Source organism: Ambystoma mexicanum, chromosome 4q (assembly GCF_040938575.1).
Source record: "Ambystoma mexicanum isolate Mex_15411 chromosome 4q, UKY_AmexF1_1, whole genome shotgun sequence".
NCBI classification, from domain to species: domain Eukaryota; kingdom Metazoa; phylum Chordata; class Amphibia; order Caudata; family Ambystomatidae; genus Ambystoma; species Ambystoma mexicanum.
In genome coordinates, this window is record NC_090928.1 from 382566741 (window position 1) to 382710919 (window position 144179).

The 144179-nt window shown below is 45.8% G+C and overlaps 1 protein-coding gene across 2 annotated transcripts in view; it reads right to left on the bottom strand.

The window, feature by feature from the left end:
* Positions 1 to 142591: 142591 nt before the first annotated feature.
* AKT3 (AKT serine/threonine kinase 3) overlaps positions 142592 to 144179 on the bottom strand; it is a 2870184-nt gene continuing 2868596 nt past the window's right edge. For both annotated transcript variants that reach the window (XM_069607962.1, XM_069607961.1), the window contains one exon: positions 142592 to 144179. This exon is cut by the window's right edge and continues 1863 nt beyond it. The gene's annotated coding sequence lies outside the window, so the exon portion shown is untranslated.

Below are 144179 nucleotides of genomic sequence, written 5' to 3' on the forward strand. Positions count from 1 at the left end.
ATAATGTGGTTAACGTCAGAGACCAGTAACAGGAGGTAGTGTTTTATTAGTACCTGAGCCACAACTCCCCTCCCTCCAGAAGATGTAGAATAGAAATAGAGGTGGATGAATTGCTATTTGCTACAACTGTATCAATAAAAATATCAAGGAATAGAGGAGTTCCTTACCGTGGTTGAGTTAGAAGAAGGACGTACTGAAGAATCGTCATAACACACAACGGCAGGAGAAAACAACAAAAAGGAATTTTAGTATAGGAAATCTTCGCCCGGGCGGCACAAGGGGGCGCACCAGGTACGAGTAGGTGCATGACCTGCAGAGCGTCCACTAGTGCACTGATGCAGAATCCACAGGAAAGCAAACAATCCAGGTAGGTGAAGGAAGAGTACAGAGCAGAGTAGTACATGCTGTCCGTGAAATGCAGCAGAGATGGGAGAAAACCGGCGCACACGGGAGCCAGAACACTGGTTTGTTCAGTGTGGTGGTGACAAGGCAATAAGCTGTCTGTGTAGACAATGCTGGTTTTAGTAAACTGGCGGGCAAGGCAGACAAACGTTACGTGAAGGCAGTCCGTGTATGCAAGATTGGTTTCAATACACGGGCGGGTACGGTAAACAAAACATTAAGCAAAGACAGTCCGTGTAGTTAAGGCTGTTTTCGATACACGGGCGAGCAAGACAAGACAAAACAAAACATTGCGTGAAGTCAGTCCGTGTTGGGCAAAGCAGGTTTTCGTTACCTGGGAGAGCAAGACAAAACAAGACGTTGTGCGAAGGCAGCCAGTGTAGGGCAAAGCAGGATTCGTTACACGGGAAGAAAAAGAAGGCAGTCCGTCCAGCAATAGGAGTTCGGGTAACAGGAAGCAAGAGTCGGTACACATAAAAACAGTCAGCGAAGCAATGTAAGGCAAGGAAGACGGGACTTCAAAAGTGCTGGGAGCAACTTCAAACAGAAGCAGCGTTTTGCGGGCTGGCGTTGTTCAAATCCTTATAATGGCTGTAATCACCCATTGGTGGATCCCATCACATGACACTCCGGGAACGATGGGACATGTAGGAATTTCTGTGGCCGCAAGCAGCTGCTGTACACCGTCTCGGGCAACCTCCAACGCCAGAGGAATGGCACGGAGAAGTGCTTTATGCCATGTCGAACGGCTGGAAGACTGCATTTATTGATTCCAGCAGGCGTGCACCTGCTGCTAGAGTGCAATGTGCAGGCTGGAAATGCCGGGATCGGCTTCTGAGGTGAAACAGGGACATCAACTTTGTAAGCACACAATACAAAAGATGTTAGATGTTGAAGACTATGAATAAAAAGAGAATATGAATTTGCTTGTTTATGTTTAGGAAATGTTTAGGAAATGCAAAACTGTGGCAGTATTTCACCACGGTGCATGTCAGAGACTATTTGAAGGAGGTACAGAGAAGCTTGGGAAAGCCTGTGGGAGTAAAAAGCAAGGTCACAAGTGAGGATACATTGACTATCGCACATTTTTTGCAGGCTGCTGCCATAGAAAAAATAACAAGAAAAGCATGCGAAAGTTAAGCTGGTTCAAAGAGAGAGTGTCAAAATATATGCCGTAGGAGGGGCGGTACTGATGAGTGAAGGAAAATTGGGAATGCGGCATTCAGTGTGTGCATCATAGGCAAATAAGTAGTGCCAGATAGGCCAAAAAATGTATGCCACAAAATAAAGGAATTACCTACAGAGGAAGGGGTGGTTTTTCAAAAAATTAACCAAGGTATGTTTCAAAATATGCAGAATGATAACCAAAATATACAAAGAGGATTTAACAAACGGGCTAGTCAGAAGAGCTCCTCCAGTACATTAAATGTATGGGTTGACAGAGCACATTGTGCGCACATATAAAAGCCAAGGATCTGCAGGATGAACAAATCTCAAGAGGGGGGCCTGTTTAGCCTCGAACATAGAGCCTTATCTTTGGACAGGCTGACTCTAAATAGAGTTGAGAAAGATGACGGCCATACTAATTGGGGACAAGATATGTCAGATGAAGAAAGGGAAACCTGTGGGGAGGAGGGCACTGCTGCGTGTGGTCCCGAGGGGTGTTCTGGGGAGGAGGGCACTGCTGCGTGTGGTCCCGAGGGGTGTTCTCAGACAGACAAAGAAGTGAGTTGGTCGGATCTGGACCTACCTAAACATAGGACATCAGAGTTTCTGGCATAGCCAGATCGACGTAAAATGAGATCTCTTAGTGAAAGAGGGAACAGCACCTCCTCCAGTATATAGCTCACAAGCTAGGGAAGGGTTTGCCCAGAATAAGACATTATATCAGACATGAGTGCTGAGAGTGCAACAGGTACAGCAGCTAGAAAAAGTACAAAACTGATTCACTGCAGGGGCAAGTATAGTGAGCCTCATGCAGATTTAGTGATGGGCAAATTCAGAATAGGTAGTGACACCCAGGATGGGAGGTGCCATTATGGTAGGACGAAATCATTTCACAGGAACAGAGGTATGAATGCACTCACAATAAGGCAGCTCACAGAGCGGCTTGATGTGCTCAGAATTATTAGTGGCACTAGGCCCCAAGAAGTGCCAAGAGTTAATGTGGCTGTAGGAGGAAAGAATCTTTGCTCTATTGGAAGACACTGGGACTGCATGTTCATGCATTGAAGGCAGAAAGGTGTTGGATGATGGGATTTATCAGAAGATTTAGGGTCATTTGGAAACCACAGGTTGAGTTTCTTTTTGTTGATGAATCATCAGTCTCTGTAGGAGAGTGGGCTATGACTGATCTTTGTCATATTGGCGACAGGCACCTGCCAATGTTTTGCAACAGGAGTGGATGACAAAGCCTAACATGGTGATTTTATTTAATTGATCAAGGGATAGTGTGTTCCGCTTTTGGGGTACACTATTTGAATGCAAATTAATTTATATTGGCATGTGCAAGGCAAGTGGTGCTCTGCAAGATGCTTTTAATAGAAGCTAGATGTCTTATTATGAGATAAGCATTGTGTTAAACATGGCTATTTGCATAGCAAAGGAAGTAGTGAGAATGATTGATGAATTTCTGTTTAAACCACGGATATCTATGGATAAAGAGGGGGGACAGATAACCCCCATGAAATTAAAAGTAGACATAGTGTGAAATGAAATGGCAATGTTCAAGGGAATGGACAATAAGAACGGACTGTGGAGGCCAGTGATGGTTCTCATGGAAAGGACAAGGTTGATTGATGTCACTAATGACAACCTATTTAGACAGGACTCAACAGATGATGAAGTAGTATTTCTTTAAGAGCATCACACACTGGAAAAAGAAAAGGGAAAATCTTAGTGCATGTGGCAATAATGTAACCGCATTCAGCATAATTTCTGAAAGGCTTGGAGAAAAAGCCGAGTGTCTTGTGGACCACAGGCCCTCATGGCATGAGTCCAGTAAAATGAATAGGGGAGCAAAATAAAAATATATGTATGCAGGGGATTATAAATATGACAAATGGGGTGGCAAGCTTATTGCAACCACTGGGACAAATCATAGACTACTATTTCCTCCAGCCCTTGATACAGAAGACCAACATGTATACTAAGGATACTACACACTTTTTAGAACGATTACATTATACAGGATATATCAAAGATTTTATTATGGTTACCATTGACGTCAGAAGTCTTTTTACTTCTATATCACACGACATGGGACAGGAGGCCATAGAGTGGTTCCTACTCAACGAAGGAGACATGAAAGCAATAAAGGAATTTATTTTGGTGCTTCTCCAGTTTATTTCATAGAACTCCTATTTTCAATATAAGGATCAGTTCTTTTTGCGAACTTCAGGGACATCCATAGGTGGCACAATGGCACCAAACTATGCAAACTGTTTTATGCATAAATTTGAAAGAGAACATGTTTTGGATCATGCGGTTTGGAGGAATTATATATCACTATGGATCCGGTGCATAGATGATATTTTTGGCATTTGGACTGGCACACCTGAGGCTCTGCAAGACTTCTTTACATACCTGAATACAATCGACCCACTTATTCAATTCACGCACGAAAGTTCAACTTCTGACATACTTTTTCTTAACGTTTCCATTAATGTGCATCAGAACAAATATACAAACACGCATTTTCCGGAAAGAGACGGACCGGAATAACCTTCTTCATCGTCTTAGCTTTCATCAACCGAGCTAAATAAAGAACTTACCATACAGCCAGATGATGAGGGTGAAGTGGATAGAGAATAATCCGGCAACTTATGAGAAGGAAATAGAGAATATGGGGAAGAAATTTGAAGCACAAGGGTACAAACCGGAAGAAATAACAGCAGGCAAAGACTGTCTGACATCCACAACGGACAGAAACAAACCCAAAGACAGAACAGGGACACCCATGGTTTTTGTCTCCTGTTTTTCAATACAAAGCAGTCGCATTAAATCTGCGATCAACAAGAACTGGCACACATTAACTAGTGACTCCAGAGTTGAACATCTGTTTAGAGACAGCCCTATATTCGTATAGAAAAGGAGTCTGAACTTAAGAGACAGACTTGTCAAGACTAGACCACCTGCCCGCACTCTATCTACATCCAGGAAAGGCACCTTCCCGTGTCTGCATTGCAGCAACTGCAGCTTCATCACTAAAGGAGACACTATAAACCATCCCTGTACAGGTGAGAAGATAAGATTGCACAGTTATGCCACTTGTGACACACCTAACATAATATATGCCATCAAGTGTCCCTGCAAGATTTACTATATTGGGCAGTCCATGACACCAGGAAAAACATGATGGAATGAACATAGATCTTGTATCCGTACTAACAATGGGAACTCGGCGGTAGCCAGACATTGGAATACCATGAAGCATAATATCAACCAGATTCGTATTCAGGTTTTGGAAGTGATAAGGCAACGTAATGCCCACGAAGAACTCGGCAGACGTCTCAATCAGCAAGAGACGTACTGGATCGACCGATTAGAGTCTTTGAGACCAGGAGGAATCAACAAAGAAATCAATTCTGTGTTTTTTGTAATAAGATGACTGCCATAGTTGAATATACATTTAATGAGTGCTTATAAAGGAGCGGTTTTCATTAAAAATAGCCTCACTATACTGGATATATGACACATAGGCCATGTAACACTCTGACATATAATTGGATTTGTGCGTCTACATACACCAACATAGGGTCAAACCAACACACAATTCTGAACTATAGACATAGGGCTGGTTTCCTGCAGTTGTGCCAATCTGGTCCTGCGGGACGCAAGGCAAGGGTAACATGGTTGTCACCTCTTGCTTGTCACTGCCTCCCACTATGTCAAGAAATATCACAACACGATTGGCTCCTGACAATCTTTCGTAAAGGATCGCACCCACAGTGGGCATGAGCCCCGTTCTGTTATATATTGTTCATGTCCACGACTGCGTGCGGTTGCCTAGCAATTCCAAAGGCCTTGACTCCGAACCTTGACAGAGCTCGTAATTCATCCTCCACTTAATTACCAGTCCATTCTTTCATGGCATACCACTGATATTTACTTATGAGCAAAATAAATATACAATTGACATTCACGTTTTGACCAGATCTGAATGCTTCACCAATCGAAAGTAACATCGGCACATCACGCCCTAAGACGGGGCAGCGCTTGCGTCGGTTGCATAGCAACTGGTTGACACAAAGATATTAGCGTCACAAATAGAGTCACAGGCTCTTCCGAGCTACATACACCAGACGCACACGGCAGCAATTAAGGTAAGCATGGATGAATCTCTGTGCAGGAGACGATTAGAATGCATTTATTAGGCCATGTAGTAAATCGTGCTTTCTCTTTTTTACACACAGAGCCTATCCGAGCTGACTGTGTTTAACATCCCACGTAGGATACAACAATTCCTTTGAAGCTGCACACAGGAAGCATTTTAATGTGTGAGCACTAGTACATTTTGTGAACCCGGAGCATAGGCAGTGTTATTTGAAGACATGGTTATTTTTCACAAATATAGGTGTTTGACGGTCCTAAGGATATATGCCACGGTCACACACAGTGACAAACAAGACTCAGGTACTGATCATTTGGCCTGATATACTAATGCGTTATATCAGAAACATAAGAATGAGAATAATGAATATGTTGCTTCTGAGTTTTGTTCATTGGGATTTCTTTTTCGTTTTCTTTTATTTACATATTACTCTACCGACTTTCATCCTGCTAATGGTATGTGACACCTTTGATTTTATAATTGTGTTACACGATGCGCATTTTGATTCTGGATTTTGATTTCTTGCGATTTATCTGCTTGCATGGATTAATCAATTATTTGATATATATTCCAATATGGATAATATGTAATGTTGGATATAATGATGATGCACTATATTAACCATGTACAGGTCCCTGATGACGGACCTATTCCGAAATGCATTGGCATAGACTAATTATAGCACTGAATAGTCAGGCAAATTTCATGCCTTGATATTAAAGTTTGGAGAAGTGGCTTCTTCAGTATGTATATACAAGTTTTGTTCCCGACTCTAAATGTGTGAACATTGACATTAAGTGATTCCTTCTAAGCAACTCCATAAGGAGGGCAGTGAGTGAGTGCACCTCAAATAAGATTGGTTTCTGGTTCTCACTTTTGTTCATTGTCTAGAGATAGACCCAGAATCCATTCATGCAATCATCACAAAACTAAGCAACTTGCAAGCTCCACGACCTGATGTGCTGATGAACACGATGCTGCAGCGAGATCCCATTCAATGGTCTAAATTTCTATCTACCTTATTTACACACATTGTGAATACACAGAAGATACCAACATCATGGAAGTCATCAGTGATTGTACCCATCTTGTACCCATCTACAAGAAAGGGCTGAGGTCTGACCCAGCAAATTACTGCCTGATAGCATTGTTGATGTGGCTGGAAAAATATTTGCTACATTAATATTGAAGATCTTAGTAAAGTGGATAATAACATCTGGCCACAGGGACGAGTGGCAAGCCGGATTCGTGCAGGGGATAGGCACTTCCTTGAACATCTTTCTCATAAACATCTTGAAGTCAAGAGCAGAGAGAAATAAAGCTAAGAATACATATCTGGCATTTATCGATCTAATGCAAGCTTTTGACACCGTTAAGGGACCGGCACTATGGAGAAAGATGGATCAGTGGGGCTGCCCTAAAAACCTTATGGAACCTATTAAAGATCTTTACTCCGATACAACGCTATGAATAAGGATCAACACCATGGGTGCTTTATCAAATCTGGTATATACGAACAAGGGACTAAAACAAGGGTTTCTGTTGGCACCCGAGTTATTCAATTTGTTTTTTTCAGATATCGAACAAGCTTTTGAAGATACTAGATGTTTTCCACCAAATCTACGCGCTATAGAGGTAGGGCGATTGCTCTTCGCTGATGACATAGTTTTGGTGGATCAGACACCAGTGGGTCTCCAGAGGCAACTAGATGCCCTCCAAGTTTATGTTTCATCAAATGGCTTATTGATAAATCCTGCAAAATCTAGGATCCAGTCCTTTGGAGAACCCACAGAAAGATCCAAAGTATGGTATTTACTGGGTGAGAAAATACCTGAAGTAAAATTGTTCACCTACCTTGGGGTTTGTTTAAATACAATCAGATGTGACGCTCCTAGAATCGAGCCCCTTAGAAGGAAAGCAAGGAGTTTAGCCTGCCAAGGCCAAATAATGCTTAAAGGATTCTGCAGATGCTGGATGACTCCCCTGATCTCCTTTTATTGGATGAAGGTGATAGCCATCTTAACCTACGGAGCCGAGACATCCCTGAATTTTGGGGTCGAGAACTGGACAAAAATTGAAGGTGCCTTCTGGAAGAAGGTACTTGGCCTACCAAGGAACACACCGATACAGGCAATACGAATGGTATTGGGCCTAACATCACTAAAAGCCATAGCAACTTGGAAATCTCTTCTGCTCTTTAGGTAATGCATTGAAGATCAGCCTAAGGGTGGATTTATTGCACTACATAAAGCCTTAAAAGAAAGGTCAGAGTGTTCACTTGTAGAATGGGAAAGTGCCTGCAAGGCTGTAATATCTGAGCTTGGAGAAACGGAGCAAACACTCCTACAAAACCCTGACAAGATGAAAATAAAATTATACATGCAAGACTGGATACGACGCAAGACGAAAGGCAAGCATACAAACTATATGGGAAACCACTGCAAGAATCGAGAAGTCTCAATTGTTTGCCGAAATATCTACAACTCTTTCCGAATTGGTTTTTCAGGGTCCAATTCCTGAGATTCCGCCTTAACTTATTTCCTACTAGTGACATTCTGAGACCTAGGAAATTAGAAGGGGGAACATTAGTTTGTAGACTGTGCCAAGCGGATTCAACAATCGAGTCACTCAACCACCTTGTAATGACCTGTCCAGCAACAAAGGAATTAAGATTGAAACTCATGACGGAAGTGATCACTAGGTATGGGCATAGACCAGTGGAATCCTGGTGGAAAATACTGCTGGCTGGTGTTCGAGTCTCGAGGACACTGGCTCTCGCCAAATTGCTGATTGCGATTTTCAAGAAGATTGAAGTCTCAAATCTTCAAATATAGGACCAAACTGATGGCAAACCAAATGTATCATAGCCAATATTGGACTTTTATCAATTTCTTTTTTAATATGATGCATTAAACGGTTAAAAGGTTTTTCTTTGTATAACCATATATAACCAATAAGAAAAATAATAAATAGATGCATTTCATCTTTACCACAAAAAGGCTGAAAGGGCTAGGGCAGAGTTAATTATAGGCCAGGACAATGCCTTTCATAAAGCACTACAGTTGGGGAGGAGTCATTCCTAAGCTACGATGCATCAAGGAGCTGCACGGCTAGAGCAGAGCGAATGGCAACCTGTCTCTCAATCTGTAATGAGAGTCATAGTAAAAATAGGGACCAGCTCGATATTACTTTGAAGTGCACTGGGCTGGGTGCATACTAGGTTCACAGTAAGAAACTGATCACTTTTGGACTAAAATGAAGGGTTGAACCCTCCAATGATTGGTCATTTGAGCACTATGGCTTGATCTACCAGCCTGCCAGAGTGACTAACCTGCCTGGAATCCATTGTAGAGCTTGTTGTATGGGAAAATGCAGGGAGTTTACTTTAAAAAAAAAAAGGAACTAGTCATGATACAGCTCACTTGTGCCCATTTCTTGAGACTGCAGAGTGGTGTCAAACAGGGTGGGGGCCTGACAGTAAGCAGTGCGTGTTCCTTTGATATGAGGCCGCTATACCGTTTGTCGCTGTAGGAGGGAAGACAAAGGAGGCCACAGTGGTGAAGTGTGACCGCGGGAAGGAGCCCGGTGCAGGGCCCACATCAGCAGTGCTCGTGCCTGAACCAGGCGGCCGCCACACACTGAAAATTCATTCATCTCACACCAGTCACCAGGAGAACCCTGGCCTTGGGTCTCCCTGCTACCGTTAATCTCAGGGAAGAAGCCACAGAGGGTGGGAGACCAGGAAAACAAAGAGAAAAAGTCCTCAAAGAGCACCACAGAAAACAGAATGTCAGACCAGGACATACCAACCACGGTGGCAGTAATACCACAGCCGCAAGGCCAGCACAGAGTGTCAGAATTCCTAGCAGTGAAGCTACCAGATGTATTTGATGTGGCAGACACCAGCAACATTGGACCGAGATGGGCCAGGTGGGTCTGAGACTTTGACCTATATGTGGGGGCATTTGGCCCAGTTGAAGACCCCTGTCAGCAATGTCTACTAAAGCTGGCAGCAGTTCCGGCCACAAGAGACATAATAGATTAATTCCCCACTGACTCCATCGACATGATTCAAAGCCTAAAGACAGCTCTATCCCTCTATTTCACACCGCATACCAAAGTGGATTACAAAAGACATCTATTTCACACCACAAAATAAGCAAAAGCAGAAACCATGGATACATTCATGATGAGACAACCCAGTAAAATGGAGCACTGTGATGTTAACAACTATTCCAACACAGAAGCGCTAAGATCACAGATTATTGCAGGGTGGGAACCCCAAAATTTCACATAGAAACTACTACAAAATGCAAGATTAATGGAAGAGATACTCATGCTGGCAAGAGTAGAAATGGCGGTGGACTCCTATGTGGAGTCTTTCGACAACCCAAATTCGACGCACCAGAAGCCATACACTAGTTACTAGGAGCATCCAGATCGCAGGGTGAGCCTTTCTGCTATCGATGTGGCTACGAATTTCCACACGAGGGCACGTGCCCAGCGATTCGACAAGGATGCTCGGAGTGTGGTGAGGAAAACCACTTTAAGTCAGTATGTCGTCTTGCCAGAGGACTGGGGTGAGACAATGAAAGTGGCGCAACCAATAGGCCATGACATAGGACTGCCACCACAGTAACAGAAACCTTCCACATTTCAGCACAAGTCCACAACAGAGAGGGGGAGGGACGAGATCATGGCTCAGGAGATGAGAGACAGGGAAGAGAAAGGAAGGATGACAGGTCGGGGAGGGATGGAAGACGATATCGCACATCAATGGTGCGGCCAGAACACCGATCCAGATGCCATTTATGATACTTAGTTGAACAATCCCTGACAGACACGGAACCAAGTTCCTCGGAAGGGGAACAAAGACGAAAGGGCTATCTATATGCATTAGGGAAAAAGCAAGCCACCAAACACAGCCCAATTCTTCTCATGCATTTAAATGAAATGCAAACTGAATTTCTTATTGACACAGGCGCCACCATAAACTTAATCGGTCAACAGGTTTACCAGGCCCTACATCAGGAACCGAAACTGCACCCAGCAGAGGTGGAAACTTAACCCTATGACTCAAAAATACAGCTTAAATGTCTGGAACAATTTGAAGCAACATGCTGCTACAAAACACAAGCAAAAGAACATTCTGGTACACGTGATTTTTCACTCCCACTGAATGTGGGTGCATCATGAGCTTCAAGACGGCTGTTGAAATGGGACTCATTCATGTCCTCTACAAACTAATGGTCCACAAATACCTTTACACCGTGCAGAGAATAGACCTGATATACCCGTCCCTATTTAAAGGCATTGGTAAACTCCTAAATGGACAAATCAAACTCCACATCAACGAAGACATCCCGCCGGTAGCACAACACTATTGTGGGATCCCTGATAATATCCAATAACAGGTGGAGGAGGAACTGCATAAGCTACTGAGTCAGGACATCATAGAACCAGCAACGGGGCCCACTCCTTGGGTGTCCCCATTTTACACGTCCCTAAGAAAGGATCTGATGCCAGTCAGCTATGTGTGGACATGAGAAGAATGAATGAGACCATCAAAAGGGAGAGACATATGACCCTTCACATCACAGACATGGTTTGTCTGCTCAACGGGGCTAAAGTGTTTTCGAAGTTGTACCTAAATAAAGAGTATCATCAATTGGTTTTGAGTCCAGAGGGCAGGTACATTACCACATTTGTGACCCATTTGGAATTATACAAGTACAAGCAGTTGAGTTTTGGTGTCTCCTCTGCGGCTGAGATATTTCAGGAGGAAATACACAATGTTAAATCATATTCCGAACTGTATAAATTACAGCGACGACATTCTGGTGTTTGGCACAACGACTGAGAAACACAGTGACACTTTGGCCCGAGTGTGCATGGCTTTAGAAGCAGAAAACCTCACATTAAACAGCACCAAATGTGAATTCAGGAAAAGGAATGCTTCACTTTGGCCATATATTTTCAGAAAATGGAATGACACCTGACTCAGAGAATGTTCACGCCTTGAATGAAACTTTACCACCAACCAATGTCTCAGAGTTCTGGTCATTCCTAGGCCTGGCCAGTTTTTGCTCCCGGTATATCAGGAATTTTGCCACATCCAGTGAACCATTGAGGGCTTTGACCAAACAACACGCGGCCTTTCAGTGGTCTTCCGAGTGCCAGGCAGCATTCACATCTATCCATGACAGGATAGCACAGGCTGAGAACACGGCCTATTTCAATGCAGACATGGAGACGGAATTGACAGTAGATGCCAGCTCAGTGCGCCTTGGGCCATTCTGGCCCAGAAAGGTCCGGACAGCTCGAGCCAACAACACATTGTCTCATTTGCGAGCAGAAGCTTATCGAAGATGGAGCAAACCTACTCCCAGGCAGAAAAGGAAAGCCTGGCAGTAGCGTGTGCCTGCGAACACTTTCATTTATTCCTGTATGGCAAGCCATTCACAATTGTAACAGAGCATCAGGTTTTTCCTCTTCTTATTTGGTAACCCGCAAGCGAAGATGCCACACTGCATCGCAAGATGGGGTATGCGGTTGCAAGACAATGCATTTCGTATCATTCATAGACCGGGGAAGGAGGATAACCCAGCTAACATTTTGTCACGCCACCCCAGAGTGGGAAGTGCCTCTAAGCCATCAGTGGCGGATCAGTACATCAGATATCTAATTCAACTGACCGTCCTGCAAGGCATCGACCCCCTGGAGCTGGCCAAGGAGGCAGAAGATGTCGTAGTTCAGATAGTCATGGAAGGCCTGCAGTCGGGGAAATGGCGGCGAGCAAATGAGAGGGGCTGTAGTGAAGCAGAAGAAGTAAGGAAAGTTGTGGACAGTTGGTAAAGGAGGAGTTAGCCATGTCGGAAGACAACCTACTGTTCAAAGGGAACAAGATGGTGATACCAAGTCAGCTGCAATGTCAAGAGTTGAGACTTGGAGCATGAGGGGCGCAGGGGAATATTCTTGACAAAGAGAATGCTGAGACAAAAAGTGTGGTTCCGGAAGCTCAACTTGATGGTGGAAGAACTACTTTCCGAATGTCCCACATGCTGCATAATCACACCCACAATACACCGTGAACCATTACACATGTCGCCACTACCATACAGGGTACGGGAAGAAGTGGCAATGGACTTCTTTGGCCCTATGTAAGGGGGGAAATATGTGATAGCTGTAATGGATGAGTACTCTCGCTATCCGGAAGCACATATGGTCTCCTCCACGGGAGCTCACCATTTATGGCTAATCTTAAGCGTACATTACACATCTCTCACTTAATGGGACTATGAACAAGTGTTGCACCAACTACTATGGGATTATAGGAGCACACCACATAGTTCCATGGGGAAGTGCCCAGCAGACGTCATGTTTGGTCGAAATGTTCGTACTCGATTACCACATCACAAATCAGTCACAGAAACACCTGTGGAGGATCAAGATATGAGAGAAAGTGACGCGGAAGACAAACAAAGGATGAAAGTCTATGCAGACTGCCGGAGGAAAACAAGACCTTCCACCTTAACGACAGGTGATGTAGGGGTCGTGAAATAAACCAGAACCAGCAAAAATGATGCCACTTTCCATCAAGATACTCTCATCATCACTACACAGAAAGGTTCCATGATCACAGCCGAAGGAGACCGACATCAAATGACCAGGAACTTGTCGCATTTCAAAAGACTGGCAGGAGAGAATCAGTATCGGCAACAAGGCTCACCAGATGAGGAATGGGCATACTCGTCCGAGGGATTTTACCACGGAGATGGCGAGGACTCTGATGCAACTGGTCCAGACAAGCTGGCGTGGAGTGACCAATGCAGAATGCCGGAGGTGAGGGACACCCGACCACAAAGGGCGAGAACCAGACCTTGCAGACTCATTGAGGAAATGGGGTGAAAAGTATTGTCATTGTTTAAATTGGGGGTTGTAGTGTTGGGAAATGTAGTCTGGGGCTAGGGAGGGCGGGTTGTGGGAGTGGGGAGGGACGTGACGTAGGGACAGACCATGTAAGAAAGACAGAAAGTAAAGACATGTGTAGCACATCTTTGTCTCGTGTGTCTCGCGCAGCATTGCGCGCAACCAGGCAGCCCATCATCGGTGGTCTTGGTGACGCTGAGCAAGAACCTATAATGTGAATACCCGGGCCAATATGTCAGTACCTGCTGACTGGCAAATAGCTTGTTAATGTCTGTTCACCAGCTAAAACTTCTGCCGTTGTCAATGCATGTTATATCAAAGTAGAGCACACTTGATCACACAATGGCCCTCATTCCGAGTTTGGGGGCAGCCATGGCGCTGTTAGCACCATGGCTGCCTCCAAAATCGGTCCGACTCCGGTCTGGTGAAGGGAGTAATTACCGGTCCAGTCCGAGGTCGGCAGGACCCGTAATTCCCCATTCACCAGAGCTATTCCCCATTCCCATTCGAGCCCCCATAGGGCTCAATGGGAAGGGGGAAGGCGGCAATAACGTTACCGCAAATTGCGGTAACGTTATTGACCCCGGTATCCCTTTGCGGGTCCCGTCCTTAACGCCTGCTAAAACCAGGCGTTAAGGGAAGGACCTGCAAACGGACCTCGGAGTAGGGCGCAAATGGATTACCGGCACCAGTGTCATTACCGGTGCCCGCTATCCCTTTGCGCCCACCTTGTAATGAGGGCCAATGTGTTACAAGGAATGGGAAGAACGAGTTTTCTGCATAAAAATCCATCAAATGGCGGGTTGTGCGGTGCATAGATTGTAATGGATTTTAGTTTCCTAAAAGTAATTCCAATGGGTGAGTTCCCTGTTTTTATCTTTGAGAATAGACTTGTAAAACATGAGCCACCTTGAACTTCATTGAACTTAAAGCATATTAACAGCATAAAAATGTGTTGCACATACGAGGTGAAAGCACAATGTAACTTGTCTGTGATCACTGAACATATTTTTGACTGCTAATGCATTGAGAGCACATTTAAAGTGACACAGACTGTTAGTGGAGACTGATGCTTCTTTGGGAAAGATTTACATGCAGCCAGACCACCCTTTGGCTTAAGGACAATCGTAGTTAGAGGGGGAGAGTGGCTGCAGAATGGGACAGGTTTGTTGGACAATGAACGGCAGGAGAAAGACGTAGCTGAAGCCCTATAACCACATAAAAGCTAGGCTTTAATTGCCAGTCACAGGGCAGTGCCCCCCACAGCAAAATTAAACTTGAGATCCTAATGCTGCGCCTTGCTATAACGTGAGGAGTTCCAGCACCAGAGAGGTGTGCGGTTGCGCTTATGTAGATGTTTTTGCTGGGTTTTACAGGGCAGCATGGTGGTTTTTGCAATAGCACGCACCACGTTTGTCTTTAGTCTTTCTTGCTGGGCCAGCACAAGGGAAGGTTTGCCAGCTGCGCACATGCTCATAATGGTGTTCAGCACGAGCCTTTAAAAGTCAGCCGAGGAGGACTCTGCGCAGGGGCTGAGAGGCAATCCGAAAAGCAACTGCGATTTCTACACTGTCGTGGGTCTGGCCTGGCACCACTGTGTCTACGTCCACTCTTGCGACAGCATAATTTATTGATTTGCTAGTGTCTCTTCTCTCCCATGGCCCTTGACGCAGGATGCCCAATTCATTATAATATGCAAACTAAAAAGCAGCCCAGGACGGCCCTGCATGTTGTAACAAAATATAGGGCTTTTTTTTCTTAAAAAGTAAACTGCTAACACCAATTAGACAGTTTGTGTAAAGTAATGCTTGCACCGCCCCTCGCAGGGTTGACAAGCAACCCAAGCACTGAGATGAAAGGCTGGTCACTTTTGCAAAGTCAGGTCGAGAGTTCATACATGAAGTGAAGGAAGCCCTGGCTCTGTCTCCAGCTGCCAGTTCACCACTGCTGGCAGAGGCCCATATGTGCAGATTGCAGGAGGCGCGTCTCACTCTCTTGGCTCAGACAGTATGTGCACATAATTATTCATAATCAGCACTACACACATCCCGCCGGACCCCCCTCCAAAGTGAAGGACAGATGGGGGGGGGGCCCCCTCCAAGCATCCCCAGAATGGGGGCCTGGGGCACTAGCTCCGTTGGCCCTCACATAAAGATGTCACCAGGAGTCGGTGTGGCCCTTGTCTTTCCATGATGGATCCCTGCTAATATCATACACATTCACTCCCACTACTCCTTTGAATGTCTTATCTGCAAGCTCTGCATCTCCCCTACCCTATCAATCACTCTTGCTACCATCTACAGGACCCCTGGACCAGTTTCCCTCTTCCTATTGGAGTCAGCTGACCTCACTTCTCCTCAGAGACTTTAATATTCATCTTGATTCTCTCGATGAAGCCCTCCCCTTCTGCAACCTCTGCCACTCTTTCTCTGTCACCATTCTTCCCTCCGGTCCGACCCACTCAACCAGGCACACTCTTGATGCGCTCATCTCAGCTGACCTCTCTTTCTCTAATCCTCTCAGCACGCCTGTCTCTTGGTCTTATCATTCTCTCCTCTCCTGTCACCTGGAGCTCCTGGGCTCCCCAGCTAAGCTTCTGTCTGCACTGCCATCCTGCTTCTCTGACCAATGAAGCAAGTGTCCATAGCTTCCTATGCCACCTCTTTTATCCCTCCCCCTACTCCTGCTCTCGACTGTGATTCTGACTCAGCCCTTGCTAAACTTCACATTTCCCTCTCCAACACCTTCAACATCCTTGTCCCTGCCATGAGGATCTGCATGAAGCCTGCCTCCAAATGCAATAGTTTGTACAATTCTAACCTAACCTTGCTGAAAAGCAAGTGTAGAGTTGCAGAACGGAAATGGCTGGCTTCTCGCACATCCTCTGACAAACTGGCCTGCTGCCTGCTCCAAAGGCATTACAATTCGGTCAAGGAAGCAGGCCCATATCCATGTACGCATCTTGGGGACCACCACCAACACAGTTGAACTTTTCAAAATCTGTAAGGAACTTGCCAATCCTATTGCAGTCTCTACTTCTCATCTCCCTTCCCAGGCCCTCTGCACTACCTTGGCCTCACACTTCTCAACAAAAACTCAGGACATCCTGTCCTCACTCTCCTCTTCACTCCTTCCTCCACCTGTTCTCAGGCCTCCCTTGGCCTCTCTCTCTCCCTCGTATTCTCCTCCTTCTCACCCATAGCACCTGATGAGTTTACCAATACTGTTTGCTCTATGAAAGTCTCCTCCAAACAGGTGCTTCAATGCTACTCTAGAACTATCAAGGACAATATTGCTGCCCTCGTTCCCTCTTTGGCTTAGTTCTGCAACCACTCTTTTGCCAGTGGCTCCTTCCCACAACCTCTCAAGCACTCTCTTGTGCACCCCCTCTTAAAAATGCTGTCTGCGGACCCTTCCTGTCTGGCTAACTACCGCTCTATTTCCACTACCCCCTTCTTGGGCAAACTATTGGAGAAGTTGACCATCTCCCAACTAACCCACCACACTGAAGCTGTTGGCTGTCTCCATGACCACCAGTCTGGCTTCAGAGCTGTCAGAGGCATGGAAACTGCTCTCCTAATCACCCGTGATGACTTGGTCTCTAATCTTGACTCATGTTCTCCTTCTGTTCTCATCCTCCTGGATCTGTCCTCTACCTTTGACACTGTTAATCATGCCACCCTCTTAAATTGTCTCTGCAATACTCTGGGTATCATGGACCGGTGATTGGCTTGGTTGACCTCTTTCCTTTCAAATTGATCCTCCCAGGTTTAAATGGGCCCTTTTCTCTCTTCTACCTCACTCTCTAACTATGGCGTCCCTGGGGGCTCTATCCTCTAGCTATGGCTCTTCAACATTTACCTTACCCCTCTTGCACACTAGATCTCCACATTCTCTCCTCATTTCCAGTGTTATGCCGATGACACGCAGCATTCCTTTCAGCTTCCCTCCTCTTCCTCTCTTGTTCCTGATTGTCTGATTGCTATTCAGGCATGGTGTGCTGCTAATGATCTCTGTATTAATGCCAGTAAGACTGAGATCATTCTCATTGGAACTCCTGCCCCTTTCTTCACCACTTATCTCTGGCTGCCCTCCTTGGGCCCCCTCTCCTCACCCTCTTGTGAGCGAAAAAAACCTGGGAGTCATCTTGGACTCCCCTCTCTCTCCTTCTTACCTCATATCGCCGACCTTGCCAAGAAGGCCCACTTTCAGCTCTACCTCCTCAGAGGCATTCTCTCTTTCCTCACCTTCACACAGACACTCAATGTCTCCAGAGCTCTGGTTCTCTCCAGGATGGACTATTGTAACAGCCTCTTCCTCAATCTGCTTCTTTCTGCCCTCTCCAACTAATCCTGAAAAGGACTGCAAGACTTATCCTTGGCCTCAAGCTCAGGGACCGCATCTCTCCAGCCCTAAAATCTCTCTGCTGGCTCCCGGTGGCTGCAAGGATCAAATTCAAGACCCTCTGCATCATCCACAATGCTTTCTGGGGCCTGGGACCACGCTATATCCAACTTTCCCTCCCTAAATTTCCCTTCAGTCCTCTAACTCGATTTCTCTGTGAGTCAAACGTTTCTCCAAGCAGAGAGTAGGGGGTCAATCTCTTTCCTCAGCAGGAGCTTCCATCTGGAATGGCCTCCCTGCCCATCTCAGACTTGAGCCGGATCTCCTTAAGTTCCATAACCTCCTCAAGACCTTCCTCTTCTCCTCCCCCTTCCCTCTCACCTGCTAATGCCCCCGGCTGCTAAGACTGTCTGCCTGTTCCCTTCTGAGTCCTACAGGGGCCAGACCCCCCTCCCACCAGTCCTCCGCAGCCTCCCCCAGATTACCAGCACTTGCGTTCGGGCACCGTTCCCTGACCAGCCTACTGATTCCACCCCTGTTCCTTCCTTGCACTTTTACCCCTCGCACTTGCCCTCAGTGCCCCTAGCACTTACCCTGCCCCAGCCCTGTGCCTCACCACCCCTGGACTTTGGTTTACTGCTCTTGCACAATCAGAATGTAGGCCTAGTAGACCCGTTCCTTGTTGTTTATCCTCCCGTCTTCTCACTCCCCTTTTGTCTTGTGGCGTCTGAAAACACTTTCTGCTGTATAGGCGCCATACAAATGCCCAATAAATAAATGTTCATCTGAGACTTGTCACTGATAAGTAAATAAAGCTTAGTATTTGATATCAAAAACAATTGCGAGCTTGAACGGTATAGGATTACAGTGAACAATGTAAGACCAAAGTTCTCGATTTGAAAATGCATTTTAGTAGAAACTACTGTTGAGATCGTGCAGTATTAGAACACTGCACAATGCATTTTAGCTCTGTTAGCCCACTGAACATGACATGGTAATTCAGTGTAAATCAGTATCTAAGCATGTCATGACTAACAAAGATCAAATATTTTAGCATCTGCCAAAAAGTTGTGGCGTGTTCCCCCCCTGGTCGCATGTTAGTTTATAGGAAAATCTGTTAATTTCATGTTATCGATTATTTTATCACACTCATGAACTGATATATGCAACCTGATTTTAGATTAGATTGAAATGGATAACCTTACATCTATTATCTAGTTTTGAATGTATTGTTTTGATGATTGCTTTCAGCATGCTACTTGTATGACATTTGATGGATTTTATCCAAATAAACATTAAATGATGACAAATAGTACATTTGAAAGGTGTACTGGGGACATAATTAAGCATTTCCAACACATTTGTGTTCGAAAGAAATATTGAATAATTCAGATTTATATATAACGCAGCATATACGCCCTATAGAAAATTGCATAAATCATAGGATGATATGTGTATAACATATGGAACTAATGAAATTGCAATGTCAACTAGTGAGACCATAGGCTGGAAATGCCTATATGTTACATAATGAAAACAAATATACTAGTAAGCGAGAACATCATTTCAGATTCTGAGATGTTTATGCTCACTACCAAAAACATGATTTTATTTTTCCACTTAAATTTTATTGGACATTTTCCAAATAAGTGCATTTCAACAACTCACATTTGAAAAACCACAAAAAGAACAGCAGATAATCCCCCTCCCTCCTCCCACGCCCACCCCCGCACAATAACAACCGAACCTCTAAGGAAGCAGGAGAATCAGTAACAGCTCTATGAGGGACCAAGCAAGTTCCAAGGGCTGACACCTTGGGTTTAACCCAACTAAGTAAGAAAGGGGATCCATTTGTTGGAAGGAATACACAAAGCATAGTTCACCCCCTTCCAGCATTCTTCAGAGTCTCATTGATTCGCAGTCTTCGTGGAGCAAGGCTACTGTCCAATCTAGAAGAAAAGCCTTCATGGTATCGTGGGTCAGGGCTGTGAGTTTTTCGTAAGTAAATATCGTCCATAGTTTGGCTAGCCAATCTGCCTTGGAGGGCACTGAAGCGCATTTCCACTTCTGAGCCAGGGCTATCCTCCCTGCCCGCCTCGGCAGGGACTCCGAGTCTTCCTCCGAAGCTGGGACGCCAAAGAGAAGATCAAGAGGGAGCATAGGTAGGGAAGCGCCCGTGATCTCCTTAATCCAGCCCAGCATCTCTGAACAATACGCCTGTATCGCCGGGCATCCCCACCAAACATGGAACCACGTTCCGCGCTGGCCACATTGCCTCGGACAAAGTGGAGACACCCCAGGGTACATTTTAACCAGCATCTCTGGCGTGAAGTGCCAAGCGTGAAGTATCTTAAAGTTGTGCTCCATAGCTGCCGTGTATAGGGAACCCGAAAAAAGGGATTTAAAGATAGTAAGCCAAGTAGATTCATCCACCTCCTTCCCAACCCTAGTCTCCCACTGCTTCTTAAAACTCTGCTTACCCTCCACGATTGCTGTGATTAACGAGTTGCAGAATTTAGACAGGGACCCTCTCCTCGAATGTGGACTCCACAATGACCTTTTCTAGTGGGGTAAGAGGACAAACCAGGTCTTCTACCCATTGGGTATCGGTCAGAATCCCCTTCACCCAGAGATAATCAAAGATCGACATCGGCGCGTCCCCCAAGGCTTCCGCCAAGTTGTTATAATCAATGAATGCACCGCGATGAAAGAGCTGCGCCGTGCGCTCTAGGCCAGCATCCGACCACCCTTGCGTTCCACGAAAACTCTCCATAGCGCCCATAAAACCGACAAGATGGGATGATGCCCAACATTACTTGGGATTGCTCTTGTTAGGGGCCCATAGGAGGTCCCACACTTTTCTGGGATGGGCGTGGACGTCTTCGATATAGGACCAATAGATTCTCATGTCATCTCTCGAGTGTTCCAACATTACCGTTAATTGCGCAGCCTTATAATAGAGGCAGAAGTCAGGCAAGCCAAACCCCCCCGCAGGATCTCGGGAGCGTCCGGGTCGCCAGCTTAACCCTAGGTTTCTTGCCCTTCCAAACAAAGCACTGAACCATCGAATTGAGGGAATTGAAGAAAGAGTCAGGCACTGCGACCGGGAGGGAGGAAAAGAGGTAGAGGAGCCGAGGAAGAATATTCATCTTGACAGAAACCATCCGCCCAAACCAGGAGAGCGTCAAGGGGGCCCACTGCCGTAAATCAGACTTAATCTTATCGAGGATGGGAGGATAGTTTACTTCGAAAAGGAGGGACAGGTCTCTAGGGAGGAGAACCCACAAATAAGACGTAACCTTCCGCTCAATTCTGATCCCTCCCACCGAGTCTCTCCCCTAAATCCCAGCATCGGGTCTACCCATTGGCATCAAACAAGATTTCCCTAAGTTAATTTTCAAGCCAGAGAAGGCTCCATACGAATCAATCAGATCTAGTAGGTTTGGGAGAGAGCTTTGAAGGTTAGTTATATATGCCAGGACGTCGTCCGCAAATAGTGAAAGCTTAAAGTCAAAACCTCCACACTGGACCCCCGTAGTCCCTTGATGATGCCTTATAGCTATCGGCAGGGGCTCCATCGCCAGGGTGTAGAGAAGGGGCAAAATCGGGCAGCCATGCCGAGTTCCTCTGGAGAGCGAGAGCGTAGCTGAAACCGTCCCGTTAACTGCCACTCTGGCCGTTGGGCAATTATATAGGGCTGCTATCCACCTGCAGAATTTAACCCCTAGCCCCATCTTCTGCAAGACCTTGCTCATGTAGGCCCACTCAACACGTTCAAAGGCCTTTTCTTAGTCTAATGATAGGAGGTAGGCCTCCTCGTTTGTGAAAGCTACTTCATGCATCAAATCTAACGATTTCCGGATATTATCCCCCCCTTGCCTCCCATGGATGAAACCCACTTGCTCGCTATGTACCAGCGAGGGGAGATGCTGGGCCAGTCTATTAGCCAGTAGCTTGGCCAAGACCTTCACGTCTGTGTTAAGAAGGGAGATCGGGTGGTAAGAATGACAGTATTTTGGATCTTTTCCTTCCATAGGGATAACCACAATATGGGCAGATAGCATAGATTGCGGGAGGAAGCCATTGTCCAAGATTCAGTTAAAGAGTTTGGACAGGAAAGGGGCAAGGGCGGAACTAAAGGATTTATAAAAGAGGACCGAGAACCCATCATCCCCCGGGGTCATGCCTGACTTAATTGAGCTAATAGTATCGCTCACCTCCTGGGGGGTAATGGGCCTATCTAGAGAACATGATTTCTCAGGTGGGAGACAAGAGGTTGGCACTGAGTCCAAGAAGCTATCTATATCCACTCCATCCCCACTGTATTCTGTCCTGTACAAGCGCTCGTAATATAAGCGAAATTGCGCCACAATCCCAAGGTCATCCCTACAACTCGCCCCGCCCGAAAGGACCAGCAAATCCACCCTCCTACTATTTCTGAGCTCTCGCAGCCTCCAGGCTAAAATTTTATCAGCTTTCTCCCCCCTCTCCATGTATCTTTGCTTGAGAAAGGACAGTTTCCTCTCAGTTTGCTCTACTAAAAGAGCGGCAAGCTTCGCCTTTAGTTGCTGGAGCTCAGCCCAGAGCCATCTGGGACTTTATTTTGCCCCCTGGTTGAATCGCCTCGATTTTGTCGCTGAGAAGCTTTTCCTCCCTGCCCCTCTCCCGCTTTCTCGCTGCACCCATCCCTATTAGGACACCCCTGATTGTAGCGTTAAATGCTTCCCAGACCCCTGCCACCCCCACTTGCCCATCGTCATTGATTACAAAGTACTCCTTAATGGTAGCAAGGAGAGACTGGGACAGCTCTTTATCCTTCAGGAGGAGATCATTACAAGTCCACCTCCCAGGCCCAGGAGCTCTCAAGGGGAACCCCAATTGGATCTTAACTAGGTTGTGGTCTGACCAGGGACTTGCTTCCACCCTCACTGCTGAGATCAGTTCAAAAAGAGACTTGTCCACCAGGATGTAGTCAATTCTAGAGAAGGCATATGGGCTCACGACAAAAAGGTAAATAAGGGGTTCTTGGCCCTCTCGAGCAGAGTGAGAATCTCTAAGCCCTAACTCGTTGTTAGTACTCTGGAAGGCGGTTGCCATTCGCCTCTGCGCATGAGAGTCCATAAAGGGCCGATCAGATTTTCTATCACCGTCCGGGTCCAGGACCATATTGAAATCACCTCCCACTACAATCGCACCCTCAGTGCAGGTATTCATTTTGGACTTCATCTCAACCTAGAAGCGGTCCCGGGCTTCGTTCAGGGCGTAGATGGCGATCATGGTCACCTTGGTGCCCCTAATCTGTCCCTTGACCATTATATAACGACTCTCAGGATCCCTGCATTGGGCTTTCGGGACAAAGTGCACATTCAAGGAAACCACTATTGCCACCCCTCTTTTCTTGGCTTGGCATGAAGCATGGTAGACTCTTTGTACCGACCTGACTTTAAGGGTCGGTTCACCTCCCTGCACCCAGTGGGTTTCTTGAAGAAATGAAGAAACAGTAAATCAAGCTTCAACCTATTGAACTCCTTCACAACTAGAGACCTCTTAAAGGGAGAGTTGAGACCCCGCACATTCAAAGAGCCCAAGGTCAGCGAGTGACTAAATTCAGCCATCGGGAGATCGTTGTGTACGCTCTAATCCAATAGTAGGGCGGGCTCCACCAAAGCACCCCCCCTGGCTGATTCCCCTCCAGTCCCCCGTTAAACAGAACAAACCCCTGCAAACTGTAACTCCTAACGGTTGTTGCAAACATTTGTAACGCAATTCCAAGAAAAAAAAACTTTGTGGCCCCCTCCCTCCCTCCCTCCCTCCCTCCCTGAGCGCTTGGATTCCCTGTGACATTGAACCTGCCGCACGACCAGGCCACCAAAGACCGCCTCCACCAAGGCGATTAACCACAAAAATAGCACTATTTTCCGAGCCCCCCCCCCCAGTTTACAAAGCAACACCAACTGCTTCCTCCAACCCCCTCGCGGTCCCCTACAGGAATCATAACAGGATGCTTAAACCAAACCCCCATCATACAGGCCTTTCAACAGGGGTGCCCCCAAGACATGTTGTGGAGCCCCCGCCCTGAGCCCCCTTTCAAGTTACTCCATAGCAAAAGAAACACAGGACCAGGTCAATTAGCCGGTTGTTTGGGAGATGACGGTGCCACTCTTCTATATTTTCTGTGGCCTTGGACGCGGCGTCTCTCTGCAAATCCATTTGACTTACGGGGTTCCGCCCCTTCCTTTCCTCTGCTCTCTTTGCCATCACCTGGGGGGGGGATCGCCCAGGAGCTCTTGAGATACCCTCTGTATGTCATCCTCCGTAACAAGGGAATATTAATAGCCCTCCACTTCAAACGAGAGCGAAAATGGATGACCCCACCTGTACTCACAGCTCTGGACTGGAGCCATTTAGTTAAAGGACTGCAGAGCCGCCTGCACGGCAGTGTAAGGGCGGAGAGATCCTGGTAGATCATAACTTTCGAGCCCTCCCAGTCAATAGAGCCCTTCTTCTGCGCAACTCCAGAATCTTGGCCTTTTTGGAATAGTAATGAAATTTCGCAAGAATCGATCGGGGCACTCTAGCGGGCGCACCTGCTCTGTGAGCTCTATCAATTGTCGGTTCGCTGGTATTCCCTTCATCAAACAGTTTACTCAGAACCGCATTCACTATTCTAGTGATATCTGCTTGAGTCTCCCCCTCGCGTTCAGGAACACCCAGGGAATCTCAGGTTGCAGCGCTGCTTTCTATTTTCTAAGTCATCCAGCCTGAGGGCGACTTTCTCTTCTCTCCTCTCTAGTTCTGATAGGCGCATATCGAATTGAGTTTCGAAGAGGTCCACCAAGTTTTGATTAGCTTCTAGGGCTTGGATTCGGTCATCCACAGATTCCACTTTTTTATCTGAGTCCAGCCTTTTACTGATATCTGCCCTGAATCCACGGATCTCCTCTAACAGGGCAGTCATACCCCTACTCATGGATTGGGCATCCATAGCTTCTGGCTGGTCTATCGCAGGCGGGAGTAGCGGAACCTCTGCAGGGATTTCACCCAGTCCATCAGGGGTGGGGGGGAGACACCTAAGGCTGTCCCTACCAGATGGCGCAGCCAATCTCCAAGGAAAAGTGCTGTTAAGAGTTCCCCCAGGGACCTCAGATGAGCCTCCAGGGAGACCCTGGGATGGATTTGCTAAACATCAGGTCACTGAGGAGAAGCCGGAGTTCAAAGAGTCTGATTGGACCGGGGATATTTGGAGTGTTCAGATGGACATCTGCATTGGTGGACACAATATGATTCACACTTTCACCTTTCCTCTAGAATCCAGCACACATTAGAGGATCTTGGGCGCGGGTCCAGCCGGGGCCACCAACAGACAGCTCAGAAGGGCAGAAAGAAAGGTAAGTTCAGTAAAAAGTGGTTGTGACAGACTGGGAGGAACTCTCTGGCGCACTCTGGGAGAGCGATTTGCAGACCAATCAGGCTCACCCCCAGGTCGAGCCCGCAGGGAGCCCACCTCTTGAAGCCTCCAGCCACATCGGGAACTGTTAAAGAAGACTGAAAGCAGGTGGGGGGATAGAAAAAGGCTGGCAGTTCTGACCAGTGTTGTAGACGAGTGGCCGGAGTTGAGGAGCAAGGCCAGTCCTGGGGCGAGCACAGACCCAGAGAGGCACCGAGAGAGTTACCCCTAAGGGCCCCCCAATGCCAGCATAAAGAATCCCAAGAAGATTCCTGCCCTCCGAGCTCACTGATTGAAAGAAAGAAAGAAAAGAAAAATAAAACACAGCAGGCCCGACTACACAAAGGACGGACCCGCCGCAGGGGAGGGCCAGCTAGTGGCGGGCGATCAAGGAGGACGAGAGCTGGTGCCGGAGGAGGGTGTACACAGGCTTGCAGACTACGAACAGAGGGTCAAGTGCTTCTGACATGCCCGAGAAGAGAGGGGCTGTGCTCTCTGGAATGCGTTCGTCTCCACAGAATACCAGATGAGGCTCGGGCAAGTGGGAGAAACACCCCCACCATGATGAAAATCAACTTCCCGGGGCCCCAGCCCCCCCACACCCTGCAGCCAGCAACCTTCAGAGCGATGGGGGGCCAACAGCTCCTCGGCGCCCCCGCTCCTCAAGCAGGGCTCTCAACGGTCCAGGGGGGTGGGGCCACAGCCGCTATCAGCTCAGCCAAGCCAAGCAGAGAGCAAAACCGCCGGGTTTCTTCCAGGGCCAGCAGCCCCCACCGGGATCCCACGTTGGTGGTAGCATTTCGGCACTTCGCTCCCGGGTCCACCGGGGCCTGCACCTCACGATCACACCAGGCTGTGCGGGTAGGGTGGGCCTCCGCGGGCAAGCGGGGGCAGGAGCAGATGCCCCCACAGCAAGCCCCGCGAGAAGGTAAGCTCAGGCACCGCTCGCCCCCCGCAGCGCCACCAAACCTCTTAAATGTAGGTCTCCGCCGGCCTGATTTCTCGGTGCGCCTGGTCCAGAAAGCAATGAGCCGCCTCAGGAGGGAGAGGAGACGAGCATAAACAGAGAGCTTCCCAGCCCTCCGGGCGGGGGGACACCGCACCCAACTGGCCACCACTCTCCAGCAGCAGGAAGGCTAAAGTCCCCTCCCCCACCTGGGGGAACACTCAAGAGACAGCCGGCGGGAAGGGGCCCACACACAGCTTCCACGCCAAGTGAAGAAAGCTCAGGTCTCGGCATCTCGACCTTGCCGAAGATCAGGGTTTCACACATCCAATGCCTGGGGGGGGTCAACAAAGCTTCTGGGGGGGTCAGGGATCCTTTCTTGGGGATCCAAGGGGGGGTCGGAATCCTTTTCAGGCGCCCTGGGGAGGAGATCGACGGAGATGCTTCAGAACATCTCTGCGCCCCCTGGTGGCTCTACCGAAAACATGATTTTTGCTGATCTACTATAGGGTGAAAACAATTTTCTAAATCAACACATTATTTGCATTTGTTCATGTTCTTTCTGATGGATGCATAAATTCATCCCACAGATTCCTTATTTTTAAAAAAAATATCAGCACCGGAAACCTTTTTCTTCGGTCACCAGATGGCACTGCCTGGCTCCAAAATTGGCACTGTCGCACCATCTCATACCGGAATGACAGCACATGCCTATATAACCAGGGAAACAAGTGCCATTATCCTTCAATCATGCCTCGGCAACAGAAAACAACAGCTGAATTATGAAAGATATATGGAACAATTCCAGTCACTGAGAAAAATGTCCAAATGAAGGAGTTCGATTTAGAGGGGAAGGTGGTAGGGGATAAGGAATCAGTCGAAGGAATTAAAATTAATTGGTTCTTGAAAGATAAAACTTTAAAGCTCTCCTAAAATGTAGCATGAGGAGTCTTCTCCATCTTAAAACAATGAGAAGGATGAAATAAGGCCAGTAAACTGATCTTTTGTTTTAAGAGGAACTCAAACCATCTTGGGCAAGAATTGGGATATAACTCAGAGGGTAACACTTTCATTAACAAATTGTAGAAAAGAAGGGAAAGCTGGAGAGGGCTTGTAGCGCTGTAGCGCTGTAGCCATTATCTCACAAAGATAATGGCTACAATAAAAGCACCTTAAAGGGAAAGAGTGCAAAGGCACGATTGGATCTGCCTTGACAAACGTTAATACCAATTTAACATCTCAAGCAAGAAAAAAAAAACAGCCTGGGAGGAAAAGATTTAACTAGGCCTTTAAGGAACTTGAAGACCATGGGAACTACACATTAGAACCCTTGCTCAGAGGTCCTCAAAGATAGAAAGCCCTTCACAGGATCTCTATTCCCAAGAAGCGCTTTACAGTATCTATATTCAGACAAAGCTAGGCCAAAGATAAACTTGAGAATTTTTCCGGTGGGGCACAATAACGGGTCAAGCTCTGAGCCCCGGCACCAACTTGTGAACTTGAGGCAATGACAACTGTTGATAGATTTAGGAGATAGGTGCCTCACAAAGTATCAGAACAAGATCCTCCCTATCCTCCTATCCATTTACTTCAGCCTCTCAATAGCCAGAAATAAATGCCCTGATTGCTCGCACTGGGGTGAAGTACCCTGCCGTAAGTGTGGGTCAGTAGATTTTCACTCCAAGGAATCCCCCCACCCAAGGAGGGCACAACAGCCTGTCCGGCATGACTGGGTGCCAAGTCCTCCATGCCGAGTCCAGTGTGATCAATCATGGCTGCTCTGTACCACTTCAACTTCCTCACCAACAAAGGGATCAACGGGAATGGAGGGAATACATAATCATAAACAGGAAAATCTATATTAAACAAAAATGAATGTTCTGCCTACACACATGGTCAGATTATTTTAAATTTACATTTAATGCTTACAGGCACTCTATACAAAAAGAATCTATAGTTCAATGACTATAAAAACACACAAAGAAGTCACAATCAGAATACATAAATGTTCAATAGAACACAAAAAAAAGGAAAAATAAAGTTCAAGTCAAATCGTACAAAGAGCACATATAGAGCACCCGATAGCACTTAAAAATGTTAAACCCCACGTTCAGAATAGTCCTGTGTAGCAAGTTGTAGATCCTAGGGTGCAGGATAAGTGGTTTGAGTTCCTTTTTACATGATACCTATCGCCTTAGAATACAGTTGTGTTACGCTCACCTGGTCTCTGCGGGCGTTGTTTGAAGGACAGCCGTGTGGACTGCTGGGCTCAATAATTTGGGAGATATAATCTGCTCATGGTCTACTCCTAAAATGGGAAAGCGAGGTCAGCTGTGGGCTACTGGTACATGTGTTCGCTCAGACCTCCCTCTCTGGTTGCTGTTCCCCTTCCCTAGGTATTGAATTCTCCCCTTGAATGCTCCTCACCTTATATTTGTGGTTGGTGGGCTATCCGTCCTGCTATTCGTTGCAGGGGCGCTGCTGCAGGGCACAGTCTCTGATGGACCAAGTTACATCACTGGTCCGCTTGCCCAGTCCGGCTGTGGCTAAGACTAGCCTGCCTAATCTGCCAAGGTAAGTCTTTCCTTGTTTCCTACTTGTTAATTGTCTTTCTCTTGACGTTTCCCTGTTGTTTTACTCGGTCTTCTTTTCTGTCATCTTGCTTACTCCCTTTTAAGGTGTTTTAGCATTGTCCTTGCTGTTAGAATTAGCTTTTACGTGCTGTTCTTTCTCTCACGTCTTTTCCTTCCTCTGCAGGTGCGGAGATGAAGTTGGTGTCCGCGGGGCAAAATGCTCAGACCTACTCCGCTTTGGATGAGCTCGCGAAGAGATGGAGCGTTGTGCACCCTAACCTGGTAAGTGTGGCTGCAGAGGGTTTAAGTTGCATAGTGCGCATAAGTCTTTGGTTTCCTGTTGTCCTTCTTGTTCTTTCTTCCAGGTGCCGAGTAGCTGTGGTTCTGAGGATCGATGATTAGGCGGCCGCTGATGGAATTCTACGACGGCGTCCGGAAACAGCTAAGTGTTGTTTGTTACTGTTTGTTTTGCCTTCTTTTCTTGCAGCTGGTACTGGATGTCATTGAAGCCAAAGCGGGTCCCGATGCTGCAGAAAACTGAGAGCTGGTCACGGTGAGCGTCACGCTGCTTGGGAGCAGTGTAACGCGAAGCATGGATTTCAGCAGGGTGGAGCTTAAATACTCGACCACACCCTGCCACTCCCAAAAGACCAGTCTGCATACACTCCTGGCAGGCAGAAGCAGTAACTCACCAACCCTCCATCTTGGAATAAGGGAGGAGCACTTCCTGTTCCATATGAGCCTGATGCCAAAGGCGCCAGGACTGAGCCCAGTTGACTCCTTTTGGTGCACAGCACGATCTGTTCAGAGTGGGGCCCAGAAAATGTTTAAAGGCTCCCATTACATTATGGGGTACATTATGCAGCAGCGCCCCTGCAACGAATAGCAGGACGGATAGCCCACCAACCACAAATATAAGGTGAGGAGCATTCAAGGGGAGAATTCAATACCTAGGGAAGGGGAACAGCAACCAGAGAGGGAGGTCTGAGCGAACACATGTACCAGTAGCCCACAGCTGACCTCGCTTTCCCATTTTAGGAGTAGACCATGAGCAGATTATATCTCCCAAGTTATTGAGCCCAGCAGTCCACACGGCTGTCCTTCAAACAACGCCCGCAGAGACCAGGTGAGCCTCTGGGCACGGAATTGTGACAGCACCCCCCCCCCCCCAAGGCCACTCTCGGGGTCGAATTCTTTCTGGGACCTGGCTTAGTCAGGTGGTTGCGATGGAAACGTTTCACCAGCAGTGGTGCATGGACGTGGTCACTGGGTTACCATGTTATATCTTGCAGACCGTAGCCTTTCCAGTCTATGAGGTAGTACAGCTGGGACTTGACCATCTTGGAGTCTAGGATGTCTTTGACCTCACATTCCGATTCCTCGTCCACAACCACGGGTTCTGGAGGTGTTTTGACTCGTGTACCAGGCTGAACAGGTTTCAGTAGCAAAACGTGGAACACAGGATGGATTCTCATATTAGGAGGTAGAGTTATCAGACGGGTGCTTCTTTCCGATGTTGATCTGCAAATTTTTCTGGTCTTTCTTTGGCCTTGGCCAGTTGTTCTGCTGCCTTCTTCAGAACACCAGTAATGGTGGTATGCAAAGTTGTTACTGCCGGCATTCCCAGTTCATCAGCTGGATCAAAAATAGAGGTTTGTGGGTGTCACCCGTACATTGTATAGAAAGGACTTTGTCTGGTACTGGTATGGATGGAGTTATTATAAGCATACTCAGCTATCCACAGCGTGTCCTTCCAGGTGTCTTCAGTTTGGTGGTGCATGCACCTCAGGTATTGCTCCAAGGTCTGGTGTGTCCTCTCCGTTTGGCTGTCGGTCTGGGGATGGTGGCTTGTGTATAGCCGAACATCGATTTGTGCGAGTTCGCAACTCTTTCTCCAGAACCTCGAAACAAATTGGCTGCCAGTCAGATATGAGGACCGATGGGAATCCCTGTAAGCGGATAACTTGCTGCAGGAATACCTTAGCCAGGGTGATGGCAGTTGGGAGGCCTTTCAAAGGAATGAAGTGGGCCTTCTTTGACAACAAGTCTACCACGACCAGAATGGTGTTGAAGCCTCGACAGAGGGAAAATCTGTGATGAAATCAAGGGATAATGTGTGTCAGGGTGATGGAGGGATTTCTAGAGGCCGTAAAAGACCTGCAGGCTTTGTCTTTTGCGATTTGTTCTGTCCACAGATCCTGCAAGTTGATACAAACTGGAACACGTCCTTCCGCCAGGTCGGCCACCATTAACTTCTTTTGATTTTGGCTAGTGTTTTGGTCACTCCCGGGTGTCCCTCAATTAGTGAGTCATGATAACTTGCAATTACCTGGTTCTGTAAATCCTCATTTGGAATATGAAGACGCTTTGATAATAAGGCAAACCGTTGGTGACCGTGTGTTTTTTCCCCTTTGAAAGCCACGCCTGTTGCGCCTCTATGTTCATGTGACGTTGGACCTCAAGTGTTAAGTCCTCCAGAGGTGAAGTCCTCCAGAGGTGAAGTTGCGTTAAGTGCCCCCATAATTTTTTCTTCTGGGATGATAGCCACTGGATCCGGCATTGCATACGCATCTTCTCCTTCACCCATACGGGACAGAGCATCAGCCTTGCCATTACGTACCACCGGCCAGCAGGTGATCACGTAGTCCTATTCGGCAAAAAAAGGGACCACCAGAGCTGACGGGACGACTGCGCTCTTGCGGTCTTTAGATATTGCAGGTTGCGATGGTCCGTAATCACGGTGAGCGTATGCCGGGCCCCTAGGAGGTAGTGTCTCCAAGCCTTGAATGCTGTCTTAATTACCAGAAGTTCTTTATCGGTAATGGCGTAGTTCAATCCCCGGGCTGAGAATTTACGGGACCAAAATGCCACAGGATGCAGTTGACCAGTGTCTAGGTTTCTTTGTGTAAGGACTGCTCCCATAGCTATGTTGGAGGCATCAGTCTCGACCATGTATGGGAGATCAGGCCGGGGATGTTGTAAAATTGTTGCTGAGGTGAACTGCTGATTCAGATTCTGGAAAGCTTCTTCCGCTTCTGTGGACCATTGGAAATGCTTGTTCTTTCATAACAATGAAGTGATTGGATAGACAATCTGTGAGAATCCTGGAATGAATCGCCGATAAAAGTTTGCAAACCCAAGAACACTCTGGACTCCCTTTACTGATGATAGTGAAGGCCAGTTGAGCATCGCGTCTAACTTTCGTGCATCCATACGAATGCCCTGTGGTGTGAGGATAAATCCTAAGAACTTGACTTGCGTTACGTGGAAGGAGCATTTTTCAAGCTTGGCGTATAGATGTTGCAGGAGTTTCTCGAGCACAGCCCAGACATGTTTAATATGATCTCCTTGGTAGCCGAATAGATCAGGATGTCGTCAATGTAGACAAGTGTGCAGACATCAAGTAACTCCCGGAGTACGTCGTTCATGAAGAACTGAAACTCTGCAGGGGCGTTACAAAGCCCAAAGGGCATGCCCTGGTACTCATACAAGCCATATTTAGTACAAAAGGCAGTCTTCCATTTGTCACCCTTCTTAACTTGTACCAGGTGGTAGGCCCCTCTAAGATCCAGTTTGGTGTAAATCGGGGCATGCTTGACTTGGTCCAGGAGTTCTGGGATGAGTGGCAAAGGGTAGCGGTTCTTAACTGTTATCTGATTCAATGAACGGTAATTGATACATGTCCTCAGATCCCCCTGCTTCTTGGGGATGAAGAAGAGAGCCAATGCTGCAGGTGACTTTGACGGGCGGATGAAACTGCTTGCTAGGTATTGGTCGAGGTAGGTTTTCAAGTGGAGCTTCTCCTGTTCGGTGAGTGCCTAGATCCGACTGCAGGGAATCTGGGCTCCCGGTATAAGGTCTATCTGGCAGTCGTAGGGCCTGTGCGGAGGTAGCGTATTGGCCTGATCCTTCCAGAAAACATCCTGGTAATCCGTGTATTCGGATGGCAACATGCCCGTTAGGCCCAGCATCTTCCCTTCTATTGGAACAGTTCTTACTTGTGCCCATGGAAGGGACTTTGCCTGGTAACAAGAACCCGCACATTGTTTCGAGAAAGTTAATACCCTTACACGCCAGCCGATGTGAGGGTTGTGGGCTTTGCCAGAGCACCCCCAGAAACATCTGGAATTGCGGTGCTCTGATAAGGTCAAAAATGATACCTTCCCGGTGCCCGTCTTGACAAAGCAGATTTACTTCTTCCGTAAATGTTACAGGACCAGAAGATAGCTGGGTGCCATCGACGGCTGTGACATGTTCCATTGTTGTCTTTTTACGAAGGGGAAGACCCATCTTGTCCGCCAAATCTTGGTCCATATAGTTCCCAATTGCTCCACAATCTATGTATGCTTCCAAAGCGTGCATTCTAGATGGTTGTTCATGGCCGATTAGGATCACTGGTATAACTAGGTGCGAGGTCTGTGAAGGTTCCTTCTCAATGCTCGACAAGCGGACCTCTATGCTTGCCGGGCTTGGGGCTTTCCGAGTTGGGTTCAGCATCCCCTCTATCCGTGGCTCCCACCGTCTTCCTTGGTGGTTTTACTGGACTCTCTCGGAGGAAGTGACCCGCCTTTCCACAGTGCAGGCATAGTTTCTGCTGTCTCCTTTTTTCCCCTCTCTGCCTTGGTTAGTGGGCTCCGCAAGCCTCCGATCTGCATAGATTCAGGATGGCTCTCGGGTTGCCGGGACTGAGCTTCTCTAGCTCGGACGTACACTGTGCGCCCCTCGGTCCGGGCACGATCACACTTGCGATCCTGCAGCCTGCTGTCAAGTTGCATGACTAAGTGAATGTACTCTGCACACCCGTCGGGGGGGGGATTCACTACCTGAGCCAGAACATCTTTCATCTATCCCCGCAGACCTCAGTAATAAAGCGTGGTTCTCTTTACTTCCGGCCAGTTTGATTCGGCCACTAGCCTGTTAAAAGTGGCTATATATGTCAATAGATCTTGGCTGCCCTGCTGGAGCGACAATAGTTTGTTGGTCCACGGCCTGGCCTCTTGTGTGCTGAGCGAAAAGCTTTTCGAGTTTGTGTTGAAACCCCACAAAATCGTGGAGCAGCGGGTCGTTCCTGTTTACCAATGGAATTGACTAGTCGGCGGCGCTTCCAACCAAATACGAAAGCACAAATGCGACCCTTGACTGGTCGTTGGGGAACGCCCCTGGTCTACACAGGAAGTGCAAGCGGCACTGATTCATAAAGATGGCGTATTTGTTGGGGTCACCCGCGAAACGTTCAGGTGGGGCCAAGGGGACAGCACCAGGCATGACGACTTGCACCGGCGTGGGCTGTGATGCGCAGAAGATGGAGTCGGTCCAGACAGTGCAGCTTGACCAGCTTGTGTCTGAAGTAATTGCCTAGCTAAATAATCGGTACGATCCCGATTCACAATCAATTCCCTTCTCAGGGTGTTGGTTTCTTGTCGGGCCGCATTTACCTCTGCTCGTAACTATCCCAGTAACTGGGCTAATTGGTCAGTGTCAGAGGTTTCCTTGACGTCCAGGCAGAGGTTCTGAGGAGGCTTCACGTTCTGTTACGCTCACCTGGTCTCCGCGGGGACGTCGGGTGTTGTTGGAAGGAAAGCCGTCTGGACTGCTGGGCTCAATAACTTGGGAGATATAGTCTGCTCGGGATCTGCTCCTAGGATGGGAAAGCGAAGTCAGCTGTGGGCTACTGGTACATGTGTCCGGCCAGACTTCCCTCTCTGGTTGCTCTTCCCCTTCCCTAGGTATTCAATTCTCCCCTTGAATGCTCCTCAACTGATATTTGTGGTTGGTGGGCTATCCGTCGTGCTATTCGTTGCAGGGGCGTTGTTGCAGGGCACAGGCTCTGATGGACCAAGTTACATCACTGGTCCGCTTGCCCATTCCGGCTGTGGCTAAGACTAGCCTGCCCTGATCTGCCAAAGTAAGTCTTTCCTTGTCTCCTACTTGTTAATTGTCTTTCTCTTGACTTTTCCCGTTGTTTTACTCTGTCTTCTTTCCTGACGTCTTGCTTACTCCCTTTTAAGGTGTTTTAGCATGATCCTTGCTGTTAGAATTAGCTTTTACGTGCTGTTCTTTCTCTCACGTGTCTTTTCCTTACTCCGCAGGTGCTGAGAGGAAGTTGGTGTCCGTGGGGCAAAATTCTCAGACCTACTCCGCTTTGGATGAGCTCGCGAAGAGATGGAGCGTTGTGCACCGTAACCCGGTAAGTGTGGATGCGCGGGGTTTAAGTTGCAGAGTACGTGTAAGTCTTTGGTTTTCCAAAACTGACCTGTTGTCCTTCTTGTTCTTTCTTCCAGGTGCCGAGTATCTCAATGATTAGGCAGCCGCAGATGAAATTCTACAACGGTGTCCGGAAACAGCTAAGTGTTGTTCTAATAGTGTTTTTTTTGTCTTCTTTCCTTGCAGCTGGTGCTGGATGACATTGGAGCCAAAGCGGCTCTTGATGCTGCCAAAAACTGTTACGCTCACCTGGTCTCTTCCGGAGACTTTGGGGCACGGTTGCAGCCCTCCCGGGTGTGAGGTTACTCGGGTCCGACTTCGCCCTCTGCTCTTATGTGGTGACTGGTGGTAATAGGTGATGCTGCTCGGGACTGCTCCTGCGTGGAGAATAGGGGGTGTAAGTATGCCAGCTTGTGCGCCTGATCCCCTTCCAGACCCCTTCTCCCAAACTGTGGTACCCGTGGGATGCGCTGTCCCTGGAAAGCTCACCTGTTGATTAGTTTTGGTGAGCACTCCGTCCTGCTGCTTCTCGCAGGGGCGCTTGTATGATATGGACCGAGTTCCTTCACTGGTCCCTTGCACGTGGTAGTCCAGTCCTGCTGCGACTAAGCAACTATACTTCAGGTAAGTGTTCTTGTTTGCCTTTGTCTTTCTTCGTCTGTTTTTGTTGTATTGTAAAGGTCGTTGTCTTGTATTGCTGTCTGTTCCACTTTTGATGTTTGCTCTTTTGCTTTCTTCCCTTGCAGGTGATGCTGCCGGCCCTGCAGAAGCTGCGGAGCTCGAGGCGGCAGCCGGAGGGAATGAGGAACAAAGTTGCAGCGGTACAGTAGCTGGTAAATTGTTAACTAGAGGGCACGTGGGGTTCAAATACGGCGCGGCCCTAAGACGGATGTTCTAACCTTGTCTTTCTTCTTCTTTACAGGGTCCGAGTTCGTGAATGCGGAGTGCTGTGTCGGGATCAAGATCACGATGTCAGGAGATGAGTCTGCAGATGAAGCACCGGTTTCCTGGAGGTGAGCATGCAGGAGAACGCCTGATTTCAAAGGTAAGTAAACTGGTCCAAGTGGCGTTGAGCGTCACGTTGCACGCGAGTGCACAGTAACGCAAAGCACCGGCCTTAAGGATGGAGCAGCTTATATAGCTGAGCTTCTGAAGCCACGCCCACCAGGATCAGCCTGCCTGCCGCACCCGATGAGTCAGCACATGAAGACCAGGCCTAGGGAGCCACACCCGATAATTCAGCACATGAGGATGTTCTCTGGAATAAAGGTTTTCAGCTCCTGGAAAGTTCTTGTAAAATAAAAGCACTCCTGCACTGAAATAAAGTAAAAGCACTACTGCACTGAAATAAATTAAAAGCACTACTGCACTGAAATAAAGTGTTCCCGCTCACATCTGTATAGGAGCCTGGCAACAAAGGCGCCAGGACTGAGTCCAGCCAGGGCCCCTGTGTTTATGGGTCCCAAAGGGTCATAAGTGAGTCAAGTGACCCATTGCCCCCATTACTAGACAGTATGGTTTTTGTGTTCAGGGGCCTGTGGCCATTTCAGCAGGGTTGGAGCTTAAATACTCGACCACACCCTGCCACTCCCAAAAGACTAGTCTGCATACACTGTTGGCAGGCAGAAGCAGTAACTCTCACCAACCCTCCATCTTGGAATAAGGGAGGAGCACATCCTGTGCCATATGAGCCTGGTGCCAAAGGCACCAGGACTGAGCCCAGTTGACTTCTTTTGGTGCACAGCACGATCTGTTCAGAGTGGGGCCCAAGAAATGTTTAAAGGCTCCCACTACATTATGGGGTAATGGTGCCTCTGAGCACGGAATTGTGACAAGTTGCTTCGTTAGTGCTAAAGGAAATAGGTCCACAGAGTTCTGTAGTTCTTCTGCACATCCATTTAATATTTTTGGAATTATTAATACCAGGTCAACGTCAGTGGATGTTTCAGCATACGATGAATGTCACGCCTTCATCAGGATACATTATGAAGTTGTGGCAACCCTGTAAATATAAATCACTGGGAGGGAAAAGAGTCAAAGAATGACAATGTATTAAAGCAACGTAATAGTGTCCTAGATGAAAGGAAGTGCACTCGCCCTCGAGTACAGGTCCCACGATAAGGAGCAGGGTTGGGGGGGGGAAGGGTTGTCAGTACAGATACAAATATATCCCCCGAAGCATCCTAAAAAACAAATACATGTAATGTGGGCACACATTCTAAATATGCACGCTACATTTGCATGTAAATCATGTACATATAGGGTCAGGAGTTACCTTAGAGTTAAAAGCTTATCTGGAAATGGTGTGATGTAGCAGCAATCAACTTGTACATAAAGAACTGTAAAGGGAACAAATAAAGATGTGTCAAATTACTAAGAGCTACAACAATTGGTATGCGTGAAGGTTCTCTGGGGACTCACCTAGTGATTCTAGATCATCAGACGTCAAAAGCTGAAAAGGTATTTTTAAAATATTTTGTATAAATGAACTTTTATGTATTCTCCTTATGTCACTTCTGTGTCAGTGTATTTATAGTTATCAAACTACAGAGTATTTTTATATAGAGTGTATGCAAGTGTAAGCATTAAAAGAGAATTTAAAATAATCTGATTAAGTACCTTTTGTGTAGGTAGACCATTCTTTATTAATATAAATCACCCACACTTTCTGTTTTTGGGGACCTAAGTTTGTTTTTCAAACTCACAGGAGATGCATAGTGCATTGCCTAGAGAGCTCCCGACAGGTAAATCCCTGGAGAAGATCTCACACTTCCTGTTTGAGCTGGTCACGATAAGGTTGATCTGTGGAAGACCCCACATGGAAAACATCTCCTCCCTATTCAGCTCTCACTCATATATCGCTGTGAGCTGACTCAGCATGTGTGCACAAGTATTCAGACTGCCGTTAAGGTGTGACATTGTCACCTCGTTCTGGACCGCTCAAAATCAAAGGAACATGGCCTCCTTGCACAGTTTGAACCTCCTCACACTGCCCATATTGTTGATGTAATGTATGTCAGTGCTGTTGTCCATAGGGGCTTTGACAGTTGAACCTTTGATTGGTGGTATAAAAAAAGGCTGGCATGCCAGACACAGTACCCAGAGTTCCAGTAAATTGATGTGGAAGGACTTATATAGGCTTTCGCACAAACCGCTCACTGAAAGATGCTGCAGATGAGCTCCCCATTCAATTAAGGTGGTCATCAGGATGGCCATCAGACATGGCTACCGGAATTACCCAGACCAAAGGTTTGCTGCCAATGTCTCTGGAAACAGGTCATTGGAGACCTATGGGAGGGACTTTGCATTAGTTAATCTGGGAGTGCTGCCTTCTCAGCAAATGGCTATTTTAGGCTGCATGCTTTTCACTCTCTTGGAGGAGGGTAAGCCATGCCTCACTCCATATCTAGGATCACCCCTAAAATGCAAACAATTTTAAAGGGGTCAGAAAGGACTTCTTTAGGTTGATGGATAAACCTATCACTTAGAAGCAAGTGCACAACATCTCCCGTTCCTGAAGGGTCTCCTCCTCCGATTCGGCGTGCAGGAGCAAGTGGTCAAGATGGGGAAAAACATGCTAATTCCTGCGCAGGTGAGCCACAATCACTACCATGACCTTTCTGAATACTCTTGGGCGAGTGTGAGGCTGAATGGGAACATTACTTTGAAAATTGGTATTGAGTGCCTCCCACTACAAAACAAATGTATTTCCAATGTTTGGGGGTGGATAGGTACATGACGGTACATGACCTACAGATTTAAAGACAAAGGTCAGTCATGAATAACCATCTTTAACTGATCCTTTTGGAGAATCGTGTTGAGGATTCTTATTTCTAGAATGGGTCTGAAACCTCCACCCTTCTTTGGTACTAGCAAATACGAGTCTTTCCAGATGTCCTCTGCAGAACAAGCTACAGCACCCCTTCAGCAAAAGGTCTTAGATTTTTTACAAGAGGAGCAGATTCTGAGGAGGCCAAGAAGGGCTGTTTTGGGAGGGTTTTGAGAAGAAGGGAAGGAGGTACCCATCTGTTGAATCTAATGGTATGCTATTCTGATGAGATTAAAATTAAAGTAGTTTTGCTGATGGTATCCTGCATGTGATTAAGGCAGAAGATTTATGCTGGGGTGTACACCCATCCTTAGCAGAACATAATTGGTGTGTCTCCTGCTGCTGGGGCTGATGTGGGGGAACAACCCTGCCTTTCAGGGAGGTGGTAATATTGTACCTTCCACTTCCAAAAGCGGCAGAGGTCCCGGCACCTTAGTCCCAAATAAGTCAGTGCTGTCAAAAGGCATATCCAGGAATTTAGCCTGGACATCCTAGGTGACGTTGGTTATGTGTGTGGTTATGCGTGTCCATGAATGTCTGTGAATAACAGCTGAAGGGCCCATGGAAAGTCCAACATTGTCTGTGGCGTACAGACTGGTCTCCAATATATTCCTAGATGTTTATTCCTAATTTATTTATAGGATCCCTGCAAAATAGGGGGCAAATGATTCCCCACAATATCTGCTGCATCCCAAAGGGCATGATAATATTGGGCTAATGTGCAGGATGCATTCAGTGGGCTAAGATTCAAACTAGCTGGGTCAAAATCATGCCAACCCCACATTTCTTGACTCCCCATCGGCGGAAACCAATGGAAATGCAGTTCTGCCTGAATAATGAGGCTGTTTGGAGATGGATGAGTCGATAACTCGAGATCCCCTGCCTTGTGCTTCTGGTGTAGGTCACCATCTACCACCGGGTTAGACAGATATCGGCTCCACACCACTATCGGTTTGGCAGTGAAGGCCTCATTATATGGCAATATATGCACCTTGGGGACCTTACGCCGGAGAATGTCAATTATGCTGTATGTTGGCATTTTCTCCAATGTGGGTGCAAAATGTAATGCATCTGTGGCCCAGGCCATTACTGCCCAGAAGAAGCCAAAACCCAGTCACAGGGCTGCTACCGAGCTAAATCAAAACCTGGAGATGTGTTCCATCCACTGGCCTCTTGTAAGTCTCTTTAATTGTAATAAGGAATCCTCAGATTAGTCATGAAGGGGTTCCTCATGCCAGGGAGGTCATTGGAGCATATAAGTGGTTCAAGCTCACAGGTGATGTCTTCAGACTCCTCTCACTCCCCCCTCAAAGATATCCCTAAATCTTTTGAACTGTGTAGTTCTATCACGAACATGACAAACAGTGTCATCCAGCACTGCTCGAACTGACATTTGTGCTACAGAGACTGAAGGTGGATGCTTTAAGGGGGCCAGAAAACGTGACTCCAAAGCCAGCCCCGAAGACCAGCACTTTGGATATTGCGCATGGCAGAAGCACTGAGCAGTGCAGCACAGATTTCCTTGTTTTATCACTTCTCACTGGGTCCCAAGCTCTTAGGCATGCATGTGCAGTGTGAACTCTTCTCTGAACTTTTTTTACCGGGAGCAGTTTGGAATGGTTTTTTAACCACTTCTGGGGCTTGCTCAAAAGCCTTGAACCTAGCCTTTTTAAAGGACTCCTATTCCTCTGGAATGGAAGATGAGATAGAAAACAAATGTTTGCTGAGTGATCCAGCCCAGAGTGATGCCTCCTACATTGCGTTTTTGAAGAAGGGAAGGAGTAAGTCAGAGAAGACAAGATCTCACTCCTCGAATATTGATGTATTTTCTTCTGATCTTTCCTCCAATCTTGAGTGGCACTCGCAAAGGGTCATCTCTGGATGTGGCAAGGGAACCTTCTTGGAGGCTTGCAAGAGGATTTTGTTTGTAGTTTTTCAGGAGCCATAAAACGTCTAGCCACTGTAAGGAAGGCACAGTATCAACAGTAAAACAGACACACGTGACCACAGTTCAAGAGTGTTTATTGAACTTTATAAATGGTTTGAATAACGCCAATCTAATCCTGAATCTACAGATGGGAGCAAGCTACAACCATCAAATAATAATAATGCAGCCCTAGTGGTGGTGTGTCAAAATAAAAGGGCCTATACTAATAAACCTATTGCCAATCCTTACCTTTAAATACAAATAGTGTGGGAAACAGTGTTACCAAAAAGAAAGAAGTGTTCACAAAATGATACGTCAGGGTGTTCAGGCCGTGGGCTTCCCTTGCATCTTTTTAGATACAAAGACGTCCATGCTGTGGATGTCTGTTTAAATAACTTCCAAAGTTCAGTTGGACTTTTTTCTGACACAAACACGACGGCAGACCTGCTTTTGATAAATAACAGTTTGTCTAACTAATACAAGTGGCTGTATAAACTAACAAAGTGTCACGCTAAGCATGATTACATGTGTCATCTAACTTTTGTTCTTAAATTAACTCATGTTTTTTTGGGCCACATGCAACCATTAAGTTTAAATTTTATGTTTAATTCATCCATGCGATGTTCATGACTGATTCTTATTCATTGTTTTTGGTTGACTAAATTTGTACATTCCCATTTCCTTATTCATTGTCTAAATGAAATTCTATTTTGTTTTTCCATGTTTGCAAGTTGCTTCCTTCTTTTTCTTAAATTTGTTTTAGGTGCCTAAAGCAACTTTTCAAATATTTTAATACATACATCGTTCTAACATTCCAACTGATAAATACAAAATAAAAACACATGTTAAGGAACAAATACATCCGATTCGGTTTGCAAATATAAAACTAAGCCACTACAAATCAATAACGTATATTATCACAATAACATAAAAACACGTAAAATACCACGAGACATACAGAAAAGGAACCCCAATAATAATCAAACCTATGCACAGTTACAATAGCCACTGTTCTCAACCATTGCTTACTGAACTGATTGCACTTTACATTTTCTTCACTCGTGGTAACATCATTTGTAAAAATTGTACTAGCTCTATTTGTACCCTTACACGTGTATTTGAAAACAGCAATTGCCATATTTGATCACTCTCCATCTCAGTATGAATTGAAATCACTTTACCAAAACATCTTGCTCTAACTCCACTTAAAGCTTTACTTTCCACCAATAAAAGTTGTAATGTCTCTTTGTTGAAATACAAGGCAATATCTACAGTAGTTTTGTTCAGTTGGCAGCATTTTCCTTTTGCAGAGAACCTCTCGAGTGCTCCATAAATTGAGTCTAAACCTTAAATAATCCGAACGGACCTTAGGTGATGGGCATTTCACTAAATAGGACGCCATAGTTCCATATCGCTTCATTCCAAAGGTAAAGATATTAAAGTCTTTATATTGGGTGCACTGTGTTATATTCATTGTATTTCATTCATTTTTTGAATTATTTCTTAATACAATTAAAAACATTTTTTAACATAATCATCTTTCAGATTGTTTTCAGTATCTACATAGGCACAAAACGAATTATGATATCCTCTTTGGGATACACATAATTTCAAAGTCAATCTAAATTATTTTAAACTGATACAGCAGAGTGGATAACATTGTTTTTCTCTTCTGTAATGTCCCAATCCACAGTTGCTTTAGGGACTCTTCCCTACCCCCTTTTTTGTATGACGTGGGCTTCCCTTCCCCTCGTTTTCAGCATGGGACAATGCGGTACACTCGAGTTTAGCATCGTCTCCTACTTCCCTAGCATGAGCATACAGTTCAATCATTAGCATCAGGGCCTTCCGTGCCCAAGTCTCTTTGCCTTTCAAAGTCTCTTCTTTCAGAGGGCCTGATGCGACAAACAAACAATTTGTTATTTTCCTCTTAGGATTTCACAAGTACTCCATTTCTCAGGCGACTCACTATTTACCTCGGATCCCCCTCTGCCGGGCTGAGATCCTCTTAACACAATACTCATAGGATATTCATGGATCCAATTTCTCAGGTGATTCAAGGTTCACCTTGGATCCCTCTAAGATCCTTTTTAACACTATGTTCAATAAGTCTCCCTCTGCCGGCCTCAGACAAATTTCTATTTAACTCTTTAAAACAAATTTGCTTTATCCAAAAGCTCTCAGCTGATCTCCCTCCGCTGGGCTCGGACTAACTTCATCTACTTTGTCATTTGTGATGTGTTCATTGATGTCCTGGGTGTTAGTCTTAGCAGAGCACGGTGGTGGCGTGAGTTATGGTTGCTTAGCTTACCATAACTGGTGAATTTCAGGGCTTTTTCGGTTTTACTTGGAACCATAACGTCCCTTTAACAAAGTTATTTTACTGAATTTTATAGGTTTTTAGTAGCGCAACTTAACCATAACGTTCCTGTAACAACGTTTTTTCATTGAATATAGATATATAGATCATGTACATTTGATAAATGTTTACTAAGATGCCCTTAGTTTATATACATATAGCATACTGAACCCCCTACCTGCGCTAGTGCGTCTGATATCCGCGGACCATGCAACTGTTCGCGGACGGACTCGGACAACATCAACACTATCCAAAAACTCATTGTTATATCATCCAAAAAAAAACATTAAACATTTTCAAAAAGCAGCACATAAATAAATTACATTCAATAATAAATAAGAAGTGAAACTGTATATGTAAGACACTAACAGTCCAATTACATAGCATATGCAACTTAGTGGAATATACCAAAACACAATAAATATGCCTCCAACAGAATTACCTCACAGAAATTGCACAGCAAACAACAACAGGACACCTACACAGCAGTAACAGCAAAACTTAGCAAGAAACAAGTGAGTACACTACATTTATTGTATATATTTACTAACTTTCTGTATTAGGTACACTAAAACTAATATTATTTTTTTTTACACCGAAATGTCCAGTACTTTGGAATGGCTGGAAGAAAATTTTCCTCGGGATGAAATGAGTGAAGACAGTGATACTAATGGTAGACCCTACACTTCTCTATACAAGCCAATTAATAACCATTACTTTATGTGTACTTAACACATTTTTTAACAAACCATACAGACATTAAAAATAATATACCAGGAGAGACGTTAGAAAATCCTCTGCAGCGAATGGAGCTAAAAATTGATCTGTTAATTAAAAATGTCATTCTTATAAAAAAACTTTGTGCAGGACCATATAAAAGACAAAATTAAATATCACTGTCCCACATGTACCTGTTCCCCCTCTCCATGTCCCAGCCAACTATCCCCAAAACCTCCCCAGCAAGAAAAACGTTATGATGATACTTCAATCCCTTCCTCCCCTACCATCCGTCATGTCCAAACCCCTAATTCCCCTGTATTTGTTTGTTTCTGCTTCCCCCCCTTTCATAATTTTTATATTTTTATACAATAATAAAATATTAAGTGTGTTGTTAGTATATTCCTCTGTGTCTTATTTTTTTTTAAAAAAGGCAGTTAGGGTGTCCGCGGACAGCACGGCTGTCCAGGATGTCCTCAATTAACCAAAATGGGGGTGTCCTAAGGACACTATACCTGTTCATATTGTCGCAATCAAAATGGAGGTGTCCTTAGGACACACAAGATGTTCACCTGTCTGCAATTAACCAAAATGGGGGTGTCCTAAGGACACTATACCTGTTCGCACTGTCCTCAAGCAAGATGGAAGTGTCCTTAGGACACCCAAGATGTCCCCCTGTCCGCAATTAACCAAAATGGGGGTGTCCTAAGGACACTATACTTGTTTGAATTGGCCGTAGTGAACATAGGGGTGTCCGCAGAACAATAAAGACGTTTGCATGTTCGTAGCTATGCAAAATAAAGTGTCCTAAGAACATTCCCCCTGTTCGCATTGTCCGTAACCAGAATGAATATGTCTGTAGAACACATAGTCCGTCTGCCTGTCCGCAAAGTTGTGACGTACATTTGTTTTTTTTGGGGTCCTGAACACTGTCCGTAGAACACCCGCGCGCATGCGTAGCACACCTTTGCTTCTACGGACATCATGCGTGTCCGCAACTGTCCGCCACACTTGTATCACACTTTTAATTAGTTTCGGGGACTGGAACACTATGCGTAGGACACCCGCACGCATGCCTAGACCCGACCCCGTGCATTTGGTGTCCTATGGACAGCCATCCCATTCGCCAACATGTCCCCGACGTCATCATGTGACCGCACCCGTGCTAAGCGTAATGAACACTGTCCGGGCCACCGGATACCTAAAAAGTGTTTTTTTCAGCAATACAAGTTATTTTCCTGGGAAAGTTCAGCCTTGCACATGTCCCAAACTATGTCCATGGCGATGTGCATACTTTTTGGATTTTTTTGAGCCCTTTCTTGATGGACGAAAAATGTTCGAGTTCAGCGCGGGTGTCTGCGGACACATCGAAAAATCTGAGTGTGGGGAATTAAAATTTAAATAGTGTGCCCCATTTCCCCTTTGAGGTTGGCTCTGTAAAGAGCCTTTTTTTGTTTTTTTTGCAGATGCTTCAGAAACACCTTTTATTTTGTATTTCTTTGTTTTTTTTTTCCTTATTTTCCTCCAAAAATCTTCATATTAGCTTCTCCAAAGCAGCCCTTATGTTCCAAAACAGCATGGCATTTCCCACAAAAGATAAAGACATGCCATCCTCTTTAAAGTAATCAACATTACCAGGGTCAATGTTGTCATTGTCGCAAAAGAACATGCCAGCTAAAGCATAAAAGCAAACCTGCCTCGGGTTGATTGTACACCTACCAATATTTTGCTGAGGACAAAAAACAGAACTATTGTCCAATATTGCCCTGGGTACCAAACCAGAAAAAATTACTGTGGCATTTGGAAGTAGTTTCATTACTGCCTGAACCAAGTTTTCTAGATCTTTTAACAAAGTAGGGGCACTGACATAACCCAAATGCAAAGCACCACATTGCAGGACATCCACATGTGGACTGTTAGCCTTAGCCATATCTTGGCAAACTTCTACCATTGCCTGCAAATTTAAACCAGGCACAGTGCTCCACACCACCTCCACTCCTTTTACATAAAAATACTTTCTGACATTCCTACATTTTGCATACTGCTCCAAACCATTCCCAAACATATCTCCAAGCACCACGACCCTGACTTTCTCCACCTCCGCCAGCTTCGCTACACACAGCCTCTCTCAATACAAAGCAGAACCTCAACACCTGATTGGCCAATCCTCAAAATACACTCCCATTTCATGCTCGGAAGCCCCGGATGTGGCATGTCTTGTCTGCGAACAGCCACGCTGTCCGCGGAGTGTGTAAGTAACACTGGGGCATCCCTTATACCCTTTCCACTTCACTCTCTGCACCATTCCCTCATTGGCTACTGTTAAGCAGTCACACAACCATCCACCAATCACATGCAAGACCTCTACAGCCAACTCCAACATCACAATTCAGCACTTTAGATGTATTGTTGATTACTCCGAGTACAATTGCGCTGTGACTGCAAAGCACCTGCAGCAACTACTAGTAAACTGTCCAACATTTCTACTTGCAGATTCTTGCACATCCACATGCATGAACACAAAGTACAGGTATGAATATTTTTTGCACAGTACATCATACATGCCAACATTCCAACCCACCTAGGAGGCACATTTCCACCGAAAACTCAGGAGACAACATTTGGGTCATAAGAATGCATTGGGCAAAGATGTATTTTCGGCGGTAGAACGTGAAAAATAACAGGAGGATTGGCATGTATGGTACATGTACATTTCTTGTATAAATGCATATAAACAGGGTAACTGCCACTGTGTAACCTGTAAAACAAGCTTACTGACATTTCTCCCATCTGCTATGATCAAGTGTCACTTGCAAAGTTGTCTGCTCTCCAAATCTTTATTTACCCATATTATTAATTGCAATGTGCAAACTGTTATTTTCTTCATTCATTCTATCATTTCTGTAACCACTGCCACGTATTTAACCACATTTCAACCATGATAGCATTTAATGCATTATAGTGCATAAGATGTACATACAATTTCCTTTCTATACATTCTGCATATTTCACATACATTCTATCATTTCACCTTCCTTTACAAATGATTATATTAGTACTCAGACACAACACACACAGCTGTCTAACAAAGTGCCATTTCATGTTAAAAGATGGGAGAAATAGCAGTATAATTATGGAAAAAGGCTTTTTAGTGTGTTATAGAATTACATACAGCCAGGATGAGTACATGCATCTTTATTTATGCACACAGATAGCTAATATCATTTGAAAGGTTCCCAGCTGAAACAACACCACTGCCTCTACAACTGTTCTTCCAATCTACACAGCTCTCTCATTCCAGCTGGTTGCCCATTCCATTCTAGATTTCACAACAGCATTCAACTATGCACAGGTGCAGTCATATCTATCACATCATCTACAACTATGTACATGTTGTAAAGCAACATACAGCATTCCCCCCTTCCCTTCAGTCTGCAACACAAGCACCAGATCCTTCCTTGCAACCCTTAACTTTATTTCAGACTCTCCCATCTCAAAGCACCACAGAATCACAGAGTACTTTAGTAATCACCTACTGAATAATAACCTGCTGACCCCATCAACTCTTTCTGATTTATTTCCCACACTGTCACAAATACATACATTGCATACTTTTCCATACAGTTCCTGCCATTTACCTTGTAAAAATAGCAAACAAAGCATACAATTATTTCTTCTATCTCCTGACATCCAATACCACCACCTTTCGAAGCCAAGTGTGCTCTGTGCGCTTACTATTTTACTCATTTCTAAAGCACATTGAACTAACAGATTCTAAATAAAATATTCAGAATGCACATAGGCAAAGAAAAGTACATGTACATGCTATGCACAGTTATCAGAAAGCACTACTACTGCAAAAACAAAGAAATCCATGTCTACATTGACAACAGTGGTATTAACACACATATTTACTAACTTGTTTCTTTCACATTTACAGTGAAGACCACTCTCCTGAAAAGCAGCAGCGTCTGAAGTACGAACGAGAACTCAGAAGAAACCTACTTTTTCCATCCAAAACAGTAAGTGTAATACTGCCATAATGTTCTAACTGTTACTCAAACACTGTAGAATTCTACTATTCTACTACAAACAATTGTATTACCCCTGCAACATTAGATTCAGTAGTGGTGCGTCCTCTCACCAGCTCCATACTTTCTATTGCAATCTGAACACCAGTATAGTAACGCACAAATACAAGAATAGCCTTTCCAGCCTGATGTAGCAGCCCATTGCACAATCACACACCTCTACATACATCCTTACCATCATACTCAGATACTCATGCACAAAGCACACATGCACTGCACAAAATCCCAACCCACACTTTCTTGTTTTCTCCAACAGACCCCAAAGAATGCCTACCAAAAAGCAACTCCGTAGAAAGCAACGCAAAAGTAAATGAAATCAAACTAAAACTCTCCAAAATAAGCATCCACCTCTAGCAGAATTTGTACAAAAAGTTCAAACAAAACAGCTAATACAGTCATTAAGTGAAACAAAACAAGCTTCCAGTATAGAAACTTTGCCTCCTCTTTCAAAATGTAAAACGAAACAGAAAGTGATTAACAAGACTGCAGCTACCACTAGCTAACACTGCACCTATAAATCTTTATGTAGCGGCAAGTAAGCATACCAAAACAATTATTTTACAAAAATTTTTCTCTTTGACAAACTCTCTGAAGCTAAAAGGATAGGATGCTCAACTGTCCGCTTCTTTCTTTTCAAAGACATGTATGTACGCAGAGAACAATTTTCTCCAACTCTAGCATACGCAGTCACCCTTCACAAATCACAAGGTCTTACCCTAGATAAAGCATTGATAGATATTGGTAGCACAGTCTTTAAAGAAGGCATGGGCTATGTAGCACTATCACGCTTACGTACACTTGACTGACTATTTCTAATCAACTGTGATGCAAGTAAAGTAAATGCTGATATTTCTTGCATTCTAGAATACAATAGACTATGTTCACTCTACACCCCCATCTAGAAACCTATCCTGTTCCGCAAAAAACAAAACGTTGTAAAAGAAAACTACTTCAGACTCAATCTATGCAGGATCTGACAGCAATTCCTCCAAAGAAAGTAAAAGAAGGTAATACTTCATCAAGGACCACAACCAAAGAAGAATCTACCGCTCAAAGTAACTCAACTACCTCTTCAAAGAAGCAACGCACACCCCCAACAAATGACTTGGACATAGAACTGTCAGGTCCATTCAAATTTTCAAATGAAACTGGTGTAAATTGCTATGCAAATGTAGCAATAACCATTATCTTCCAATTGCCACCAATTATTGACAGCATTTACTTACACGGTACAGACCAATTGTGTTTGCAAATGTTAGTCCTTCATAGAAATGCAACCAAGAATCCTGACAACAGTTACAGTGTTCATGGAATAAGACAGGAATTGGACTACTTTGCTGGAATGGTCAAATTCACAATAAACTCACAAGAAGATCCACAAGAATTTCTAATGTACTTGCTACAAGTACTAGAAAACAAAAACATACCGATGAATGAAATCTTCCAGATTTCATACATGTGGAAACATGCATGCACTCTTTGCAGTCATGTAGTACAAGAAGAAGTTCCTAATGAACGCTTCGTGTATGTGTCCATACCTAACTGTGAATCCATTCCATTTCAGCAACTTTTACAAAATGCAAACCATGGCAGATTATGTACTACCTGAAATTCCGATAATCGTTCCACCTTACAAATACAGACACATAGTAAATACGTAATAGTAATGCTTTTACGTTATAATGCAGATGGTACCAAAAACAACTGCAAGCTGAATGGATTCAAATATGGTCAAGTATCACTTGGTAAGAAAACCTTCACAACAATAAGTATAATCTAGCACGCAGGAGCCACAACCAATGCAGGTCACTGCACTGCATATATAAAAAAGAATTGCGGATGGTTCGAATGTAATGATAGTACCATTACTCTAAAGCAGAGATAACCAGCAAATCTTGTAAATGCTTACTTAATATTCTTAAAACCAAAATGTAATAAGTAATCTGTGTATGAACATAAACAAAACTTGAACTCCAAAACTATGACCAGTTAGAATATGCGAACAGGTATCTAACTGCCCCAAGAATCTGCAACAAAGAAACAGATAAATGAATACCACTAAAATTAAACAAGAAATAAACGGTTAGAATACGCTAACAGGTATCTTACTGACCCAAAAATCTGCAACAAGCCAACAGATAGATGTATACCACTAAAATAGAAAAAGAAATAAACAAATAGAATACACCAACTGCTATCTAATTGCAACAATACTACCACCACTTCCAAATGAAAAACCATACACCTATTCAATTCCTCCTATTGAAATCAACGAAAGAAATATATTGTACCACAATGTAGAAAGTTTTTTTTTTTTTAATTCAGCTTGGATTTTCTTACCACAGACCCAATGATTTAATCAACAAACACAGGAACTGAGCAAATTGCACAGTACACTGGTTTGAACTATAGTACTTCTAAAGTACTAACTTTGAGGGTCGACAAAATACAGAAATGTCTACTATACAATGCAATACTCATTATAAACTACCTACACTAACATGTGATTTTTTTCTTTTATCACAGTGATTGAAAAAGAATGTGTTCTCCAACTACCCATGTCATGAAAAAAACTGTATACAACCACAAAAAGTCAAATAATAAGTATATAATAATAGGACTCACAAACACCACAGCATAACACACCCATTCAAGCAAACACCTGACCATAAACCACAATCCAAAATGTTTGCTTCCATGGGTATTTTATGCTGCAGCGCTTGTTGCCAAACACTACAATCTTGACTGTATGGCCTGGCCAAAACTCTTTATACAGTCTCAACAAAGGAAACAGTAAGTATAAAATCATTAAACTCACAAACACCGCAACATAACACAGCCGTGCAAGCGAACACCTCACTAATAAATACAACCCAAAATGCAAAGAGTCTTCAATACCAACAATCTGAACACAATCCAACAACCAAACAAACACACATCATCTCACTATCCTATAAACACTATTACACTACTACCAATCAGTACTCACATTTTTGAAAACATATCCCGTAAGCAGCCCACATACCACAATCAAAATGTTTGGTAGCATTGTAGTTATGCTGCGTTGGTTGTGGCCAGGCCCTAGAGTCTTGGGTGCATGGCCTACGGCCTTTGGCCATGTACCCTAGAGTCTAGGCCGTGGCCACAACCACCGCAGCATAACACACCCATAGAAACAAACACCTACCAAACGACCACAACCCAAAAACATAATACATCCACCTCAAAACTATGCACTTCAAGTAACATTCTAAAAAATAATTACAACCAACCTACAAACTCTTCAATACATACCCTCTTCACCCAATGTTCTTCTAACGACCCAAAACCAACATCATACTAAACTAAAATAGCCAGTAGTGCGCCCAGTGTCTAGGATGTCCGCGGACAACCACAGTGACCGCGGACACCGCAAACACATCACAGCCTTCTCCCACCTAAACAAATATAGCATTTGACCTATCTCTTACTCCCCCACCCTCTCCAAGCACTCATACACACCAACACAGTCCCCAAAATTGGATTTATGCTTACTTCCAGTGCATTTCCGCGCATTCAATATGGCAGGCGCATCAAAACAATTTGACGCACCTCACGCCTCATCCCAGCAAATCAGAGAGCGTGTCTGTGGACATGACGCATGCTGATTATCCAATCGGTGTCATGTCCGCGGAGCGAACAGGGAAGTGTGTCCGTGGAGCGGAAATAGATATCACTCATTTTTCAAGACCTACTTTTTAAAAAAAAACTACTGGACAGATTTTCACCAAATTTACAAAAGCACGTTTTCTGGACCAAGCCGCTCTTCCTACTGCTAATTTGGTGAAAATCCGTCCAGCGGTTTGGACTGTAGGCACGACAAAAATTCTTTCTCCATTCAGTCTATGGGAAGAAGAAAAAAATTGGGACCCCCCCATAACTTTCCCCCTCCTTGACCAAACCTCACCAAACTTTGCAATTCAGAGTGGGCCATATACTTTTTTTGCAAAGTTTGGTGAGGATTTGTCCAGGGGGAGCGAAGTTATAAGCCGCCCAAAAAGTGCTCTTCCTATGAGATGAGCAATTTAGCCATAACTACACAGCCGCTACCGCGGGCTGTGTAATATTCAGTGAAGAAACATTGTTAAAGGGACACTATGGCTAAATTGCACTAATAAAACCCTATAAAACCAAAAGAAAAACAAGATATTCAGCAGTTATGTTAGGCTAAGCAACCATAACTTGCACCACCACCATGCACTGCAAAGACTAACACCCAGGACATCAAAGATGACATCACAAACATCATTTATGACATCCCTGATGACATCACATATCTGGCCCACTTGTTTTTGTTCATTGACATATGCATGCTAGTTGCTTTTGTTCACTGACAGTAATAACTTGAGAAATTGAAAAGGTGCTATATATGTAGATATCAACCTTTTCATATGTTCTTAAAGTACTTTACTTTCAGTTTGATCTCAGCTCATGGTGCACATGCATAGGGCAATAAGCAGGCCTTAAACACACAACTCATTTGTATACATCAAGATTTACTTTAATGTTATTGACAATTTCTGGTGATGTTTCTTTCTTCCTTACTTTAGTTTCCCTGTATATGCCTCCCATTTGTATGCATTCTGGGTCTTCATATGTATTGTTTGTACTAACACAAGTATGTGGTAAGTCTTGAATGGTTAGCTATTTATGGAACGTTTAACATGACTTGAAACTCTGATAAGGTACCATTCATTAATCTACTATCCCAAATTACCAGATTAAAAATATTTTACTTCTATAGTGCATGCTGCAGCCATTGCCTGTGTGTATGTACGAATAGGTTCCTGTATCAACAACGACAATCCAATATGATGTTTTATTTAGGTGACTACATTCTTTGATACATTAAGTAGTTCATGAGAGGTCTCCCGATCAACCCTAATATGTTGCTACCAACATTGTGTAAACAACCCCTTGTAGGTACTTTTCATCAGAATTAATTTGACATGTCATGTCATCAGTGATGCCATCTTTGATGTCCTGAGTGTTAGTTTTAACAGTGCATGGTGATGGCGCAAGATATGGTTGCTTAGCTTACCATAACTGACGAATTTCTGTTTTTTTGTTCATTTTACTTGTAACCATAATGTCCCTTTAACAAAGTTTTTTTCACTGAATTTCATAGGTTTTGACCAGTGCACACTTAATTTCCTACACATTCCTTATATTATACTCAGCCCGCAATGTAGCAGCTGTTGCGTTCACAGACAGTACAAATATCCGCGGACCTGAGGCAGCATTCACAAAGCCCAGAAGCACAGAGGAGAACACAAAATGTTGTAGCCTTCAACCAACAAACACATATACATAAAACTACATTATATATATTTACTACACCCAAATATACCCTTTTGTACAAAATCATCATTTGAAAATGTACAAATTATATTTTCATTTAGCACACAACATAATGGAATGCACCAAGCACAAATCATAACTTTGCACCTCACATTGTCACCTCAGTACAACTCTGCATAAAGACTCACATACACCAGGCGCTTATTCAAAAACAAGCTCTTACAAAATAATAAGTACAGTGTATTTGTTTTTCTATTATTACCATTTATTATATAAACATGTCTTATCTGGAAAAATAACAATTTTTTCATTTTGACAGAAATGGCAAACACACTTGAGTGGTTGGAGGAGAACTTCCCAAAAGAAGAAATTAGTGATAACATCTCTAATGGTATACAATACATATTTTAATATAAACAAATAATGTAATTTGTACAAACCTCACTGAAATAATAATATTTTTTTTTCTTACAGTACATAGTTTTCATGAGGAAACCATGCCCCAATTTAATTATACACAATCCAAAGAATCACAAAGGGAAGCCCTATGCCCAACTATACATAATGAAATCATGAACTTGTCTGCGAAATTGGATGAAGTAATGATTTTAAGCAACTTTTACATTATGTCGAAAATCATGTGATTAAAAATGTTCACTATCAGTGTCTTTCTTGCACATGTCCCCCTTGTCCCCAGCAATCATCCCCATCAAATTCCCAAAATTTAAATGAAAAACGCTTTGATGAAACCTCACGTGTAATGTTTTTTTATTTTTTAAAAGCCAAATTAATAGTCCACGGACAATGCGACTATCCAGAGTGTCCGCACACAAAATTGAGGTGTGTCCGGACATTTCCCGTTTCGCATTATGCACTTTTAGTTAGTCTGTGGACTGCGCACCCCTTCTACAGACACTCATGCGCCCATCGTCTCCTGCCTGATGGTTGTCCGTGGATGGCCACCAGGGCCGCGGACATCCCTGGATGTCCTCATGTGACCTCACCCATGCAGCGCAACGACCTGACTCTGAACAGTGTCTGTGCTCTGTGGACAGTTTAAAAGTGCATTTTCCGCCAATCTAGGGTGTTTCAAGTCAAAACGTTACCCTTCCAGAGCTCCTAGAGCCATTCTTAGTTGATCCATCAACTTTTTACAACTTTCCAAGGCCTATTTTTTACTCAGTTGGCTGTGGACAGCTTCTCTGAAGGGACTCACCGATTTCTTTGTCAATCTGGCTACCCAGAAGAGAGCATTTTGCAGCACCTAAATCCAATGGCATCTGTCATGGCTATGCCTCCTCCCCAGCCACCCCCACCACCACCACTATCTAGAGGGCCTGAAAAGTCGAAAAGGCATGAGGATTCAGAAGACGATGATGAGGAAGACGAAGATGATATACAGGAAGGGCCTCTCTCTGGCACCCGTAACGAGTCCTGATGTGGCGGTTTTTCACCACCGTTGGAGATGTCCCAAAGGCTCGGGCAGCCAAGGTTTGATGAATTCAGTGCCGGATCTAACTGAGTCTTGGAAAATTGGGGATGTACTCCTACAGGACCACCTCCATGCAACGTGACACCAGATCCAACCTCTCTGGTGGTACATTTTCAGGGAGAAGCAAGATGTCGGCCTCTGCATCATCTTCCTCAACCGCTCCTGTCACTACAAAGGATACTCCTTCCGGACAGAGGATCTCACCAGCCGCCTCGCAGGCCATACAGAATGCTGTTGACCCTTACTTTCGAGGGCCCCAGTCCTATGTTTGTACTGCGAAGCACCGATCTGTAGGGGGGTGCAATTTTGGAGTGTTTTCGAGGCCGCGGCCAAGGAGCACGAGAAAACACTGTCCCCCACCTTAGATTTAAGGCCCGCTCAACATCGTCCTCTGTCCACCTGCCCTTCCCTCCCCCACCTTACCTTCCCTCTCCTGGAAACAATTTTAAAAAGCCAAAATAAATACAAAATGAAAAAAAAAAACCACATTTCTTTAGGAGCCACCTTTCCCCAGTTAAAAAAAGATAGAACTGAAAAATAAACTCACAGGATCCTGCATAAGCCATGCGTGGGGTGAGGTAATGAAAATCATTTAAATGGTTTTTCACGCACAAAGGGTGTCTCTTAAAATAACCTTTTTTTGTCTTTTTGACTTTTAAATGTTTTTTTCTATTGTTCATTTTTATTTAATGCAACTTCTAACAAATACTTAAATCCATACTTTATATATTTTCAGAAATTGCTTGAATGCATATTGAAAATTTTCCAGAAAAATATGATTGCCCACATCAGTTAGATGCCCTCCATCTCTTCAAAAATTGTTGACGATATCAAATTTAATGTTTACTTTATGAAAAGATGTCATGCCAACATCTAGCAAAAAAATGTGCACACAGCGTTATTTATATTGCGCCTTGCTTTTTCCATTTGCGGACAAAATTAATTTGAACGCATCGACATTTGGCTCTGAGCAATCTGAGAAAACATAAATTTTCGAATTTGGAAACATTTCTGTCAACTATCCAAATGTATCATTCATTGCAAACTGCAATGAAATTCCGGTAACATACCCCAAACTGTTCCCTCCACAAGGAACAACAATGATGTGTGAACCATATTCTTACAAAACCGGATTAAGTCAGCCCACTTCATTCCCGCCCGCTATAGCATGAAACTTCAAATTCATGGAATCCAAGATTTTCAGCCAATCCACAGTGCTCACAATAGACCTTCAGCCAATGGATCCAAGAGTGCCCCAAAAACCATACACTCTGCCTCCTCAAAGACATCTTCAGTGCGCTCACCAAGCGAAACTCATGCTACCCTCTCTTCATGTGCACCACACCCAGTAAACCTAATAGGCTGATCCCCCGGTGTCAGGGGACATCCATGGCTGTCCTTGGTCTCCGCAGTCCCCATTCCATGCCAGGCACCCTCAAAAAACTTGGATGTGGCACGTGCTGTCTACAGACACCGAAGTACAGGGCATCCCTTCTAACCTTTCCACATTCATATTTGTAACACTCCCTCAATGGCTGCTTTCAAACAGTCAAACATCCATCTACCAATCACATCCAAAAACTCTACACGTAACCCTGTCATCTCAGTTCAACACTTCAGATGTACACGTGAACTCTCAAAGTACTTATCTCCTGTTAATGAAAGCCATCTGCATCAAGAACTACTGTGGAACTATCCAAGATTTCGATTTCCAAATTCAACAAAAACTGCATCTAACAATACATAGTACAAGTATGCTTATACTATTAAAAGTATTTTCTGCAACTATTTTACAAATATATATATATATTTATATATATATATATATATATATATATATATATATATAGAGTTCCTGCTACCTACCTTGTAATAAGCTTCTCAATAAGCATATTCTCTTTTTTAACCACTCCAGCAAAATCCATGCATTGCAGCATTCAGCACCTCACATCAAGCAGCAATACTTACAATGCTGTACATTAGAACCAATTTGATCAAAGTTAAAACATTAATATGTCCATTTATAGCAGCACTGTGTGTAACTTTTTTTCTAACAGAAAGAAATAGCATATGCAAAATATTTGTGTAAGTTTAATATGTTGGCAGTACATGCATACCTGCCAACATGACCTATTCCAATCTATAGGTACTTAACAAGTCTTCATTTCTTTCTTTGCATTCTGTGGCTTGCAATTCCATTTACCCATTATAAAACTCAGACTACAAGTCCCACAATGCAAAGAAAACAACAGGCCTGGAATGCAATAGTCAAAAGTGTGACATTTATATCAAAGGAAAAATATAAAATGCTGTGTGTTTAAAAGGAAATATTTTAAACAGCCTTTGCCTATAAGTAAAAACATGCATGTGTGCATTTATAGCAGCGCTGGTGTAACATTTCCCTAAAAGAAAGAAAAAGTAGATGCAAAACATTTCTACACAATTTTTAAGTGGCACTTGATATGTGTGTAATATGTTGGCAGTACATGCATACTTGCTAACGTAACCCATCTGTAGGTGCATATACGGACCTGTTTTTTTCTGTGTGATCTGGAACTTGTAGTCCAGGTTTTATAATGGGAAAAGTGGAACTACAAGTCCCAAAACAGAAACAAAAAAACTAGGACTACATAAGCACATACAGATTGGAATGGTGGTCAGCCATTTTTTCGAAAAACAAAATGTCGAATGACAATTTTTTTGAAAAAATAATGTCGAAAAAAAAAGTCGAATTCTGTTTTTTTAAATTATATATTTATTTTGGGGTCCGGGAGTGTAAAAAAATGGGTAAAACAAAAAAAAATTAAAGAAAAGGGGGGTTGGGGGAACCCCCCCATTTCGAATAAAAAACATATAAAAAAAATGCAACTTTTTTTTTCTACATTATTTTTTCGAAAAAATTACTTTCGATATTTTTGCATTCGAAAAAATGACTATAACCCGAATGGAATACATTATGTTGGCAAGTCTCCATGTACTACCAACATAATAAACTTACACACACCAGGTGCTACAAATCTTTTCCATCTGCTTTTATTTTACAAAAATGTTGTATACAGAGCTCCTATAAATGCACATATGCATTTTTTTACTTTCATGAAAATGCTCCTAAAAATAAAAATGTGTAAATGCTCAGCATTTGCCATTTTCCATTCCATAAATATGTCACACTTTCCAATCTCACTCATTGCATCCCTTACACTGCCACCATTATCCGCCTTCTCACATATATGTGTATACCGCCAAAGTATCTATCTATAATACTTCACCTTACATATAAAGTACTCTTCTTTTCCAACCTCTACTATAAGACACCAAACACTGGTGCAACAACAATCTGCCATTGCATTACCACTAGGCCACACTTTCCCTATTCTTTATAAACACTGCAACACGTTACAAATACATTGCCCCACAAACACTGCATTTCTTTAATTAAAATAAGCAGCGTCAAAGGAATCTACAAATGCACCTTTTTCTTACACCCATTTCTGCCCTGTTGTTTCTAATTCCCCAAACACCACTACTCATACTCCAATCGTTCTAATAACATACTTTACTACACCATCCATAACAGAACTTTATCAACTCTTTTTCCCAACAGCTCCTCCTACCTTCATAACAACATCCTCTCTGACTAAAAGTACTTGACCATTACCATATATACCTACTAACTTTCTTTTACAATTACAGGAAAGAAGAAAACTCTCTAAGACAGCTACCGGAAAAAAAACACTCTTCACATCATACAAAGTAAGTACACTAATATAGTATTAATCTCTCTATTATTGTAACAATGTAGTGTCACTATATATTAGCCCAGAGTATTCTTTTCAAATCAACAACATGTATTTCACCCTTACTCATTATATTGTAACATGCACACTCTTTCTATTTCAGTTTTAACAACACTGGTATAACACCCACTGTTTTCCTCAGAACATCACAATGTCCCTACTTATTCATTCGCACCACCACTCTCTTGCTCACTAACCCAAACCTATAATACCTGTAAACACTCCTACAACCTTCCCAACCACAACTATCATCCCACTACACAAAAACACAACACGCTATTCATCTTTACAATTACACCCACACACCAATACACAATACATCAATATACATTCCACAACTTTCAAACCCAAACTTTCTGTTTTCCCAACAGACGCAACAAAATACCTGCTAATAATCAACTGTGTAGAAAACATTAAAACAAAGAGCTGGTAACCTCACTCAAGAAAAGTAAACCAGCCTCGACTAATAAAGTTAAAGTCCCTCTGACAAAAACTAAAAGTAAAAAAAGATATACAGAGAAAAGCAGACCTACTAATGACCCTAACAGTATATCTACAAGTGTTAAAATAACCACTACGAAGCAATCCAAAAAATTAATGTTACAAAAAATGTTCCACAGTACAGTTCTTCACAATCTTATAAAAACAGCTGAAACGTCACGATCTACCCTTAAAAAATATTGCAGGACACTAATCCTCAAAGCTCTAATTGACAGTGCATTTCTACTAAAGAAAACATTGTTTATATTAATTTTAAATGGAATAAAACCGCTAACTAAATTGATTTATTTATTTATTTTGGCATTTGTAAAGCATGCCTAACCCTGGGGCATCTGGGTGCTGACAATCTTAAGAAGAGCTTACATACATATTGCTATCATTATATAGCATGTATATTGTCAAATAGCAGATTAGTTACATTAGAGGGGTGGAATACATGGTTATACATTCTAAAGGTGGTACAGACATAATATTATCATTCATTGCATACAGGTTATCAGGAACAGTTGGTTACATTAGTTGTTTACATTAGTCAGTGAGTTGAAGATGGAGGTGTGTGGCTGTGCGCAGGCAGAGTGAGATTAATCAATTAATCAATAAATTACAAAAAGTACTTCTAAACATGCACAATGTCAATATAGATACATTTTCAAACTTCTGTGAGGGTGAATGGATTCACACAAGCAGGACAGAACCATATTTCAGTGACGAGGCTTATAAACAACAATAAAAAATCCAAACTAATTGCCATAGGCAGTAATGGCGGAGGGTATGAAATGTTAGGAAACTCCATTATGGCAAAAGAAACCCTTATAAAAATAACATCCAACAGATTTCAACCAAATCTTCCAGTGTACAAATGAACATGCAGCTTAATGTGTAACGTACAGCAACAATTCTTCAAATTTTTACAACAATTCCTCAATCACTATGTCAAACTAAAAGACAAAAGTAAAATGAAAACTTTACAAACCATGGACTCCTATCCAGTGTGCAGCCACACTAGTCTGTAAGGACATTAATTAGCCTGCATTTCGGGAACTTCTTGCAAAAACATCTTCCACCCCATCAAAATGTTAGCAACACACCATTCTGCTGTACGCAATCTTGTGCATAGACTATACGATGCAAAAAGTCCTGCTCTGGAACTGCAGCATTTAAATAACATTCTCCGACACGGAAAAGCCAAAGAACTCCTTCAAAAAATAGAGCACACCCAAAGTAAGTACTTTGATATTGAAGTTGACTTAGACAATTCAGTAACTTCAGAAAACATTACCGAAAACCTCACACACACCAACCTCCTAACAAACACATACAAAAAATAAATGGTTACATTTCAAGACACATCTGCTGAAATACTAGACCAAGTATGTCTCTGTTGTCGCAGAACTTTATATAAAAAAAGGCCGTAAACAGTAGATATGGCCTACAAAATAGAGGACAATGAAGAATCCCAATGGTTCCAAATAGCTTTGTATCTAACAGCAGAAAATAAATAGAAAATAACTGACCCTTCGATAATTTGCACGTACTGCAACATAAAGCTCGACAATAACCAAATGCCATCATGTGCGATCACTAATATTTTAGAAATATTCCGACTTCCAAAGCCTCTCCAACAACTTAACTTGTATGGGATCATTATACTCCAAACAGTACACCCATTTCAAGCTATAATAAGCCTTTAGCCGATGACAGCCAAATTACCTCCATCTGAGTTACTAAAGGGCATTCGTGGCAAAGTAGTATATTTGCCATAAAATCTTCAAGAAAATGTAGAAACTCTAGGAGTACAACGACCAATAGATCAATCCTTGATTGTACTAGTTAATGGTGTACCAACAAAAGACAAAACACATTCCCTTCACCTTTCCCCTCTCCTCTTCCATCCTGCTCCCTCCCCTCCCCCTTCCTTTCCTTCTCATCCTACGCCTATTACTCATGAACATTCCCGTGCTCCACCCACTCCCCCATTCACCTCCTTCAATCTCAGACCTTCCTTATCGTCCTAACCCCATCTACCCTCCAATCCAACCTTCCAATCTAATCAATATTGCTCTTTGGAATGTCAGATCCCTTTGCAATAAGACTGCTGCTGTATTAGACATATTCTTTCGTTTCAACCTTCATTTCCTCTGTCTAACTGAAACTTGGATCCCACTTCACAACTCTACTGTCCCTGCCTCTGTTACTACCCCTTCCTCTTCCTTATCTCATGTCTCTCATCCTTCTGGTCATGGTGGAGGTGTTGGTATCCTCTTCCATCCTAAATACCTTTTATCTAATTCTTCACTATCCCTTCCTACTTTCCCTTCTTTTGAATACTTGTATAAATCCTTTACTTACCCTCATCCCATTTCTTTCCTAATTATCTCGAGACCTCCTGGCCCACTCTCCTCATTTTATGATGACCATGACCACCTCCTCTCTCTTATCTCCACTTCCCCTTCTCCGCTCACGGTACTTGGCGACTTCAATTTTCACCTTCCCATCTCCCCTCAACCCTCACCTCTTATCTCGATCCTAGACTCCTACCTTCTCTCTCCTCTCCCCTCTTCTCCGACTCACTCTTCTGGTTCCACTCTTGATCTCATCTTTAATTCCACCTACTACTCCTCTCCTGTTTCCTCTTTACCCGTCTATCTATCTGATCATGCTCTGCTCTCTTTTTCCCTTATTCCCAGCTCTAAATCTCCCTCTCCTCCACCCTCCTCCATATCTTTTACTCGATGTGACCTCCGGAACTTTAACCCTTCACTCTTCCTTGATACCTGATCTTCTGTTCCACCCCTTTCTGATTTCTCCTGCCTCCCTGCTGATTTTGCCTTATTCTCTCTTTTCTCCTCTACCTCCTCTAGTCGCGGTCTACTGTACCGCCTCTCCTCTTTCCACCTTACTTGTAAGCCCTCCCAACCCTGGAACTCTCCTCACCTCCTGTCCATGCTTTGTCTCCTCTGTTACCTTGAGCGTCGCTGGCTCAATTCCCCCACTCTTCCTAACCAAACCGCCTACTTCTCTTAGCATTCTCTATATGACTCCTGCCTTAAATCTGCCAAATGCTCATACTTTTCTAACCTCCTTCACCCTCAAGCCTCTCATCCTCGTCATATCTTTCAAACCCTCTCTCGTCTCCTCTCCTCTCCCGCTCCTGACCTCTCTTCTACTTCCCCTCTTTCTCATTCTGACTTTGCCAAATTCTTCTCTGAAAAAATGATTTCTCTTGGCCAAAAAATGGTATGTTCTCTTTCTTATTCCCCTCCCCTCCTTACATTCCCCTTCAGCTCAAATGTCTATATTTTCTCCTATCACTTCCTCAGATGTTTCTCTCCTCTTAACTAAATCCCACCCCACTGCCGCCCCCCTTTGATCCCATCCCAACCCTTCTCATTCCCAAGATCTATCCCCATCTCTTACCCTATCTAACCTCCTTCTTCAATACATGTCTCTCTACGGCCACCTTCTCTTCTGCCTTCAAGCATGCCACTATTTATTTTTTGTTTAAACATTTTTTTATTAATCAATTCAAACAAACAATACAAACCAAACAGGCAGTGCATATATCAACCGTTTCATTATACATCATTCATTTCTAGCCACTGCTCCCCTTATCCGACCCCCCTCACGAGTCTATTGCTTAACACATTCTGTTTCTGCATCCTGTGGTACGGTTTCTTCTTCCATGGGTTCTACAGGGTCCTGTGTTGACCCAAACATCTCGGCTATCAGTGATTTCCAAGCCATCAGGGACTCAGTTTCTTCCTCCCCCCTGTGTTACTCGTTTCCTGCCACACCATTGTTTCTGCTTCTGCCCATTTCTGCAAATCTTTCCACCACACTTCCACCCTTGGTGTGTGGCAGATCTTCCACCCCATGGCAAGAATTCTTTTTGCAAGCACATAAGCTAAATCTTTCAGTTTGCTCACATGCTTGAGCTTTCGTGATCTTGGGAACCCCCCCCCCCAGCAAACAGGCCCACACTTCAAGCATGCCACTATTAACCCTATCCTTCTGTTAATCCTCTTCTTGCTTCCAACTTTTGCCCAATCTGACTTTTACCTTTTCTCTCTAAACTCCTCGAACGCTTAGCATATTCTCAGGTCTCTACTTTTGTCAGTACCCACTTCCCCCTTTGCAATCTGGCTTCCATCCCAAACACTCTACTGAGTCGCTCTTACCTATGTCCTTAACTCTCTCTTTACTGCTCGTTATTCCAAGCAATCCTCAATCATCATCCTCCTTGACCTTTCTGCTGCTTTCGACACTGTCGATCACCCCTTACTTCTCAATATTCTTTCCTCCCTTGGTTTCAAAGTCTCTGTTCTTAACTGGCTCTCCTCTTACCTCTCCCACCACTCTTTCGCCGTTTCTTGGGGCGGATGAACCTCTTCTACCTTTCCGTCTCAAATACGGTGTTCCCCAAGGCTCTGTCCTCGGACCCTTCTTATTTTCTCTTTACACTTCACTCCTCGCTCCTATCATCTCCTCCTTCGGGATTTCACATCATTTATATGCCGATGACACCCAACCTTTCCTATCCTTTTCTTCCTTCACCTCTGACTTACATCTCAATGTCACTTCCTGTCTTACTGCCATTAAAAATTGGATGTCATCTCACTATTTCTCTCTTAACACTGAAATCTTGTTCTTTCCATCTAACACACTTCCTCCCCACACTCCCCCTCCTTCTATTCAATTTCCCCCTTCTAGTCTCCATATTTCCAAGCATGCTTGTAATCTTGGCATTTACTTTGACTCTTCCTTCTCCTTTACTCATCATATCTCCCTCACTGCTTGGGCATATCGCTACCATCTTTAACAACCGTAAAGTTTGTTCCTCTCTCACCTTCCATGCTACCAAACTTTTAATCTCTTCCCTCATTTTTTCCCGCCTTTTCTATTGTTCTTCTCTCTTCTTTGGTCTCCCTGCTTCCCACCTTGCCCCCCTCAAATCCCTTTATCACTCTGCCATCCGCACCCTCTGTCTTCTCTCTCCTCATGACTCCATTTCCAACTCACTTTCTCAGCTAGGATGGCTTCCTTTCCACACCCAACTTAAATTTCACTTCCTTTGTCTTGTGTTTAAATCACTTCACGACCTTGTTCCTCCTTACCGCTCCTCTCTTCTCTCATTCTACACCCCCTCTTGCTCCCTTCGTTCTGCTGATCTCTTCATACTTTCAGTTCCTCCACCCCCTTGTGCCTTTTCTCGTTTCCATTCCTTTCAGCTCCTTGCCCCTTTACACTGGAACGCCCTGCGTTTCTCTATCCGTTCCTCTATTTCCTATTCCATCTTCCTCTGCTCACTGAAATCTCTTCTTCATTCCCCTTCCTGATCCCCTTCCCCCTCTCATCCTTCTTTCCCTCCTCCTTGTACCCTTCTCTGTGTTCTCTTTATCTTTCCCCTTCTCTTCTAAATCTCCCTTCTTCCTACTACTCACTTTACTCACTACTCTCTCTCCCCCTTTCCTTCTCCACCCCCCTCCTCTCCTCTTCTTTCTCATATGTAAATTGTTCTACATGCTGATTTTCTGGTTTGACTCAAGTTTACCGTTATTGCTTCTATTGATCCATGTTTAATGTATTTTTTGTTGTTCATTGTAAAGCACCTTGGATTAAGGCGCTATATAAAACAATAAATATACATACAAATACATTGGCAACAACTATTTGAATTAAACAAAGTTAGACAAGCCTGTGAAAAACCTGAGGGTGTTTGACTGCCTGGACCCTGGGGATTCTTTACTCAGGTGGCCAGGGCATGGTCATTGCCTTTGCATCAGACCCTGGTGGTGGACAGATCCCCCACCCCTTTTCTACACAAACACTGAGCCGATGGAAGAGGAGATCTGAGGCTGAAAGGAGTAGTACCCATGCAATATATTGGACTTGTCCCACTAATAATATCAGGCAGGGTCAGGCACTTGATCTTAATTACAAACACCTGGTACCTATTAGCTCTCTACACATGGTTAAATGGTGGAACACTGAGACACACTCTGGGCAAGGCGAGAAGGAGCAAGGCGATGCACGAGATGGAGCAGTTCTTCTAGGGCGACGGTGAACTAGGCAGAGCAGAGCAACACACTGAGGTACGGAAAAACCTTGGACACCCCGGCGAGAGATTATTACCTCCAAATGGCCTTGAAGGTTGCACAAGGAAGCCCTGCTGGAGAGAAGAGGCAAACCTCTTTTGTGTTTCAAGGATACCAGCCACCCTCCCAGGTGAAGGCCTGAGTTGGGGAGGTTCAGCAGCAGTTGTGGTATCAGCCTTGACTTCAGGATCAAAGTCACGAAAGACGAAAAGGAATTAACATACACAGTGAGTTGATGAAAGCAATGAAAGTCCGGTCTAAGTTAAATGAAACTTGACGGCAACAGTATCCGACGAATTAAGGTTGCGCGTGTGCTGATAAGACATGAGAGAAACCAAAGCATTGTAAAGAACTGTAAATTAAAGATGCAAAGTAACAGAGTGGTCCGGCGAGAGAAAATTGCCCAATAGAAAGTCTCTGTGAAATGTCTTACGCTGCAGAAGCGGCGGGAAAAAGAAAGACATTGGGCCTCATTAGGACTCCAGGGCTAAACCATGGTGCTATTAGCACCATGGTCCATGCCGGAGTCCGCCATGGCGGAATGGGGAATTACCACCCCATTCCGAGGTTGGTGGGGCGGTAATTCCCCATGCCGCCATGGCCCTTCCCCATTCCCATTTTTGTCCCATAGGGCTCAATGGGAATGGGGAAGGTGCTAATTACGGTACCGCAAATTGCGGTACCGTAATTAGCACCAAGGTCCCTTTGCGGGTCCCTACTTTAACGGCTGGTAAAACCAGCCGTTAAGGTCGGGTCCCGCAAAGGGACCTCGTAATTAGGCGCTAGGTGTTTAATGGCGCCGCAGCCTTTTACGGCGCCGTTAAACACTTCGCGCCTGGGTCATAATGAGGCCCATTGAGATGCAAGATTTGAACTGTTGTTAGGTTTGATCCAGGCAGAGGGAAACTTGGCAAGATTTGAATTGGTAGGTATGATCCCGGCAGAGGGAAACTTGGATGTGAGAGATGTAGTTGAACTATTAGGTTTGATCCTGGCAGAGGGAAACCTGGATGTGGGAGATGTCTTTGAACTTTGAAATAAGTGCTGTGCTCGAAACAACATTTACCAGGAGGCCTTGTGTAGGAGAGGAAAGATGGTTGAAGTGGTCATGCCGAGGTAAGAGCAAAAGCATAGTAGTTTTAAAAGTCTATGTGAAAGGAGGCTTGAGCCTGACAGAGGGGAGCCTATGAAGGTGTGATTGAAGCTTGGGGAAGGGAACCCCCACAAATTGTTATTGAAAGGTTTGAGCCCGGCGGAGGAGACCCTGTATTGAATAGTGGTAACCAAAAGGAAACAAACTTTTGTTCAACTGTATTGACTTTTCATGAAAGGCCAAGTGGGTCTTTGTCCACGAAACAAACTGTATCCTTGTGTGTTGCAAGGTCCAAGTGTGCCACCTTACCCTGTGCTACAAAACGTGGGGATGGGAGTTTACTCAGTCATACTGACATTTCTTTTGAAAAACGATTTTTACTTTTTGCATTATGCATTCCCCTTTACACATTTATTGTATTAGAAAGAGGACAGGCATTAGGTGCATTAGTATAGGCCATTTTATTTTGACTAAGGACTGACTAGAACTGTATTTTCTTTTTGTTTGATGGTCGAGAATTCTCCCATCTTAGTTATAGGGCAAGATAGGAGTTTTCCAACCCCTTTTAAACCATCAATAAAGGTTTTGAAACGTGCAGCTCTTGTGTCAGTGTCTACTTGTGATACCATGCCTCCCTGACAAGCCCTACAATATCTAAAAGAAAACAATGTATACTACAAAGACATAAACAGAGGAAAACTTAAAAGAAACCACCCACATAATTTAAATGGCCAATTTGAATGTGTAGATCCTGTTACTGGAGCCAACATTTCAGACCTGTATACAATTCAGCCACTCCACTCCACAGACACCATTGAAGATGCGTTAGAAACGTATCAAATGCATCGAGCCAAAGGATCCCTAATGAGCATGTGGGAAAAAATGTAGAAGCATGTTCTTTTCCTCTACTCTTTCCTACTCTACTCTTTCCTACAGGAACTGGATGAAGATATATGGAAAGGTCCACACAGATTAGTGCATCAGAATATCGCTTCTTATGAATGTATTCTGAAGACTCCAGATTCAGACAAAATGTAGAATACATTTTCCACCTCCTGTTCGAAAGTGAACTAGCAACTCTATGCTATGGAGTGGCACATACATTAAAAACAGGCTCAAATTTTTTCAACATTTCCACTACCCAACTGCTCCAAAAAAGTAAAGACAAAGATTACGTTTTGCAGTCAAGTGTCACAAATCTGTTGCATGCTGCTAAATAATACTGATTACGACGTCACGCTGATGTACATTGTATAAGGAACCTAGTCCCACCCACATGGTTTGTTACTTTAATCTGTGCAGATTATGCATGGGATGACTTGCACAACTTCTTACGCACTGCAAACCAAAATAAAAATCGAATAGATGTAAAAACACCAAGAGAACTATGTTCTCTTGATCCTGTCAATGTATGAAGATACTTTCACCATAGCTTCATTGCCATGCTGCACTTCATCTGCAAAAAACTACCCCTTCGCTCATAGAAGTGCAACACTTCTTTTGGAGAAAAGAATATGAATCCAGAGGAGTACCAGACATCCACATGCTTTTGTGGATAAAAGATGCTCCCATATTTGGCAATGACAGTGACACCACTGTTTACAGTTTATTGAAATATACATAACCTGCAACATTCCTTCAGAAACCACAAATAGTGACCTACGTACACAAATCTTACGCTTCCAAAAACATAAGTGTGGCAAATACTGCCTACATAGATATAAAAACAAAGGTAAATATTATACCAAATGTCGGTTTGGCTTCCCTAGACCAGTTTCCAAAAAAGGACAAGTAAATAGCTTGATCCCTTCTGTTAGACACAGTGTAAAAGGCAAATCCCCTAAAAACATATACAATATTAAAAGGACGAAGCATCCAAGTACATCAATGATTACAATGCAATCATTGCCCTCTTGTGGAATGCAAACATAGACATACAATATATTGCAGCCAGTTCCACTGCAGTTGCAAGATATGTCACAGCCTATCTTACCAAAGCTGAGAAAAGAGAGCTAAAAGAAATCTGGGGTGACATATCATCTGTCAAAACACAGTGACAAAATTTGTACAGCTTCGGTATGAAAATGCTCTCCCATAGACAATGCGGATGTCACAAAGCTGCAGACCGTTTAAGAGGCACAGCCTTATTTGGCAAATCTGAACACATTGTTTGGCTAAACCAGCTTCATCCTGAAAAAGAGTACTAAAATTCTACCAAGAGATAGAAACAATAGCCACAAAGGATCCCAACAGTCAGGACATTTTAAAAAACAATGTAATTGACACATACTACTCAAACAGAAGTACTGCTTTGGAAAACATATTCTTGTACGACATAGCCGAAAACTACTCCTACAAAAACAATGTCACACCAGATGAGACAACTGACAAATATTCAGTCTCAACTTGTGAAGGGAGCCTAGTAAAACTTACTAAACCCAGCCTAATTAATCACGTAAAGTTATCATTTAAATCTCTGCAACATTACATGGCCCTACTGCAAAATTTTTAAACATTGGAGAAAAGAAGAAGAATTATTAGGTGATTATTGGCCTCATCACGAAGTTGGGCTGTAGCCCTTAAATGCAGCAGTACCGATATTACTGCCGCATTTAAGGGCTGGCCCCATCACAAGTTGGGTGCTAAATCGGCTGTTTTACCTCCTGATTTTTTCTGGAGGTGAAAATCCTACTTACTGCCCTGTTTTCAGTGGTATTACTGTCATGATGAGCAGACCAGATCACCCCAGCCGAATAGTGGGAACATTGGGGCACATTAAGGGCCCTGACTGGATCAAGCCTCAAAGTAGGGCCACCTGGGCCCAGTCCTGGCATTTTTGGCACCAGGCTTTTGGAGCTAACCCCAAGGAAAACACAGGTGTAGTCGGTCTGCCACTGAATGATTGACTTCTGTGCTAATTACAGTTAAGGGCGTAGCTCTGAGCCATTAGCTTTTGCATTAGTCTGCAATCATGGGCATGGCAGAGAACTTCTGGAACTCATTACACCTTGGGAGTGGCAGGGCATGGTTGGCTTTATAAGCCCCACCCAAGCCCTAAGGCATGCTTCACGTTATTCTGCAGTTAGCAGCGTAACGCTCTCAGAGGAACTGCTGCCAGCAATCTTCCACAAACTTGCAAAGAAAAGCCAGAGACTTTTGTGCCTTGCATGCTCGCCTGCTCTGACTTACCCGTGCCTCCAAAAAAACAGCACTCTGTATTTCTACCCAGTAGGCCCAAATGCGCTCCTAATGGAAAAGAAGGTCCCAATCTACGTTCATTAATACTTTGATAAACATGAGCCTGTGGAGGCTTAGATATATAGTTGTACATTCACAAGTAATCTAATTGGCTACAAGTGGTTAGCATTTATGCTTTGTCGCAAACCTTTAAATAAATAAACAGGTGATATATTTCATTCAATAGACCCAGTCTCAAACTCAATTCTTAGAGAATCTTTTAATTCTCTAGTTTTAAACAAATACAAATTTTAAATTTCAAATTATAAATCCCAACATTGTTGTCTTTCATGACAATATCACAAAACATTGACACTTCAAACAAAAGGTTGATACTTCAAACAAAAGGTGAACATAGCAATAGACACTTTTTTTTTTATTTTTCGTGAAAGGTGTGTTAGACGCGATTGTCTCTTAGAGTGGTTGACTCCCTCCAGGGAAACCCTTTTTAGATTTAAACAATCAACCAACGCGTTTCGGATCAAAGATCCATCTTCAGGGTGGGGGCTTCTCTGTTCCTATACATGGTGAGCTACAAGTAGTAGTAGATTCCTAATTCTGATCCTGCGGACAATTCAAAAGTACATTCATTTAGATAACCAGTAGAAATAAAGGCAAAGTGAGGCTAAACGTAAGATAAAGGGAGGCTAATGTTACTGACCTATCATCGATGGGCTAGAAAGATCCAGAATTTGACCTATCCTGAAAACAATCAAAAATAGGTAGCCAAGGTAAGTATCTTCAAAAGAGTCAGATCTATACTCAGTCAGAAGAAGTGTAATTAAAGCGCGCGCTTCGAGAAGTAGCTCGGAAGTAACTGTTCTGCGTTCTGCCAGGAGACTCCGGGCTACATGCTGCAAGCTACGTGAGGAGATGATCTCCTACAACGCCTATCCTGCCCTTTTTTTCACCCTCAACAATCAAACTGAAGCCACGCCCCCTTTACATAGCGTCATTAAAAGAGGCCGACCGCGCGCTCCTTTGCGCGCGCTCCGAGAAGTAGCTCGGAAGTAGCTGTTCTGGGTTCTGCCAGGAGACACCGGGCTACATGATGCAAGCTATGTGAGGAGAGGATCGCATACAACGCCTATCCCACCCTTTTTTTCACCCTCAACAATGTAAAGGAACACTTGTGGACACTCTAAATTATTTATTTCTGGTTAATGAGAATTATAATCTCTAATTCTATACTTTATTTCTCTTTAGCAAACTGAAGCCACGCCCCCTTTACATAGCCTCATTAAAAGAGGCCGACCGCGCGCGCTCCTGGAAGTAGCTCGGAAGTATCTGTTCTGCTGTTCAGCTGTGTCAGCTGTGGTATAGTGGCCTGAGAGGCTCTTTCCTTGCCCCTTCCTTGCCCGTACGCACTTAGACTAAGATCCTTAGGTTTGTTGACACATTTCCACTTTCAGAAGTCTGAGGTAAGATTAAGACTAAGGCACAGTGTTGTTAAGTCTGTTCATCGATGCATGAGGTGAGATATGCTCATAGGCTGTGCTGTGTACTTTATATTTGATGTGTTCAGCTATCCGCACATACATGCTTTTGTCAAACTGGGTGTTTAATTTACAGCTCGGGCAGACATTGAGTCAAGCTGTATAAAACTTCCTTGGTGTTAGTGCTAGCCACCACTGCAAAAAGGTCTGAACGAAGAACGTAGAAAAAACGCTGATGGGCTTATGAGCCTATCGTTAGCCTAAATGTCTGTCTACAGAGGGAAAATAATCCAGAAAGCAACGTTTGTTCCTAATATTCTGACACGTCGTGCAAGCATGGCATTGGCTGTAGCGACAGCCTTGGCTGGCGCGTCAGACAAAGATGATGATCTAAATGACAGTGCTCAGCCATGTATAAATGTCTGTGGTAGCGCTCCGGATATGAGCAATACAGTTTTTTCTGTTTCCTCTCAAAGCTTGTATGAAGGGGATAGTACCCTGGTTCCTGATAATATATTACCATGTGATCTAAACTCAAGTCTGTTGTTTGATAATACGCCCACTATTTTTAGTACAGCAGATCAATCCTTAATGGGAACCACTCAACACCTTGAAACTATCACAGAGGGTGAAGTTAATCAATATTCTAGCAATGTTAAAGGAAATACAGACAATGAGCATGCTAGTGTGAATGGGCTTATGTTTGCCAAGCTCAAGAAGCAGTCTAGACTGCTGAAAGAAATTGTACTTGCACTAAGAGCCTTACCCGAACTGTGCTCTAGTATAATGAATGAGTGGGAGGAAAAATGCAATAAAAAAACACCAAATTTGGATTTGGCGTATCAAAACATTTGTACAGGTAGTCTAACAGCAAGTACTCAAGATGCTAGAAGTGTACCTATACTTATTGCTGACAGCACAATCCGATGCCAGGATGTCCGAAGTGTACCCATACTTATTTCTGATAATACAATCCTGGCCCAGGAAGAAGTACTTGTACAACAGTCCAATGTAATTATATTATCAGATGGTAAGGAAGATAGTGAGAACGGACTGAATTTGTTGAATGAGCCTGTTTTACCAAAAATTTCTAAAAAAACAAGCAAAAAAGAAAATAATCTTTCTCAGCTTAAGGGTTTAAGCAACAGTTTGCGCAAGTTTATGAGAAATCTGGACATGCGAACTGCTGGTGATGACCTTTGTAACGATAAAGAAGTTCTGTATGAATCACGTGCGAATTCAATGCCTAGTGCTGCAAGAAGGAATCACATATCACGTGAAGGAATAACTGAAATAGGAAATAATTCTGAGAAAGATTATACTGAGAGAGCTAATAGACTATCAGATGCTCTAAAACACAAACAGGTGACAGACAGGATTGATAAAAAATCTTAGGCGCATGGAAAGAGGCGTGGCTGAAATCTTTGATACTGTCATGATCTCTGCTTCCAAAAGGTCAGGGTTTTCCCAACTCCCTTGGAAGCAGATCCATAACCCAGGTTCCGAGTGCCAACCAGTCCCAATTGGGACCTTTTGGACCCAGTCCTGGCGCCAGTGGCACCAGGCTCATAAATATGCCCAGTCCCAGCGCTGGAAGCGCCGGGCTCATAATGCTTGGGTGGGCTTACCTGCAGCAGACCATGCTGCTTACTTGCCTGCCAGTTGAGCCTCTGATCCTCTTCTGTTTGGAACTACTTTTCCTGTTGGGTGGGGCAGGAGCCACTCCCTAGGTTCAGAACACTGGAACTCTTCTGGAAAGCAGGAACTCTTTTCTTACCTAGGCGTGGCTGTGGAAGGAGACACCTAAGCACTACAGGAGGCTATTTAAACCACACCCGATGGATGAATCTTGCTTTGCGTTATTCTGCATCCTCTGCAGCAGAACGCTCATCGTGCCTTCTGCATCTGATCCTGGGCCTAAGGAAAAAGGCTTACCATCCTGAATCCAGTCTTCAGCAACACCTATAAAGACAAGAAAGAACAGGTTAGCATTACGGTCTTCAGTGACAGCGCTTCACTTACCTGGTCCATCGGCTGTCACCAACGCCTCGCGCTGCATTCCGGCATCTGAAAGACAAAGGCTTACCTACTCTTCGTGCGCTCCAGAGGTCTTCGCACTGCATTCCGGCATCTGAAAGACAAAGGCTTACCTACTCTTCGTGCGCTCCGGAGGTCTTCGCACTGCATTCCGGCATCTGAAAGACAAAAGCTTACCAACTCTTCGCACGCTCCGGAGGCCTTCGGCGCTGCATCCCGCATCTGAAAGACAAAACAAGGTGCGTTTAAAGACATTGGGGAACTTTAATACTCACGTGCCATTACTCCTTTCCACATCTAACCCAGTGGGTATTCCGGCACCCTGCAGCCGCTCCGAACTTGTACCTGCAAAATAAAAAGGCAGTTAGAGCGCATCGTGAAGCAGGCAACAAGCGCTTACTTACGTGCTTCCAGGCGCTTCTATTCATCACACGGGCCCCATCTTCAACTCACTTCAGCCCGTCATCCGCCATCGCCGGAACCCTGCAAAACAAGAGACATCATTACTAAAGACTTTTAAAGACATTAGAATTACTCGAAACTTACCGTTCGTGCAGTAAACGACGGACAGCAGTCCTCTGAAGTCAAGAGGCCTGCTCCCCTTATCCAGTGAAGAAACTGGTTACAGCACCCTGCCCCGAGGCAGATGGAGAGCACGGCGTTCACTTACCTAAGGTGAGAGCGTTAACCTTTGGGGTTCTACAGGAGAAGAGAAAGGGAAGAAGAGAGAGACATTCAATAACCCAGTTCATTAATCCCATATTTTCTATCTGCAGACATCTTACCCTTCGAGTCAGACATACAGTGCACAGAGGTCCAGCCCAAAGTGCCAGTTGTGTGTTACACATCACCTTTGAAGATACGGTATACGCCCAGTCAAGACCGGCGCCTCTACGGGAATCAGGTGAGCGTTACAGATATTTTTAAAAATCCAGAATTGCAGTCACGCCCCAATACACCGTCCTCAACTGGTTTCATGTCACCCTGTGTACCCCCTCACTTGATGAATGACAATGTGGTTTGTGTTGACGATTTGGAATCACACGCTGACTCTGGGCCTGTAGTCAGTGAAACCCTGAATATACAATTAAGAACTGGTACTCACATTCCCAGGGTTGAGCAAGTCACGCTGAATGAATCTAAGGAGGTTGGATGTGTGCCCCCTCTGAATGGTCTTACAGAGCAAGATGTTTGTTGTATGGTTGAAAACATCCTAAAAAAACAGAGGCCGAGTGAAAATATGGTTGTTTTTCCGAAAGTCACTAAAAATATTCTGTATGACGATAAATTGATTGACACCTTGGTTGAATCATCAGGCGGGTCTTTGAATATAGATCCTCGACCTATAAATGAAGAACGTGTGCAGACTCAGAAGGGCCTTACAGAGCAAGATGTTTGTTGTTTGGTCGAAAATATACTAAAAAAGCAGAAGCTGAGTGAAAACATGGTTGCCTTGCCAAAAGTTACTAAAAACATCCTGCAAGATGACAATCTGACCGACACCGTGGCTCAATCATTATGTGGGTCCCGAAATGTAGACTCTCGACATATAAATGAAGAACGTGGGCAGACCTGTAAACCAGAAGCAGGTACAAATGGTGCAGGTCATGGCTTTGACGGGGTCTCGGAACGTAGTTTGGGAATTATGGTTGATAACATACTAAAAAAGAAATTTACCACAAGTTGTAATGGTTATGCTCTGTTTGAACCCAATGGAAACCCATCGTCGGGGGACTTTGTAGACACCACTTGTATGACGGATAGGTTATATGAACCTCCATGCAGAATGCCCATCGTTGACAATGGTCCCGTGCCAACGAAACAGTCTGCAGAATGATCCGCCATTTGGGCATTTAAGGCCACCGGCTTTTCCAGATGAGCATAGTCTAATTATGTACTTGAGGAAGGCGGTCCTAGTTCTTTGAATAGACCATATATATTGAATTTATTTAATGAAATCCCTGAACTCTGCCTGATGACATCGGCGGATATACAACTTGTGGACTTCATACATAATCTGAGATATGATTATGTACGGTTGATTATCAAATCTCGCCTGATTAGAGCGCTTCTCTTGAAGGAGGTCGGCTCTCTACAGAGGAGGGGCTTTGATATTATACCCTACAATAATACATTCAACTATAAGCCTCCACAGATAAAAAAGATGTACAATGGAACATCCGAGATTAGAACATCTGAAATAACACCAGTACAAAATGAAGGGATGGAGGTTATTAATGAAGCTAACTCCTGTCTAAAGGACATGCAAGAGTGGCACTGGCTTGCACTTTCCTTACAAGAATCTATTGAACAATTGAAATCGGTTCCCAAACCACTTTAGCACAAGGTCCTACTTTCAACTTGTGTTATGGAATACAAGGGGATATAAACATCTTTTGCTAGACACCGAAGAATGTGTGAAACTTAGTAAATATGACTTTGTGCTGTTGCAAGAAGCCTGGGTCACCTCTAGCTTGTACATTGATGGTTTTAATACCCTAGGATTAGCTGCAGAAAAAAGTATAGAGGTAGACCAAGTGGTGGTTTGCTGTTGGCATATAGAACTGATGTGTGCATTAAACTATTGGATAGTTCTTTCGTGCTGGATTGTGCCATAAGAGCTAGTTTTGAATTGATAACAGATGTTGGAACTGTTCATCTCTTGATGTTCAATGTATATTGGAATACATGCAATGAGAATAGATCTGAACTACAGGAGTTCATTGTTTATTTAAATGAAGAGATTTGTAATTGGCTTGATTCCTACCCACAAGGTTTCATCTTACTTGCGGGTGATCTGAATGCAGATTGTTCACTTACAAAAGCTGTACAGTATCAGATACGTGCTTTTTCTTCCAATTTGGATAGTAAAAAAACTAGAGGTTGTCAATGGCTGGACTTTGGAAAGAGTTGGGGCTTAAAACCAGTCTATAACATCTTGCCTACTTGGGCTGCTTGTGGATCATGTTCCATATTAGATTATATATTTGTGACCACTCACGAAAAATTGTATTGTAAAAAGTTTGAAGTTATAGAAAATTGTAATAGCGATCATGCAATGCTAAGTCTGGATCTCCCTTGGAGTAAGGATAATAATGAAATCCTGTCCTTCCCATTCAAATTGAAGAATTCAATGATGGCAAACATGTAAAATGGAATCGTAGTAAAATGGAAAAGACTAACCATATTATTACACAGGACTTTGCATATTCAAACTACGAGAAAAAGTTGGTCTGCTATTCTGTCGATAATTTTGGTGATTACATTGAAGATATGCTACATCGTAGCAAGGTGCTTAGAAGTGGTAGGACAGAATCAAATAAAGTGCATACACATTTGCTGAGACTGTAAAAAAAGCAAGATAATTATGAGAAAATCTATTAGAAACATAAACACAAAAGACATGGGAGAAACCGATAGGTTTAAAAATTAGGCAATGTAAGCAAAAATACAAGAACTGGATCAATAGTATCAAAGGCGGGCTAGCTCAAAAAAGATGGGGAGGCAATGTTAGAGGCCATGCGTGGGAACAATAATACTAGCTTTTGGTCTTTAATAAATAAAGACCAAAGTAATCAACAGCGCTTACAACTGAATCCTATAGATGCAGGGGTATGGTCTAAGTATTTTGGTTCTTTATATAAGTCTCCTGAAAACTATTTGTGGCCTGAGGTTTGCATAGATGCTGTATGGCATTTAGACACATCAATCCTGAACATTAAAAGGTTAATTAAAAAAGCGAAGCCTACCTCCACTCCGGGTCCCAATCTTTTGTCATTTGCTAATTTAAAAAACAACATTGTTTTGTGGTCTAAGCTTTTGCATTTTTTATTTGTGGATATTTGTCTCAAAAAGAAGATACCAAATAACTGGAAAGTGTCATATGTATTGTTACTATCCAAGAAAGGCAATCGTCTGTGTCCCAAAAACTATCGCCCGATTACACTCATGAATGTGGTGTCAAAAATCTTTGCTGGTATAGTACTTGAAAAACTGAATATGTGGATTGATGACAATAATATACTAGACTATAGACAGATTGGTTTTCGTAAAGCTACAGGTACTGATGCTGGAGGTCTGCTGATGGTTGAGTTAATGAGTGCGGTCAAACAAAAAGCTATGATGCACTTATATATTGCATCCATGGATCTAAGTTCCGCCTTTGATCTTGTTGACAGGCCTACACTATGGAAAACCTTGTCAATGTTAGGCATAGATAAAGCCTTGTTAGATGTAATTATTCATCTGTATACAGAAACATCAATTAGAGTCAGGCTGAATAATAAAGGAAGTCTGACTGATATTATTCCTACTGTGAATGGCCTTAAAGAACAGTGCAGATTAGCTGCAAAACTCTTCAATCTGTATGTGTCTAATGCAGGCAGGTCCCTGGATTTTAGCGGTCTAATTGGACCTAAAATTGGAGGCTCAATTGTTAGGTGGGTGTCATATGCTGACAATTTTTTATTAATGGACTGCACAAAAATCGGCCTGCAAAAGTTGATAAATGATTTTGGTTTGTTTATTGATGAAAGAAAACTGAAAATTAACCTGAACAAAACCAACATTTTTCATGTGGGCTGCAAAAGTCCTACACCGTTTTTTTCATATTGGACCTGTAATGGTGCTAAAATTAAAAGCCAAACAGTCCTAACCTGGTTGGGGTATGTTTTTTCCAGTAACTTTAGTAAAGTGATAAAAACCAGCCTGATACAAAAAGCAAATGTGTCTCTTAATCAAATAAGAGCCATTGAAAGAACATATGGTAAATTTACTCTTGATCCCTGCATTTTGTTCAATAGGCTTAAGGTGTTGTCAAGACTGTCCCCTATGGGTGTGAATTTTTTTCTAAAACTATGTGGCCCTTTTTATGTCAACTAGAGTCTATGATATGGCAGAAAATATTATACTATGTTCCAAAATGTATTCCTCTAGAGCTAATAAGATATGAACTTGGTTTACACTCACTCAATAGCATCATGTTCAATAGAAAACTGGCTCTATTAAGAAAATGTCTGGTTGCTGAAAATGGTACAATTTACGCTCATCTGAAACATGCGACAAATGGAAACTTTATGTATAATTTAAAAAAGGACTGTAAGAAGAAACTGTTTGATTTGGGTTAATCAGTAAATACACGTATTAAGTTTCCAGATAAAGTGAAGGAGGTTGTTAATGCATTTGATTGGTTGGAGAACAATGTTGTTTGCTAAATTCGAAGCTATATTCTGAAAGTGTGTCATATTGGAAATTCTGTCCTTACCCTGAAGCATATCTGAAAAAATATCCTTCGAGAATTTCAAAACTCTTACATGCGCTTCAGGTTTAACGTCCTAAGTACAAATGAGATCCTCTTCATTTGGGGGTTGAGCTCTTGTGGGACAGAAGTTTGTCGGTTCTGTAAATTAGAATACTACAAATTATGAGCAAAAGCTGCTACTGAAGTACACAGAATCCTGAAACAAAGGAAAGTGCCCTTAATAGATGAAGTAAGCATGGTTTCCAACCTCATGTTGACTTTAATTCACCTCAGAATGCAAGAAGTGCTAAAAACCGACTACAAAGAACTGTTTGGAGGAAAACACGTTATTGTTTTCAGAGACCTCCTACAGTTAGCACCAAAAGGTCAATTTTTTTTTTCTCCAAACATTAGGACACAATGCCGCAACACACTCGGCAGCATTGGAAATGTAAATCTCTGGCAACATTTTCAGCAGAGAACTAACTCAAAGCCTGCAGACCTCACCTATGCTAACATTTTTAAAAAATCATTAGAACTTGGCTGCTTACTAAAGATGCACATTCCATGTTAAATAGTAGACTAATCCATGAGCTATATGGGCGAAACAATCTGCTCCTGATGTAATGGAACAATTAACTCAACAAAATATAAAATGCATGTCCTTAATGCCAACTCTCGCAAGCTGTAGTCAATTCAACGAGACAATGTTAAAAAAAGAAACGCACCCCATGCTGCATATCAGCTCCACACACAAACTAAAAGTGCAAAGCATGACACTCCCTATGTGTCGACAAGCAACTGCACGACTAAATAGCTCAGAACAATCTATCTCAAACACAGCTGCATTGGAGAAAATATTAACAATGTGCCTAAAATGCAGAGTAACTCTAAAATGTAATCTTGGTGTAGAACAAGGTTTAGTCAATGGAGCAATTGGTACAGTTGTTGGATAGTATTAGGGAGAATTCTCTGTAAAGGCTAATTTCCCAAACCTAATGAGTCCCCCAGCAGCTTTGCTGGATTTTTGGGGTTTGATCGTTTCTCCTACTAACAGTGAGACTCTTTTTTCCCCACTCTTAGGCATGATTTGAGAATGTCCTTTGACTTTGTAATGCGTTTTATGGGCTATGGGGTCTTTTACTCCATAGGGCTTCATGTGTTTTTGGTAAGTGTGTTACACAGCACCCTCAGTGCAGTAACACAGGGGTGTCATAGTGACCCCCAAACATAGACTCCATACCCTGGGACTGACTACTGTCTCCCAGGGCATTTAAAGTCACCATTGACTTTACTAGTCTTAAATTGTGAACAGAACCAGTACAAACCATCGTATGTGGAAGTACTGGTAGGGGTAATTCGATTGCCCCTGGGTCTGTTTTCCTAGGGGGCACTGTCCCATCCCACCTTGTCGAGTTTCTGGCTGGTGGCAGTGGTTACCACCCGAATTATTCCACCAGAATATTTCCTATGGGATTTTCCCATTCATTTTAAACGCACCACTTTTTTGGTGCAATGTTAAAGATACCGCCGGGTTATTTATTTAATATTTATTCCCCGGTTGGGTCTTTTTGCCATGACTCGGTTTTAAAATGGCGTTTGTGTTCGCCTCTGTAACTCCAACCCAAGTCGAGCCCTTTGATCCACTTTTGGCGGGCTTCTACACAGAAGCCTCCAAAAGTGGTGCCACTGTCTGGGTCTACAGGATGTGTGGGAGAGGGGAATAGGCACCCTGGACTGGGTTGCCTTGGCAACTCAAGTCGCACTCTTATGTGATTGGCCCAGTGGTGAGCCACCCGGCTCACCACTTAGCATGTTTGATTAACAGCTAGGCTAATGAATGGGGGTTTTGCTGCATAAAAGCAGGGCTTTGGGGACTGGAACTTCAGAAGTCGCCACAGGACCTAAAGAATCCAAAGAGGGGAGATGCTGAGCCTTCTACGACGACGACACCACTGGTGTAGCCCTGCTGTATGAAACTCACCACTTTCCCGACGACAGAGAAGATCTTCTTCCAGGAGAGTCTTCTTCCCTTTGAGCTGGTGGAACCAACCAGTTCGCCTTTTTCACCTTCCTGGATCGTCTCGTGGTCGAATCGCCCGTGCCAAGCACCCCGGCGGCCGGATAGCCACGCTTCACCACTATCACGAATAAAAGAGTAGTACCTTTTAACCGGGAAACTCTGCGGCTGGTTTCTCCCCTGGCAGTGCAATGACCTCCAGCTTTCCTCCACGTCGAGATCTTCTCTTCCCCTGGACGAAGCACCAACTTGCACCCGCTGCCAGGAACAACTGCCCCCGCTGGAGCTTTCTCACCATTTCAGGTACTGTGTCCCGCCTGGTCTCCCTTGCAACAGACCGTCCAAGGTGTCCTGTAAATCCTTGACTCTCTATCCTGGGGTGACCTCGGACCTGTCAACATTACCTTTCTAACTTGATCCAACCTCTTTTTGACTTTCCTGCAAAAACATTTAGTGCATTCCCCCGGTGTGATCTTGGGCACATTCTGCCTTGCTCTCTCCAAGAGTGGGCCTGGCCTATGAACTTTTTGCTCTACAGTAGACCCTGCCTTTCTTGACTTGCTGTGGTTCTTTAAAAGTGTTGGTACTGTGTGATTTTCCTATTCTGCCTTTTCTCTCCCTTTTTAAACAAATTATAGAAGTGCCATCTATGGTTACAAGCTCACCTCTGTTTTGCTAAATAAGTGGTGTATTAACCTAGACTTGTCAAATAATTAATTAGGGAGGTGTATATATTTCTAGTATTTGAACTTGCTTGACATATTAGTGCTAGTGTATTTTTACAAGTGTGTTTTTAAATAAATAATGATATACTTTTATACCAAAGCTCTGGTCAGTGTTTGCTTGTACTACTGTATTTTTAGCCCTATTGTGTATACTCTATATACTGCCTAACTCTTCTTGAGAGAAGTCTGACTGCTCAACCACAGCTACCAGGTAAATCTGGGTGGTGCAGACTGCTACCAATTGGGTTTACTGCTAACACCTGTAGTCTTAAACTTTTTGAAGTGGTCCCTAAGGGAACTGCACAGGTTTCTGCCTAAGAGATTTCAAACCTATCCACATGACAACAACATTCAGTTTGTAAACATCCACCTTGCAGTTAAAAAAATTGGCTGTACAGTAACATGTTTGTCTCTTTTCAAAGAAAATGTACGTACACAGAGAACAATTTGATCTATGTCTTGCATATGCTGTCATTATTCACAAATCAAAGTTTGAACCTTAAATCACGCATTGATTGACATTGTCAGCACAGTCATTAAGGAAGGTATGAGTTATGTAGCACTTTCACGTCTGTGTACACTCAAAGGTCTATTCCTAGTTAACTTTGATGCAAAGTCAACGCTGGCATTCCTTGCATCCTGGAATACAACAGGCTATGTGCACTGTACACCCCCATCTAGATTTGTACCTTGTACTTCAAAAAATAAAGCCTTGGTGAGGGCGTGGCTTGAGGCACTGGCAATGCAGTCGCCTCACTTAGGGATTTTTACCTACAATTCCTCCCACTATGCCCTAGTTACTCCCTCCCCCGAAATGGTTTCCCAGTTAGTTATGTACTGCAACCGATCTTCCGCTGGGGCCTCTTCCATTTTGTTATAAAGAGACAAGATAAGGTGTTTTGAATCAGAGTGAGTTAAAAGCCAATCTTTAACATTCAGCAGTGGTGAGGATAATCCACCTGTACAAGGTCTATTTGGTAACAGTCTGGCCCAATCGGTGCCCAGTGTACCCCACAAAAAGTTGGTCATTCACTCTGACCCTGGACATCCTAGACATATAAAAGCTCAAAGCTCTCCTAGGTCCAACCTATGGAGTCGCTCCTCTTCCTTACCAGGATGAGGAGGATAGAAAGCAGGAAGCACCACCTTCTGGCTCAAATGAAACTAAGACACTACCTTAGGTTGGAAGGCCTGACGTACCCTCAGTACAACCCTATGCTTGTGGAACACAGTAAAGGGTGGCTTAGATGAAAGTGCCTGCAACTCGCTCACTCTGCAAGCAGATGTAACTGCAATCATGAAAACCGTCTTGAAGGTCAACAGTCTCAAAGGACAAGAGTGCAAAGGTTCAAATGGAGCACCCATCAAGAATTTCAAGACTAAATTCAGATCCCAAACTTGCACCTGAAAAGGAGACGACGGGAACACATTTGTGAGCACTTTTAGAAACTGGGTAATCAAAGGAATCTTAAAATAAGAACATTCTTCAGACGAGTACTTGATAATAGATAGCACTGCCACCAGGTAACCTTTAATGGTACCCGCTTCAAGACCCTTGTGGGCCAAAGAAAACAAGAAAGAAAGAACCATCGAAATGTAACACTGAAAAGGATCGACATTGTGTCTTCTGCACCAGTCGCAAAACGTACGGCAACGGTGCAGGGATTTGAATGCCGGACGCCTGGCCGAAAGCAACACCTCCATCACGCCATCCGGGAGGTCCCAATCCTTATATCTCAACCTTTCAGAAACCCTGCATGAAGGTTGAGAGTCTTGACCTCTGGATGGAGAACCCTGACCCCGTCCTTCGCACGCGAGAGAAGATCCTCTCTGTGGGGAAGATGGCGCGGAGGACAGATGGATATTTCTAGAAGGTCGGGGTACCACTCTCTCCTGCCCAATCCTGAGCAATTAGGATAATGTGGGACCCAAACCTCTGCAACCTCCTTAGAACCTGAGGAATGAAGGGGACCAGAGGAAATGAGCAATATCTCTCACACTTTCGGTTGGCACCGGTCGCAAACAGATCTACTTGAGGGGTTCCCCAAAGGGCAAAGATCTCCTGAAGGACTTCCTGAGGCAACTCCCACTCATCAGAGTCTGCACTCTGCCTGCTCAGAGCGTCTGGCGCCGCATTCTCCTCTCCTGCCAGATGAACTGCCGAGAGTGAGATTCCTTGCTGGATCGCCCAGAACCAGAGCGGCATCGCCTCTCTGCATAGCGGGAGTGACCCTACACCTCCCTTTTTGTTGAGGTAATGCACGGCCACTGTGTTGTCCATTATGATCAGGACACTCTTCCCTCGCACAAAAGGCAGAAAAGCCTTCAGGGCTAGCTTGATGGCCCTCAGCTCCAAAAGATTGATGTGGAGTCTGGTGTTCAGCTCGTTGGTGTGAGTGCCCCATCCTGTGAGGGAAGCATCTGTCACAACCGTCACCTCCGGCCATGGTTGCCAAAAAGGCTCTCCCTTCATCAGATTCCCTTTGCTGGCCCACCACAGAAGATCCTGTCAGACTGTGAACAGAATCTGAAGGAGATGCAACATTTTTCCTGAGAATTGCGACCACTGCGTCCTGAGAGCCCATTGAAGGGATCTCATCCTCACTCTGGCCTCTGGCACCAGAAAAATGCAGGATGCCATGAGGCCGAGCAACCTTAAGAATTCAAAAGCAGGGAGACCCGGGGCATGTAGAAATTGGTTGACCATCCGGACAATGTGATGAGCCCTCACCTTGCGAGCACTTCCCCAAGGATGTGTCCAATACAGCCCGATGTACTGGAGCTGTTGGGAAGGCATCATATGCGACTTCTTGAAATTGAGGGAGAAGCCCAGCTTGTGAAGGGAGTGGCAGGTGAGGCAGAGATGATCCAAGGCTTGTTCGGGAGAACGCGCTCGGATCAGCCAGTCGTCCAGGGAGGGATAGATGTGAACCCCCTCCCTCTCTTGAGATACGCCGCCACCACCACCATGAGCTTGGTGAAGACCCTCAGGGCGGAGGTCAACCTGAATGGCAGGACCGGAAACTGAAAGTGCGAGTTGCCAACCGAGAACCTCAGGTATTTTCTGTGCTTTGTATGGATCAGCACATGAAAATAAGCATCCTGTAGGTCCAGTGACAACAACCAATCCTGAAGTCGAAGGGCCTGAAGTACCTGAGAAAGTGACCATCTTGAACTTTGCCTTCCTGAGGAACTTGTTCAAGCAATGTAAGTCTCAGTCTTTCTTTGGAATCAAAACATATGGGGAATACCAGCCCTTGTTCCTCTCCTAGTACCTATAGCGCCTTTCTCCAACAGGGTCAAGATTTCCTGCACAATGAGCGGATCCGGAATCTTCAAAGAGACCTTCCCTGGTGGATCGTCATGAGGCCGACTTAGGAAGGGTAGGTAGTAGCCGTGGGCTATTGTTTCCAGAACCCACGCATCTGAAGTAATGGCTCGCCACTCTTTGAGATGCTGAGACAGTCTGCCCCCAACCGGCGAACAATGAGACCTGGCCTCATAGCTGTTTTGGAGAGGCTGCGGCAGCGCCTGAAGGCAAAGAGGCAGCTGCCTGTGCGGCTTTGGCACCTCTTCCGCATCCACCACGAGGAACTCTACGGTAGCCCCTTTGACTGGTCACTCCTCTAGCTCTACCAAAAGTGGAGTAGTAACAAAAGGAACCACCCCTCCACTGCTGTCCCCTAGGACAAAAAGGCAGAGGTTGACGTACAGCTGCACCCAAAGATTTAGCAGCTGTGTTGGAGGTCAGTAACCCCTCAAGGCTCTTGCCAGCCTTCTGCCAAACAAATGAGAACCGTAAAAGGGCATGTTGAGAAGACGGGCTGCACATCCGGTGCAAACCCAGACTTCCGCAACCATGCAAACCTGCGTATCACGGTGCTTGCAGCCATGGATCGTCTGACACCATCAGTCGTGTCCAACCCAGACTGAAGGGATTCACACATGGCATCCTTGCCATCCTGTACAATAGCAAGAAACCAATCCCTTTCGTCCCCTTTGGGAATATGCTTAGCCGCCAGAGAGAATTCCACAGAGTGTGCAAAAATGTTGCTAAGGCACAGGTGGAGTTGGCCGATTTCAGGGTCATACTCCCAGCCGACAATACCTTGCGTGCCCATCGATCGAAGCGATTGTCGTCCCTATCAGGAGCGATGGTAGGGTATGTCGCCTGCCTCGAGGTGGCCATGGCCGTCTGAACCACCAAACTCTTAGGAGTGGGGTGTGTGGATATGTAGCCGGCGTTGCTACTGGATGGGCAGTATTTCTTAGTTAACGACTTGTTGACCGCCGGAAGAGACTCCGGGGTGTTCCAAGTAGCAGCCACCCTTTTCTGTAATGCCATGTGAAAAGGCAACAGTGGGTCAGTGGACGGACCCCGATCTAAAATATCAGTCAGGTCATCCTGATCGAATTCTACTGGAGGGCCGGACCACCCTAGGTACTCCGTAATTCTCAACATCAACCTCCTATAGGAGGATTCAGCATGAGCCCCAGGCTCTGGCCTACCAAACTCCATTTCAGGAGATGTGTCAAGGCAATGTCAGGAGCTTCAAGTGTTTCACCAGGAATATCAAAAGGCTCCAACTTCACATCAGACCTCTCCTCATCCTCATATGTTCTGGAGAGGATGAAAAAACTCCTTCCTAGGTACAGGAGCAGACCTGGATTCAAGAATAAACTTCAGTCTTAGAGCCTTTCTCGGAGGATCCACAGCCACAGGGGCCTCCAACAGCAAATTCTGCCCTTTAGGCCCGATGGCGTCAAGGGCGTTGAAGGCTCTGAGGGCCTGACCGAGGGTAAAGCCCGACAGCCGCACACGATAGACACGGCGCCGACGGTGTTGATGCCTTCCTCGACACCTTCCCAGACTTCGACGGTTTCGTTGGGGACGAAGTCCGCAACCTGGATCTGGCACGTCTCTGGTGATCTACCGGAGCCTTGTTGGAATGGGACCTCGACGGTTCCCGATATTTATCGCACCGACTGCCCGGGCCCGAGGGCGCACGAGCGTCGGACCAAGACCGTTCCCTGCCAGCTTCAACGGAAGATGCGGAAGAACAGTGCCCCAAGATTGAAAAATCTCCAGCATTTTCTCCCTGAATGCCTCCCATTCCTCCGTAGTAGTAGATTTAGTGGGACAAGGCACTTTCCTCGCAGAGCTATCATCAGACGAGGACGGGGAAGGCTGTTAGGGAGAATTCTAATAAATGGCTGATTTCCCTTACCTAATGACTCCCTCAGCAGCTTTGCTGGATTTCTAGGGTTTATTTTTTTCACCTGGTAAGAGTGTGAGCCTTTTTTCCCACTCTTACATGTGTTTTGCTGTGTGTGTTTTCACTTTTTGTGTGATCTTGGGCACTGGCCCTCACCTACTCCATGGCCTCATATTTTTCATGTGTGTTACACAGCACCTTCAGTGCAGTGACACAGGGTTGTCTTTGAGACTTCTCCCTGACTCCATTTTCTGGCGCTGACTACTGTCCCCCAGAAAAGGTAAAGTTACCATTAACTTTATTTTAGCCACTTTAAACCACAGACCCAGTACACCCCATCTTACATGGAGTATTGGAAAGGGTTCATTCTTATCCCTTTTTGTTTGCGTCTCTTGGAGCATTGTTTCGCTCCCTTTACATCAAGACTTGGCTGGTGGCAGTGGTAACTACCCTAACTTTTCTACCGCGGTTCTCTTATATAACCAGGGTATTGTTTTAGGCTATTATATATGCCTCGAACATAAACCCGCTTGACCAAATACATTTTATTTTGGCTCCGGCTGGGTTTATTCACCATTTCTTTTTGTTAAAGTCTTTCTCATCTTTTACTCTGCGCGCCAAACCAGGGAAGATTTCTTTGTTCGCCGTCTTTTCGCGAGCTTCTGCACAGAAGCCCTCCTTAAGGCGCCTGAAAGTCTGGGTAGGCAGGATGTGAGGAAGGGATCTTCGGACCCCTGCCATGGGTTCCCTTGGTAACCCAAGTCGCACTCCTGTTTGATTGGCTGGGGGGACTGTCCTTGCCAGGACTGCCACCCTGCTGTGTGATTGACAGCCAGACTGTCTGAATGGGGGAAAACTGCATAAAAAGCAGGTCTCTGGGATTGGAAAGGCAGAGTCGCCACTGGAACGAAAGAACCAATGAGGAGCAGATGGAAGAGGACCCCTACAACGACTGAACCGCCCGGTGAAGTCCTGCTGCAGGTCCAAATCTTAAGAATCCGACGACAGAGAAGATCCTCCAGGAAACTTCTTCCCTTGAGCTGGTGGGACCAACCAGTTGCCCAAACTGCAAGCCAGGACCCCTCCTCTGGTCGAATTCGCTGTACAGAGCTACAGTGGGCCGGATAGCCAGGAAGGTCGGACCCTGCTTGGGTTTTAAGGAGCGCACCTTTTATTGGTTGCTTTGCTTTGCTGCTGGTTTCTTCCCTGGGTAGTGCAGGAACCTCCAGTCTTCCTACTTCTTGTCAGTCCGACAGTCACTTCAGGAACAGCGAGCCTGCAGGAACTACCAGGAACGTCCGCCTCAGATACAGCTTCCTCTCTGTTTTAAGGTACTGTGCAAATCCAGTTGTTGGTTTTGCTCAACCACAGTGGAAGTGTTTGACATCTTTCTCCAATCCGAGGGCTTGTCCTTCTCTTTTCTTTGAACTAACTTCTGTCAACCAACCTCGTCCGGAATCCGTGACACGAACTTTACCACAAACTACCCTGAACTGTGTGATCTTGAACAAAAGACTTTTGACACATTGACTTTGGCCCTAAGCCTTTTCTACCTGATTCTATCACTGTAGTTCCTCTTGTTCAATTGCCCCGAGTACGAGTCTGGCATGGATTCACATGCTCATGAATATTCCCTGTCGTCAGGCTGGGAATCCTCGGTAAATAAAAAATGAGTTTCAGTTTCGTTTCTGAACTGTCTTTCTACTAATAACCAATCACTGGTCTCTGGGTCATACTGCCCCCAGCCAATGACTGCCCTCTACCTAAGCCCCTCCTCTGGCAGCCATCTTCAGATTTGGTAGCACGTAAAGTGGCAGTAGGACCAAGAGAAGAGCCGCAGAGGGGTTGGAGGGAGGGTTTGCATGTGAATCCATGCCAGACCCATGCTGGAGAACAGCAGTTACAGGTAAGTAACTTGTTTCTTCTCCAGCATGTGGTCTGGCATGGATTCACATGCTCATGAATACAAGAATACATAGCAGTACACCCATGCACAACCACGGGAGGTGGCAAGGCTCAACATTAAGCATTTCAACAACTCAACATTAAGCATCTCTTACCTCCTCACCAGGCTCACCTTCAAGCGAACAGGTTGCGCAGCACTGCTTGACCGACTCTGGACTCCTCCCTGGAATCCCGGTCGACGCAGTAGAATTTCATGAAGGTGTGCGTCGACCTCCACGTAACTGCCCTGCAGATGTCCAGCAGGGGCACACCAGATAAGAACGGCGTAGTAGCAGCGGTCGCTCTGGTTGCATGGGCTCTCGGACGGCCGGGCAACGGTCGGTTTGCCAACCGGTGACAGTGCATGATGCAGCCGGAGAGCCATCTGGAAATGGAAGCTTTGGAGAGGGCCTTTCCTTGGTTCACAAGGCTAAAGTTCACAAAAAACTGTGATGTCCTCCGAAAACTCTTCGTTCGGTCCACGTAGAACTTCAGCGCTCTAGCCACATCCAAGGAGTGCAAAGTCCTCTCAGCCGGTGACAAAGGCGATGGGAAAAAAACAGGCAACACCAAGGGCTCGTTGAGATGGAAGTCCGACGACACCTTGGGCATGAAGGAGGGGTGCGTCCTCAGCACTACCCTCGTTTGGTGGAATGACAAGTATGGCGGCTTACAGGAGAGGGCCTGGATCATTCCCACTCGTCGTGCAAAGGTGATGGCCACAAGAAACGCTGTCTTTCACGATAGGAATTTCAGCGGCGCCAAATACAAAGCCTCGATTGGAGGGCCCATGCCTGCTCAGCACCACATTGAGCTCCTACGCCAGGGCCGGAGCCTTCACTGGCGGGAACGAGCGGAACAGTCCTTTCATGAACTCCTTCATCAGGCAGTGGGACCACAGCGATGACCGTCCCAGAGTTCTGGTGTAGCGGGAGAGGGCCACCAGATGAAATTTGATGGAGGCATGCACCAGCCCCGCCTTGGCCAGCGGCAGCACTTGAGGGGCCGTAATCCGTAGGGGGTTGATCTTCCGTGCACAGCACCAGACAGAGAACCTCTACCATTTATGTCCATAGCACTTAAGAGTCGAGGAAGCCCTGGCCTTGGCAAGTACCTCCTTGCAGTCTGCCGGGATGTCGTAGCCTCCGAACTCTAGTGCTGAAGGAACCAGGCCTGCAGGTTCAGAGATCCTGGGTCGTGATGCAGGATCGCACCTCCTTCCCTGGCGAGAAGATTCGCGTCTGTCGGTAGCTTGACTGGAGGGGATGCTGACATTTCCAGAAGGTCCGGGAACCATATCTGCTTCGGCCATGCCGGTGCGATGAGGATCATCCTGCACCTGGACCGTCTGAGTTGACTGATGAGTTGCAGGGGCAACGGTGGGAATGCATAGAGGAACAGGCCGTCCCAGCGGAAGGAGAATGCATCCCCCATGCTCCACGGCTGGGGAAACCTGCTGGCGAACCTCCAGCACTTGGTGTTCGTCGCCGTCACAAACAGATCGATCAGGGGATTGCCCCATCGTCGGAATAGGAGATCTACTTGATCCTGCTGAAGCTCCCATTCGTGGCAAGAGGACAGCTCCCTGCTGAGTGAGTCGGCAACAGTGTTCTTCACTCCTGCCAGGTGAAAGGGTACCAGGAACATCCCCTGCGAGACGGCCCAGTGCCACAGATCCTGTGCTTCCTTGGGGAGAGCTGGGGATCTGTTGCCCCCCTGCTTCCGGATGTAGAACATTGTGGTGGTGTTGTCAGTGAAGACCCTTACCCACTTTGCCCTTCAGGGACGGAAGGAAGGACCTGAGGGCCCAAAACACGGCACGGAGCTCCAGGATGTTGATGTGCAGTGACCTCTCCTCCGGGAGCCAAAGGCCTCTTGCGTGGAGATCTCCGGTGCGTGCCCCATGCCCCAAGCGGGACTTTGCAAAGTTTATTGAGAACGCCAGTTCTGAGAGCAGGCGGGCGGTCCTCGCTGTGTAGTCGACGGCGAGTTCCCTTGACTTCGCTCGGATGAGCCAACCGTCCAGATAGGGGTAGACGTGGATCCCCTGCAGGCGCAGCCGTGCCGCCAGGCACTTGGTGAAGACCTTTGGTGCTGACTTCAAACTGAAGGGCAGTGCCTTGAACTGATAGTGCCGCCCCTGGACCACAAAGCATAGAAACTTTCGATGTTTTTTGTGTATGGGGATGTGGAAGTATGCATCCTCCAGGTCCAGCGACGACAGGCAGTCCCCTTCTTCCAACTGTCCCAGCACGTGCTGAAGGGTGACCATCCAGAAATTTTGGGATTTTATGTATTTGTTGAGGCGGCGGAGGTCCAGGATAGGCCACCAGCCGCCGGTCTTCTTTCGGACGAGGAAGTACCACAAGTACACTCCGGAGCCCCAGAGTCTCTTCGGGACGAGTTCTATCGCACCCTTTACCAGCATCGCTCGAAGTTTTAGGCTGTTGTCTTCTTTCCTGGCCAACGGTTGAAAGTTTGGGCACTTCCTTTGGAAATCCAGAGTGTGCCCGTGGGCCAGGGCATCCAGCACCCAACGGTTGGTGGAGATGGATTTCCACACGCTAATTTCGCCAGCCGGCCTCCCACCGGGGTGCTCGGGTGGGGGCCCGACGTAACGGCCGGTTCAGTCCTGCTTCGCCGAGGCCTTGCCACCTTGGGCCCCTTGGCGACAGTGACGATGTCCACCAGCCTCGGTGTGGCCTCTGCAGGCTTCCTGTGACAAAGAGCGGGCCGCCCGACGGTATGACAAAGAGCTGCCGCCGAATCCTTTGGAGGCACCTTGAGACTTGCCACCGGAGGTCCGAAAGGATGGCCGTCGCTGATGTAGCATGCACAAGGCACAGGCCGTCTCGGTGTCTGCCTTGATGGCCTGCAGTGACTCATCCACTGCCTTGCAGAACAGGTTGTTCCCGTCGAAGGGCATGTCCAGTACCTTGGTCAGTATGTCCTTACAGAAGTCGGTGGCCCCGAGCCAACCGTGCCAGCGAAGGCAAACGCTGTTGCCCATCAGGCGAAAACCGGTTTCTGCGATGTCCGTGGCTACCGTGATCCGACACCACCTCGCTCTCTTGCAGAATTTCAAGTGCTTGCGCCCTCTTGTCATCTGGAAGGAAGTCCAGGAGGGGGCGATTTTGAACCACAGCTCCCTATCATAGTGGGCCACGATAGCGTTGGCCGCCTTAATGGTCGTCGCTGCCGATGAGAAGCCCTGCCGTCCCATGGCGTCTAGCTTCTTCCCATCGCCGTCTGGCGGAGAAGTGGACGTCGTCACCCCTGCAGATTTCTTCTTGGCTGCCGCAGAGCCCACCGAGTCCGTGGATGGCTGCACCCTGAGGTACATGGGCACGGAGTCTGGGACCCGGTACTTCTTCTTGTACCTGTCTCTCTTTGCAGGGGCTAAGGATGGGTTCTTCAGAAGGGACAGCCCTTCGTCCCTGATGTCGTCCAACAGCGGGACTGAGAGGACGGTCTTCCTCTTGGCCTCTCGTCGTTGATAAAGGAACTCCTCCTTCTATTCTTCGGGACATAGCTGAAAAAACTCTTAAGCCCTGGCGATCATGGCCTGAAAGGAGCCAATTTCATCGGGAGGGGAAGCCCGGGGTGGGGGCGATGGGAGATCTGTTCCATCATCGCCACCGTCGTCCGTCCCCTTCACATCCCTCGGCAGAGGGGATGGAGGTGAAGGATGAAAGGGCAGAATGGACTCGCCTCTGCTTGGCTGCAGGGCTCCCTGATGGTACAGGCGCCGCTGGATCGTCCGCTGGAGGCAAGGGCAATCTTGTCCTTATCTCTGTGCACAAGGTGTGCAGTGCCAGCAAAATGTCATCTGACCTGTCCATCAGCAGTGGCATCGGTTGCGACGGGAGCATCGGCAGAGGCGCGGTGTCCAATTCCTCGATCTGCCGTTCTTCATCGGCTCCACCCTCGCTCTCCACGTCCGCCTTGTTGAGATCCTTCCCGTAGGTCCTGATATCGACGAACCTCTTGTCGAGGACTGCCTTGCGGCCAGACAGCTCGTCCTCGAGGAGGTAGCAGAGTCTGGTAGTTCTATCGCGCCCCCCTCCTTTTTAGCCAAGGGTTTCACAGGGGTCTTTTCGATAGGCTGGAAAAGCCTCCGGGATGGCAGGATAACTCTAGGCCTCGAGGTCGTCTCCACTGGGGTCACCTCTGCGGGCTTCGCCAGGGCCGTCACAACTCGCTCAACCGAGGCCTTAGCTGGATGAATCTGGGCCTTCACGACTTTAGGCACGTCTGAGGCCTTCACCGTGCGAGGAGGGTCACCGCCTCGCTCTCCCTTGGATTTCTCCGTCGGGCCGACCGGGGCTTCTCCCGAAGCTTACCCGGGTTGTCCGACTTCCTCTTCAAGCTGGAGCGTTGACTCGTGGATGATGGCGTTTGCAATGTTGTGCCTGGCCTGGCAGCTCAGGAGCCCGAACCAACGTCCCTCCTGGTGCACGCGGACTCGCAGTGCTTTGCCTTTTGTTGGGCCCCCCTCACCGGCGCGCCCTCAAAGGTCTTAGAAGACCACTCAGACTACTACTTCTCACCTGCTGCTGGATTCTTCGCCTCCAGCCAGTTAGCGAGTCATGTACGACTATATGACGGACATGTTCTTGCAGAACGCACAGTCCTCATCCACATGCAACTTGTCAGAGTGCAGGCAGTAGAGGCACCAGGAGTGCTCATCCTCCTTGAATACGTTCTGTAGTCCACATCCTGGGCAGATCCTGAACAGTTTGGATCCAACAGGCATCCAGTCTCCTTTGTCCTGGGCCATGTCCACGCGGGGTAGGCCTCAAAGATCTTCCGGAATCATCCAAGAAGTGAAATTCGGTGAAATTCTGCCCTTGAGGAGCGTAGAGATTTCCGAAACAGGTCCTCGTTGATCAGAAGATGAATTGGTGGAGCTTCAGGCTCGATTTGACCGAAAAAATAAGACTAAACTCTTTGAAAAAACGCAATACACTGTAAAAGCTCGAGAGCTAAGCACAAGGACTCCCAACACTTGAACGTGTGGTAAAAATCTGAAGATGGCTGCCAGAGGAGGGGCTTAGGTAGAGGGCAGTCATTGCCTGGGGGCAGTATGACCCAGAGACCAGATATTGGTTATTAGTAGAGAGACAGTTCAGAAACAAAACAAACTGATTTTTTCTTTACCAAGGATTCCCAGCCTGACGACGGGGAATATTCACGAGCATGTGAATCCATGTCAGACCCCATGCTGGAGAAATATTTCTTGTATCGCCTCAGTTCGACTGACCTTTCTTCCCATTCCGTCTACCACCTCGTTTATCGTCCTAGAGGTCTGCTGTTCCCATAGAGCCCTACCCAACATTCTCCCAAGTTTGTCACCCTTTGTATAGAATAACTGTCTTGTGCCCAGGAGGGCCCCCTTGGCATCTTTAGTTCACAGGAGTTCCCGTTGACCCAGCGCACCTCTCTAGCCCCGGAGATTAGCACTGGATGGGTGTTCCGCCAACTCGCTTTCTTTACATTTCAGCTCTTGGTCTAAATCATGCTCCAGCCCTCTCAACCGTTTAGCCCTCTGTGAATTAGGGCAATCAACTTCCCTCCATCACCGCTGTTACTGGGCACTGTCTCTTTAAGAGAGAGACAGGAGTCATGCGCAGCATGACAGGGGAAGGGGGAGGAGCAAGGGAAAGCGGAACCAAGTTAGTATGTAACACAAACGGGATAAAGAAAGACGTATCCTTCCAACAGTGTTGCGTCCTTTATTATATCCGAGTCTCCCAGGCTCAATAACTGGCAACGAGGCTGATTCTACTGTGCACCACGTCCTCCTCCATCCAAACGCAAGTGATCCCACTGTGCTACGCTCCGTTACCGTATCCTGCTCCTGCCTGCTTCCACAGCGGACCTCCACATGGATGGTAATCCCGCCAACGCCACAACGCCTGATCCCAGGCTTTCTCTACTCACGCTGCCCACAGACTTCCCGCTCTGTGAGCGGAATGGAAACATCCAGTTTCCTCACTGTGTGGCAATCCGCCAGTGGCTGGCTTCTCCTCATGTGCTGGAGCACGGCAGCACATGCAGCACATGCAGCCCAGCAGGTGGGTGACACTGGACTCACTGCTCCGTCGCAACTCCCCTCCCACAAAGGACACCACCCCAGAAGACACACAAGGTGTTCTGCCACCCACAGGCCTATACCTGCCTCAAGGTACACGCGCAGGAGTGCCAGATGCACCGCGCGAGACTAAGTTTGCCAGTAGGCTGCAAAGTGAGCCCGGAGACCTGCAGCACAGAGCCAACCACCACCACGTGCGCATGAGCGCCAGACTCACCAGCCCACACAAGGTCTTTCTCCCTCCATGTGCCACGCACACCTGCTGATCAATAACATTACTGACATTTACTGCCTGAAGAGCCAGTCGATGGCATGCAGTCGCCCAACCTCACAGTCATTAGCCATGAGTGCACCGGACGCCCCTGCACTCCAACCACCCACACATGAAATTCACTGCATGGCGAATGCCGCCTCCATTCTCCATGACCCAGCAAGCAGACAAAGGCCCGCGGTGGGTGGAATGGAAAGATGACTTCAACAATTTTATTAAGGCGGCAGGGGAAGAAAACTCACCAAACCTGCACAACATTTTCCTCAACATTGCTGGCAGTGAGGTCAAGACGTTTATCAAGACCATTCCCCCGGAGGAACAACCGAACTTCGAGGCACTCATAGTCGCTTCCAACAAGAGACTTGTCATCGAGCCCAACCGCGATTACAAGAGGTACATGTTTAATCAGTGTACCCAAAAAGGGGAAGAGACTGTAGACGAGTTAATCACTCGCTTAAGGATCAAAGGGGCCCACTGTTAGTCCCATGCCTTCTCTTTAGATGAAGACATCTGGCTGAGAGTGATCGAGGGATGCCTGTCCCGGACACTGAAAAAGCAACTACTCAAAAAGCCACTCTCCATAGATGAGGTCAGTGAAATAGCCAGGATCTTCAAAAGGGTGGATGCGCAAGCAACACAAATGTCAGGGGGCGCTGTCACCAAACCTGCTAAGAGTGATCTGATTGCAGCAGTCCAGCTGATCAGTAATGGACCAGGAGACAGAGGCACCGCAGGAGGGTACCAGATGACGCCTAGGCTGCAGAGGCAGTGCTACCGCTTCGGGATGGCATTCCCACATTCAAGGACGTGCCCCGCTCTCTCCCAGAGATTCAGCAATTGTGGCAGAGAAGGACATTTTCAGGTGGTCTGCAGGGAAGGCAGACCCTTCCCCACACCACGGCCACCACCTCCACTTCCACCACAGTACAGGACATTCCGCAGGACCCCGCAAACTACACCCATACCAGTAAGGGCCGAGACGCTACATGAGGGTGGTCAAGAACCTCTAAACCGAAGATGATCCCCAAGATCCTTAGGCATATGAACAAAGCTCGCACCTCAGGGACGAGTATGATGGACCACCTCAGCCACGCTCTCATCTGTATGCGGCAGTGACGCACAGACCCGCATATGAAAGTGAATACTATGACCAATATGAGCAATACTAATACGTCAACCTCATCCATGATGACAGAGAAGCAAGAGTGGCACCCAAGATACTGGTCAACATCTGTGGCAAGCAATTCTGGTTCCTGGTTATAGCGCTTTATAATATTTGTAGCGCCTTGGAGTGTGTAGCACTTCACTGAATATGATGGCATTTTATTGCCAGCAATAATGTGGCACCCACATATAGCCAGTTTTATATTGCCAGTATAACATGTGAGTATGTGGCTAGAGGCATGCAAGGTACAGGATTTAAAATACAGTAAGAAAAAACTCAATGTGAAGCTCCAAAGTTTAAAAGTGCACCAAATTTTCTTTCTCTTCTTTGGAATACCTCATGCATAGGAGACTTCATTATTTATATAACTGACTGATTTAACAATTACTAATCACTAGTGCTAACTCATTAACATTATAATGTAATCTCTGTGTGCAAAATGAAGTGAAAATACATATTCTGAAATTCGTTTTTCAAACGTGCACTGGAGTTTTTTTTCTTCCTTCTCTTTCTGTGTTTGCAGCAAGCAGAGAGCCTGCACACCAGGAAATGATATTAGATACAGTTGCTCCCTGGGTAAAGAGCCAATTGTACAAAAGTGAAGGGTGATGCTGCCTTTTAACTTGATTGGAGCAAAGTCACCTCAGATTTTTTACATAGGCAAAATGGGAAGGTGCAGAGCTCTGCTGGGGGAAGACTGTTAGAGGGAGAAGTAGTTTGTTCGTGTCTGTTGGGCTCAGTAGACAGATGATCTTGGTGTTGCTGGCACTGGCTTGGAAGTTTCGTTTTGCATCTCAGTCACCAAGATTACAGAGGCAATTCATGCTGACTGGGCCTGTTCTTCTAAGGCGAGTGAAGGAAGGTCGTGTGGGAGAGAACTACAAATCTTCGGTAAGCATACAGTTAAGTGAGGTCACTGTGTGCTTTCGTACGAATGAGCAACAGCAATTTAAAAATGTCATTTAGGCAGAGTAGCTAAAAGAAGTCCCCTGCATTTAATTTGTCATGTCATAATGTTACTAAGTGAATTTTGCTCTGTCTCTGTATTGTTTCTTTTCTTGTTTTTGTTACAGATAACAATGCAATGTACATGGTAAGAGGTTTATTTTGAATTGCACTTGTTTATAATACAAACAATATAAAAGCAGATCGTTAGAGAGTTTTTTTTCTCTCTTCTTATTGCATTTGGAATAGCATTTGTGACACAGGGAAGATTCATTTTTTTTTTTAGGTAGTACTTTTGTCATTTTTCCCATGTAGATTGAATAACAAACAGAATAAGCTGTTATAAAATAAGTGTGTGTGTGTGTTTCCCTTTGCATGTTGTTTGGGGAATTCTAATATATATATATATATATATATATATACACATATTTTGCGAGGTCCATGAGCCAGCAATGTCTATGGGCATAGATCACTGGTGTAGATAAACCTGCGATACCGGCCACAGGCTGTAGGGGCACTCTATGTAAAAGTGTTTGGTGTCCCTGGATGTAGGCCCTAGGCTCTCTATAGATCACTAGGAGTATTATAATAGTAAGGGAGGTTTTGTGTATGATGGGGTTATAATGTAGAGAAGGAAAATTATGCTCACCACTAAATGATTCATCACCACAAAATACCACCAGTAGTGCAAATGACTACATTCGCCAACATAATATAACAAGGTATGGTCACTAGAATGATATGAGGCTAAACCCAATCTAAATGCAAGGATAAGTTATTACCAAACTACCACTCTTCTTTTGGCGGTAAGAAAATACCGCCAGACCCCAAAATTACACAAAATATCCAACAGGAGCCACTGTTAACATTATGGGAAAGAAAGAGTTTCTCCCGATGCCCGACATGCCGACACTGACCCAGACCCAGACAGTATCCAGTGGGGAGCGCATCTCCCTCTCCATTCCATAGGACACTTTGGACGACAGCTCATGCACAAAGGGCTGTCTACTACTACCATCATTCAAGTGATTTGAAGCCCAGATGAAGGGAGATGCCTTTTAAGCTTTCGCAAGGCGTCCTGTCTGGGCCTTATTGATATACATGTCCACGAAGGAGACATTATAAATTTGACTGCTCCCCTGAATGACCTGAAAGAACAAGTCTACACAATGGAGAATGTACACAGACTCAACAATCTGATCACAAAGGACACTATGAAGATGAAAGCTTCCCACGTCAGGCTACACAGACACGACAGTTTGACCCATTCCTGAACACCCGAGAAGAGTGGGGTTTCACCTACAAGCTGCTGGCTCGCGTGAACTCACGCAGCTATTGAATGACATCATTGAACCATCAGACCCACCCCTGGTGACCGGGGCTTCACAGTCGCCTCTCAACCCATCCAAAAGTACCCCCAAGCCTTTCACCTTCAAACAAATAACTATACCAGAGACTCAAAAAATCATACTCTCGCTAAAACCCTCCAACTGTAAAGGAGACAACTGTCCACCCCAAACTATCAAGGATGCAGCCAGATATCTTGCCCCCTTTATCGCCAAGCTCATCAATGCCTCCTTCAGGTCAAACCTAGTACCCTACAACCTCAAACAATCCTGGGTACTCCCCTTGCTCAAAAAACAAACACTTGACCCTGCCATACCGACCAACTACAGACCTATCACCACCGTCCCCTTCCTATTAAAAATCATAGACAGAGTAGCCTACTTGCAAATACAGGACTACCTGGAAACCAACCATCTATTAGGCTCACGCCAATCGGGCTTCCGCCCCCTTCATGGCACCGAAACAGCCCTGATAGACCTCAAGACCAAAATTGACGAGCTGAAGGACAATGGAAAATCAGCGATGCTACTCCTCCTTGACCTATCGGCGGCCTTTGACTTGGTAGATCATGCTGTCTTATGCAATCACCTCAGCTCAGCCGCCCATTTCTCAAGTGACGCCATAGCCTGGGTGCAATCCTTCCTTGCCAACTGTACAATGAGAGTCTTCTCCCCCCTTGCAGCCGCCGACCCCATACAAGTCTCCTGTGGCATCCCCCAAGGATCGTGTGCATCTCCCACGATGTACAACATCTTTACCAAGCCCTTATTCGACAAGTTGGACAGACTGGGTGTCATCTACACAAACTATGCTGATGACACTCAGATCCTCATCCCCCTTTCGGGCAACTATGCCGAAGATTCGGCCTTGGTAGACAAGATAAATCTCATTCAGGCATGGATAGCATCCCATGGCCTCGGCCTGAATGGCGACTAAACAGAGCTGCTAATCCTTGGAACAGAGACAGCAATTAAAAAACTTGACCCCAACTATACCTCAATTTAACATCGACAACAATGTCATTAAAGTGATGCCTGCAGTCAAAACGCTAGGGGTGTATTTTGACTGAGCACTCACTTTCAAGAAGCAAATCAATACCCTAGCATCCTCCACAGCGTATACCTGTAAATTAATCCGACCGTGCAGACCTTTCCTATCTGAGACCAGCTGCATCACACTGGCTAATGCACTAATCATTTCCAGACTGGACTATTGCAATGCTCTGTATGCAGGATCAAACAAATACATCCTCGATAAACTACAAACGCTTCAAAATAACGCTTTAAGAGCAGCCTTAAACATCCCATCCAGAAATCACATATCCGACGCCAGAAGAAACATCCACTGGCTAAAAATTAAGGACAGGATTACCCTAAAAACCCTCTCCCTCACATCCAAATGCCTCAACAACATAGCTCCTCCTTACCTGACAGAAAGAATCACCAAGAGATCGTCTAACCGTCCCACTAGAAGGGCCAGAGCAGACACCTTAATGGTGCCCAGATACAAAAAAAGTACTGCCGGCGGCTCCAGCTTTCCAGTCATAGCGGCCCAAACCTGGAAAAGACTCCTTGCCAATCTCAAAACTGACCAACCCTACCCAAGCTTCAGACGCCTGGCCCTCACCTGGCTACGTACTAATGACACATAACCTGACAGAACAATCTGCCCGCCTGACTATGCCATCTATGCTCACCCGCTTGCCTCATGCTCTTCTCATCTTGACCTAATGTTTTCACTGTACCTACATTTGTAAATATATGTCTCAACTGTTTTTTATTTATGTATCACCCTGCAACCAAGTTCTCAAGTATTATTGTATTATCTGCGCCCTTCTACCCTGGGGTTTGGTTTTGCGCTATATCAAATAAACAAACAAAAACTATCCTGGCAGACTTCCCGCTTCTCCGCAAGGGGCTGGGGAAGATGAAAGCTTCCCCCGTCAGGCTACACAGACACGACAGTTTGACCCGTTCCTGAACACCCGAGAAGAGTGGGGTTTCACCTACAAGCTGCTGGCTCGCGTGAACTCACGCAGCTATTGAATGACATCATTGAACCAGCCACCGGACCAACCCAGTGGGTCTCGCCGCTGGTACTCGTACCCAAAGAAGGGGGCCGTTTACAGCTCTGCATGGACATGAGAATGGCCAACACCGCCATCCAAAAACGCCACCCAGGACCGCGCATAGACATGATCGTCCAGCTGAACAAGTCAGTTCTTTTCTTCAAACTGGACCTAAACCAAGGTTATCACTAGATTGTGCTCCATCCTGACTCAAGGGCCATCACGACCTTCGCAACCCATGTAGGCCTTTTTCGGTACAAATGCCTCAACTGTGGCATCTCGTCGGCGGCTGCAATCTTTCAGGACGCTATCCGGCACATCATCAGACCGATACGTGGAACCCTAAATTACAGTGATGACATCCTTGTCTTTGGAAAATCTCGAGAAGAGCATGATGCCGCTTTGCGTGCAACCTGCGCAGCGATCCAAGATGCAGGCCTGACCATTGACAAGTGTTGATTCAGTAAGGCCAAACTGAAGTTCTTCGGCCATATCTTCTTGGCGGACAGCATGACAGCGGCTCCTGACAAGGTCTCTACCATCTACCTACAAGAACCTACCCAAGTGGCCGACGTGCAGTCGTTTCTAGGGATGGCAGGGTACTACATCCCTCACTACACTTCCATCACAGAGCCCATGCGCTGCTTGCTCCAGAAGGACACGTTTGTCTGGACAGTTGAATGTCAGGAAGCGTTCGACACCATCAAACTTGCACTGGCAGAAGCCTTGAGATTGGTCTACTTTGACCCGGAATGGCACACAGAGAACATGGTGGATGCAAGCCCGGTGGGGCTAGGAGCCATACTGGCCCAGACCAACAGGACCAACACACACCCGAGGTACATCGTCGCCTATGCCAGCAGGGCATTAGCCCCGCCCGAGTCTGCCTACTCACAAGCGGAGAAGGAAAGCCTGGCAGCCGTGTGGGCATGTGAACAGTTCCACAACTTTGTGATAGGCAAAATGTTCACGCTCATTACAGACCATCAGGCCAAGCGTATTCTATTCGGAAACCCCAAGACCAAGATGCCTCCCAGGATTGAGCAATGGGGCATCAGGCTCCAAGAATAGGACTTTGAGATCATTCACAGGCCAGGGGGTGAAAATAATTTGGCGGATTACTTATCAAGACATCCAACGGGCAAGCCAATCCCTAGGCCCGGGGACGCAGAATATATCAACCATGTAGCCTCAAATGCACTCCCACCAGCCGTATCACTGGAAGCAGTTGCAACCGCCCCCGCGGCGGACCCCTCCATGTCCTTGGTGATCAGCCTGATGGAAAACAATAGGTGGAAGCACTACCGCAGGGCCCTGTTACACCACCCGGGGGCATGCAGGAATGAATTAGAGAGGCTCGTCAATGTGCATATGGAATTGGCTGTGAAAGACAAGGCGGTTCTACTGAGGGGATGCCGGCTTGTCATTCCCGCGACCCTCAGGGCAGAGGTCATCAAGACGGCACATGAGGGGCACTGTGGTGCTGACAACAGTTATGGTGCCATGTGTGGTTCCCCTTCCTTGACTCAATGGTCAACCGGTGGGTGAAAAACCTGCCTAGCGTGCCAATGCACAGCCAGGGTGGAAGCCCCAGCTCCAATCCAACCCACATTCCTGACCGCCCTTGGGAGAGGGTCACCATTGATTTCTGTGGACCCCAAGAGTTGGGGGAGTATCTGCTCTTGTTCATAGATGAACACTCAAGATTCCCCATTGTGAAGAAGACACCATCCACAGCTTTTGCACATGTGGCAGCAATAATTTGACAAGGTACTGAGTGTATGGGGTATCCCGCTCATCATCAAATCTGACAATGGGCCCCCCATTCAGTGGACACGAGTTTGCGATGTTCGCGAAGCACATGGGCTTCACCCACCACAAGATCATGCCTCGATGGCCACAAGCCAATGGGATGGCCGAATGTTTTATGGCCTCAATCAAGAAGACATTGTAGAGGCCTGCCTTGAAGGGGCCAACCCGCATCAGGCACTCTATCGCCTGCTCCGTGACTAGCACAATACCCCTCATTAAGCGACCAACAAGACCCCGGCCGAACTCATTTTGAAGTATGACGTTCGCACACAGATCGTCAGACACCCCGCGTCCCAGCCAGAAGGGGACCAGGCAGTCATAAGAAGAGATACAGACAGAAGGAGAAAGCATGTGAGGACACCGACGAGAGAAGAGGAGCCAGGCCCGAAGAGTTCCAAATAGGGGACGAAGTGTGGGTGCAGCAAGCAATGTCAAAAAAGACTGATGCCCGATTTGCACCTCCGCTGTTGCAGGTCACATCGGTGAAAGGGACCATGGTCACAGCGGCCAACGCCGAAAAGGAAGTGACAAGAAACAGCTCCTTCTTCAAGCATATCGAACGGAGGGAGGATTAACGGCCTCCGCCTCCTGACCCTGATTCAAAGCCTCATGAACCCAGAGACGACCCGTGGAATCTTCCAGAAGAAACCAGTCTTCACCAGCTTCAGCCACCTGGGACAGACAGATCGATCCAGAGTGGCGAAATGAGCGCCAGGCCTCAGCGAAGCATAAGGAGACCACTTTGCCTAGTAGAAGAGTGCTAGGTGGACGTAAGGACATTTGGCCGGGGTTGATGTTACTGGGCACTGTCTCTTTAAGAGAGAGATAAGAGTCATGCGCAGCATGACGTGGGAAGGGGGAGGAGCAAGGGAAAGCGAAACCAAGTTAGTATGTAATACAAAGGGGATAAAGAAAAACGTATCCTTCCAACAGTGTCGGGTCCTTTATTTTATCCGAGCCTCCCAGGCTCAACAACCGCCTTATATGCATCCCATGTGGTACTCTCAGAGGTTAGGGTAGGGGAATTGTTCTCGGAATAGGCCAGGATTTCTTCCCATATCGATTTAACACATGGTCCTGGAGTAGTTCATCTGGGAAACTCCATTTGCAAAGCCTGCTGTTTCCATTTGGTATTTCCAATGTAGACCGTACGAGTGCGTGATCCGAGATGCCTATGCTGCATATATCTGCTATAACAACTCTATCCATTAATCTGGGAGGTTAACCAAATGTAGTCTATTCTGGAGAAGGTACAATGTACTGCAGAGAAGGTGTATTCCCGCTCCTGCCCATGGAGTTGCCTCCAAGAATCCCTGACCCCCAAATTATTCATTGCCGCGATTAGGCATTTTGTCACTGTCCTCACACTCCCTTGTATAGATCCACTTCTATCTAAGTCCTCTCACCAGGTAAAATTAAAAACTCCTGTTAAGATAACCTCCCGTTCTGCAAAATCTTCCAGCTCGTGTAGGGCCTTTGACTGAACCCCTTTTGCCCTGTATTTGGTAGGGCCGGCTGGCCTATTAGGGTGGTGCACATTCCCTCCTGGCCCATAGCCCCCCTCCAACCAGCAAGGATCTGGTCTCATCGCTGCCATTACGGTGTAACACTGTACGAATGTAAACCCAGTATGTGCAGTGGGGAGCACTCTATTGGGCCATCCCCACTGCACATGCTCAGTACATCTTGGTATAGGTGGACTGGATACTCACCAAGCTGTGCTAAATTGCTGTGTGTGGGCGTTAAAATGAAAACGCACTCGAGGATTAGATTGCCATTAATCCCTGCCCCTATCCTGTCTCTCACACATGCTGGGGTGGAGTCAGTGGCTTGCTGAAACCACGCAGACTGTGTAGGGATAGAATGTGGGGTTAATGTATGATGCTGTACACTGGAGGCAGGGAAAGGTGGGATCTGCTGCCCCCGTTTCCTCCCTCAATGCATGACACTCATGTTTTGTTCAACTTTCCTCTCTTGTGACCCGAGATACCACCCCTCCCCAATCCGCTGAATAGTAATATAGAAAAAAATACACTGCAAGCACGTGAATGAGAGCACGAAGAAAAGCATTGGGCCTGCATACAGAAATTGCAGGTAAGTAATGTTGTACCATGACATATCTATCATCCCTGTTCCACTGTGATCTGCTAAGAACACGCAGTGCTTTCCCTTTTCTCAAAAATGTGTAAGCAAAAGGAGCATGGACCTTTTGGACCGTGTCCCTGCCAGTGTTTTGACAAGAAGCAGCACCGTCAGGACTGGCATGCTGCTCTTTCATCTGCAAGCAGCTCAAGACTGCGCACCTACGCTTGCTTCCCTGCAAGGAGAAATGTTGGACCTTTTTTATGACAGAAATACATGAACACTGGCTACATATAACCGTAAGAAGTGTGTGAACCAGCAGATACAGTACTACATTTACTAGAACGCATTATCTGTTTCACTACAAATGCTTAGTATTGATTACATATTCAGTAAACATGAGTGCTAAAGATATTGACAAACTTTTTTTTTACAAGGGTAGGAGTTATTTATGGCAAAAATAATGTTTGGCTAAACAGTGCATATTTAATGCTGCAGAGCATTCAGTGGGAGCTTGAGACTTCATATGCATTGCAAATTATGGAGGGGGGGACAATATCTGCGGCATATTTACCGTACGACCTAGATTGACACCGACATATTTTATAACATTGTCGGTGTCACATACCAGTTAACGGTTGTTCACTTCTCTTATTTTTCAAACTGCCTGTCAGGACAGACTATAAGCCTCATTACAAGCCTGGCGGTAACCTGCCGGTGCTACCGGCGGGTTGGCGCCGGACTCGTAACACTGTTTCCGCCGCCTGAGATCTCGGTGCCAACTGTACATTGCAAGTTCCGGCAGGGGCATGGAGGCACAAGCACCATTGCTAACTCTGCCAGTGCTTCCGTGAAAACTCTGCAGGTGGGAGCCGTTATGCCCGGCAAGTCAGACCTGCTACGGCCCCCGCCCGCATAGTTGTAGTGTGGCAGTCTGGAAAGTGTGCCAGTACAGTACAACTGGCACCCTTATTTCCAGACTGCCACACTTCTAAAGAGGCCCTATGTATGTCACACTTCATGGTAAAGACTATTGCAATGATTGATCTTAACACCCAAAGTCACATGTTCATAATGCTCCATCCTTGTGTTTAATTGTTTCACGTTGCCTGTCTGGTGGTTTGGCTTTTCCCTAGATGTTGTATGCATTGCTGGTGCTTGAGCGCTGTCTCCTTAAAATCTACCCTGGTGCCCCAACTCAAACATAATGCCCTACTAAGGAGCTTTATCTACTATTCTTGCTCTGTATTTCACTTGTAAGGTTCAAGGATAACATGTGATGACAAAGTTCAGACATGCTTATCATTTTAGCACATTGTCTTTTCTCTTGTCTTTTCTGGCTGACTGCATGGTGGGAGGATGTGCCCCCTTACATGCTGGGACACTGTCTGCTCATCTTCCATCGACTACAGACATCGTCCCCTTTTTAATCATGGCTGCCGCCTTTTTGCTGCAGTCCGGGTCACTTCTATTGCCTGATGCGGGAGAAACACCCAGAAGCATGGAGCCGCCCGATTGACCTCTTCAACAACAAATGCTGAGACCCGGTCGAGCTGTGAGGTGCAGCCAGGGCCCGGTACTAAAGGCCCAGGTTTAAGGCCCCTGTCTTTTCTGGCTGACTGCATGGTGGCAGGATATGCCTCCTAACATCCTGGGGCACTGTCTGCTTACCTTCCACCAACTACAGGCATCGTCCCCTTTTTAATCATGACCGCCGCCTTTTTGCTGCAGGCCGGGTCACTTCTATTGCCTGATGCGGGAGAAACACCCAGAAGCATGGAGCCGCCCGATTGACCTCTTCAACAACAAATGCTGAGACCCGGTCGAGCTGTGAGGTGCAGCCAGGGCCCGGTACTAAAGGCCCAGGTTTAAGGCCCCTGTCTTTTCTGGCTGACTGCATGGTGGCAGGATATGCCTCCTAACATCCTGGGGCACTGTCTGCTTACCTTCCACCAACTACAGACATCGTCCCCTTTTTAATCATGACCGCCACCTTTTTGCTGCAGTCCGGACCACCTGTATTGCCTGATGAGGAAGAGACACCTAGAAGCATGGAGCCGCCTGATTGGCCTCTTCAACAACAAATGCCATGACCCGGGCGAGCCATGAGGTGAAGCCAGGCCCAGTTTAAAGCCCCTGTCTTTTCCCTGTCTTGCTCATGGCTTCCTGGCGTCCAATATTCAATTAAGAGGTGTTCACTGTCCCCTGCCCTGTGTCCCCTACCCAAATCCAGTCATCACCCACATACCTCGCAATTGTGCCTTGCACCTTGCTCTCATGTGCGAGCTATCACCTTATCCACTACTTTGCACACTCTCAAACCATATTTGCACCTTACCTGCCTTGGTGCGCATTCTTTCAGCTGAATGCAATGATCCTTGCGACACTACTTTCATCCTAAACATTACCCGAGCCCTCTAAAGACCATACCAATGCTTACTTCCGACTGCAGACACTTGCTTCTGCGCCAACTTTCGCTCTACGATACTACAGACCACTGTGGTCTCATGTGCCACGAAAGGGATGCCGAACATTGCCCCTCAACCTCGCACTAAATGCATCGCCTTAAGCTGTGCATCCCAGACTGCCGTATGCTCTTTCGCAACACTGTTAGCCGGCTTGTAGTTCAATCCTTCACGTAACATCTCTAAGCTTTTTAAGTTCACTGTTCCCTCATCCATAGGGATAATAATCGGTTTTCTCATTGCCATGGCATCCATGCCTGCCATAGCACTAGTACCTTAAGTTTGCTTCTTTCACTGACTGCACACGTCTCCCATTAACTATAACTGCACCAACTTTACTGCCAAGCAACACAAGGTGTGTTGCCTGTATTCTTGCTTCCTCACTACCCTCATATTGCCCCATACTACGAGGTGTGTTGCTGCCATTTTGCTAATTTCTTACCTTTTCCCTGCTTCCATGCATGCCGATGTGACCCTCTGCATCAAGGGTGAGGCCTCCCTAGTATGTACTCATCCTGTACCAATTTTATGTCCCATGTATGCATGCCTGATGTGGCTCCCCGCAACAAGACGTGGTTTTTTCCAAGTTTGCATACTTTGCACCAATTATGTCCCATATATGCATTCCTGATGTAGCCCCCCCCCCCGCAACAAAAGGCGAGTTTTTCCAAGTATTTATTCACTGTACTAATCATGTCCCATATATGCATTCCTGCTGTAGCTCCCTGCTACAAGAGTTGAGATTTTCCTAGTTTGAATACTATGTACCATCTAGGTCCTATGAATGCCTGGTAGATAGCTATTGTAATCTGTTTCCAGCACTTTTGGTAACCGAATTCTTAAGTTAAAAGCACCTAGATGCCTCTGGGCTTTGCGCTATATAAAAGACAAAATAAATAAAATAAATGAATATGGTATGTGGCTCAGATGGGCCACTGCTGGCACACAATGGACAGTCCAGTAGGAATACTCAGAAAGTTTGTGTATAATATTCACTTTACATTGAAGTGTGTTACCTTATCACAGCGTCTATGTGAGTGGGTCATACTTAAAATATTTAAAAGTAGTAGGAAATTTGGTGATCTCAAGTGCCCCTCAATTGTAAGCGGTTGTCAGATGGTGAGGGTCTCACCTGTACTTCGGTGTCACTGCCACTTGAGAAGACTTCAGATTCAGAGAGTTCTATGGTGGCATCTTCTGGAGTTCCCTTCTTTTTGAAGAGATAGGGTCTGTTCCAGGAACTCGCCACCGTCATTGAACTGAGGGACAGTTAACAACAAAAATGGCGTTTCCCCTAGGCAGCCCAGGTTGGGGGAAAAGCTGATGGCATAAAAAACCCCTTGGTGGTATTCTGAGAAGATGATTAGTTTACAAAGTAAATGTCTTCTGCACGGAGAGGTCTACGGCATTTAGGGTATACTTCGGCTGGAGGGAAGAATGGATGAATTTGATAGTTAAGTGTCCTTGAAGGTAAGGGGACGACAAGGTGTCGTCTGCAGTATGAAGACGGTAGGGCCTAAAAGAAAGCTGACAGGGAGAATTAGACAATTAGAGGACCGCTATAGCGGTGAAACAGTAGAATGAGGAGAAACACCTCCGTAGGCAAGAACCACGTGAAGGTGCGTGGCGTTTCAATCGGAACAGAAGAGAGCCGCCAAGAATGTCCGCAGTCCAAGGATTCGCATGCAGAATCAACAGTTAAAATTTGCAGAGAAGGAAGGAGGAGTCACTATTATTGGTAACCTGCGAGGACCGTGACTCCCAAGACAAGAAAGCGTGGGTAGACGGCAAAGATATAAAAACAGAGCGTTAGTAAGAGAGAGAACGAGAGAGAGGTAGTGGGACAGAGAAAGATAGAGAGAAGGATTGAGAGAGAGAAAGTGTGAGAGTGAGTGAGAAAGCAGGTGAGGTTGGAGCAGCGAAATGATACTAGCGTACCAGCTGCTCTCAATACTACAGAAAACAGAAAGGGCACAGGAAGGGTAACGAAGCTAGAAGGGAAAGGAAAGCAAGGCTCCGGCCGTGACCAGAGGGAGAAGGAGAAGGCAAGGGTTTGAGAGAGCACGAAGAAAGAAGCTAGGACTCGGAGCATACTGGTGGGAGCATAGAGCAAACTAGAGTTGCAACACGCAGAAGCGGGGGCCAGAAGGTTGAAAAAGGAAACGGAGCGGAAAGACTAGACCGTAGCCAGTGTAACGTGCTGGAACATTAATGATGTCTCCTCCAACGAGACCACAGTTTCCAGGAACCTCGCCCCATGACAGCTGTTCAGACAATCAAACCAGTTTGCATTCTCATGCTTGCCCTATGCTTACAAAGGAATAACAAAATTGCAATCCCATTGAAGGGTTTAAAAATGATACGAGCTAACATTTCTAGAACATCACTTGAGGGTTTTATAAAAGGTCTTAAAAATAGATGTGAATGCTCAAAGAGTGACTTTAGATGGGAGAAGTTGGAAGAAATTAGTTTGTCCTTGTAATTGACCATTTTCTACTCCTAAATTACCTTCCATGCAGTTTACTACTGGGTGGTAGAAGAGAAAACATGTTTTATTGCCAATTAAGGTAATGTATACCATGGGGTCATGCACACCACGGGTACCTAAAAGATGCTGAGATGGACTGCCCTTGGTGTGACGTCACGTGCTCTGGCGTCATCTACAGTAGATTTGCACATTTCAAATGCTAATTAGCCCCCCCTTGATTATTCTGCTTCTCTGCTTTGCATGAGCAAATAGTAATGAAGTCATTGACACCGTACAGAAGAAGCTTGTTGAGATTCTAGTGGGGGCCTTTGACAAGAGCATGATCCTTGTGAGATGATGTGCATGTCTGGTGCGTTGATGCATCAAGGAGGAGCATTTCAGCAATTTGCATATTTATGATACTGAAATAATTACCACATGGTCTTGGCACAGTATTTGATAGTGATATAAGAGTGGTTTGTACTTCAGAGGTGGTCGTAGGAGTCTCAATGTATCATGCTTGCCTCAGTGATATGGCACAAGTATCCATCTACTTTAAAACATTTGAAGAATTTCCCAATTAACATGATTTGCTGCTACAAAATACTCTGGTGTGCTGTTGGTTACCTGGTATTTGAAGAATATTTTGTGTGTTTCTCTTAGAAAGCTGCCTGTAAACGTATTGACCTTATATAAAATGAAAGTGTAAAAAGCACCACTCCCAACATAAAAAACAAAATTCATCCTGGGGGTCAAAACTATCCCCATATGCCCATTAATGGTGTCAGCTCAACCACTTTGCTTGCTCATGCTTACGCCCCATCACTTTGAATGCTCACAAGTGACCACTGATATTCGGCCCATACAAGAGAGTGATTGTGAACTTCAGCCGACTGTTTAACTGGGCAGTTGAGGACCGTAATATTTTGTGAGAGGATCCCTAATTTGAAACCCCTACAGGTGGGCATTTCTTACATTCGGATGCTCTCTATGCTCACCTGCCTTGCCTTCTGCATGGCCACCCCATTCAGTCACTCTGAGACCTACCCACGTCCCTTCCATATTAATCTTTATGTGGAGCATATTCATCTTTATGTGGAGGTGCCCCCTTTGGTGAACCTCCTCCACCTCCAGCTCGGGGCCCTTGAGTTGGGCTGCCCATTCCCACAGGTAGGGCTTCCATCTTCTCTGTGTGCTTGCCTTTGTGGTTGTGTCCAGGTCTTCCTCCTGTAGGCCCAGTAAACTGAGGGCCTCGCTCACCGACATTAGGCGATGCAGAGTACCCTCAAATTTAAAGAGCAGACTAAATAGGACGGTCCATTTAGTTTAGTTTAGTTTCTTAATTTGTACCGCGCGCCGAACCCTGGGGTAACCGGGCAGCGGAGACTTAGAGACAGTTACAGCATGGCAAAAATATACAATACAGACTGTGAAATAGACCGGGTTACAAGATGGTCGACAAGGTCATGCGAAGAAGAAGTACAGTAAGCAGAATTTTTGTTGGAAAGCCATGTTTTTGTATTGGCTCTAAAAGTCCAAAGGAAGGTTCTGCTCTAAGGTTTAGTGGCATAGTGTTCCATAATTTGGCAGCAAGAACAGGGAAGCTGGCACCACCTGCTTTTTTTAGGGAGAATTTGGGAACGGAAAGGCAATGCGAGTATGGCGTTCTGGTTGGTCTAGTTGATGTGTGATTGTGGAACTTGTCTGCCAGGTATTTGGGTGCGTCATTGGAGCGGCATTTATGGACGATGACGAGGGATCTGAGAGTGAGTCTGTCTCGTACAGGGAGCCAGTGAGCATCTTGCCTGATGCTGGAGATGTGGGCGTGTCGTAGGATGCTGAGGGCGGCTCTGAGGGCATTATTTTGAAGCACCTGTAGTTTGTTCAGGTTGCGTTCTGATGTGCCGAGAAAGAGGGTATTGCAGTAGTCAATTTTTGAGAGCACTAGCGCTCTCGCTAGTGTAATGCAGCTGGAAGGAGATAGGAAAGGTTTGCAGGCGTTGATAAGCTTATTTGTATAAGTGGTGGATGAGGCTGTGGCATTCACCTGTCTTTTGAGCGAGAGAGTAGAGTCTAGATAAACCCCAAGGGTTTTAATTTCTTTGGCTACTGTGATTAGGTTACCGTCTATGTTGATGGACGCGTAACAGGGCTCTAGTTGGTTTAGCCGTGGTTGGGAGCCGACAAGAAGGAGCTCAATTTCCTCATCGTTGAGGCATAGACCATGCTCTGCCATCCAGGCTTGGATCTCCAAATATAGGTTGTTGATTCTGGTGGAGTCCTCATCGTAGCACCCGGATAGGGTGATGAGAACCTGGGTATCGTCAGCATAGTTTGTGTATGTGACACCCAGGTTATCTAGGCGGTCAAACAATAGCTTAGTGAAGATATTGTATAGGGTCGGCGAGACGCATAAGCCTTGAGGGATGCCGCAGGTGATGGGGACAGGGAGTGCTGAGGCCAACGGGGAGAAGACCCGGGTGGTTCGGTTGGCTAGGAAGGACTGGATCCAGGCAGTCGCCTGGTTAGAGAAGGCCGCTGAGGTCATCAGATGTTCCGTGAGGATCTGATGGTCGACGAGGTCGAAGGCTGCGGATAGATCTAGCAGTAAGAGAATGGATAGATTACCCTTGTCCTTTGCCTCGTCCATCTGGATTTTTAGGTCCAGTAGGGCCGACTCTGTTCCGTGCCTTGGCCTGAAGCCGGATTGTCTGAGACCCAGGAGGTTGTTGTCTTCCAGGTGCTTCTGTATTTGCAGGTAGGCCACTCTGTCTAAGATCTTTAGGATGTAGGGAACGGTGGTGATTGGCCTGTAGTTGGTTGGGTTATTGGGGTCCAAATTAGTTTTTTTTAATAGTGGCATGACCCAGGCCTCCTTGATATCCATTGATCCATCCATTGATATCTTATCTCCCTTTTTGCTAGTTCTCTAGTTACTGGACCTATCTTCTTGATGTTATTGAATAGTGGCCGTAGCTAAATCCTGGTACAACTGCACCTCTACGCCTCTCATCTTAGGGGCCCCTTCCTTTTTGTGTTGGCCAGGATTGCTTCTTTCCGATGGTAACTAACCAGTGCTGTGGCCACGCCTCGATGCCTGGGGTTGGGCCCCCTTCTTCAGACCCTTTCGGTGCACCCATTCCAGCTTGATGTCATCCGCTGGGGCACCCTCTAGCATGTCACTGAAAATGTTTTGGCTGCAACATTTCAGGTCTCCTTCTCACTTCCTCAGGCAAGTTCCAAATGTGGATGTTGGAGCACCTGGAGTGATTTTCCAGGTCCTCACACTGGATTTCCAAGTTGGTAGAAATTCTGCACAGGTTCTCCAGCAGCTCCCCACTGGCCTGAGCATCGTCGTCCAGATCCTGAATGGCTCTTTCAGTGGTGTCTTGGGTTTAGGCATGCAAATGCTTCTGAGGCCCTCTGCATAGTGTTGGTGTGCCTTCTCACCACTGGAAGCTGCTCCCCTCTTCAGATAGTCAGCAAGATCAGTAGTGAGTGCTACATTCCCTCTCGCTGGTCTTCTTTGGGGACCCCTTCTTAATTCTAGGCCCCCTCCCGGAGAAGGTCAGACCCACTGCCACCTCGGGGAGCTTCTTTGCCTCCCCTTCAGGCCACTTGTCCCCTTGATGTCTGGGGTCCCCAGCACTCTCAACACTGCCACTTTCTGATGCTCTTCTACCATGTGCTCTGGACTACCTGCGAAGCTGGGCTCTGTACGCGGGTTGTCTCCTGGCTCAGGGTGGGCCACCTTTCAAGTACTGTTCTTAGCCGCGAGTGGCCACTGCTCACAGCTCCCGCCTCTTCTCACTGATCTCCCAGGAGGCCTTCCACTGGCCCGACTAGCCTCTACATAACCTGTGTCTGGTCTCCCGGGACACCTACAAGGCCGTGCTCGGTGACTTCCCACGGCTCCGGGGAGTCTTACAGTAAGCCTGGCGTGCCTTATCTGGGCTCATCGCGGGGGCCCATCGGCATCCCTCAGCCCACCACCTCTGATCTACGCTTTGTTCTACAGATGAGGCCAGGAGCGCTTTAGCCCTGTCGGCACAATGGTGCCGACTGGCTCATGCACTGCTCGTCTCGCAGCTTCCATTTGCAGGAGATGGTGTGTTGGCAGGGCTGTGAAAAAGAAAAATCTTCTGCTCTCGTTCTCACTTCGTAACCCTAACAATTAAAAAGCCTGCACTTTACATCGCCTCTTGCCTTTTCTCCCTCTTCAACCCATCCCTCAATCAGGATTTTCCAAGACTGTTACAAAATACTCAGTCATACTTCTTTACCCATACTAAAGAAACTCATTGCTGACCCCAATTGCCCCTCAGTCTATTGACACCTCTCTCTATCGACCACTCCAAAATCCTCAAGATAGTATTCTTCAGGGGGCGCTCACGAGCTTGCGACAAAGATGGCCACTGGGTTCTGAGCTCCGTGTTTGGGTGATTTTAGGGCGTAGATTGCTGATGTCGACCTTTCTGTACGCTGCTTGATGGAAATAAAAGTGTGACACCATAGTGTCTGTGGCGCTGTGATCCTGGGTGGATCCGTCACTTGTATTGACCTGACCTCGCAGCCTGTGAAACAACTGGGAGGCCTGGGTGTGAGCTGCGACAGCGTAGTGCCCGCAGCTGAGCGGCTCCCATACCACTCCACGCCGGGCCTAACGTGCAGCTCTGCATGCAAGGAGGCCAACGGGAGACTGAGCACATCTGGCTGGTGGCCTGCGGAGGACGTGAGGTTGCTTCCCGGGCTGTGCCAGTGATTGCCTCCTGAGATCATCACATACTTTGGAGAAATCTGGGCAGCCGTACACACTGCTGGCAATTGTAGCACCTGCAAGGCCAAATGTGAGTTTGGAGACACTGACACGTCAGGCAACACAGAATTGAAGGCCATTTACACTGGAGATTGCGGACGCTACTGTGATTTAAGGTGGGTCTGCCAGTGGTGCTGCTTCTTATGTCGGCATGCTGATAACAGTGGCAGACAGCCACTTTCTAGCGAGGCTGCGGGGGGCTGTGGTGGTGCCTGGAGCCTATGTGCAGCCCTGGGATTTGAGAGTTCTTGAACACCCTCTTTTTGATACTGGCCCTCACACGGCCTTTGCTCAAATTTTATTGCCTTTCGTGTGCCCCTTGTACACGGTCTCTGGTCCATTGGAGGGGTTGTAAGCTTGCTTACTTTGCCTGCTACCTGTGGGGGCGGGGAGTGCTGCTGATTCCTGCTGTTGGCTACATTTACCTGGTAGCAAGGCCCTAGGCTGCTGCTTGGTACTTCACTGCCCCCTTGTACTGTGCAGGTCGAGTTGGGTCCCCTTTACCCATGGCAAAGGGGAATATGCGCCAATCTCGAATGCCGTTTACACATAAACAAAGCTCTGCAGTACTTCAAAATCGAGCTGCAGCTTCCGAATCAGTGGCATTTGTGGCGGAGATGGAGGAACCCTGAATGAAATGAACCTGAGCTCTGCACCTGCTGGTTCCTCTCCTGATCTGGCCATTGTGTTGGCCCAGATGAAGTCTGGCTTTGCGTCAAACTCCAAACTTGATGGCCTAGTGTACAAAGTTCATCACATGCAGGAGCGGATTGACAAAGCGAGTGGGCACATTTCCAAGGTGAAGCACAGGATTGGATCGCTTGAGGATACTAGTACGGAGGTGTGTCAAGCTGTGAAAACTCTACAGCAAGAAGTGAAGTCGATAGGACACAAAATGAGGACTTGGAGGCGAGGTAGCGCAGGAACAACATTCATGTGGCGGGGATCCCAAAATCGATCAGCTCGCAGAATATGGAGGTATTTATGGAGGAATTCATCAGGGAGGTGCTAGCGGACCCTCTGCTTTCATCCCAGTTACTGATGGAGAGGGCACACCAGGCTTCTCCGCAGGTGCCTAGGCCAGGTCAGAAACCATGTCCTATCATTGTGCGTCTCTTGAATTATAGGCACCGAGATGCTGTCCTCCGTGGGGCATGTGAATTAGGTGACCTTCAATTAAAGGATGCTCAAGTCTCCTTTTACCTGGATTTTACCACAGCTGGTCAGAAAGCAAGAATATCCTTCATTGCAGCAAAGCGCTCCCTCCGGGAAGGTGGACTTCAATATGCAATGCTGTATCTGTCTGACTCAGGGTGGTACAGAAGACTTTTTCGCAGATCCTGTGGAGGTCCACAATTTCCTGGAGTCCCTACCTAAGGGATGAATGGTTTTGGTGGAGGGGGGGGCAGTGGTGATTGCCAGCCGTTATGTGGTCTTGGTGACAATTTACTGTTTCAATGCTTTAGATCACGTGGACATAGGACCCCATCAGAGGTATTCTGGCCATTCTTCAACTGCCACACATGACAATTTTACGTTGCGCTGATTGTTCTCCCTGTGGTTTGACGTTTTTGGTCGATGATACTCATGACAAGAATGTAACATTACAGTCCATAAATTGATTGATTTTTATGATGCAAAAGGCCTCTTCCTCTTTGAGTCCTTCACTGGTCGGGTTGTCAAGTCTGATGTCCCCGGATGGTTTCCCGGTTGATGTGGTGGAGGGTATTTAGTTGTTGGGTGGGTGATTTCTGGTGCGGGGTGATTCTTTTTACTGCTGGCGGGAGGTTGGCAGTGGGGGGAAGAGGGTGGTCAGAGTTTTTTTTTTGTTTTTTTGTTAAAAATGGTTCATATTGCTCTGAGCTCTGCGGGGACTACTTGATTCTATTTTCAAACCCAGTTGTAATCAGGGAAGACATGCATGCGTTGGATGGATGGTGACAAGCCTGATGCAGGAGCCATGCACCCTCCTTAGTTGGAACGTGCAGGGTTTCAGTAATTATGCAAAATGTGCAAGATCTCAGCATGTGGTGAGCTCCACAGAGCCAAGAATCTTTTACTTCAGGAAACACAATTGCGGGGGAAGATGAATGAGGCGTTTGGTAAGTCATGGGAGAATCTCGGTTTTATACCTCTTATTCTTCTTAATGATGGGGCATTTTGACCATTATTCAAAAGTCATTCGGGATCAGGCCGCTGCATCACAAAAACGACCCCAACGTAAGATATGTAATTGTATTGGAGACCCTGGTCTGGTATATAGTCACGTTAGTAAACGTGTATGGTACAAATATTGACTACCCAGGGTTCTATCACTCTCTTTGGGTTAAGTGCTTAGCATAATCCCACACTTGTGCAGGAGATTGTAATACAATACTCCATGCGGAATGGGATAGATCCACATCTGGTGTGAAGTCACTGTCCTCAGCAGCCAATGTAATAAGGGGGGTGGGGGGGCGGTGGAAGATTTCGGGGTATTGGACCTCTGGAAAACATTACACACCGAAGATAGGGACTTTTCCTTTTATTCCTCAGTTCATGACCTGAGATCCCACATAGATTGTATTACGGTAGGGCCGGATCTTGTTCACAACACAAAATGTTTCTAAATCCTGCTGAGGACGCCGTCTCATCACTCCCTGATTCTGTGGCAGTTCCGGATGGAGAAGCTTGTTATTACTAGACCCCACTGGTGTTTTATGGGTCAGGATCTATTAGATGTGGTATACCTGAGCGAGGTACATGAAATTAGAACGTCATTCTTTGCTACCAATACGGGGTCAGTGGCTTCTGTTGGGACCCTCTGGGAAACGTTCATGGTCTTCTTGAGTGGGCGCTGTATTTCTACAGGATACGGGTGCTCAAGGCGATTTGGAGAAGGATGGCGGGTCTAGGGGCTGAGTTAAAAGACCTACAGTCGGGAGAAGTAGATCAGCCTTCGGGTGAAAACCTGGCTGCAATTACGGTTGCCCTTGATCACTTTAGAGACAAGGAGTTTATAGCAACTCCTCACTTGGTGCAGAGGTATGCGAATAACGAAGGCCAGGTAGGTATTTGGACCGGTTGATGAGGTATGAAAGGGGCCAAACTGACAACCCGGTGATTAGGACTACGGATGGTACATTAGTTTCAGAACACAATTTAATCCTTTATTTTTTAAACTTTATTTGTATTATTTTCCAAAACAACATTGCAGTTCACCCCTCCCCACCCCTTGTAATTGGGCCAAGCAGAGATTTTCTACTATAATCGACCTACATAGTTCTTACCCACATTTTATATACAGTATGTACCCAGCTGGAGGTTTGAGTTCAACTTCACTCAGACCAACCTGGGGTTCCCATCATTTGTTCACATGAAGTCTCTGGTAGCGCCACCGATCTATGTTTCCGCTGATGGAACTCCACTCCCACAGCCCGGTGTCCCGCCTGTCCCTTCGACCACACAACTTAGATCCTTCCTCATATACAACAATCCCACTCCCAGCTTCCACCCGAACCTCATGCCCCCCTCCCAGCCGCCCACTTCAGCTCCCCTTCCAGAAATTCAATGAAGACACAAACCTGTCCGACTCCCCTTGTGCTTTAGCAATCAAATAACGCGTATATTGCCCCTACATGTCTGTGTCTCGCACTTGGGTGCACCATTGCTTCAAATTCTACTTCCATGTCATTACAATACATCACATCCTTCTCCCAAAGTGCAATATTAGGAGCACCTCCCCCCACCCAAGACATGAACACCCTTCTCCTAGCCTATATCATCATCCCTAACTATCCCTGCACATGGCTGGGAGTCATCACTAGGTACCCCAGCAGGGCTATTAGAAGGGACGGGTCAGCCCTCACCACTACGATCTCAGACAGCACTAAAATCACTGTATTGCAGAAGCCCCCAATCCGAGGACAGCTCCAAGGAAAGTGGAGGAAGTCAGCAGGAGCAGAGGAGCACCTTCTGCCCTCATCCGAGTCTTGCAAGTAGAAACCATGCAACACAGCCGGAGTATAATACATCTGATGTATGAATTTAAAATGTATCAGATTACATTGACTGTTGATCCCCACATGCCCCTGGTTTGTGCACAGCAATATCACCACACTTCATCCATAATAGATTGGCCCAGTGATCTCTCTCACTTCACTAGTGCCCCGTCTGCACACTCTACTTTGCCATCCATTACTTTGCTATGTAGACCAGACACCAATCTTCTCTCTCCTCCACCTGAGAACACACCATGCAATATTTAAGACACCATGGGAGCGTCAGGTAACTCGGCTATCAACTCAGCATTCTTAAACCAAAAATATAAAAACAGATCCAGAGCCAAGCCCCGCCCCAATGCCCTGTGTTAGGAAAGATTTCATAGTTGTATTTAATTTTCCCTCCATGTGTCAACCCCCAAACCTTTTGCTGCTGTTTAGACAACATTGACCGACTTTGCTAGAAGCACAGCCTTAAGCTGCACTCCTCTGGGCTTTCGCTCACTTTTATGGGGAAACTGACATGCCCTTAAGACAGTCAGTACTGGGAGACTTTGTTTCCCTTAGTCCTTTTCTCATGTTGCAACTTTTGTGCAACATGTAACAAGTGTGCAATGTATCCTACCATACAGCATACTCTCGCTGGACTTTTTTTAAATTTTTTATTTGATTTTATTTCCATTTCATATTAAATTTCAACAGTAGTCAGTATCAAACCAATCACCCAAGAAACATCAATTTCAGCAAAAACATTTCCCCCTATCACCCCTCCCCACCCTACCCCCCCTGGTGGAAAAAAGGTGCAATCATGTTCAGAACACATTTTTCGGGCAGACTTTTTATGAACTGTGCAGATGTGTCATGGACAGGACTGGTGGCAGCTATCTTTTCGCATTATTTTTAACCCTTTCCTGCCATATTAACCGGTTCTTTGTCCTGTCCTTTGGCCCTCTTGCCCCTTCACCTTCCCCAGGTCGAGTCGACCCAGGCCAGTCCTTATTTGGTAATGCACTTTCCTGCAAATCCCAAAGTTTTTGCATGCTTCTGCATGCCTTGTATGTGTGCCTCCAGGATGTGGGCTGTGATGTCTCGTCCCAATACACATCCTGGGTGCCAGAGAGTCTGGAGTGCCCTGAATGCCTGAGAACACCGTGGTCTGCGATTGGTCCACGTGTGGAGTGTGTGTTTGTGAGCAGATCTCCCATTGGGTCCTCTACATTTTGGCATGAAGGGGACTTTGGATAAGAGGAGGCTGAAAACACCACTACCAGGCCGATCTCCTGAGTTCTCACTGAACAAAGGATAGGATCCAAGTATCCTGCAATTACGAAGCTGAGTCGAGGAACCGCTGGTGACCCGCTGGAAGGTTTGGAACCCTGAGCCCGCTGTCGTCCCGTGGGACCCCTCTGCATCTGGTCGTCCTAGAAGGTCTGCGAAGACACTTCGACCCATTGGAATAGTGGGACCAACTGTTCTCGGCACCTTCAGCAAACCCTACAAGTAAGCTTTCTCCGAAGTGTCCCTGGGCCAACCAGTGGGCTGACCAGTTTACGCAGGACCTTTGCTCTGTTTCCGCCGTCGTTTCGAGGAGGCCCTCGAAACTTGGTATACTGCTAGCTCTGTGTCACGGCACCCTCACACCAAATTTCGTATACTTGGCATTCCCAGGTCTGAAGTGAGACGAGTGCGCCCGGACCGGAGTAAACGCGGTTACCGTGTTGCCCTGCTGCGGCAATGTCCTTTGCAAGTCTGCTGCATTTGTGACCCTCTTGCCCCTGAAGCCTGCTGCAGTGAAACTGGGTCGATTCATCCACCCGGAGCAGAGAAATCGCCACTGTCCCGTTTGGGAATCATCGATGTATCCCAGGAACTAAAAGGTGCCGAGATGTCCTTTTTGCCGCATTTGAACCTGCAAGCGAAGTGGACTGACCTGGCGAAGTTTGGGTCTGCTTGCATCAGGGACCGAATACCCCCAACCGGTGGCCCCTAGCGCAAGATCCCATTTTTACACGAGTGGCCCCTGGGGGCCCCTCTCCTGTCCACTGCTGTTGTGAAATAGCGACTCCATCCCGAACTCTCGAACTGCCTCTGCCTTCTTGAATAGTGGGAACCTATTCTTCATCGCCTCATCCACCTTCCCGAGCTGCTAGAGACCCCTGTTTTGCCCATTGGAACAACTGCGTGCGTTTGCATTGCATGTAGTATTGAGCACAAGCCTCCCCTCTTCTTAGGGCCTGGACTGCCTCTTAGTTAGGTGAATAATTGATGCTGAACTCGGCCTAAAGATTAACTGCACTGCCCGTTTCCTTCCCATCTAGGTTGTCGACATATTTTGTGCAGTCACCTCTTTAGACCCCCCCCTGGTCTTGTATATATATTGTATCGAGTGTGATGTATTGGTTTACTTAGTGTTACTGTGATTCTTTGCTATGGTCTATGTTACAAAGACCTTGTAATAAATGTGTCTATATTTTTGATACAACACCTATCTGGAGTAATTTGTAAGTGTCCTTGCTCTGTGTGCTCATTGAGGTCTTTCAGTCACCCTCACCGCTCCTGAGACTTAGTCTTGACCGCCTGCCATAGCTACCCTGATTGGTCTGGCTTGTCCAGAGGTTACCCTGTTCCAAGAAACTAGGTTGGCCTTCTGAACCTCTGCCCCTCCTGGACAGAGTTCAGAAATCCTTCTTAACACGCTGAAGACACCCACTGAGATAAATTGCCCTTGCAGGAACAAATTCTCAAAATGAGTGATACCTAATTGGGTCATACCCGGAATATAAACTTTCTTACAAGTCAACAGGATCCCTGGTATGTGCACCACTGGCAAGCTCTGAGAATATAGGAGTTCTGCCCTCCCTTTCCACTCTATCCTCACCCATGTCTTACATGTTAATTCCACCATCTTCTGAAGTCGCCCTAGATTCTGCAGCAGGAATGGGGCTGCCAACGCCCTAATGAACCTGCCACCTATCAGTATCGGGGAAACCATTAAGTCACAAATTAAGCTTGTGCCACGTTGTAATACAATTCCATGTCTGGCAAGGCCAGACTCCCCCTTATTAAGGGGGCCGTTTGAGCCTCCCAATGAACTCGCGGCTGCTTACCATTCCAGACCAGCCGAGACAGAACTGCTCTCACCTCCTGAAAGTACATTTTAGGCATGGCCAATTTCAGGAAGAGAACCATCTTGACCATTGAGATTCTACCATATAACGCCAACGGGTGTCTCATCCACTTCTCAGTTGCACACCACACTTGTTTCAGAACCTTTGCACAGTTTTTCTGAAATAACACCACCAGGTTGTGGGCAATCTCAACTCTAAGATACTCCGTGCTGACAGAATGCCACTGAAAACCCAGCATGTCACGAAACTGCTGCGTCACTTCCGTAAGTGGGAGAGGCACAGATTTAAACAGATTAATCCTCAACCCAGAGAGGTCACAAAATATTAGCACATCCACCAATATGGGGGACAGAATCCCCCCCTTCAGTCTGATACATACAGCACCATATACTCGGCATAAAGTGATATTACAAATTGATGATTAAACAACCGCACCCCTCCATGTATATGCTTATACCGGAGTAATTCAGTGAGTGGCTCACTAGCAATTGCAAAAAGCGAGAGGGGGCTGCCCTGCCTCACCCCACTACCCAAAGTCACTGAATCAATGAGTGGATAATTAAATCTGATCTGTACAGTTGGGGATGCAAACAACATCTTCACCAACATTAGGAACCCCTGACCCACTCCAATCAGTTTTAAAAATGTAAACAAAAAGGGCACTCTACAGAGTAGAACCCCTTCTCTGCATCCAATAACACCGCCACAAGGAGGCCAGCAGGGTCCGTAGCCAACACTAACCCGAAAAGACACCACAACCCATACAATGAAGACCTACGGGGATATATCCCAATTGGTCAGATTTAACACAAAGAGACATCAAGGGCACTAACATAGCAGCCAAAACCGTAGCCAGTATCTAATCCAGGTTAATTAGCGAAACAGGCCAGAATGAAGAACACTCATCTGGTGCCTTCCCTGGTTTTAAGAGGACAGTGACCACCGCTCCATGCACTGTGCTGAGATGCATGCCATCAGCAACGGCTTGTCGATACATACTCGACAGTGAAGCATTCCCTCCTCACCACACACTTCAATGCCTCACATAATGCCGCCAGGGAGCAAACAGACTGCTCATTCTCCGCAAAAAAAATTGATCATCACATCAGAGTTGTCCTTATTGAACAGATTGTCCAGGAGGCCCTCACATTTTAAAACCCACCCTGGTTTGGTCGCAAGTTTCTCCGGGATATCTATTCCGAGCGGCACTGGCACATGATCTGACAAGGTCCAGGCTAGTATTTCACATTCAACCACCCATCCTGAAATTTCCTCAGATATCAAAAAGTTATCCAATCTGGAGGCAGACTGGTGCATAATAGACCTAAAGGTGTACTCCAATATCTCATCATGTTGCACCCTCCAAATATCCTGCAACTCCCAGGTCCCACACATCATCTATAATTTCCTGGTGGTATGTACACCCCATGTTCTGTACACCTCCAGGACCATCACCTCATTGAAATCACCAGCCCAAATTAAAATTCCAGGCGAGAGCCCAGAAAACACTGTCTCAACTCACTGCAGAGTCAGATGAGTCGTTATTCAGTCCATAATAGATGTCCAGTGACCAGTTGTCCCTCTGCAGTACCCCCGTGACCACCAGAGCCCTGCCCTCCTCCTCCTTTTTCATTCCTACAAACCGAAAAACCCCAGAGTCATTGACGAGTATGCACACACCCTAGAGCAGCTAGAATAGGATGAAACGTACATGTGAAAACACTGTGCTTTAACTATACGATCTGCCCACTAGGGGAGATGCGAGGCTTGTGCATCCAGTGCAACGTTGTGTCCAAGAAGGCAAGCAGGCGAACTACAGAACAAATCCAACCCCCCACAACACCCCACTGAATCCCACTCCACCCTCCCCTCCCTCCACCGGCAACCCGAATCCGCCATTTAACCCCCAACTGCAAACCATGACTGCAAAAGCATGAGGAACCCCCATGAGCCCAACCACTGTCTGTATAAACATGCCTCTGCCCCTCACACCATAACATCATGGCCCCTTGGATCAACATCTGCTGTATTTAGTCATTGCCCCTCTGCGGGAGGGCCCCCTCTCACTGTCACCTCCCTACCTGCTCGGGTGCACGCAGCAAGGTCTCCAAGAAGCAGTTGACCTCTTGTGGGGATTGGAAGAAAAGGTCACCTCCGTTGTGTTCCACCCAAAGCTCCGTGGGTAACACCATAGCATATTTCAGTCCTCTGTGTGGCCTGTACTTTACTGGAGAAGTACAGAAAAAGAATACTGTCCCCTTTATGTCAGGGTCCATTTCTCCCTCGCCTTACGCAAAGCCAGGTCTATGGGGGTCTTTACGAGGTAGGCGGTAAGGGGTTAACGGCACCGGTAAAGGTGCCAGAGCCGTCAACCCCTTACCGCCTCATTACGAGTTCTGCTTGCGGGACCCGCTTAGGCCGCCTGGTAAAAGCAGGCGTCCTTAGCGGGTCCCGCGAGCAGACCAGGGTGCTAACAACGGGCCCGTTATTAACGGGCCCGTTGTTAGCACCCTCCCCATTCCCATTGAGCCCTATGGGGGCTCGGATTGGGCTGGGTTCCTTGAATGAGGAATTAACGGAACCCTCCAAGGTCAGAATGGCCCGGTAATTCCTCATTCAAGGAACCCGGACCCGGTACCCAGTAAGGGGGTAGCCATGCCTCTAATAGCGGCATGGTTACCTCCTACCTCGCAATGACCCCCTATGAGCTCCTGGACTTCCCCCGCTAAGAATTCAGTGCGCACGCTCAACAATAAATATGGAGGAAAAGCCCTCAGAGCCCAATGACTCCCGTATGATAGATTCCACAAGAAGTTCCATGGTGTTTTGATGAGCAGACTCCAGGACACCCACAAGGCGTAGATTGTTCCTCTGCCACCTGGACTCCAGGTCATCCTGCTTATCCATTAGCTCCTGGAGTGCCTTCTTAATCTGGGTTAGAGCCCTCATCGCCACTTCTGGTTCGTAGACCAGAGCTGACAATCAAGGTCTCTGCTTCGTGCTTGTACAGTCGTACCTGCAGGTGGCCCACTTTGCAGGTTAAAGTGTCTATTTTCCCATCAAGTGACTGAATCCCTGCTTGGACCTGCATGAACATTGCATGGATATCATTCAAAGCCTCATTGGACAGTCATCCCTGGTGGTTGTTCACTTCCCATGGGCAGCCCCACAGACGTAGCCTTATTATGTGATGGGGTATCAAACTGTAGCTTCAACTGGTTCTTCTCCCCTAGTTGACCCCTAGTCTCGACCACACTCTTTATCATGCCATCACATCTCGGGGCTAGACACTGAATATCCCATACAGTTAGTTCTCCGGTATACGGATTGTGCACTCACATTCTCTGACACAACCTCTGCCGTGCATGAACTGTGCGTGATACTGTGTCAAAGGGGCACCTATCATTAATCTACATTCTAGATATTAAGATACTTTCTAGAGAATGTGGATGGGCCAACCTCTAATTCTAGGCATTTTCAGGCTCTATACCAACTTAATCTGCAATGTTCTCACCTCTTTAAAATATTGGGAGCTGGGCCACACTAGGGTGTTGGTTCTTGCTGAGCCGCTATTTGGTAATTCTGTAGGTCGGGGACTCCCAGTCCCCCCAGTCGTGTGTTCCCCAGCATCGTTCTCGGGGGGGATCCTAGCTTTTTTGGCTTTCCAGATAAATTAAAGCAGTTTCTTCTGGAGCCCCTGAAGGGTGGCCGGCAGAATCCTTACGGGTAGGGCGGACCAGGCGTACAGGAATCTGGGGATGAGATTCATCTTGCTCGCTGTGATGCGCCCCATCAGGAAGATTTCTGGCGATGCCCATCTCTTCAAGTCTCTTTCTAGCTCGTGGAAAAGTGGGGAAAATTTGCTTGGTATACTGTCTTGGGGTCTGCAGGGATGTGGACTCCCAGGTATGGAATGGACATCTGATTCGATTGTACGGGACATAACGAGGCTAGGGCCCCTCAGTCGCCAGCTGACAGGCCGATCCCCAAAGCCACTGATTTGTTATAGTTAATGGAAGAGCCCGTAACTTTCCCATAGTTATTTATTTCTGCAAGGGCGTGACGCAAAGAAGAGGTGGATTCCGAAAGGGTAAGCAGGACTGTTACACCATTTCGCCGATGGCAGATTAGGCGTCATTGTAACGCTCACCTGACTCCCACGGAGGCGCTGGCCTGGTTCGCGCTGCTGTGACCTCTTCTAAGGTGATGCGCAGGGTTCGGAAGACGGACTGGACCGGGCCCCCAAATCTGGCTTGTCTGGCTCGCAGAAGTATCCTTCTGTAGGCGAAAATAGGGGATTAACTGTCTGCGGGGTAATGCAATCGGCCTCCCACTTTCCCCTCTCACCCTCCTCGAAACCCTTCTGTGATTCCTCGTAGCGTCTCACCTTAGGGTCTGGAAGGACGAGCTCTCCATCCTGCTTCTGATGCAGGGGCGCGTTGGTATCCAGTTACTTCACTGGATTTTCGGATTGGTGAGAACCAAACTTGCTTGGCTTCCAGGTAAGTTTTTTGATAAGAGGTTCCCCTTGTGTCCATGCATTAATGTACTAATGCTAGTGTCTTTTTCCCCATAGGGGCCGGGGTACGGAATGCCGGGGAACAGGCACCAACCCGAGATGAGAGGTGAAATCCTTGTAGAAATCAGGTAAGTCTTTAATGAGCGTTTTTTTTGGTAATGTCTTTTCATTCGCTCATTAACGCTGATGTCTTTTTTTCCCCTTAGGGGCCGGGGTCCGGAAATGCCAGGATGCGGCGCGGACCCGAAATGAAGAGGGAATGAATCAACAGGTAAGTCTTAACATGGAGATTTAGCTTTCCTTATTCCCTTCTCTCCTTTTGTTCTTGTCTTTTTCTCCCTAGGCGCTGGGGCGTGACTGCGAATCTGGATGATTGCTGCTGAACATGGAGGCGCCCTGTAAAGGTGAGTGGAATGCGGCGCTGCAGCGATCGACGCGATGAGCTTTTAAATAAAAGTCTTCCTTTTCAGGATTGTCGGCGAGATGTCTCCGGGATGCGGATTTAGCAGGTAAGGACTTTTCCTTCTTCTGTTCTCTTCTTCTCTTCCTTTGCAGGTGATCCAAGATGCTGGCAGGCGTGGCAGCAGTCAGGATGCAGGAGCAGACACGGTGAGCGTCCAGCTGCTAAATGCAGAACAACGCGAAGCACGTGTGGCTGTTTGGGTGGGGTTTAAATAGCCTTGGAAGAAGTTCCAGGTATGTATCCTTCCTCCAATCAGGTATGTATCCTTCCCCGACCACGCCCGGATGGTAAATTAGTCCCACAGGTAAAGTAGTTCCTTTCAGGCCTCAAGGAGGCTGGGATCCTGCAGCATGGTCTGCATCAGGTAAGTGCACCCAAGCACTCCGATAATGAGCCTGGCGCCTATGGCGCCAGGACTGATGTCTTTTATGAGCCTGGCGCCATAGGCGCCAGGACACTGTCCAAAGGGCCCCTATATGGGGTTGCTGGGTCCTTCCTTGGGGACTGGATGTCCACTTTCGGGGACGCAGGGCTGGAACCGGCTCCCCGGGAGCGGGCATCATGACAGTCATTGGTCCCTGTGTGGAGCTATGATTCGAGGAAACTCCGGTATAGCAAGGGAAACCTGTGCCAGCAGTCTAGTTGTTTCACGTTGCCATCAGGAACACGTGATCAGTCATCTGATCCCTCTTAAGGAACCCGGAACTCCGCTCCGGCGCGTCGCTTCTGCTGAATGTGATGCCCTGTAAGTTCGCAGAGATTCTGAACCCCGAACTCCATCATATCAACAACTATCTAACTCTTTTTCTCACTAACGTTCCTTTTGGTTGTAGAATTGTGTCTCGTCTCGGGCTGCTCACTTCCTCTCCCTCGATCAGTCCAGGGGAATTCTCTCGTTCCTTCAAGCGGGGCCCTCCATTTGATATCCCGCTCTAGACAGCAAGTCCGCCTAGCGGAAGTAAGTCCCGTTCCTACATTTGACTTATCTTTACCTTGTTTAGAACCATACTTATCATTCTTCCTTTGTCAGTTGTTCTCCTCCTCTCTGGACTACAACTCCTTCAACTGCCAGGAAAGACCTATTCGAAGGATCTAACTCCAGTCATATCTAAAGTTAGTTTTGGTACTCTCCACATCTATTTACCCTTCATTCTGCCCTTCTTATAACTCACCTGTAATTCTCTCGTCCTGTAGGTCTCTATCCACTACACCACCTAGAGAAGGGCCATCCTGTGAGAAAGCCAGTCCTGACGTCCGGAGTCTTTCCTTCAAGAAGACCGATTCAAGATCTCCAGGGTTTTTTTCCCCAGAGAGTTTCCCTGGGGTTCGTGTTTCCCCTCACCGATTCTTATATGTTCGGTGCTAGGGGGGGGAAGCAGGGATTCCGGGGTGACTCTTCTCCTCTGCAGTTGCTGCTCCGAACAAGTTGGCATTCGATCAGGTTAGTGTTTGTACTCCTAAAAAATTCTTTTGGGATTTGGTTATACAATACCGAGAGGTACTAGTCTCAACGGAACTGTAACAAGGACATTGTCTGCATAAAGGGCTATTTTATGTTGGGTAGGGCCAATCTGAGGGCCTTTGCTATTAGGATTGGCTCTGATTCTCTGGGCAAAAGGCTCCATAGCTAGGGAAAAAAGCAATGGGGACAGCTGGCACCCCTGCCTAGTCCCACAGGTTAGCGGGATCGGGTTGGAAAGAGCGCCATTGACTAAGAAGAGTTTTCGGAGATTGATAGTTATCCAGGACCATCTTCTGGAACATGGCCCGATGTGGAAGGCTTCAAGAGTTTGACCCATAAAGGCCCAGTCAACCCTATCAAACGCCTTGGTGGCGTCTAGGGCCACCAGCACTCGTTTGAGAGTTCCAGACTGTGAGGTCGACCAGGTCTAGGGCTCTGCGGACATTGTCTCCCGTGGATCTGTTACTGATAAAACCTGATTGGTCCGCGTGGGTTATCTCTGGTAGATTGGGCGAGAGGCAGTTGGCCAGGATTTTGGAATAGATGTTGGCATCAATGTTCAGCAAGGCGATAGGTCTGTACAAAGCTGGGTCTTTGGGGTCTTTTCCTAGCTTGAGTAGCAGGATCGTGATGGAGGGGGCGACAGTACCCGAGACCCTGAATGAGTTAAAGAGGGCCACCATGGGCCCCACCAATTGTGGCCAGAAGATTTTGTAGAATCTTGTAGAGAGCCCATCGGGCCCCGGGGTCTGCGATTTGAGGGACTTGATGACAACTTCAATTTTCTCATTTGTGATAGGCGTGTCCAGGTTTTTTCGAACTGCTGCCTTCAGGTGGGGCAGAGCTGCCTTCTGTAGATATTTTCTTTGTTCACTTCGGTCTCTGTGGGGTGTGGTCATCACCTGAGCCAGGTGATCCGCAGCCAGTTGCTGCTTCTCCCGCTCTGCATATTGAACAATGCCTTGGCGATCCCGTAGCCCGATAATTGTGGTGTTCTGCCTCACTTTGGCTAGTTTGTTCACTAATAGTTTGTTTGCTTTGTTATTTTTAGCATAGTAAAACTGTTTAGTTTTGGCCATGAGATGAGCTGTGTGTTTAGCATAGTGAGCCTCAATTTTATTGCGGGCGATACGATTGCCCGCTGTGTCTTTGGGGACCAGCCCTTCAGCTTATGTGTTCTTTCGGTTTCTTGAAGTTCTTTTTCAAGGGACAGGTGGGTTTGTCGCCTGGATCTGTGGTATGCCGCTCCCTGGGCGATCAGTTCCCCCCGGACTCCCTCCTTCATGGCATCCCAGGTGTTCGCTGGGGAAGTATCCTCATTCCGATTTTCTTAGAAAATATTTCAGATAGTGGTGGCCAATGTTCCCTCTTATTGTTTTTCACCATGTGCAGAACTTGTTGGCTGTTGTGCGCACATTATTTTCCATGTGCGCAACTGACTAATGAGGTAGCTACTTTGTGGGCATTCGTATTTAGTGAACTACCATTGCAGAAGAGAATTTGGAAAGGAATGTACTCTTCCCAGCAACTGCAATTCTTGACAAATCTTACAACACTTTCCAAACACACAGGCTAAAATAAAATATGTCATATGTGATTGTACAGAAAACTCATTAACAAATCCAACATTTCAACATCTGCCACACTACCTTGCAAACATACTTCTGTGCAGAGGAAAATGTATGTTTTATACCGCTGGAAAATCAATCATGCGTACTACAAAACCCAAATATCTCTTGTTATAACTGATGTTACTGTCAAGAAATTCATACATAATACAACATCTGTCGATGGATTAATGGCAATTAAAAGCAATGTGTCAAAAAACCTGCTGATAGGAGTAAAAGTGCCACTTTAATGAAGTAATTCAAGGGCCAAGAGAACATGCTTCTAATCATTTGTGCAAGGATGATAATTGCGTCAGAATAACTGCACCTCAGAATATGATGATCAAAAATTCCTGTAGCTTTGCTTACTCTCCACATTACGTTGTCTTGTGGGTAGTGATAACACCAGCCTTACAGCTAAGAGACATATGCATCAATTTTTACTCCCTAAAAAAAGGAAAATGTTCCTAACAAAAACGAGAAACAATGAACATATCGTTGCTTCAAACCACAAAGTTCCACTCATATTTTTTCGAATTAGTAACCAGTAGGGCAGTGGCATAGGAAGGAACTCTAATATTAATGCCCAATCTCAAGAGGAATTGTAAGGGGAAGAACAGCTTTTAATAAGCAGAAAGTATCCCTATTGTCAAAGCTCATTACTCTTGTATTCCCTGAAAAATCATTTGACTCCAAGTAGGGAGCAAAATCTGATTAGAGCCCTGCTTGTACCCCTGACATAGGAAGTGAAACGACAGGGCGCATAATAAAGTCTATAGTTTTGCCCACCCTTGCGCACCACAGCTTGGATAAAATTAAACAAGAGCCTTAGTGAGGTTTATTATGGAATCCTGTTAAGGAAATCACACATATATATATGCCTTTTAAATTAATAGCACCAATCCATCAGATACAACTGATTGAGTGCATTCTTCTGTAACTATGGAACCTCCTGTAATTCTGTAAGATGCAGGGAGATGTTACACACAGAACACATGGTTATATTAAAATGTCCTCAGCAGCTAAGCATAGAAAGCAAAGAAGGTGCTGTTGTCTAGACGGGTACTAGAATTTCCTATCCTTTAGCAAACAAGCAACACATTTCCTTCAGTTTATGGCCGAAACGTCTGACTTGGTTTTTGAAATGTGCTGATTTATTCATCAACCGCAAGGAGTGATGACCTGTGCTCTTCTACCCATACCCTTGGCGGCCCCTGTGGTAGACTCCAATACCAGTTGATAGAGCACTGTAAAAAGAGTGATTTTAGCAGTAAACTCTCACTGGGATATTTGCAGACCTACAATACTTTGCAAGCAAGGCATATTTAATGCCTCAACATATTATATACATTTTGAGAATGTCATGACTCTGCATATACACAATTCTTTTGCAGTGCATAGAAGATTGTTTGCAACATACCCCACCTTTATAGCATTGTGTAGGATTACACAGTGCTCAGTGAAGCTGTTTCTGTATAGCAGCGAGTTACCATATAATGTGTGAAGGTCTATGCCTAAAGGAACTCTGAAAAATGGGAAACGATTCAGATTGTGTGGAAAGCATTCTCCTGTCTGAATATCCGGTGCCCTGATACTATGGATGGAGTATCCAGGCATAGTCCATTCCCATTATGCCTTGCAGGCAAAGTAAATGATATTGCAATGTTGCTCTCCACTTATAGTATAATGTTATTAATGCTAAAGTAGGAGACGCTGAGCATTACATTTGTCTTCTCAAAATCCTTATAGGGTTAATTAATATTTAAGTTTGATAATGCGTCAACCTGCAAGGGGCCGCTTCAAAGCACTTGCATGACATATGTACAAAGATGAGACAGTATAGGATAAGGTTCTACATCCAAGTAGCTTGCTTCCTTACAGTCAGTATCCGATATAAAACAAGTGGATGTAGGTACACGTCTGCTAACCTTTCGCAGATCCAAGAGTGGAAAAGTCAAGGTTGACCATAGTATCTTGATGTGTTCTGGGGCAGAAGTTGTCATAAGGTAAAAGTGTGGTAGAGTCAAGTTTAGGAGTCATGGGTGGGGAGAAAACATTATTTGGTTAATGTGTGCAAGCATATCTTGGGTAGATTCTTCTGTTCATGGAGCCAGTCTTTCATATTAGTTTTTAACCTCTTATTTCTGTATTTTACTGTTAGGGATTTTAGGTGTTTATGGTAACCCTTGCATAGTAGTGTAATGCAAATTAGCAGAATATCAAGACTAGTTGCTTATTTTAAGACAAAGAAAATTGCAGGTAATTGCTTTGGCTTGTGCCTTATTCAATCTTTTTGAATAGGTGAGAATTGTCTGTGTGCGCTGCTAAAAATCTTCTGAGCGGCACCCAGTAGGAAGCTGGGCAAGCGCACATGCGCACAGCTTAGAGCAAACATTGGTGGTGGCGATTGAGTCTCTCAGGGGCATGTCATTGAGGATCGGGTCAAATAGAGCCCAGCAGCGCGGTGGAGTGGCTTGGAGTTCTAGGTCTACTGGAGCATGATCAGACAGGGTTCTTGTTCCAATCGAGATTTCCTTGACATAAGACAGTCATTGTGGCGACGTCAGGAGGTGGTCGATTCTAGAGAAGGTCCTATGGACATAGGAGTAGAATGAGAAATCCCTCTCTGTGGGATGGAGCACCCTCCACGAATCCACCACCTCCAGGGTTTTGAAGAGGGGCAAGAGACCCAGTGCTGTGTTCAGATGTTTAGGAGAGGGAGGGTGTGATTTGTCGTTTGTGGGGTCCGGGACTCCGTTAAAGTCGCCTCTGATCACCTTTAGGCCTTCTGAAAAGAAAGAGAGGGTCATGCACAGGGAGTCATAGAAGGCAGTTTGGCCCACATTGGGGGCATATGCGGAGACAAGCGTGTACAGTTGGCCTAGTTAAAGGCACTTAATGGCAACATAGCTGCCCTCAGGGTACAGTTTGGTATTTAGGATCTGCGGATTCAGGCTCCTTCTAAAAAGAATCACCGTCCCCCCTTTCTTAGTGCCATCCAAAGCTAAGAACTGTAGCGGGAAGTCTCCAGACGTGAGGCGCCCAAAGTCCCCCGGGAGAGGGTGGGTCTCTTGTAACAAGGCCACACCAGCGTCTTCATCCAGGAGTCGTTGGATGATCGATTTGCGTTTAGCAGGAGAATTCAGACCCTTGACGTTAAGGGAGATAAAACGGAGAGTTCGGGGCGTCTTCAGAATTGGTGGGGACAGTTGGGTGGGGGGCCGGTGTTAGGCAGAATCCTGTGAAGTGCCCTTAGGGACCACTACACACAATTAAGACTACAGGTGTCAATACAAGTTTTACCTTTGGTACAAGCCTGTACTACCATGTTCATGTGGTAGCAGTAGCTGAGCAGCCAGGCCTATCTCAAGAGTATATGAGCAGTAACAGAGATTACACAAAGGGACCACAATTACTGTGACTCAAGCAAACACTGACTCAAGGTTTCAGGTAAAAAATATAAGTACATTTATTTGTAAACCATTTGTTATACACACGACACTTCTATTAATTCAAAAACCACACGTAAAATATATTACAACTAACCAATTCACTTTGTACAGTATACTTCAAGGTAAGTACCCTGTGTTTTAGCAAACCGGTGTTGTGAAACAAAAGACGTTACCGGGAATACACTTGCGATCACTTTTTGACAGTAATGACAGTTCAGTCTTACTAAAGAAACGCATATCCGCGGCAAGAAATGTTACTGGGGCAAAAACACACTTAGCACTTGAGACCCAGAGAGAGTTGGGGGCAAAAATCAAAAGTCAATAGGCCGGAGCCAGTGTCAAGTTGAACCGGGTTCCTGTTGTCAAGGATCACACAGTCAGATAGTTCACGATTCAAGGTAGCCAGGAGTACTTAGATATTGTCGACAGGGGAAGCAAAAATTATAAGAAGGAGGAAAGACAAGGGCAAGCCTTGGAGATGAAGAAAAAGGATTCACCCTAATTCCTCAAGCAGAACACAGTACCTTATTCAAAGAAGAGGCTGGTGCCACTGCAGTTATTCCTGGTAGTTTCCTGCAGACCCACGGTTCCTGGAGCTTCGGGAAGGAGGGCGACGTCGGGAGGGGTCTGCACCACACAGGGATGAAGCCGGCAGCAGCGACGGTGAATAAAAGGAGCGCTCCTTAAAAACAGGAGAGGCTCTTCAGATGGCTATCCGGACCACTACAGCAATGTGCAGCGATTTCAACCACAAAGAGGATCCTCTGGCTGTAGAAGATGAGCTGGTTATCCCCACCAAGCTCAAGGGAAGAAGACTCCGGACTGGATCTTCTCTGGTCGTCGAAGGGTAGATAGTTCAGGACTGCAGCAGGGCTTCACGGGGACGGGGTAGTTGCAGCAGTCGACTTCTTCTCCGCTTCTCTTCGGTTCCTTGTAGTTTCAGTGGCGACTCTGACTTCCAGACCAATAGACCTGCCTTTTAAGTGAAAATCCCCCATTCACACAGCCTGGCTGTCAATCACGCAGTAGTGGGGTTGTCCGGCCCGGACAATCACCTCAGCCAATCACGGCAAAGTGCGACTTGGGTTTCCTAGGATATCCTGTGCAGGGGGTGACTACACCCCTCCCTCATCATCAGCCCACCTAGACACCCAGGCACCTACAGGAGGGCTTCTTGGCAGACCCCGCCAAAAGACAGTGGACAAAGAAGGCAAACCTGGTTTGCCGCGCAAAGTAAAACACAAGAAGGACTTTAACAAAAAGAAATGGCGAATAAACCCGACCAGAGCCAAAAGAAAAAGTATTTGGTCAAGCGGGTTTAACGGGTTTAAATTCGAGGCCAATATAATAGCCTAAAACAATACCACGTTTATATAGTATAATCGCAGTAGAAAAGTTAGGGTAGGTACCACTGCCACCAGCCAAGTCTAAATGTTAAAAGAGCAAAACAATGCTCTAGGAGGTACAGATAAAAAGGGCTAAGGATTAACCCTTTCCAGTACTCCATGTAAGATGGGGTGTACTGGATCTGTGGTTAAATTACTAAGTAAGTTAATGGCAACTTTATCCTTTTCAAGGGGACAGTAGTCAGCCTCAGAAATGGAGTCGGTGGGAAGTCTAAAAGACAACCCTGTGTTACTGCACTGAGGGTGCTGTTTAACACACAAAAGAAGGGGGCTACTGAAGTGGTGTACTCCAGAGTCCCCAATCACAAAAACAGATGAAATACACATGGCAAAACACAAGTAAGAGTGGGAAAAAAAAGGGTACACTCTTACCAAGTGGAAAAACAAACTCCAGAAATCCAGCAAAGCTGCTGGGGGACTGACTAGGTAAGGGAAATTAGCCATTGAATGAGAATTCTCCCTAACAGCTGGCATGGGCCAAGATCAGCTGCCATTATGAAGGAGCCGTAGCTGGGAGTCACTCTGTCTCTGAACTTTTAAACTGAGACTCCAACGGGAGAAGCGAAAACTGTTCAACGTGGGGGGGCCTAGGGTATCAGAATGAGACCGCCCCCAGATGGGCAACTTGGCCAGAGCCATGCTCCCCACCAATGTGTAGGGGCTGGCGCACGGAAAAAAGAACCATTCCAAGGACTCAGATGATCTGTGCCGTGGAAACGCGCATAAGCTGTGGAGGACCCACCAAAGGGTTTGTATCTAGAAAATGAAGGGTCAACATTTTTCAGAGGGCAGGTTGAGGAGTTCAAGGAGAGTGGGGGAGGCAGGGTTCCATAGGTGGCATGCGGTCGGTCATTTTTTCCTCCCATGTCACGGGACTATGGACCACGGAGTCCCCTTGGGTTTCGGTGGGGAAGCAGGCTCCGCCTTTGTTGTCGGCTGCAGAGAGGGTTGGGGAGTCTTTAGGGGAATCTGAGTGTAAGATCTTCTCAGCGTCTTCCAGATGGCTGATTCTTCGGAGGGAGCCATTAAAGGTAAACTGGAGAGCTGTTGGGAACAGCCACCTGCAGCGAATTTGGTGGTTCTGGAGGTAGAGAGTTAGAGGGCGGAGGGATTTTCTTTTTTGCAAAGTGAGCAGCGAGAGGTCTTGGTAGATTTGGAGGGTAGCCGCTTGATAGGATAGCTCATCTCGGGAGCGGCTTATTGCCACAAGGGCTTCCTTTGTTGTAAAGAAGTGCACTCTCGTTATTACATCGGGCGGGTGGGAGGGGGAGGGGTAGTCCGATTTCACTCCTCGTCAAGGGCACAGCCTGTGGGTTCGGTCCAGCAACAGCAGGGGTTTGTCTAGTTGAGGGAGAAGAGACTGGAAGAAGTTCCCCACATATTCTGGGAGATCCTCGTCAGGGACGGAGGATGGGATACCCCGAATTCGGAGGTTGTTACGCCGAGCCCTATGTTCAAGGTCCTCCTGTTTGAACTTGAGGATCTCACATCTATCTTGTAGGGTGTGAATGGAGCGTTGGATCTCCCCAAAAGCCGCCGTGTGGTCCTGGGAGTGGTCTTCAACTTCCCTCATGCGTTGTTCCACTTCTGTTACCCTTTGCTTGGTGTGCTCAAGCTTTGTGGTGCGTTCGGTCATGCACGACCTGAACTCGGATTTAATGTCTGCCATAAAGGCTTGAATGTCCTCTTTAGTTGCCAGAGATTCTTTGTCGTCCAGCGACTTCAGCGGGGTTACTTTGAGGGGGTGGGGGGGTCATGTTCTTGCCCTTGTCAGCCACTAGTAGCATTGTGGTGATGTCGGAGTTCTTAACGGCTTTTGACTGTTTGGCCATGGCAGACCCCGGTTAATAGGGAGGGAGTGGGGTTGCTTGCACTCGACTTGCAGGGTTGGGTGGGAACCCTTGGGCTTGCCCTCAGTAGCTCCTAGAGTTGTTAAGAGCTGAGTGATCTTACCCGGGGCTGTCTTGAAGTGTATAGCAGCAGGTAGCCACGGGTCCGGTAGCAGTCAGGTGCAGAGGAGGCACCCGACGCCCGCCGACCAGTGGAGACACACCATTGACCCCCAGCAGTTGTCGTGGGCAATAAGAGAGGTTTGTTGCATGGGCCGGGGCGCCCCAGGTAGCGGGAAAGAGCGGGCCTCCTCTCTGTGGGGTTGCACTGACAGCCGGGCAGGAGGGGTCCGGATTTAGGGTGGTGAGGTGGTCAGGAGATGAGGGTTATCTTCCGGGTTCAGAAACCAGGCAATGAGGGGAGCAGTCCCAGTAGAAGCGGTCGTTGTTGCTGTGGTTACAGACTTCCTTGGGTGGGGGCACCAGAAGCGAGCAGTTGGGTGGGTAGGGGCAGCCTCAGGGGTATGGGGACCACCAGGGCCAGGACGTGGGTATCTCACCTGAATGTACCCACCGTTAGCTCCTCAGGCTGGGAGGGGGATGCCCTCCAGGTAGTCTCTCCATTGGTGGACTCCCCAAAAGCTGGGCAGAATGGGAGGTTGTCGCCGCTGAGGTTCCAGCCTTCTCAGGAAGCTATTGGGGGCAAGGGGGAGGAGCTGCTGGGGGGGCACGGGTGTCCCAGGAGTTGGTGGGGGGGCCCAAGCCACCTGGGGGGCGATGGAATCCTCTGTCTAGGGTGCCCCCACCAGGGCAGAGTTGTGGGCAGTGTTAGTGCGTATGGTGGAGAAGGGGGAGGGGTCCAGGCAGGCTCCCTGTTGGCAGCGGCTCCCAGTAGCTGCGTGCCGGCAAGATCAAAGGCGTCTGAGCCGCCACCTGGCTCATGGACCCTGGCCCCTCAGCTCACGGAGGCAGCTAGAGCTTTAGGCTCTATGGGGGGCAGGGCGGGACCCAGGGGAGCACTCATCGTGGCTGCGGGGTCGTTCTACGGGTGTCCCTCAGCGCGGTAACTGTTCCCGATCTACTGGGGCCAAGGAGTTTGCCCTGGAATGAGCGGGCGGTAGAGGGGGAAGGGCCCCTGGGCCTCAAAGGAGAACGCCTGCGCTCATCATATCGGCACTGCTGGCAGGTGAGAAGCTATGTTGATGGCCAGCGCAGTCGGGGCTCTCATGTGCCGGGAAGCAGGGCTAGAGCGCGCCCCCGGCCGCCATCTTGGATCCTCCGGCTCCAAAAAGCTAAAGTTTGGGAAGCGAGATTCGGGGTCCTCTGGGACCGGAGAGCCCTCATTTTCGATCGATGGGGTCCTCAACCCTTCCTTTGATGTCACATGAAAGGAGAGTTCATGTAACAGTGGCGAAACCCGTTAATTTTGCATGTTCGGCAGGCGCAGCACAGAGGCTCTCAGAGGAGCTGCCGCATTGTCGGCGCTCTAAGCCACGCTCCCAAAAGCAATGCATTTTAATGCTTTGGTCAAGTCCTGAAGCCCCAACCACAGCCAATGACTATGGGATCTGGTTTGGTGCTGCGACATGGAGCTGGAGTACTGTAGGATGCTGCCAATCAGTTCCAGGCATAGTGATGTATGGGACCCGGTACAAGCTTTTTTACTGACTGGGACATCAGAGGACAATGTCATAATAGTAGAAGGAAGAACGAATGAGGATTGAAACGGCCAAACTGTACTTCATTTATGTAAGCTTAAATGGATCAAAGATCCTGGGTTCAACATGACATGCTTGTATAAAGCATTTATTTGGTGGTGTTGTGCTTGAGACAACTATTCCGCGAGTCGTGGGTAGCATGGGAAATTGTTTGGTATGGCCGGTTTGAAATACAGGGGCCTGTTTAAACTTGATGCTTGCTATTGATATAAGAGTCCACTGCCATCTAGATTGTCTTAATTTGTATTTTTTCATGATCTTATGTGCTCTTAGCTGGTCGTATGTAATGTGAACTGTTTCTAAATTAAGTTTTAAAAACAGAGTAGTCTTCAAATGCACTTTGATGTTCACCCACGTTTCCAGCTTACTACCCAGTGCTTTCAACTCATTCTTCCTCATTCTACTTAATCTCTCTGCATCCTTTGAAATTTGTGATCATCCTACCCCCTTCCAAACTTTCTTTAACTGGCTTGAAAGTCACAATGCTTCACTGGGTGGCAACCAATCTCTGGCCAGTTAATCTCATGGAACTCTAACACCTTCTCTGTTGCCCTCCTCTACTCCGCCCTTGCTTAGATAGTGACCTCAAACTCATTCAGTTCATCATTTGCACTGAAACCGTAGCCAGGTTAAACTTTACAGTGACACCATAGCCAGGATGAACTTTCTCATAAGGAAAACACTCCTGTACCTCATTCCCCACTTGCCAAAACCTCACACATTTTCATCCTGCAAACCTCCACTGTAACCAGTCCTGTAGACAGCTTCAAATTAAGATTTCAAAATTCAGTCTTCAAGGAAGTCATCAGATTGTAGATCCTTAGGACCTAGAGTTAAAATAATAAATAAAACCTAAAGAGAGCTTGGTCACATAATGACTCAAGCTTGCGATGAGAAATTATTTTTTACAAATGTGCACCACATGAGTTCTCAGGAACACAAAAGAATAATCTACAAGAGAAATACAATTTCAGTTGGCTCTGTGGTCTAACATAGTAAAGATTATTTTGCTTTCAGCTTTTGATCTAGTGCAGTGCATATTAAGAATCAAGGCTAAACCCTGGAAACAAAAACACGACCGAAACAATACCACAAGTTGAGTATTGTGAACATTTAGCCAGAAATTAGAATTTATAGAAAATGTGACAAGATCACATTTTGTTTAGGGTCATATGAGATTCTATTCCCATGCAAACCGTTCTCCCTGTTTTATGTTGTTCTGCGTAGACAGCAGGATTGCTATTAAATTGAAGTATCCCAATTATACGCTGCATTCCAATTTTCATACAAATATCAGTTATCACCACAAGAATAAAATAAACAGCCAAAGCTAGGTAGAAATGGATTTACATTGAATCTAGAAGGTCCATTAAATAAACACATAAAAGCTCCTGTATCCACAAATCCACTGTCACTTTACTTTTATTTTAAATATGATAAACTACAGTTAAATCCTATAGTGTACACACACAAACACACACACACACACACACACACACACACACACCCTCCCCTTCGTGTTATTAATGCATGGTGATGGCAAGTCCTGCTCACAAAATGTCCTATGTGGATGAAACACAATGCATACATACATTTTCAGAAATTGATTACCAGAATTTCTTGATTAGCAGACACGCTAATTTGATTAGCAATTTTGTACTAAAATATTTAATTTCACCAGAGGTTTTTTTGTACCCAAGATATAAAATGAGCAACAATAAAGCATGTTTGTGTACCTCTGAGTAAGACATTTGAGAGAGGCGTGTCTGCAAAATGTAAAGGTTTGCTGCGTGAATGGACACAAATAAATAGATATGATAAAAAGGCTCTGAAAACAGTTTTCAGTGCAAAGCGCAGTGCAGTCAGTGTTGCACAGGACAGTGCCCTGTATGCTTATCCCATCATTTGTTGTGTAAGGAGAAGTTTCATAAATCAAAAAGTTCACAATGTTAAAGGAAAGTCATAGTTGGAGACTAAGCATGTATTACGGTATTGCAGCCGGCAGGTAATTGTTCACTTCAGGTGGAGAAGATGGCCCTTGCCTGTCATTGATGTCAACTGTTTTCCATACAGTGTTATATCAGTTTCGGAGAGCACAGCAGAGCCACGTAGGCACCAGCACAGAATTCCAGTATGAGGCCAAAACATTTCTGGGGTTGCTTGTGGTCTCATCCAGAAGGGATGTGACCAAGCAGTTTGGGCTGGACTGTCCCTTTTGGGGGTGGGAACAAGTCTGATTTGCATGTGGTCTTTCCCCTTCCCATAATTGCTTGGCAGCTGAAGAATGATGGTTTGGAGATTTGCCCAGAGCAATGCCAGTGGATAAGATTAATTCTAAACTTTCCAGCCATCACCACCTCTGTTTTGTTGAAGACGAGCCATCTTAGCCCAGGAACAGCATTCCAGCCCTGCATTCCCATGAAATAACTATTTATCACTCTTAGTACTGTAAGACACCATCTGAGATGCTGATACATTTTTTGTTTTAAGGGAACAAGGCTTTGCACAATTTCATTCTTCCAATAAAAAGAAATTACACATATCAGTGATAGGAAATTACTATTTCCAGGACCTGGATTGGATGTGGGCCAAAACTGCGAAGTCCGCGTATTTACATTTTGTAATTCAAGCTTTTTAGATTTCAGTTGTTTGTCCATCTAATGTATGCAGGGGACACCCCCACAAACCCCACAGCTCATTATACTGATCTAGAGGAGCAGCAGGGAACACCCCTGCAACCCCTGCACTCTTTGTTCGGTATTATGGGATTCAATCTTTTCTACTGGGCCGAATGCGCACTGAATGTGCATTCAGCCTTTTCCCCCAGTATTTTCGAGTAAACCCCAGTGGGCCAGCATAAAGCGCAGCAGGCTACTTGTGGATTCTGCTGGAGTTCCCAGCCACCAGAATGTCCAGCTCTGTCCCGCAGGTGGCTAGGCTATAATGCAATCATAATAGTAGAGAAAAGCGAGCTCTTGCAGCTAACTTCAGTGTACGGTATTGCAGTAGGTATGTAGATGCAGAGTGGATGGAACTGTTGAGCACTGCTTTGGTTAAACATCTAGTTAGCTTTGTGTATTCATGGAGGAAAGAAAATAAGGGACTAAGCTGATTTGATGACTTAGCAGGCAGAGAACCGGGCAAACTAGGTGGAATATTGACGTTTTCGGATATCCCACTTAGCTGGTAGAAAACAGGTGCTAACAGAATGTCAAGCAGTTTAGGGTCAGCTCATGGGCTGAGCACCAGTTGCACAGATTTGGATCCTCGTGATGTTCCAGTATGCAGCAGTTTTGTCCATAGTCCTGAAAAGGCTTTCTGTGCCTTTGGATTTTTGTGTTTGGGGGCAGTCCAGGTTACATTTGTATTAGTGGTAGATGGAATCACTCGATATTCATGGAGCTCTTACACTTGAGATCTCCAAAAGGTGAAAGTGGGTATTATAAGCTGGATCTGAACACTGCAGAGACACATTGTTCTGATGGAAATTAAAGCCATTTCCTAGGGTATTGAAGGAGAATTCAACAGATGATTTATCCGTCAATATTTGATGAGCGATGAGCAGGAAGGAGCTAGTCTGAGATTGAGTATGTTATTATCAGCCTAAAATTGTTTGTTTTTGTGACCTGAGAGTTAAATAATACTGCTGGTGATAGGAGATTCAGGGATTGCTCTTATTGCTATGTGCAAGTGCTATGGCATTAAATACATATTTTTCAGATCTAGAGCGTGTCTTGTAATTCGATACACTTACTTGATCCTAAATGGTAAGGCTTCATTAAAAATCCTTTCCTCACCTAAAAAACAATAAAGCATGGTTAGGTACTGCAAAATATAAATACACATCCCACCTTTCCAGACTCCTCCCCTTCCGATCCTGTTAGAAAACATGTAATTACAGTCTTGATGTTGTTCTTCAACAGGTAAAGCAGCTGTACTCTAGCATTTCAAGATAGATTCTCCCTTTAAGACAGACTGGTCAAGGTTAAGACCGATTTGCCAATGCTTAGTCCCCTTCAGCAGTGACAGAAACACCAACACATTATGAACTAAAATGCTGCTCAGAGGAATTTCCATTTGTTTTTTAACATCTGCTATTTAATCACATTTCACTTTTTAGTGCTGAATTTGAGAAACAAAGAAACTCATTCTAGCTTCTTAGACGTATTTCAATCTGGAAAATACAGGCTATAGTGAGTAGTAACTGCTCTTTAAGAGCACATGTGTGGCAGATCTTCTTGAGTTAGCCCCACCTGCTGGTCCTGCAATAACCAACAAAGACTGAGTGCACATAGGCCAACATGACCCCTGCTTCTCTCCGTCACACTGCAACACTGCTTGCACTCGTATTTGCCTGTGGAAGACGGGTGCCAGTTATCTGCCTGGTCAGTTCCTCCAAAAGGCACAATTTTTGGCACATTGCGATTCCCTAGCATCTTCTTTTATTTAGAGGAGGGTGGTTACAGACTCACTAAACTCCTGAATTCCACAAGGCATGTTCTATGGCTATGGCGATTGGCAGTAAGGCCATTTATAAGTTAGCACTTACCCAGGGGAAAATTCAAACTCCATGGGTATCGCCCTTAGTGGTGGGTAGTGGAGGTCTCTTCTTAAACTGTGAATCACAATCAGCATCAATGAACCCCTCATGTAGACCTACTTCAGAGCAACGTCTTTAGTAGCAAACCAAAATGCTTTGCCATCCTGTAGATTTCTAAGCTCCACCTCTCCATTCCCAGTTAGACCATATTAATAGCACGGCAAATACTTCATGATATTTCACAATAGTTGGGATCCCATCATCTGGGGATAGGTGAGGGAATGATAGAAAAGAAAGGAGTTACTAATTTAAAGCCACATTCAAACCTTCTATGTATATAAGGGAATGTTTTGACACCAAGTCTTAGAAGTTAATCCATGCATATCTTAGGTAGGTGGGTTTACTGTGAACATGAACACATTTTTTAATTGTGACTTACCAGACAAGCACACATTTATGTTTCTGGCATTACACTATTCCTCTGCTCACGAGCATTGCACATTGCAGTCTCCTAAAATTGAAAGCGGTTTTGGGATACATTTAGGTATGCCTAACCATCTCTTAAATCAGAGTGTGCAATTAACTGAGCAGTGACTGTATGCAGCACGGTGCTTTGAGGTAAAACATAGAGAACTTGCCAGGAATTCTCCAAAGAAATGCTGTATTAATAAATAGAAACTTGGCAGATTGACATAGTGCTTTATTTAAGCTGCCTGTACGAAGGAAAATAATGTGCATCCCTATCATATACGTGTAAAAATACTAAAGATGTACAGTGTACAAAAACAGTTTATTTCACACCCTTGTGGGTCATTTACTTAAGGAAGTCAACATTTTAAGTAGGACTAACATTACTGTTAATACAGTTTCTTGTGTCCCCAAGTCATGTCTGCTAAACCATATCACTAGATCTTGCAGAAATCTAATGTAAGAACTAGTCAGGACAGAAAGTGTCACAGACAAAAACCACAGGAAGGTAATTTGATTACCAATTTAGAAGTTGTTTTTCATTTAAATAAATAATTTACAATTCATGCTATCCTGTAATGCACTACCAGGAGCAATATAAGGAATTTCTACTGCAAAGAGTACAAACAGTAGCAGCAAAGTGTGTTCATTGAGGTGTAACAAATAGACCCTGCAGTTGGTAAGGATTTACCTTACTTTGTACTCTCAGAGAAGCACATGGCCCCTTGCAAGAACAGTCAGCTTTAAGAAGTCACAAATAAAGTGGAAAACACAAGTAAAAAAATATTGAATTAAATGCTTTTTAAGCAAGAGGAATGTGTTGGAAGATGGATTTGTGTGGAAAGCGAAGCTATGTGCAAAACCTGCCAAATCCAAACAGGAGCGTCTATTTCCTCTATAATGGCTGCCGTACAGAGGGTAATATACTCTGTAGAGCTGAATACAAGCTGGGGTCCAAAGTGTCTATCCTCTCCTTGGCATCAAAGGTGCATGGACTGAGATACCATTTCTGCATAAGCAGGGCTGGGCGGGAGATAAACAAGATGGTGGAATCTATTCACTAGAGTTAAAAAAAGCCTCAATTCACATTAAGTTTCCTTTCATTCCTGTTTACAAAGCCTGTACTCGGCAACAAAAAGAACATACCAAAGGAGAGCCTGGACAAGGTTACTGAGAAAACTACACGAGAACATTTTAAGGCAGAGGAGATTACTCCAAAACTGTTTTAGTGGCTTTAAAATGTTTGGAGGTCACACCATTTTCTTTTAATGCAATAGGCTTCTTTTTGCCAAACCCATGACATTTATGGGGGCAAATACGAATTTTTCAACAGAGGTCAATTGATATACACTGTTCCAGAACAGGGCAAAAGATATAGTGAGCTACCTTGAAGTACAGTGACTAGTAACTATAATATCAAAGGAACATTCTCATGAAGATAAAGTAAAAAAAATAATAAAGTATAAAAAACCTGTTTCAATACACCTTTGTTTGATTTCGCTGCCTTGCCACAAATACCATTTGAAATCCTTTGCCATTAAGATCCTGTCAACCAACAGCACATTACACCCACCTTCCAGTATCATTCTACTGTTGTGTCCCCTATTAGAAACAATCCATCTCAAACCACTTACTCAAACATTGAAATCACATTACTTAAATATCACATTATCAGAAAGAATGTGGTTCTGGTAAAAGCAATGACTTACAGTAGCTCTACAGAACCTCAAATCAAAATACATTTGTGAAAAGGGCAAAAATAGGATACTTGCGAAACTATGCTTATTTTGAGGAATTCCAGGC